The sequence below is a fragment of the Dasypus novemcinctus genome, chromosome 18 (genome assembly GCF_030445035.2).
Source record: "Dasypus novemcinctus isolate mDasNov1 chromosome 18, mDasNov1.1.hap2, whole genome shotgun sequence".
Classification (NCBI taxonomy): Eukaryota; Metazoa; Chordata; class Mammalia; order Cingulata; family Dasypodidae; genus Dasypus; species Dasypus novemcinctus.
In genome coordinates, this window is record NC_080690.1 from 15,593,372 (window position 1) to 15,734,872 (window position 141,501).

At 44.6% G+C, this 141,501-nt stretch overlaps 5 protein-coding genes, 1 long non-coding RNA gene and 1 other non-coding gene across 14 annotated transcripts; 3 read left to right on the forward strand and 4 right to left on the reverse strand.

The window, feature by feature from the left end:
- Positions 1 to 8,432: 8,432 nt before the first annotated feature.
- On the reverse strand, positions 8,433 to 8,503 carry TRNAG-GCC (transfer RNA glycine (anticodon GCC)). The gene has a single exon. It is a non-coding gene; the product is annotated as a tRNA-Gly (tRNA).
- Positions 8,504 to 9,388: 885 nt separating this feature from the next.
- LOC131274303 (heterogeneous nuclear ribonucleoprotein C-like 2) lies at positions 9,389 to 12,051 on the forward strand. Of its 3 annotated transcripts, none has more exons than XM_058279729.2 (5): positions 9,389 to 9,596; positions 9,676 to 9,821; positions 9,934 to 10,047; positions 10,402 to 10,535; positions 11,386 to 12,051. In XM_058279729.2, the coding sequence occupies exons 2-5, from the start codon at positions 9,743 to 9,745 to the stop codon at positions 11,410 to 11,412; spliced, it is 354 nt and encodes a 117-aa protein (XP_058135712.1). In that variant the 5' UTR covers positions 9,389 to 9,596; positions 9,676 to 9,742; the 3' UTR covers positions 11,413 to 12,051. The 3 variants fall into 3 exon arrangements, with proteins under 3 accessions (XP_058135712.1, XP_058135711.1, XP_071065180.1); XM_058279728.2 differs by having other exon boundaries at positions 9,390 to 9,596; positions 9,934 to 10,062; XM_071209079.1 differs by lacking the exon at positions 9,389 to 9,596 and having other exon boundaries at positions 9,606 to 9,821; positions 9,934 to 10,062.
- Positions 12,052 to 13,138: 1,087 nt separating this feature from the next.
- On the reverse strand, positions 13,139 to 14,127 carry EXOSC6 (exosome component 6). Its single transcript, XM_004474803.4, has one exon. It carries the CDS (start codon positions 14,098 to 14,100, stop codon positions 13,282 to 13,284), a length of 819 nt encoding a protein of 272 aa, XP_004474860.1. The 5' UTR covers positions 14,101 to 14,127; the 3' UTR covers positions 13,139 to 13,281.
- A 1,155-nt stretch (positions 14,128 to 15,282) lies between these two features.
- AARS1 (alanyl-tRNA synthetase 1) lies at positions 15,283 to 43,221 on the reverse strand. 2 transcript variants are annotated; one of them, XM_058279731.2, is made up of 21 exons: positions 43,144 to 43,221; positions 36,402 to 36,566; positions 32,708 to 32,896; positions 32,225 to 32,370; positions 30,178 to 30,369; positions 27,949 to 28,093; positions 27,436 to 27,581; positions 26,701 to 26,809; positions 26,390 to 26,540; positions 25,287 to 25,411; positions 24,332 to 24,476; positions 22,934 to 23,112; positions 22,207 to 22,320; positions 20,654 to 20,860; positions 20,000 to 20,184; positions 18,558 to 18,666; positions 17,660 to 17,773; positions 16,911 to 17,030; positions 16,686 to 16,772; positions 16,202 to 16,315; positions 15,283 to 15,833 (listed from the first exon to the last, which is right to left on the reverse strand). In XM_058279731.2, exons 2-21 carry the CDS (start codon positions 36,543 to 36,545, stop codon positions 15,648 to 15,650), a joined length of 2,907 nt encoding a protein of 968 aa, XP_058135714.1. In that variant the 5' UTR covers positions 36,546 to 36,566; positions 43,144 to 43,221; the 3' UTR covers positions 15,283 to 15,647. The 2 variants fall into 2 exon arrangements, with proteins under 2 accessions (XP_058135714.1, XP_058135713.1); XM_058279730.1 differs by having other exon boundaries at positions 43,062 to 43,214.
- A 2,054-nt stretch (positions 43,222 to 45,275) lies between these two features.
- Positions 45,276 to 73,142, forward strand: LOC101422842 (ATP-dependent RNA helicase DDX19B). 4 transcript variants are annotated; one of them, XM_058279733.2, is made up of 13 exons: positions 45,282 to 45,375; positions 46,395 to 46,449; positions 58,765 to 58,813; positions 59,621 to 59,674; positions 60,348 to 60,483; positions 60,861 to 60,953; positions 63,560 to 63,662; positions 64,236 to 64,350; positions 65,984 to 66,161; positions 66,547 to 66,784; positions 68,867 to 69,029; positions 69,495 to 69,686; positions 70,126 to 73,142. In XM_058279733.2, the coding sequence occupies exons 2-13, from the start codon at positions 46,447 to 46,449 to the stop codon at positions 70,185 to 70,187; spliced, it is 1,386 nt and encodes a 461-aa protein (XP_058135716.1). In that variant the 5' UTR covers positions 45,282 to 45,375; positions 46,395 to 46,446; the 3' UTR covers positions 70,188 to 73,142. The 4 variants fall into 4 exon arrangements, with proteins under 4 accessions (XP_058135715.1, XP_058135716.1, XP_004474859.2 ...); XM_058279735.2 differs by lacking the exons at positions 45,282 to 45,375; positions 46,395 to 46,449 and adding exons at positions 47,384 to 47,601; positions 59,377 to 59,439; XM_058279732.2 differs by lacking the exon at positions 46,395 to 46,449 and having other exon boundaries at positions 45,276 to 45,375.
- Positions 73,143 to 83,207: 10,065 nt separating this feature from the next.
- DDX19A (DEAD-box helicase 19A) lies at positions 83,208 to 119,001 on the forward strand. 2 transcript variants are annotated; one of them, XM_058279736.2, is made up of 12 exons: positions 83,208 to 83,368; positions 89,730 to 89,778; positions 90,720 to 90,767; positions 91,801 to 91,936; positions 99,939 to 100,031; positions 103,703 to 103,805; positions 104,167 to 104,281; positions 112,642 to 112,819; positions 113,205 to 113,442; positions 115,627 to 115,789; positions 116,257 to 116,448; positions 116,888 to 119,001. In XM_058279736.2, the coding sequence occupies exons 1-12, from the start codon at positions 83,312 to 83,314 to the stop codon at positions 116,947 to 116,949; spliced, it is 1,434 nt and encodes a 477-aa protein (XP_058135719.1). In that variant the 5' UTR covers positions 83,208 to 83,311; the 3' UTR covers positions 116,950 to 119,001. The 2 variants fall into 2 exon arrangements, with proteins under 2 accessions (XP_058135719.1, XP_058135720.1); XM_058279737.1 differs by having other exon boundaries at positions 83,223 to 83,452; positions 89,575 to 89,778.
- A 14,115-nt stretch (positions 119,002 to 133,116) lies between these two features.
- Positions 133,117 to 140,280, reverse strand: LOC139436853 (uncharacterized). The gene is made up of 2 exons (XR_011646276.1): positions 139,682 to 140,280; positions 133,117 to 139,025 (listed from the first exon to the last, which is right to left on the reverse strand). It is a non-coding gene; the product is annotated as an uncharacterized lncRNA (long non-coding RNA).
- Between the last annotated feature and the right edge of the window lie 1,221 nt (positions 140,281 to 141,501).

Sequence of the window (141,501 nt, forward strand, 5' to 3'; positions counted from 1 at the left end):
GGCCCTCTCCACACCTCTTTCTGTGCACTTTGGCCCCCTCTTGGCCTCCTCTTCGCATTTTTTCTGTTCACAGCACAGTTGTAGGTGTTTAGGTTTCCAGGTCAAACGGTGGGTCTAGTGAGTCTCCCTGCTGGCTAAAGAACCGCGTTGACCGACGTGGAGTTTTGCTGCTGGGGCAGAGTGTGGGGGAGTGCTGGGGTTTTGGAGAGTCCTTGCCCAGGAATCATGAAACTTGGATTATAAACCCATTTCTGTTGGTAACATGCTTCATGTCCTTGGGCAAGTCACTTTACCTTGCTTGGCCTCTGCTCATCTGAGAAATGGGGAGTAAAGACATTTGCTCTTCCCACCACAGAGGGTTCTGGGAAAGAAATGCTGAAGGACTTTGGAAAGTAGAAGCCACTCTACAAATGAAAACGGCTATTTTTGTTTCACATGAGAGAGGAATGAGAAGGGTGAGATACGAATTAAAGGACAGGCCCCACCTTGCTATGTGGGAAAATAGCTTGAATTGGAATGTGGGAACCTGGCTTGAAGTTGAAACGTTTCCATAATGCAGATAACAAGTGCGGGCTTAGGAACACCGGCCTTGACTAGATGGAACACTGTCTGGTCATCACGAAAACTGTTTGCATGAGGAAGCATTTGAACTCTGTTTGGCCTGTTCGCTAGCACTGCAGCTTTAATAACCAGCAGCCTTGAAAGTAAACATAAATAACCACGGCTTTGTAATTTCTAATAAATACGATGTGGAAACTAGGGTCGAGGCTCTCAGTTCCAGAAGCTGTTTGTTCCCCTGGTCCCATCTTTATTTTCTCTCTCGTGTCTTTCTTTCTGTCCTTTTATTTCTTCAGTTCTGCGTCGCCTTCCCTTTGTGCAGACTTATTGCTGAGCTGGTCTCAGCAGTGGTGGGTGGCAGAAAGGACCATCTCGGGGTGCAATTCACTCTCCAGGGCTCCCTGTGGGCTCAGCCGCCCCTCTGCTGCTTCTCCACCTGGCTTGCCCCTCCTCTGCTGAGCAGGGCCATCGTGTGCGGGGAAACCCACCCTCTGCTCACCGACCTTGGCCAAGGTGCAGAGGCCTGAAGGGTCCCGGGGCCCAGGTGAGAGAAGGATGAAGCCAGGGCACGGAGTGCCCCTTGGCAGCCCCTGCTTGCAGCCTGAGCCAGGCAAGCGTCCGCAGCAGGACGGTGGCAGCCCTGATCCAGAAGCCAGGCGGGCACAGTGGCCCATCAGGCGGGCCTGAGTCACAGGCGCCATGTTCTGGAATCTTGTGGCACCAGAACAGACCCAACAGAGCTGGGCGAATGGGTGCGTGCCTTCATCCACCGCTTCCACGGCCTCGGCCAGGGCCTGGGAAATCCAAAGAGAGCTCCAGTCAGCCTCTTTTCTGGTCCGTCTCATTCTGGAATGCAAGGAAGGCAGACAGGCCTCGATGGCGCTGACAGCTCTGAGAGCAGTGCCGTGCACGCTAGAGAAGGGCGCAGGGAGTCCCAGGTTGGAGGGTGCCTGGCCTTCCCCACAAAGGCCTGGAGCGGCCCTTGCCAACGCCCACTCCGGGTCTGCTAGGAGCATCAGGAACCTTGGAGCCGCAGAACCCCACCTGGCTGTCTCTCCTGCCTCCAGCATCGGCCGCAGCCGCCAAGCGCTCTGCAGATCCACCCCGCGGTCCCCTTCCCCCTTCCCCTTTGCCCCCCTCTGCCTAGTCACACTCGCTCAGGCAGGGACACGTTCCCTGTCCTAGGTATCAGAGCAGGAAAAGCCCTTCTAGAGACGACGAGGGGGAGAGCCAGGCTCCACAGCCTGAACCACTGAGGAATACTTGGCTCAGCTCCGAGTGCCGGGCCTGGGCTGGGGCTGAGGTCACAAAGGTGTCCTGGATGCTGTCCCTGCCTGCCCACCAAGGATCCCAGACTGGCATGAGGGGCACGAGTGAAGGGGCCACCACAGAGGCAAAGGTGGGCAGCCACAATTCTTGGGGGTGGGGTGGAGCTCGTGAGCTGTGTCGGGAGAAGCTCCCCCCACTTGCCCCCATTTGTACTTTGCCTTCTAAAGGGTCAAGTTGCCTGCACAGCATGCGGGGCCGATGGTTGCAGCCCGAGCCGGCCCCATGGGCTGTTCACAGAGAGCCTGAACCCCGCGGACCCTCTCTCAGTGGAGTCTCCATCGTGCTGTGCAAAATGCAGGTGAGAACCAAAGTAGTTAATGACGTGCCTGTAAGATAAAGGAATGGCTCTCTCAAGTACTCTTTATTTTGTTTGCCTTATGCTTGTCTTGTTGCCTATGCTGTCTTTGTGAGTTTATGTCTAGGGCAGTGCCCCTCTTCACACGTCTCCTAGCTGTCCTAAGCATAACCACTGCTGTGGGAACCGGGGTTGGCAGCGTATACCCAATCCCAGCAGGTCTACCCTAGAGTCAACCACCCGCATAAAAGAACTCAAGGAAGAATGCTGTTTCCCGTCAACTTTGGGAGGAGGCAGCTTCTGAAGGCACCTGGCCTCTCACTCTAGTAGTCCAGCAAGTCATGGCTGGCCCGCATTATTTTGGGCCTGCTCACCACATCCTCTTTATCCTTTTAGTGGGACCATGTATCTTCAAAATTCTAATTAAGTTTATTTCTTACAGAATCAATGCCTTGTTAGTCATGAGGGGATTTCATTCAGTTCCAACCAGGGTGTGAGACCCATCTTCCCTCAACCTCAATAGAATAACCCTATGGCCCTAACCAGCAGCAAGTAACTACAGAAGAATGACCATTGCCCCTCATCACCCACTTAAGATTAAGGGTGTGGACTCTCTGAGGGGGGAATTGAGGCAGGATAGTACAGTGAAAGGGGGAAGGTGGCTGGCCCAGCAGACAACATGGCCGACAGACCCAAGAAGCTCCTCTTCTCTTCAACCCCACCCGGGGTCCTTTGATCCTGCCCCGGGCTCTCCTGTGGCTCCTCGGAAGACATGAAAGACACAGGGTTGTCAAGCCTGAAGGAAACTTCAAGGTCGGCTTCTTGAGGATGGTGAGTGATGCTGATGTGCAGGCCCAGCTACAAAATCTGCAGGGCCCAGTGCAAAATGAAAAGGTGGGGCCCCTTGTTTCAAATGACTAAGGGGACAGAAGATCATGCACCAAGCGTGGGGTCCTCCTGAGGGTGGGGCCCTCAAAGCCAGCCGTGTGTCTGGGAGCCTGGGGAGGCCGTCCTAACCGCTCTTGCTGTCTGGTGTCCCCTCTATCCCTTCTTTAAACTTCAGGTCCAAAGAGGCAGAGCATGTAGGCACCAAGGTCCTGGGATGGAGCCAGGCTCCAGGCTCTCAGCACACAGGTCCCTGCTCATCCTTGTGGACATGCCTCTGGACTCATTACAGCCAGGTGGTTCCTGCCCCACCCCAGATATGACCTCAGACTTTCCTGCAGAGAACCCTCCCCCAAACGGTATGAGGAACCAGCCAGCTGCCCTCTGGGTCACTGGAGAATCCGGACTGATCTGAGCCTTTCTCTGTCCAAACGGTAATGGGAGTTGTGTCCTCAGCTGTCCCTGGTTTCCCTAAATGCTTCTCTGCACAGTTTCCACTTAGTCCATGGAACTTACCAGCCTCATGCATGCTCCCAGCAGGAGTCTCCGCTCAGCCTGGCCACCCATGGAGGACAGAGTCCTGCTTCTGCTTCCCTAGCCCTGGCTGTCCAGTAGGAACAGGGCTGGAGAATTTAGGACTCCTTTGTATTTCCTTCTCAAAAATCTCTTGGTACAGCTGGGCCCTGAGCCTCAGCAGAGTTGCAACCCCTACTCTCCAGTTCATTGAACTCACCCAGGACAACTGGCAAGGAGGTAAGGATGGACAACCACCACACCAAGAAACCAAGAGTGTCCACAACTGCAAGCAAGAGAGTCCCATCCATTAGCCATATGGGATTGAAGCCCCCTCTCAATTAGAGGTGGAGAGTGGGCATCACCATCCCAGAATTCTCAGGATTGGGGAATAAAATATGGGCAAGTGGACTTACTGGTATTCTACTATAGACTTATTGTGATTCTAGCAATGGAAGAAATTATATCACCGATGTGCAGACAGTGGTGATAAGTGGTGCTGAAGGCAGGGAGAGGGAAAAAGAGGTGTAATATGGGGGAATTTTAAGAACTTGGAGTTGTCCTGAATGACATTGCAGGAACAGATGCAGGACATTATATATATCCTGCCATAACCTACAGAATAGAGTGGGAGAGAGTGTAAACTACAATTTAAACTATAATCCATGCTTAGTGGCAATGCTCCAAAATGTGTTCATCAATTGCAATGAATGTACCACACTAATGAAAGAAGTTGTTAATGTGGGGAAAAGTGGGAGTTATGGGGAGTGGGGCATATGGGAATCCCTTATGTATTTTTTTTTACAGAGTTTTGAATTTTTTAATCCCCCCTTGTGACTTTTTTTTTTTTTTTGCATGCTGTCTGTTCTCTGTGTTCATTTCGCTGTACGTTCTTCTCTGTCTATTTTATTTATTTTCCCTTCCCTCCTTGCAGCTTGCTTGCTGTCTGCTCTCTGGGTTCATTTGCTGCCGGCTCTTTGTATTCTTTTGTCTTCTTTTGTTGTGTCACCTTTCGTTGAGTCAACTCTCCTCAGCGTCTGCGGGCTCCTTGGCGATCCACAGCACGCAGGCAAGTCTGCCTTCACAAGGAGGCCCCGGGACGCGAATGGAAGGCCTCCCAAATGGTAGACAGGAGCCCAACTGATTGAGCCACAGCTGCTTCCCTCCCTTATATTTTTTTATGTAACATTTTATGTAATCTAAGTATCTTTTAAAAATAAATAAAAAATACATTTTTAAAAAATCTCCTGGGAAGTGGATTTGGCCCAATCGATAGGGCATCCGCCTACCACATGGGAGGTCCAAGCTTCAAACCCAGGGCCTCCTGACCTGTGTGGTGAGCTGGCCCATGCGCAGTGCTGATGTGTGCAAGGAGTGCCGCGCCACGCAGGAGTGTCCCCTGCATAGGGGAGCCCCACACGCAAGGAGTGTGCCCTAGAAGGAGAAAGCTGCCCTGCGCAAAAATGTGCAGCCTGCCCAGGAGTGGTGCCACACACACGGAGAGCTGCCACAGCAAGATGACACAACAAAAAGAGACACAGATTCTGGGTGTCGCTGACAAGAATACAAGCGGACACAGAAGAACACACAGTGAATGGACACAGAGAGCAGACAACTGGTGGGGGGGGGGGGGGGGAAGGGGAGAGAAATAAATAAAAAATAAAAATACCTTAAAAAAAATCTGCTAACACTTAGTCCATATGCTTAATCAGCAACTGTATAATTCTACCATACACCTTTTTTTTTTTTTAACTTTTTAAAAATTGTGGTTGAGGGGCTCCTAATTTGAACTCTAAATCTGTTAAATTCACCTTGATAGGAACTGATAAAACATGACTGGCCTCTCTAGTGACGAGCCTGGCACCAGGAGTACCCCATACACCAGCCTCCTGAGGCCCAGAGTTCTGTCCAGCCGGGGTGCCGAGCGTGGCCCCTGCCTCCTGCTGGGGGCCCGTGGCCTTGCCGGATGCTTTTCTTTCCTGTGTCTGTGAGGTTGTCTGCCTGAGCGCCACCATTGCATGAACTTTCAAGCTATTAGGTAAAATGAGCTTGCTTTGCTCCTCCCTCCAGCCAGCTGGCTCTTTCAGATGCGCCACCCAGCAGCTTAGCACAGAGGCAGGTGTGGGGCGTGGGCCTGGCAGCCGCAGGCCAGTGGGCAGGCAGAGGCTGCCTCCTGGCTCTGTGTCCTGGACTGGCAGCAGTGGGGGCACTTGAAAATTCACCCTGACCGGGGCCGGGTGTCTCTGAGGACCCAAAGATCCCAGACATCCCTCCTTCGGGCTTTTGACGGTAAAATGGCCAAATTCCAGGGTCTGGGATGGGGGGGGGGGGGATTCCCTGGTCGGTTTGTTTTGTTTTTAAAGGGTGTGACCTGGGCACAGTCCTGGGTAGGTGGGCCCAGGCCCACAGGAGGCCTGGCCGGGCTGCCTGCTGACTGGAGTGGGCGCTCCACTTCGTGCCTTCTGGGGAGCACTGCCCACTGCCCAGAGCTGAGGAGAGGGGAGCTGAGGAGAAGAGGCTGAGGAGAGGAGGCTGAGGAGAGGAGGCTGAGGAGAGGAGGCTGAGGAGAGGGGAACTGAGGAGAGGAGGCTGAGGAGAGGAGCAGGGCGGGGGCTGCCAGGAAGCCGGGGCTCGGTGCACTCAGCCTCTTCTCCCGCCCCCCTTCCTTGTCCTCTCACGCTCTGCGCTGCTCTCGTGCTCTCTCTTTAGATTTAGACATGGCTGGAAAGCCCAGGCCCAGTCAGGCCCAGCCAGGCCAGAGGAGGCAGCATGGCACAGCCGTCTTCTGGTGAGTCTTTCTGGGCTTGCCTGCTGGGGAAGTGGAGGAGGGAAGGAGGCTGGGGGCTGGCTTGTTTGGGGCTCTGGGTTCACCTGAGTTGGGACAGGGACCCCTGGGAGGTTCGCTCAGCCTGTTGGTCACCCGGGAGACATAAGCTCAGGCTGCCTGGTTCTACCCACGGTGGCACCTGAGGAGGTTACGTCTCCCTCAGCTCGGGTGTTGTCCATGAACTGAGGAGTTGACCCAGCTCATTCCAAGGCCCTTCTAGCCACTACTCTGTTGACAGAGACAGGGTGGCCCTTCTCCTGCCTGGAGCCACGGGACATGGGTTCTCTGAGGGCAGCCTCATCTGGGGGAGGTGGGGGCACCTGGGGGCTTTTTCCAGGTATAGAAGTTTGGAAAGTAGCAAATGAGAACTTTTCTGGCTGAGATCTTGACCCTACCTTGGAAGCTTAAAAAATTTTAAAGAAATCTCCATTTCAGAAAGGTGCTCACCGACTTCTCTCTTCTCCGTCCCCTCAGCTGGGCATTCATCACGGCCGCACGCAGCTCCTGCCTTGCCGTGGGCTTTGGGTAGTTTCTGTTACTGGAGGTGGGGAGCAGAGGGGGCGGTGGTTGCTGTTAGGCACAGCACTGCTGCACCCACCTGGTCCTGATGGCCCCAGTCTCTTGGATTTTCGCTTTGCACTATCTCCCTGGATGTGGGATGGCAGCCCGGAATGTGGGCTGCTCTGAGATGTCTCTGTACCTCCGGGTTACCCTCGAGAGAGATTAGGCCAACTCTCCTTGCCAGCTGCAGCCTGAGTCACCCTGTAGTATATCAGTGTGGGAGGCTTTTCCCCTGCTTTTCTTTGGGGCTGATTAATGGGATGTGTACTTGTGGGAAACTCATAATTTTTTAAACTTGCATTTCTTCAGTGCCAAGCTGCATGTGACTGCGTGTTTTGTCCTGTTGTGTGTGAGAGTCTTATCTAGAGGAGTCTGTTTACATGGTTTTGTAATTGTCTGTCTGATGGAAGGTAAGAGATTGTCACAGTCACCTCATGTTTTTTAACGTGGCCATCTTTAAGGCTGGTGAACCCCTTCCTTACTTCCTCAGTTTGTCGTCTTCTTCCAGTTTCATGTTTCCTGCTTCATCTCTTTGCCCAACAAGTCCCAGGGGAGCTTTGGGGTAGGGTCACACATAGGGGGAACTGGGGAGCAATGGAGAGTGATGACATCTGTCCCACAGGGGCTCAGAGTCCACTCAGCGAGCACCTGGCATTCAAGGTCAGGTGCAGAGGCAGCCTCCTCAGGACCCACTTGTCCTCAGGGTGCCCAGGGGCTCGGGCAGCAGTGGGTGGGCAGCTGTCCTGGCACCTCTGGCCCCTTGGGGTGGTGCTCAGCAGAGAGGCAGGCTGAGGGTGGGGTTCCGGTGAGCACTGAACTGCTGGATGAGTACTCCGTGAGAACTGGTCGAGTCCAGGCCACGTGGCTTGGGCCTCAAAATCGAATTTGTCAACGTGGAGGGAAAGGTTTGCGGTGGAAAGACTGCCCCAGGTCCGCTGCCCCTTACTCCTTAGCCTGGCCCTGGGCTTGAGCTCTGCCCTCAGCGCCATTCAAACGGCGCTTTTTGTTTCCCTTTTTGTGGGCAGTCCCTGCTTGCAAACTGTATCCATTACCGCAGGTGACCAGGTGAGGGCTGCGGTCGCCGAGCCGGTGTGAGCAGAACACTGCTCCTTTGGACAGATGGCAAGGCCCCCGTCTCCCGGCACGTGCCTCTGGCTGAAGTGTGGGGGACAAAGGAAGGCAGGACAGGGTAGTTCTGGGAAGGACTGCCAGAGACCCCCTACCGGCAGCAGGCGCTGCTGAAACTGCGCATGCGCCCTGACCTCATCCTGCCTCGGTCTCAACTTGGGCAGTTCCCGGTGCTTGGCGAGAAGTCGCAGAAGCCTCTGCTCTCAGCAGTCAGTAAGATCCCATTCTTTCATAGGGCTCTTATCTGGCTACTTTAAAAAAAAAAAGAATCCACATTTAAAACAGTAATTTTAAAGAATAGGAATAAGGAAGGATAGGATACAAAAACTTGCTTTTTGCATTGGCCGGGAATCGAACCCGGGCCTCCCGCGTGGCAGGCGAGAATTCTACCACTGAACCACCAATGCTCTGGCGAACGTGCTTCTTCCCCAGTGGCTCAGGTGGTCGACCTAGAGGCCCCGCGGGCATCTGCGCTCCACCACAGTGCCCTGAAGGTAGGGACGGGTGGGGGAGCCCTCTCAAGCCTCCTTTGCTGTCCTGGATCACTTTCCTTACCCCGAAGATGGGCTCCGACGACCGGAATCGGGATCCTGCGGAACTCCAGCAGCGAGCGGCTCCGGCCCGCCCACCCGGACCTACCAAAGCCAGAAAGTGGGCGTGGGAGGGCCAGAAGTCTCGCCTACAGGGCTGCGGACCCTGCGGATAGAAGGGGAAGGGGCTAGGAGAGCCCGCCTCCCCCCTGCCCCGACCCCCGAGCGACCGTATCCTGCTGTCTGAGGTGGGACTGGAAGTTCCTCCAGATGTGATCCCGCAAGGCCCAGCCCAGGACCCGGCCGTCCCTCTGCACCCAGAGCCCCCACGCCCACCACCGTGGGGCAAGTTTCCTGAAGCGCACGAGAAGGGGGTGAGGCCTGGCCGTGGGAGTCTGGGACCTTTTAGACGCGTCCTCTCCCGGGGCTGGAGGGAGCAACCGGAAGGCGGCCGGGCCCTCACCCTGCCTGGCGGGCTGCCAGCACGGACTCCGCATCCTGGCCATTCCCACATGAGTATTAAAGGCTCTCACACCCCCGCCGTGGCTTTGGGCCCTGATTTGCCTCTTCCCTTTCATCCTGTGCCAGACTAAGATCTGAAATGTCAGCAGCACCGGGATTAGGCAGGGCAGCCTTGCGAGGGCCTGGCTCAGGCTGGGGTACCAGGTAGGCTGCTGGCCAGAAGGCCGCAGGCGATTGCCCCTCTCCTGCCGCCCAGGGCCAGCTGGGGGAAGCCGATTTGCAGGAACTCTGCTAGCACCTTGCTGTGGTCTCCCAAAGTGACCCTGGGCAAGTCCCCAGGGGCTCTTCTGATGGAGAATCCTGGGACAATAAGGCAAACTGCAGGCTCCCTAAGTTAAACTGGGCATGGGCAAGGATTCTGACCCTGGGCAGTGACACTTCCCTTTTGTCTCTGCAGCAGCAACTACAACCTGGACTCCAGGCTGTACCGGGAAGACGCCCCCTACAGGTGGGTGGGCCTACCTTGGTCCTCTGGGCAAGCAGGTGGGCCTGGTGGGCCTGACACCCTCTCTGGCCTCTCCCTGTAGGGTGTATGAATACCAGAGGATCCCCCCCCTCATCAACCATGTGCCTGTCAAGATCAGGAGGACCCACATGGGCATGGGGGTCAAGAGCCGCTTCAGTTCCCACAAAGCCCCCAAGAACAGCCACCTGGCTCCGGGGCAGATAAAGCGTGAGTGAGGAGGCCTGCCCCTTACCTGACCAGCAGTGAGGCCAGGAGTGCTGGCAGCACCCCCTGGACCCTGAGCCAGCGTGGACACCAACTCCAGCCCCTCTCCCTGCAGTCCGGACTGAGGACCTGTGCTCCATCAGGGGGGAGCTGAGCCAGATCAAGGCCCAGGTGGACAGCCTTTTGGAGAGTCTGGAGCACATGGACCAGCAGAGGAATAAGCCTGCAGGTCATGCTCCCCCAGGTGACGGTCCCAGGTGGAGTCTCTTGGCAGGGCTCCAGTTCCCCCACCCTGAAGGAGGGGTGCCCAGGGCCATGATTGGACTTTCCCAGTTTGCAGGTCTTCTCCACTGCCCACTGGGACCCACATGGGCATGGGGTCAAGACCACTGTGGCTCAAGGACTCTAGCTTCCGGATTTGACCCTTACTTCACCCACTTAAGCAGCTATCTGGAGCCTGGGCAGTGTCCCAGCCCACCTCCCTCTTGCCCTCTCCAGCCCTAGATGCCCTAGGTCAACACTGCCTCTGGAGTCAGCCAGGACCTCCAAACCCAGCCACTGACCGATGACTCTCCCCATTCAGGGATCAAGGACAGTGAAGAGACCCATGGGGCTGAGGGGTCTACATGCAGAGCCACTGAGCCCCAGCAGGAGCCCAGGGCCCAGAGGGCCCCTCCAGAGCACAACTCAGGGGAGGGAACGAACGTGGAGGAGACAGTGAGTGGTGTGGCCCTCCCCCCATCCTCACCTACTTGCGTTTGGGTCCTGTGGACTCCTTGTGAGCAAGGGAGGGGGCTAGGTTTGTGCAGGAGCCCCAAGTGGTGGGGTGCACAAGACCGAGAGGAAGGATGGCTCTTGCCCGCTTTTTACCCCCACTCTGGGGGTACCAAGGCCAACTGCTGGCTGAAACACCACCTCCTTCTGATAGACAGGGGAGTTGGGGGAGGATGCATTGAACTTTATAAAGGGAATGTCACTGGTGTGCCCCATGGTCCAGCCTCCTTGCATGAGAACCACCTGATGAGCTTGTTAAAACCCAGATTTCTTCACCCCACCCCCAACCAACTACCCCAGGACCCTTGAATTATCTGCATTGCTCAACATTCCCCAGGGAAGCTGTGGCACACACTGGCCTCCCTGGATGGAAAGTATGGCCAAGTCTGGAACCAATATAAGCCCTTTGTGCAGCATTAAAGGCCTACACTACTTGCCCCACCTGCCCCACCTCCCCTATCAGTGGCCCCAGAGGTAGTCTGTCTGCATTGCTTTGTGAGCCTTCCCAGCAAGACTGTGGCTGCTGGGGCCTGGCAGCAGAGAGCTTCCCTTCCTCCAGCCTGCCCCACTCTGCCCGTGGCCTGCTGGGCTCAGGAGAGCCCTCATCCCTGTCCAAGGTCTGAATCATCTCCAGTGGGAAAAGGAAGGACTAGAGGGAGAGAATGCTTTCTCTTGCCTGGTGGTCCCAAGTTCCTGAGTACCAGGAAGTCTAGAGTTAACAGTGGGCTGTCCCAGCAGAACTTCACAAAAGGCCGTCCTTTTTCTAGCCAGAGTCCTCTTTTTTGTCCTACAGGTGAAGAATCACACACGGGACTGGTAGGGCAGCCAGTAGGGGGCTGGAACCCTTCCCAAGCGGCTCTCTTCCTTGCCTCCCAGGGAACTCCAAGCAATGAGAATGGTGGAAAGGCTTGGCCAGACCAGCCAGGAATCCTCCCACAGCTTTGGACATCGTGTTTTCGGATGATTATGCGGGGGTTGGCAGGGCCAGGGGAGGGAGGAAGCCTCAAAAAGCCAAGGCCTGGTCTGGCATGGGGCAGCTGGGTGGGGTCCCCAGGAGCCTAGGGCATTCCCAGCCCTCTCTGTGTGCAGATGCTGCTCTTGCAGCTCTTGTCCCTTCCCAGTGTCCCACCAGTTGCTGGGTCCAGCAGTCCTGTGTGTGGAGTATCATGCAGCTGCCAGGTCCAGGGAGCTTTCTCCAAGCACGGTGGTGCACAGGAAACATAAGGGTATCCCTGCAATCCCCTCCCAGTCTGAATGAATTGTTGGGACCTGGGTGTGTGCCTCACAAAACCCCTTTTGGTTCTAGACTCCCCATCCTCCGGACTCAGCCATCCTTGAGACTAGGTATATCATTTTTATGCCATTTCTCTCTTATCTCTTGCTGGTGTGATACTATGTATTCAGGAACTGCTCTGGAAAATGTAATTAAGTCAGAAGTAATAAAATAAAATTCACATTTCTTTTTTCTGGTCAGGGTTCCTGATGTGGTCTCAAGAGCCTCATTCTGGTCCTTGGACTGTCCAAAGTCCAGCCTTTCCTAGAAGTTAAGCCCTCAAGAAACTAAGCATGTCATACCAAGCCAGGGTGCAGAGAAGGGCTCAGGCTGCATCGCTTTCTGAACAGCGGTCTTGCTTGCCTGGCTTCCTCCAATCCAGGCCTGAGCTCAGACCTGCAGGGCTCAGGAGCCACAGGGCAGAAGACATCAAATGGACAGTCAGGCCAGCTCTGCCCCAAGGATGGTCAGGCTGTATCTGGTTTCCCAATATCCAAGGGCTCTTATTCCTGGCAATTCATCTGTCCTCTTCCAAGCCTGAACTCCTGGGCCAAGTTCCCGGGGATACCAGGACATGAAGGCAGTCTAGGGCCCCCCACTGCTTCTTAGAGGCCTGTGGCTGTGCTGCTCTTCCTGTGGCACCTGGAAGGATGGGATCTGGTTTCCACTGCTCAGCCCTGCAGTGTACTTGGCCAGTCCCCAGCACTGAATCCAGGGGGTAGGAGGTACACATACAGAAAGCCACACAACTTCCCCCAACTCGTCATAGCTCAGCAGTTGCCCTCACTCTGGTACTTGGAGGGAAAGCCTCCCTTCCAACACAGCCCCTGCAACTGCTTCAGATATTTCAGCCTGTCTTCTGGTCAGGTAGGCCTAAGGGACAAGAAACACACTGCAATGCTGTCCAGAGTCCTTGGCACCAGAGGTCCAAGAACACACTACTCAAAGAGCCTTTTTAAAAATCCTGTACCAAGAAGAACCATAACAAAAGACATTTTTCAGATGTAAAAGGATTTCTGTTTTGTTTTAGCTCAGAAAGCACCCTATCCCCTAACCACCCACTCAAAAGCAGCCCAGCAATATAGGAGGGAGTCAATGGCCAGCCTGCTCCAAATCCCATTTTCCATATAAGTCACTTCCAACCTGAAGCCAGGCCGAATTCACAGGTTTCTTCAACAAGGTCGTAGCTGGGAGCCAGCTCAAGTAGAAAAGTTCCTAATTCTTACAAAGTTTTGTAGAAACCTGTGCCAACAGCTGTCCAATGTGCATCAGTTCTGTGTGGAAAGGGGAAAGCTACTGCCAAACCCTGGTCTCTCCAGATCCTTTCAGGTTCTCGGCTGCTGTCTGGCGTGGGTCCTTTTTGGGGGCAGCAGCAGCACGGTCCCTCGGTGTCTGTCGCTGCTCAAGCCTCTGGGCTCAGGGAGGGGCAGAGGCACCCCTCCGGCGAGCAGCCCTCACTAAACACTGCTGCAGCACGGGGTAGAGGCGCTGGCAGCCTTCCAGGCCCAGGCGCACCGCCTCGGCCCAGCTCTCAGTCGGGCCACCCTCCCCGCTGCCCAGCAGCCCGGCCACCTGGTTCAGCACTGGCATGAGCGCCACGGTAAGGCCGGCGGCCGCGCGCTCCTCTTCGAGCCGCGTGGGGTCCAGCAGCCAGGCGGGCGCGGGTCCCGGAGCACGGCTCAGGCCGCAGCCCACCACCAGGTCGTACATCTCGATGCCCGCGTCGGCCAGGGCGAGCGCAGCGGCCGTGAGCGCGGCGGCCAGCGCCGAGCCGCCGTCCTCGAGCAGCAGCGCCGACACCTCGAGCTGCGCGCGCGGGTAGCGGCCCAGGCGCACGGCCGGCTCGAGCGCCTCCTGCAGCGCCAGCGCCAGCTCTCGCTCCTCGCCGCCACCCGGGGGCGCGCGGCGCCGGCGGCCAGCGAAGGGCGCGCGGCGGAAGTCGCAGAGCAGGCGGCCGCGCAGTGCGGCCGGGGCCTCGCCGCCCGCCCCGGCTGGGCCGCCGCCGCGCTCGCCGCCTTCGGCCTGGCGCGGGCCCGACACGGCGCACAGCACCTTGGTGCCGCCCGCCTCCAGGTAAGCCGAGCCCTTGGCCTGACTCAGCAGCCCGGCGCGCGCGTACACGGGCCGCAGCCGCGTCGGGTCGCGGGCGGCTGGCGCCTCGTCCTCGTCGGCAGCGTACAGCTGAGGTGGCTGCGACTCCTCGGGCCCGCGGATGCGGCGGTGGTCCCCGGGCATGGCGGCTCCGGCCGTGGGAGCCACTTCCGCCCGTCGGCCCTGCCTCGCGTGCCGGCTCTTCCGCCCGTTTAAAGACACGCGCTCGCGCGAGGGCTCTCGGGAGCGTGGCGGCCGGGCACGGCGTGGCCACAGCGCCCCCTGCCGCCTTGGAGGGAGAAAGGCGGCCCTGCCGAGTCCCAGGTCTGCGGCCGGACGCTCAGGGTTCGATGGGTACGACCCATGCAGCAAGCCACGGACCTGGGCCGGCTGACCTCTGGCCTCCCAGGCCAGGACGCTCCGAGAGCGTCCGGTCCCCTACTCCTTTGTGGGTTGTGGTTAATTTTGCATTTATTTGCTGATTATTTTATGTCGTGTTCCTCACTGCTCTAAGGGGGAAGGACCTTTTTTTTGTTCTCTTGTACCTTTGTATCGAGCTCCCTCGATAGAATTTTCTCCCCACACTAGACTGTGTAATCATCTCACATGGAGGTACTTGTTGAAGCCATGACCTCACCCCCATGCCTGTCACAGTCCTGCCTTTCCTCTCCCTCCACTCTGCCAACAGGGCTGAGTGACCTTGGGCCCCAGAACCCCCCTGCTATACCCCAAGGATATTCACATAAGCTGCCATCAGCAAGGAGCACCTTTTAACCTCCCCTTACACTACTTTTTCCAAATCCAGATGTCTTTGGACTCAGGCAAACTGGACTCTGGGCCAGGCCAGTCTCCACCATCACTGTCATCTCTGGGTTAAGGAAGCAGCAGTGGTAGATCAGGGGAGAAGCAACGGCTGCACCCTAAACACCTCCTATACCAGAGAGCACCTGACTTCACAACCCCATCTTCATAGCAATAGCTGCAAAGGAAGGGGAAATGGGACACTAGAGAGGGTCTCCTATCAGAGGCAGCTCTCCAAGAAAAGGGGAGGGGAATGTTTCCAGTAAGCCTACAGATCACCATTTGATTTATTAGTGCCCCCTCTCCATCTCACCCCACCCCTTCTGCCTCCACCTCCACATGTCTCAAGGCAATCCCAGAGACCATTCCCAGAGTTCAGAGGGTCTGAGCCTGGACACGGCAAGGATTGGTTATTTCAGCCAGGAGCCAGCTACAGCCAGTGTTTAACTTATTACACAGACACCCAGAGAACTAAGGCTGTCATACAGCAGGTACCTGGGAGGGTGGGGGAATCATCATCAAATATTGCACATGGTCCTTTTATTTTCCGCAGCAAAAATGATCCCTACTGCAGAACCAGAAGCCTCAAGTCTGCAGAGAACTACACCTAGACAGGAGGCATGACGACGATAAATAGCAATCCTGGGGTAGTGGTTCAAGACAGATGGTGCTGATGCATAGGGCTCAGGGCAGAAATGTAAAGTGAGCACTAAGTCACAGGACAGGACAGCTCCCAGGCTGTGTTCCAGTTATTGCTGGGTTAGGAGGACAGATGAAGCTCCTTAAAGGTCCCACGATTTGAATGTCCTTGTGGGGGATGGAGAGCTCCTGGATGGACAGATTCATCTGGATCATAAGGAGATGCTTCCCAGGGGAAGCCACCACTCCTCTCAGTTCTTCACATCTCCCAGGCGGAGCTGGGCAAAGGAGGTGGCCAGCTGCAGTGCCTCCTGCAGGCAGCCCACATTCTTGCCTGTGGCCTGGGCAGACACGTCTTTGCCACCACCTTTGCCATCCATCAGGTCTGACACCTGCTGCACCCATTCACTGGCCTTCAGGCCCCGGTTGGCTGCATTCTGGAAGACAGGAAGAGAAGTGGGAGTTAAGAGGATAGGACTGAGGGGGGGAGAAGAGAGATAAAGGACCCAGAGATACCAACTCCTACACTGGCTGATGGCCACTGAGTGCGTTCTGAGGCAAAGCTAGGTATCCAGCAGTTGGTGCAATGAGACCTATTCACCAAAGAGAAGGCCCAAAGGTATGGGGTGCTGGCAGAGGTGACCCAACAGGTGAGCAGAACAGCTGTCTCTAATGGAGACTGCATAAACATATATGGGCCCTGGGAGCCAAGTGCGAGAACTGAACTCCCTCTGAAAAGCTATAGACGCTTCCCACCATAATAGGGGTTTGCAGGGTTTGGAGCAAGGCTGCAGGTAGTTCTTACCTGGGGGACTTGACACAAGCATATGATCTTGCCAGCCTCATTATCCACTGTGAAGAGCATGGCAGATGTCTGAGGGGAATGTGTCTTGAAAAGCTTCAAGGCTTCATTCAGAGCCTGTGGGGCACACTTAGTGTCAGGGCCTGGCTGGGGGAGCTCATGCTCTCCTGCAGCAAGTTTGCAAAACTCAACTGCCCTCTGAGCACCACCCCCTGCTCTGCCCTCCAAGAGCAAGTGCTGGTCCCTGGAAGAGGAGGAGGAGCACGGGGACTTGCCCACACTTGGGCTTCAAGGTTTGCCTATGGCCACCAGAGCTCTCCATGGCTCAGGCTAATCTCAATCCCAGGCTGTGGGCTCTCAGGCAACCACTCTGCTCATGGTCACAAAGCCCATCCTGCAGCCACCAGAGGGCTGAGGAGACTAGGAGGGAAGGGGACAAGTGACGGAAGCGGCAGCACAATGCCCGGACCCCCGCCCTTGAGGATGCCTTGGCTGAGGCGCCGCTCTCCATCTCCAGGATGACAAGGGGCTGGTTGGGGTGGCTGTCAATGAGCTGCTTTGTCTTCTCCAGCACCTGCAAGGAAGGAATTCAGAAGAGAGGGCTTCATATCCCAGGACCAGACTCTGAAACCTAGAGAGCAGTAGTCCCAGGCTTGCTGAGTAAATAAATCCTTTTTGCTCCCTTCCAGCTACCAGCACAGCCAGCACTCACTCTCTTCTGGATATCGGCTTTGCTAGCCCGGTCTAAGTCATCCATCACTTTCTTCAGGGACTTGAGATGTTCCCGCAATTCATCCTTCTGCCACTGAGGGACAACTGCAGTGGCCAGTGCCTGGAACCAGAACAGAAAGACTCTTTGGACCTAGGACACAGCGAGCTAGGATGGGAGGCTCCAGCCCACCCTGCTCCTCTGGCTTTGAATACCTACATCTTTGCCAACTCATATTTGACACTGGGGATGGGTGGGTGGGAGGATGTACTGCCCTTGTGACTGGTCACTTTATGAACAACTGCAGCAGCTGTAACAAGCAGGGCTGCAGAGAAAGGGGCAGCATAAAGAGGAGCTGGGCTCCGTGGAAGGCCTGGTCCTTACCGGGCGGTGTGCACAGAGCCTATGGTAGGCTCCCTGGGAAGCCCCTAATATAAAAAGCAACAGGCAAGCTTGGAAACAGTGGGAGCCCATAGCACCATCCCCAACCCATTCAGTGTCCCCTTGTGCTTAGGACGGGCTCTCCTGCTCTCAGCAGTGGAGCAGCAGGCAGGTACCAGGGCTCTGAAAGCCAGAATCCATGGAGTCCCCTTTGCAAGGCTGTGAACCAGCCCCACTCCACTGAGAACCAGAATCTGACTGCCTACAGGGAGAGCTTTTCCAGAACAAGGGTATTCTAATGTCTGATTTAGACCACGCAGGTCCTAGGGGAGAGGGAAGAGGAGAAGTGAAGGGAGGGAGGTCAGCCTTACCTCACCAAGGTCAGCTATTTCCCTCTGCACATCCTTGTTTGGCAGAGTCTGAGCCTTCACTTTGGCCTCCATGACAGACAGTAATTTCTTCAAGCTCTCTGCTTTCCTGAGGGCCTAGGAGGGGACAAATCAGAACTGTAAAACTCAGAGCAGTTAACTTTCAGGTTCACTATTCTTTCCATAAGCAACTATAGCAAGCACAGATAGTATGATATGGGGCAACACACCCCGAGACACCAGATGGTTTCTTCCTTCGTGGAGCAAGTGTTTGTAGGCTCATGTCCCAGAAAGGAGCACCTTCCTCATGCCTGCCAGCAGAAAGCTCTGAACCCTAATCAGCTTCAGGGGGTGACCAAGAACTCACATCAGGAGCCATTTTCATCCCATGAAATGATCACCCCTCAGGCTTTGGCACAAGTTAGGCACAAGCTGCTGTTCCCACCCCCAGAATAACTGTTCCTCTACACAGTTTTTGTACACAGATATGTGCTGGGACAAAACTACGGCTTACTCTCCTAGACATGGATATGTTATGGAGAAAGCAGAATATACATATATATTTAAAGGTTAAACATAAGATAGCATACCACACTAATGAAAGAAATTGATGTGGGGGGAGTGGGGTATATGGCAACCTCATATTTTTAATGTCATTTTTGTGTGATCTATGTATGTTTAAAAATAAAGGTAAAAAAAAGGAAAAAGCAAAAAAATATAAGATAGCACTGGTTACTTTATTCTGTCAGGAGTAAGTGGAGGACATTTTGAGGTGGGGGCAGAGTAATTTGTACTTTCAGTTCTGACTACAGCAGCCATATAACTGTTTGTACCTATAGATTTGCAATGTAGGCCCCTCTTGCCTTGTTCAAGTTAGCCACAGCCAGCCTGACCTACTCACCTTCTGGGCTTCAGCACCTGTGACAGCAACAATCCTTCGGATGCCCTTGGCAATAGCTTCCTCACTCACAATCACAAAAGCTCCTGCATGACTTGAATTCTGCAGGTGCCTGAATCAGAGAACAAAGTTCGTGGTAAAAATGAAGCCCTATGCACCCTGACCTCCTTCATCCTGGGAGCCCTTGGCTAGATGGATGAGTCCTATTTAGCAGTCCCTTCCTGGGAAGCTCTCAAGGGATAAAGTTAGTGTTTAAGGGGATTTCGTTCAGCTCTGGCTGAATGAGGACAAGAGAAGCAGTAGGAAGGGAAAAGAGTCAGAGGAAGCCTGGGTCTAAGAGCATTATGCTGCTAAGCAAGACAATCTTTCTAAGCCTGTTTTCCCATGAATAAAATGGGGAGAATCCTGCCTCCCTAGGCTGTTATGAAAATCAAATGAGATAAATTTGAAAGTACATTCATATGCACACTTTGGGTCCTCTTTGACAGGATATAAGCTATATTCTTCTGCCCTGGCTCAATGGCTAAGAATATTGGAGAAGGATTACTTTTAAAATCTTACCACAACCCCTTAAACAAAGAGTTGTTATTCCCTAGTTGCTCAGAGGACTTCAAACACAACTCTCAAAGTCATTCTGTTAGAGAGATATAAGGTCTTTAAAAGCAGATTCCTGTGTTCTAAAGAATGTAATGCAAACAGGTATTAAGCAGAAGTGGGAATCATTTGAAAACTCAATTCAGCTGGGCAGAGGGAGGCCTGGCCCTTCAGCCCCAGGTCCTGACCCCACCCAGCACAGTGCTCCCGGCTTGCCAGAAGCTTGCAAGAGGCCCTTGACAGACTCTACCATGGCCTTCACAATGCTCTTTCCTCCAGGCTTCCTCTGGAAGCATGAACCTTCCCAAAAAGTCCCTAAGAGCTACGGAGGAACGCAAGCTGACAGAAATAAGTGGCTCTCCCCCCATGCCAAACTGAGCTGGTTCTAACCCCAGGACCTGTCGTAGGGGCTCTGAGTCAACGGAGCTTCATTCCCCATAAGGGAATTAAGTGAGGGCCCCAGGAATGGACAGGGGTTCAGAACCGGATCAGGAGTTTGATGAACACTCCATGATCTTGCTGAAACTTGGGTTGACACCTTCACATCAGCCTTTTTGTTAGGATCCATTCAGGGGGAAAATAACAAGCAATTGTGTGGTATTAATATAGTGTGTTTCTACCTCCTCTTAGGAAGAATAATTCATCACAAACCCAGGAAATGTTAAGGTCAAACACTGAGGGATCTGATCAGAGTACTAGGATGCTAAGATTCTTAGGGATACTATTTGGCAACTGTATTTCTAAGGGCTTCATTTCAACCTTAGAATAACAAGGGTTGGTCTATTATCCACTTCCCTCAAGTGTAAAAGGCAGATGACCCCATCTACTTCCACTCTTCACGAGATACTCACGTTCCCCCACAGAACTCAACAGAAGTGAGGGAGCCAGCAGGGCCAGAGGGGTCATTCAACAGCTCAGACACTGGAATCCCGATGGAGACAACTCGCACAGGGTCAGGATAGGTTTCATCAAACACGGCCCGCAGGCCCTGGATGGCTTTAGCTGCTGCCAGGGGACAATCCTGGGTATAGACAGGCTGCCACGGAAAGACAGGAAAAAAGCTGGGAAAAGGTTTTCTCTGGGGGTCCAGTAGGAAGAGGTAGGGAGTGTTCTTGCAGGCATTACTCTGGGTTTCTAATCCCAGCTCTGCCAATTGTGCCCTGAGCCTCCTGAAATAATGCACCGTGTGTAAAGTCAAGGGGACCATGATAGGATTTTCCAAACATTTTGTTACATAGATGCACTATATGTAATACAGACATAACTAGAAGAGCTCTGCTTGTCCTAAGGAGGGGGTGGAGTAAAGATCTCCCTCCCTTCCTGCCAAAGTCCCCTCTACTGAACACCACCCACTGCCCCCTACCCAGCTTTAAGCAAAACTATGCACAGGACAAAATATGCTTCAACTGAGTGAGAACATTTGGATGGCTGAGGCAAGTGGATAGAAAAGTGATGGTATTAGGAGTGAGGTTCATGGTCTGAAAAGCTTAGATCACCCAACCCACCTTGGCTGCCTCGATCATCTTATTAGTAATCTCTTCTGTCTTCTTGATCTGCTGGGTGGACATGGCTCCCTTGGCAGTGAAGTCAAACCGAAGGCGGTCAGGAGCAACCAGCGAGCCTCTCTGGTCAGCTTCCCCAAGCACCGAGCGCAGGGCAAAGTTCAGAATGTGGGTAGCTGTGTGGTTGCTCATGACAGGTCTCCGTCGGGGCTGTAAAGGGTAAAGCTGGCTGGCGTAAAGGGTGTAACAGACTGCTAGTTATTCCCCAATACCAGTTCACACCTTCTTCCCAAATACTAAAATTTATAGTTGGACACACGGTTGCCCAGAATAAGGGCTACGTTCTCCAGCTTTCCTTGTACTTAAGTGTGGCTAGTGTGGCCGTGACTAAGTTCTGTGAATGAGTTGTAAGCAGAAGTGACGTATATATACGTAAAGGGAAGTGGCATGCCCTCCCATTCCCTTTGTTCATTGCCTAAATCTGGCCCACTGTCTCATAAAGTTTTATTAGAACATAATTATACCGCTTGCTTTGTACATTGTCTATGGCTACTTTCACGCTACAGTGGCAGAATTGAATAGCTGTGATAGAGACCATACTGATCCATGAAGCCAAACTAGTTACTCTGTGGCCCCTTACAAAAAAGGCTTGTAAGCCTTTGGCTTAAAAAATGGATCTGACAGCCAGTAGAGCAATAATTAAGAAAAACTGGGCCCCATGACTTTATGGGACAGAGCCTCTGTATCAGCTTGGAGTTTTAGGTAAGAAATACATTTCTTGTTTTAAGACACTATTACTTTGGATCTCTGCCACAAGAAACAGAACCTATTTCTTAACTAATACAGGATCCTTGCCTCTTGAGATTAACCCAGTGAAAGACAATCCATGAAAACAAGTCTAGGGAAGCGGATTTGGCTCAATGGATAGAGTGTCTGCCTACCACATGGGAGGTCAAGGGTTCAAACCCAGGGCCTCCAGACCCATGTGATGAGCTGGCCCACGCGCAGTGCTGATGCGCACAAGGAGTGCCGTGCCACGCAGGGGTGTTCCCCGCGTAGGGGAGCCCCACACACAAAGAGTGCGACCTGTAAGGAGAGCCGCCCAGTGTGAAAAAAGTGCAGTCTGCCCAGGAGTGGCACTGCACACATGGAGAGCTGATGCAGCAAGATGACGCAACAAAAAGAGACAGATTCCTGGTGCTGCTGACAAGAATATAAGCGGACACAGAAGAACACATAGCGAATGGACACGAGAGCAGACAACTGAGTTTGCGGGGGGAGGGGGCCGGCAAGAGGAGAAAAATAAATAAAAAATCTTAAAAAAAAAAAAAAAAGAAAACAAGTCTATGGAATATCTATTGAAATCGCTGTTATCTGACTTGAGAACTTAGAGATTTAGCTCTTGGTTACACACCCAAAAACCCAAATGCACCAAAATTTACTACTGCATTCTCCTTATTTTGTTTAGGAGTAACAACAATGGTGACCCAATATAAAGACAAAGGAAGAAATGATTACTAGCCAGGTCCAATGCTGGCCAGCATAATGTAACTCACCTCATCAATAAACAGCCGGACCTGATCCCCCACTTTTAGGGTGCCATAGATTGTCCCTATGTGTAGCACATATCCTCCTCGCACCTGAGCATTCTTCACTGTAAACTCAGTTTTCTAAGAAGGGTCAAAGAAGATAAAGTAAAAAATAATATTAGTACACACACACACAATACACAGACACACATATTCAAGTTCTCTAAAACTCTCCTTAATGGGATGTATGTGTACACATTGGTACAATTACATACCATTGTATACATATACTCTTTTTTTATATATAATGTATATGTATACACACACATACATGCACAACCATCAAAGAATCTGAGAAAATCTGAAAGCCATTGTAGAAAATCAGAGCCCCAAGGAGACTAAGTAGCTTATCCAAGATCACAAATTCAGTGGTGGCAGAGCTGGAGGCTAAGTTTTCTACAAGATGCCTGCCCTTCAGGGAGCTGCCCCTCCTTATTTGTGAGAAAAGCATACAGGAACCAAGGATCCTCCTCCAAGGTACCTATGGCCATGAAAGCGATATGGTCCAAACAGCAGCCACCACCCCTTGTCTTCAAAAATACTGACCACAGAACCCTACCCTAAGATGTCATGTCTGCACCCCAAATCTCACATTGTTGAGGAGCAATAAAAGCTACCCCAGTCCAGTCCTGTCCCTTTGTTAGATAATCCACCCCCCACATCCCCTCCTTGGCTAAAAAGGACATTGGCTCACATCTTCACTGCTGTCATCAACTTTCACCAGGTAACCTTCATCATAGATCTGCCCTCCTTGCTCGGCATAGAAACAGGTCTTGTCCAGCACCACACCACACTCCTGGCCCGTGGACACTTCTTCTACAAACATCTTATCCCTGCGCAGAGCCACCACTGTAGCCACTGCGTTCTCAAACACTGCTCGATGCAAGATGGAGAGAAGAGGGAAAACAGGGTCACTGACTTTGTTCTCGTGTTCTTAGCAGGGTTTTTTTTTTTTTACTGGATTCTATTTCTTAAACTCTTAGGTCCTAATTTTCTAACTTTATTTGGGAAGCAAGCCCATTAGACTCATGAAAAGGCTTAGGACACTGATTCTCCATCCAAGAATGCAACACTAAGTAGGATGACCCACTGTCCTGGTTTACCTGGAACTGAAGGGTTTCCTGGGAGATAGGACTTTCAGTGCTAAAACCAGGACAGTTTGTCACCCTAACTCTGAGCTAATGAGCAGAAACTTGGTGAAGATGATTAGCAAATATTTAAGGGTAGCGATAAAAATTTCCCTACTCCAAGTTCAATTCACAAAAATTCACAAAGAATATATATTCATTTTGTTGGTTTGCTTGGCTTAAGATTTTTTTTTCCTCTGGCAAATAAAACAATATTTTTAAAAACTCCTACTATTTCTTTTGTTTCTTCTTAACTTTATTGTACTATAATAATGCAAGATGTGGAAACGGACTTTGGCCCAGTGGTTAGGGCGACCGTCTACCACATGGGAGGCCCGCGGTTCAAGCCCCGGGCCTCCTTGACCCATGTGGAGCTGGCCATGCGCAGTGCTGATGCGCGCAAGGAGTGCCGCGCCACGCAGGGTGTCCCCCGCGTAGGGGAGCCTCACGCGCAAGGAGTGCACCCATAAGGAGAGCCGCCCAGCGCGAAGGAGGGAGCAGCCTGCCCAGGAATGGCGCCGCCCACACTTCCCGTGCCGCTGATGACAACAGAAGCGGACAAAGAAACAAGAAACAAGAAACAAGACGCAGCAAAAAAAGACACAGAAAACAGACAACCGGGGGAGGGGAGGGGAATTAAAGAAATAAAAATAAATCTTTAAAAAAAATAATAAATAAATAATGCAAGATGTTAACGATGTTCCAGATAGGGAAAACTGGGTGAACGGTACAAGGGACATTCCTATAAGCTTTTTTTTTGCAACTTCCTATAATATGCAAGTATCTCTGTAAGCATAAAAGTACACAGCATGACTACACAGCACAGCAGGAGAGGTTGTCATACATACTGGATACCTATTCCTTAGACTCATTTCTCGAAAGAACCCTCCTCCCACCCCCCCAAAAAGATCCCCTCAAGATCAGACCTAGAAAGATCAGAGGGCAGGAGGAGAAAAGTAACGAACCATAGCTACCACTGGAGTCCGAAGAGTAATTATATTTTGGGGAATCATCTGTTGCCTGCAGATTCTTTGCCCGGAGCTCTTCAATAGCATAAATATCCAGCATAATGAGGTCTCCTCCTCCAGCTCCCTTGCCCTGTGATTTCAGCTGCAAGAAAAGGCATAAATTACCATGAAGTAAAAAGAACTCTGAAGAATTCAAAATAGAGAAAATAAGACTAATGTAAAACTCTAGAGCAGGTTTCTCAACCTGGGTACTACTGACATTTTGAACCAGATAATTCTTTGCTGTAGGAGGCTGACCTGTGCCTTGGGCATTGGTTGTTGAGCACTATCCCTGACAGTAGGACAGGAGTCCTAGTGTAGGACACCCCCTGCCAGCTGTGACAACCAAAATCTCTACAGAAATTGTCAAACATCCCCTGGGGAGTGAGATCATCCCCAGTTGAGAACCACTGGTCTAGAGAGAAACAGAAATTTCAAAGCCTTTAATGGAAGAAAACTTTGCTTGCTTTCCCACCAAGTTCTGCCTTGGCGGGCACTGGGTTTCCTCCTTACTCCCTCAATTCTTTTTTTTTTTTTTTTTTAAAGATTTATTTATTTAATTTCCCCCCCTCCCCTGGTTGTCTGTTCTTGGTGTCTATTTGCTGCGTCTTGTTTCTTTGTCCGCTTCTGTTGTCGTCAGCGGCACGGGAAGTGTGGGCGGCGCCATTCCTGGGCAGGCTGCTCTTTCTTTTCACGCTGGGCGGCTTTCCTCACGGGTGCACTCCTTGCGCGTGGGGCTCCCCCACGCGGGGGACACCCTTGCGTGGCAAGGCACTCCTTGCGCGCATCAGCGCTGCGCATGGCCAGCTCCACACGGGTCAAGGAGGCCCGGGGTTTGAACCGCGGACCTCCCATATGGTAGATGGACGCCCTAACCACTGGGCCAAAGTCCGTTTCCCCCTCAATTCTTTACCTGCGCCAGTTTCCTCTCCTCTTCAAAGCCATCCATATCTACCACCAAGCCCTTCTCTTCTGCAATCAAGCCAGTGAGATCCACTGGAAAGCCATATGTATCATAGAGGAGCCATGCAGTGTCACCTGCACAGCACAAAGGAGTTGTGTTAGAATGATGTTAATAGCCCCTTCTTTTCCATTCCATGTTCTTCCCTGGAGGATGCTGGGAGTGACAACAAGGATTAAAGAAATGAGGCAAGTTAGTACTGGTTCTATGTGCTTGTCAGAAAATCCATCCATTCTTCTGGAAATGACTTGGAAGCACAAGGGGCTTCCTGGTAAAATTCTGCTTCTTGACCTGGTTCATTTTGTGAAAACTCCTCAAGGTGTCCCCTTATACATTATATTTCAATAAAAAGTATAAAAAGGGGTGCAGTTATGGCTCTAGCCATTGAGTGCCTGCTTCCTACATGGGAGGTCCCAGTTTTAGTCCCCAGTGCCTCCTAAAAACAAAAACAAGCAAACAAACCAAAAAACCAGCTCAGTGGAGCTGATGTGGCTCAGTGGTTTAAGTGCAGGCTTCCCACATAAGTGGTCCTGGGTTCAATCCCTGGCCTGGTATTGCAAAAAAAAGTACAAAAAAATCTTTTGGAATTAATTTTCCCTTCTGGTGAAAATAAAGCAAGTTGCAAGTAGTTTTACCATATGTTCTCATTTCTGCTTGAAAAATACATACACAGATATGTACACAGACACACAAATATGTGGACACACAGATTCACATAATTTGTATATGAATAGAAAAAAATCCCTAATAGTTATGCCAAACTTTTAAGACTTGTAACCCCTGGGAAGCAGGTTTGATAAAAGGGATTTTCACTTTTTGCTTCATATTGTTTGGTATTAGTATGATATTGGTATTGTTTGAATACTTAACCATGATGATATATTACTTTCACAGTTTGTCTATGAATTCCATTTTACGCAGAAAGCAGTGTTAACCAAGCTAAGACCAGCCTTGGGAGACACTGGACTCCACTGCTCATTTGTGAAAAAAGGGCTTGTCTTTCCCAGAAAGATGAAAAACTGCCTGGATGAAGAAAGGAGCAAATTGGTCCTTACCGGGGATGGTCTTGTTGTCTCCCAGGCTCTGAATCTTCCTGTCCAGGATGCGACGTCCTCTGCTGAGAGTCTTGAGAAATTGTACTTCTTCTTCATTAATGATGTCCTTTACCATATCTGGGTCCTTCTTTAGCTCAGGAAATGCATCTCCCTGACAAAGGTGAACCAGGCGTGGGGTACAATGAAGCCAGAGCCTATTTCATGATTCCTCTTAAAGATTCATTATCAACAGTATGCTATATCCCACCCTATCCTTCCCTCGTACAGTATTTGCTTTAGCACAAAAGAGGTAAGCAGGGAAGTGTACCTACCAGGGACTGGACAACAACATCTACTAATGTAGCAAAGAAACCCCTGCTGGCATTGAGTTTCTCATGGGAGTATCGAACAGCCCGGCGAAGAATCCGTCTCAGCACGTACCTGTAAGAGGCAGAACCTAGTCCCCTGGTACACAGCATTCCCAGCTAAGTGTTTTGTACTGGGTCCTTTGAAAGAAACGGGACCAACTTCTTGTCTCTCAGAGACTTTCTTTTATCCTAAGCCTGCATCTTTTTGCATTCCACAAGGTCAGTAACAGTAATTCCAGCATAAAACTTAATAACATACCCACAAATGTGCAACGAGGATGACCTTAGGCAACCCTGGTTTGTCTTCCTTCCACATTCTGCTGACCCAGAAAGGAAGGCAAGAAGTACTGTCCAGGTGGCACACCTGGTACTCGTGATTCTAGGCCCTCCCTGCAACAGAGTTTCCTGGGGCTAATCGATAACAGTTCAGATCCCACCCCCTACCAACAGTATATCAGAAAACCACAAATACAATCTTACAATCTTGTTCTTAAGTAGCAAAGATTTAATACAGTGGCTACTCTTTAATGTGATCTGAAACTTTCTTTATCCCTAAAAAATTAAAATTAAAAAAAAAAAAAGGGAATTCCTCCAACTACCTAGAAAATAAATAAAACATTAATAAAGTAAGGCTTTAAGTTCCAGAGTCAAAAAAGCATGTTGTCAGCTATAACGCTGCTGAAGCGTATAAATACTTACCCTCGCCCTGTATTGTCAGGTCTCCCGCCATCCGCCAGTGCCACAGTGATAGTCCGAGCATGGTCAGCCAGTACCCGGTAGGCCATGTCAATCCCATCAGCATCATCAGCACCAACTTTGCCAGTATATGGCCGGGCACCTGTGCCCTACAGATAAAAACCAAGAGGCAGCCCATCAGGAAACAACCCTTTTGGCCCCACAATGCCTAGGAGGTTCCTAGAGGATTGAGGGAGCATTTGCAAAAACAACTAAACTCTTGCCAAATTCTATAACCCCGAGACAGGTGACAGCAGTGGCAGTACAGAGCTCCAGCCAGTCCCCCTACACTCCACACATCACAGTATCTTGTGTCTAGAGCTTCATGTTGTTGCCAATGAAGAAGGCAGATACCCTTATGAGAAACTAAGGGCAGGTACCCTTAGTTGGGAAAGCATATTGCTGTCTTTGACAACACTGCTGGAGTCCAGCCTGAAAACCTCAATAGAGATTTGCATTGTTTGTTAACACCAGTACCTGCTGAATGGCTTCAAAGTAAGGGACAAAAAGGTCAGTGTCATAGTTGGACATCTTATTCTGCAGCACAGATACCAGTCTCTCCAGGCCCATTCCTGTGTCAATACTTTTCTTGGGAAGAGGTTTCAGAATGCCGTCAGTTTCCCTGTATGATCCAGAGAAAAAGAGGAAGCTAAAACACGGACTTCTGCTTCTCTCTCTCCACTCCCTACTGGATAAAACTAATTAAATAGCAGTTTGGGGAAACGGACTTTGGCCCAGTGGTTAGGGCGTCCGTCTACCACATGGGAGGTCCGCGGTTCAAACCCCGGGCCTCCTTGACCCGTGTGGAGCTGGCCATGCGCAGTGCTGATGCGCACAAGGAGTGCCATGCCACGCAGGGTGTCCCCCGCGTGGGGGAGCCCCACGCGCAAGGAGTGCACCCATAAGGAGAGCCGCCCAGCGTGAAAGAAAGTGCAGCCTGCCGAGGAATGGCGCCGCCCACACTTCCCATGCCGCTGACGACAACAGAAGCGGACAAAGAAACAAGACGCAGCAAATAGACACCAAGAACAGACAACCAGGGGAGGGGGGGAAATAAAATAAATAAATAAATCTTTAAAAAAAAAAAAAAATAGCAGTTTGCAGGCTGTGACTATTTGCCATTTGCCTCTGCCTGGTTTGATGGGAGGAAGGGAAATGGTGGCAAAAGAGTGAGACAAGCTTTAAGGAAATCACCTCAAAAAGAGCAATATGAATTATGATGAGAATGACATTACAGGTACAAGCCTCAAGCAGGTTTAATGCGTGATGAGACTATTTTTTTTGCTTTTTTTTTTTTTTTGAGGTACTGGGGGCAGGGATTGAACCTGGGACCTTGTATATGGGAAGCCGGTGCTAACCATTGAACCACATCGACTTCACTGAGTTGGTTGGTTTATTTGTTGCTTTTAGCAGGAGGCACTGGGAATCAAACCTGGAACCTCCCATGTGGGAGGCGGGCATTCAACTGCATGAGCCACATCCACTCCCCCATGACTATTATTTATAAAAGAACAGGCCCAGCTCTGTCCCAGAGATCAGAGGGAAAACCTAAGAAATAACATTTAAAGAAATGACCCAGGAAGCAGATGTGGCTCAAGTGATTGGGTTCCTGCCTACCACATGGGAGATTCCTGGTTTGGTTCTCGGTGCCTCCTAAAGAAGACAGCGAGCTGGTGCAGCAAGCTAACACAACATGATGATCCAACAAGGAAAACATGAGTGACACAGCAAAGCAGGGAGCAGAGGTGGCTCAAGCAATTAAGCGCCTCCCTCCTACATCAGAGGTCTTAGGTTTGGTTCCCGGGGCCTCCTGAAGAAACAAGGAAGACGAACAGACACAGTAAGTGCAAACAAGAACGGGGTGGGGAGAAATAAATAAAATAAAATAAATCTTTAAAAAAATTTAAAAAATTAACTGCAAGCAGGAGAGCCCATCCATCAGCCATGTGGAACTGAAGTCCCTTCTCAATTAAGAGGTGGAGTGGGCATCACCATCCCAGAGTCCTCATGATTCGGAAATAACATATGGACTAGAGTGAACTTACTGGTATACTATTATAGAATTACTGTGATTTTAGCAATGGAAGAAATTCTATCATTGATGTGGAGACAGTGGCCACTGGAGTTGCTGAAGGCAGGGAGAGGGAAAAAGAAGTGTAATATGGGGGTATTTTCAAGCCTTAATAGTTGTCCTGAATGATATTGCAGGGACAGATGCAGGACATTATATATTCTGCCATAACTCACTGAATGGACTGGAAGAAAGTGTAAACTACAATGTAAACTATAATCCATGCCATGTAGCAGTGCTCCAAAATGTATTCATCAAATGCAATGAATGTACCACATTAATGAAAGAAGCTGCTGATGTGGGAAAAGTGGGGGGTGTGGGGAGTGGGGCATATGGGAATCTCTTATTTTTTTTAATGTAACATTCTGTGTGATCTATGTATCTTTTAAAAATAAATAAAAAACATTTTTAAAAAATAAAGAAAAATTAAAGGAAAAAAAAAAAGAAATGAGCCATCAGATTCCACGATGCCTTCAAGTGCCTGCTTCAGCACTGCTCCACTCTCCCCATAAAGCAGGATTAGAAGAGGGCCTTCAGATGAGAAGACAACCAGGGAACTCTGAGTTCTACTTTCTCTGCTCGGTTCAAAGGAAGGTACTGCTCTTGGCAGGAATGGAGCAGGACCCCAAGACCACCTGTTATACTGAATGAACACCAGATTCCAGATCTCCAGCACATTGGGGTCATCTTGGTTGACCAGGTGGGCAGCGTCCCGACCACCAATCCGGTCATAGTGGATCTCACTGCAGGGACCACATGGGCCTGTGTCACCCATCTCCCAGAAGTTATCCTTCATGCTGCCAGGGAGGATTCTGGTGTGATCCAGGCTGCACAGAGAAGGCAAAAAGTGGAGAAGATAAGCTCAGTTATGGCCCTAACAAGGATTCTGCTCAGTCTTGCATCCCCACAACAGAGCATCTTAATGAAATTCTAAAAAGAAGTCCGACTCTTGGGCAATCACTAACACTAGTCCTACATACAAATCCTGCTAAAGCACAGAACATGGTTCTTCTCAAGAGTGACTACAATGGAATATAAAATATATGTGTGCTATGATCATAATTAAATAGAAATATGCAAAGATACAGATCAAGCCTAGAAAGAAACACATAGAAATGAAAATGTTTATGACCAGATTTAAGCAAATACCTTCTTTGCAAATGTTCATCTTTTTAAATGATTATGTTTATATAACAGTATAAATATTAAAATGGCTGCTGTCAGGAAGCGGACTTGGCCCAATGGATTAGGGCGTCCACCCACCACAGGGAGGTCCGCAGTTCAAACCCCGGGCCTCCTTGACCTGTGTGGAGCTGGCCCATGCACAGCGCTGATGCATGCAAGGAGTGCCGTGCCACGCAGGGGTGTTCCCGTGTAGGGAAGCCCCATGCACAAGGAGTGTGCCCTGTAAGGAGAGCCACCCAGTGCAAAAGAAAGTGCAGCCTGCCCAAGAATGGTGCCGCACACATGGAGAGCTGACACAACAAGATAACGCAACAAAAACAAAACAGATTCCTGGTGCCGCTAATAAGGATAGAAGCGGTCACAGAAGAACATAAAGCGAATGGACACAGAGAGCAGACAACTGGGCGCGGGGGAGAGAAATAAAAAAAAAATAAATCTTTAAAAAAAAAACCTGCTGTTAATTTAAAGTCTTCTCTCTAGACCACAATTAAGTCATATTTTACCTTCAAAAGATACCAAAAAGAATTTAATGAGATTAAAACATTTTAAAAATATCTAACCTTGCAGGAAGTTGCTAGGTAACAGAGAGCTCAAAAAGAATGTGCTTGCTTGAAAAAGAAAATGTGAAACAGGATTTAGAAAGCCAGGGTCAAGAGAAGTACTTAAGTTCTCCATGTGTTATTACCGAAAATGTCCAAGTACACTTAGACTACAGAGTCTATTAACCAAGTAGAGGTTTCAGACCAAATAAAAGGGTTAGCTATACTGGAATAGAGAGAGACAAAATATACTACTTTCAAATATACACACAAGCTATGCACTAAGGACAAAAGAGTTAAAATAGTAAAAATGGGAAAATGAGACAAAGACATCCTGGGCGTCCCCAATGTGTCTAGGGCTATACTGCACTAGCATTCAGAGTCCCCTTACCTGCAGCACTTCATAAATTTTATTAAGTTTGAGGCACTGACCACATATAGCTCAATTATGTTAGCTTTTATGCTACATTATCCTTTATAAGTATATTATGTTTAAAAACATTTCCTTTTTCCAATCCTGTTTGACACCTTACATTTTAACAAGAAATAAACTGTTTCATATGAAGAATCCAATTCTGTTGAAACATACACATATTTACAAAGGCTACAGAAATATTTAAAAAGGCTAGAAGACTACAGATGGCATATAACCTACTAACAATGATTTTAAGGACCTTCCATTTCCTATTTTCTATGTTTCTATGTAATCTGAATGTTTTATGACATAATTTGTTATTTTCACAATCAAAAAAAAAGCACATAAAAAATAATCAAGTGTAATAAAAGCAATGAATGCATCAAATAATAATTACCCTGAGTCACTACCACCTTAGTTTCAAAATGCACACCTAAAAATAGGAAATGGCAATGTACTCCAAGTCACAGGACTCCATCTTAGCACTGAGTTTAGCAATCATTTTTGTCCTCCATATTCTCAACAAGTGAGATGCATTCTTACCCCAAATTCTGCCAGATCTGTTTGCATTCCAGATCTGGTTCTAAGCCAGCTGCTTCATCCCCACCAAAGTACGTAACATAAAGTCTTTCTATTGTAATGCCAAACTCTTGGGTGAGAAGTTCTAGAGCCATCTTACATGCCAATTCCTACAAAAAGGACAAAAAGAAAGATGTGAAACATGGCCAAATCAGAATCTTTTATGAGTATAAAAAGTCTGGATCCCAGTAGCATAGATATAAAACTACAATATCTGCACTATAAATTCAACCAAATTCAAGACATCCAAATGTAAACAGAAATCATCAAATAATAGTTATTACTTCCAAGAAATCTTAGAATTGATAAATGCCCTTCACTCCTGAATCTCCTAGTTGATGATCTGATCTTTCATATTTTAAAACAAGTAAAATTATAACCTATTTCCCTCAATGACGATGACCATTTTGCTCAAAACCTCATCAGTTTCTCCTGCTTTGAGCTTACCTTGAAGTAATCTCCAAAAGACCAGGAGCCCAACATCTCAAAGAAGGTATGATGATAGACATCCTTGCCCACATCATCCAAGTCATTGTGTTTGCCCCCAGCCCGGATGCATTTTTGAGTATTGGCAGCTCTTCTCAGTTTTGCCATAGGATGAGATGGGTCAATGGTGTTCAGGAAGATGGGTTTGAACTAAAAAAAAAAGAAGGGGCACATTTCCACTTTTAAAGAGTTGCAGGTGGTTACTTGTTGGCAGGAAGAGACCACACAAACTATTCAGTTCCTGATTTAATGACCTGGAATACAGAAACTTAGAAGTGGTGGCCCTATGGGGCCGAAGCAGAGGCAGCCTATTTTGGAGCAGCTCCTCCCTGGCCCTGGCTCCCCAACACTTCACAGCACTGCCAGTGACACCATCCGCAAAAGGGAAAGGCCTGCCGAATCAGAGATAACAGCCAAAGATTGATACAGCCAAACCTGTACTTCCTCACATGTCTCTGATGCTCAGAGCTCTCATCATCTTTCTGAACTTATTCCAAAAACAGATGCACTCCCTTAGTAGTAAAGGTGGTGAAGAAAAACTTTTAGACATCTTTAAAAAGTGAAATCAGCACAACTCGGTGACTGTATGTATAGGGAGATGGTCTTATCTCACTATAGGGACTTACTGAGTTATACTTTGCTGTGTCACTGTTCTTTGTATAATTTTGCCTTATCCTTCCCCAGTAGACCTGTGTGGTCTAATTTGGTAACCACTAGTCACTTGTAACTATTTAAATTGAAACTAGTTAAAATTAAATATAATTAGGGAAACGGACTTTGGCCCAGTGGTTAGGGCGTCCGTCTACCACATGGGAGGTCCGCGGTTCAAGCCCCGGGCCTCCTTGACCCGTGTGGAGCTGGCCCATGCGCAGTGCTGATGCGCACAAGGAGTGCCGTGCTACACAGGGGTGTCCCCCGCGTAGGGGAGCCCCACGCGCAAGGAGTGCACCCATAAGGAGAGCCGCCCAGCGCAAAGGAGGGAGCAGCCTGCCGAGGAATGGCGCCGCCCACACTTCCCGTGCCGCTGACGACAACAGAAGCGGACAAAGAAACAAGACGCAGCAAAAAGACACAGAAAACAGACAACCGGGGGAGGGGAATTAAATAAATAAATAAATAAATCTTTAAAAATATATATATATATAATTAGCAAAGCAGATGTGGCTCAAGTGACTGAGCTCCTGCCTACCACAGAAGAGGTCCCAAGTTCAGTTCCTGGTGCCTCCTAAATAAGACAAGCAAGACAGCAAGCTGACACGACAGGCTGGCATGGAGAGCTGACACAACAAGATGATGCAACAAGAGATACAAGGAGGAAAACGTGATGAGAGATACAACAAAGCAGAGAGTAGAGGTGGCGTAAGCAATTAGGTGTCTCCCTCCCACATGGGAGGTCCCAGGTTGTACCTCCTTAAAAAAAAAAAAAGAAGAGGAGCACACAACTAATAGGCACAGCAAGTGCAAACAATGAGGGGGTGAGGAGAAATAAATAAATAAAATAAATCTTTAAAAAAAATTAAATTACATTACATTAAAACTTCAATGCCCAGAGATGTACTCACCAAATGCAATGGATGTGTCATGATGATGGGGGAGAGTGTTGCTGTGGGGGGAGTGGTGGGGTGGGGGTGGTGGGGGTGAATGGGGACCTCATATTTTTTGAATGTAATATTTTTTAAAAATGAATAAAAAAATATATATATATAAATAAATAAATAAAAATAAAACTTCAGTTCCTTGGTAACATTAGCCACATTTCTAGTGCTCAATAATCACATATGGCTAGTGGCTACATATTGATGGAACAAAGAACATTTCTATCATAAGAGAAAGCTCTATTAGATACCCTTCAGATCATGAACTCTTTGAAAGCAAACACTGTCTTACGTATCTCTGTATGTCCAACACCTAGCACAGTACCTGGAAAAGAGCAGGCAACTAATAAATACAATTTTGAATTGTAAAAATATAATAATTATGTCAAGATGTTTTTGATGAAGAGGCAATATAGCATAATGGCAACATAACTGCTTGGCTTCCAATACATGCTCCAGCACTTAGTAGTTTCAGCAACTTTCAGTGTCTCAGCTTCCTCATTTGTACAGGAGGGATGAGAACAGAATGAGGATTCTATGTAGTGAAGTTCATAACATGTATGTAAAAGATAGAACAGTGCCTGGCATATATTAAGTGTATGCATACTAAGAGTTACTAGTATTAAGAGAATGTTTACATTTTGTGTGATCTATGTATCTTTGAAAGAAAAAAGAGAATGTTTACAAACATTGAATTCTCATGATTCTTCTACTATACACAGCATCTGCTCCTGCAGGAGAAGGCAAAGCTTGTGCCCAAGTCTGCCTGAATAGAATAGAATCTTTCCTGATTTCTAAAAAAATTCATCTCTTTGAAAGAGTTCACCTAAAATGTCTGGCCCAATTCCATAGGTATGCCCAGGAACCGAACCATGGTATGCATAGGACTCATGCATATAACTGAGCATATTTTATATAACTTAACAGTTAACATCATGTGAGACAGAAAATGTTCCCATTGCCTCTTTCTTTCCATGACAGAAAAGAGACCTAAGGGAACAGAAATTGTCAACTTATCCCAGAGTAAGGGAGTCCTAAGGATGGGCTGACCCACCAGGCTCAGCATGGCTCCAAGAAAACCAGCACAGGAAAGCCCTCGGAGTACCCTCTAACCCAGTCAAGGATCGGTCAGGCAAATATTTTTCAGTCATAGGCATAATGACAAATTCCTTTTTAACTCTTTTATAAATTTGTGATGTTCCCAATATTCCATGAGAATTCATTTCTCTAACAATTAAAATCTTTAAATATCTTTTATACTACAACTCCCCCAAACACAAATCCTACTACTACCGTTCCTTCAGCAATGGCTCTAGACTGGCATTGGTGGCAGCAGCTTCAAGAAAGAGTTAAAAAACAAACAAACAAAAAAAAAAAACTGGGCATTTCCTAGAATGGAAATGAATGAAAGCAAAGCTCTGAAAGAAAAAGAATACTGAAGAATCAACATAGTTTACAATGGAAAAAAAAACAAGAATGGAAAGATGAAGAATCACAATAGCTGAATTAACAAGTCTCTCCAGAGTTGGCAAAATAAATCAAGCCTCTGATTCTAAGTAAACAGCTTCAGCAAGAAGCAACCACATAACCATAAACTAGACAGCAGGCTATGTTTCTTGACAGGCAGTGAAGCGCTCTCCATGGGCATCAGGGTTTCTTATCCTAGTAATTAAGACTTATTTTAACTACGTAATAGCACTTAATTATATTACCAACAATAATAAATATCAAAGAAGTTGTTTATTAATAATATATTGACTAGTTATTAATATTTAACTTAGTTACTATCTAAATAAAATATTAAAATCGCTAATGTTTGAATGTGCCAAATAGTGTGCTAAATACTGTTTATGTATTACCCTAATTACTCCTCACTCCAACCTAAAGGCAGGTACTATTATTATTCTTCATTTCATTGATGAAGAAATTGAGGTTTAATTTCCCCAAGATCACATAAGTGACAGAATGGGATTCTGTCTAACTTCAGGGGTTTTGCTTTTATCACTGCTCTGCTGTTTCCTATGTGAACAAATTGTCAAAAGAAAAGGAAAATCCCTTACCTGGTTCATCCCTGCATTGGCAAAGAGCAAAGTGGGATCATCCAATGGGATGGTGGCAGATGAGTGAACATAGGTGTGTTCATTTCTCTTGAAGAAATCTATAAATCGCTGCCGGATTTCACTTGCTGATAGGGTTGAGTCCATCCTGAAATTCACCCCAAAAAACTAACCAAAAAAAGAAATGAAGTCAAATTAAGAGGAATTGCAACTAAGAGATAAGAAAGCATTAATCTACTGGTATGGGATACCAATGACAGGTGATATATGGCTGACAGGGAGCTATACAGAACATATGTCCAGGGTGCATGGTAATGATTGGATATACTCATGGTGGCAACAATTGGAAACCACAGCAGGGGGGGTACTGGGTTCCTGGCCAGTGGTGCTCTGTCGTGGTCCCTAGGGGAGCAGCGACAGTCTCCCAGGTACAGCGGCGGGGACCGGGAGGGAGTGAGGGTTCAACGGTGAGCCCCTGATGCTAATGACTATGCTTGTGAGCTGATAAACCTAAAATAAGAACAAGGCCTAGAGCAACATTGTGCCTGGGAATTTCCTCCTGTCAGCCTTCATGTTACTCAAATGTGGCCAGTCTCGAAGCCAAACTCAGCATGTAAATGCAATGCCTTCCCTCCAGCGTGGGACATGACACCCGGGGATGAGCCTCCCTGGCAACGAGGGACCACTATCAAATACCAACTGATGATGCAACTGGAAAAGGACCTTATACGGAAGGTTCAATGCGGATCAGCAGAATATCCATGTCTACATAAAATACCATGACTTTAAAATGCTGTTTGACCTAAAGTAAGGGGGAAATGGAAAGGAGAAATGAGTTTATATGGCTACGAGTTTCTAAAAAAGAGTCTGGAGGCTGGCAGAAGGATTGCCCTCATACACAACTGAGCAGAGTCAGAGAGACAGATAAAGCAGATACAACCCCCAGATAATGGTTCCTTTGAAGGCTAAAGAGACCCATGAGAGTTATGGTCATGGCCGATGGGGTTAACTATCAGGGCAGATGGCCCCTCTTTGGAAATGGTGTTTATGTGTGATGAATCTGGACTCAGATGGGATCTCCCTTCATAAGTCTTTCATGCTAATGTGCCGGAGGTGCAGTTAACGTTGGGGTTTAAGATATATTTAGGGGATTTGAATCTCTGGACCGACAATGTGATAGCCAGGTCCTGAGCCTCAACAGACTCCAGCACCTACAATCTGATTTATTGGACTTACCACACTCAGCTAAGATGGAGTTGAAGAAGGACAATCACCACACCATGGAGCCTAGAGTGATTACAACTGAAAATGGGAGGACTGCATCCAGCATCCATGTGGAATCTGAGCCTCCTCTTGACATAGAGGTGCAATGGACACAACCAATCCAATGTCCACATAGAAGAGGTGGCATGGAATTGGGAAAAGTGGACATGGTGGACGATGGGTAGGGGGAAGGGCAGGAGGAGACGAGAGGTGGAGGCATCTTTGGGACATGGAGCTGCCCTGGATGGTGCCTCAGAGGTAATCACCGGACATTGTAAATCCTCACAGGGCCCACTGGATGGAATGGAGGAGAGTGGGGGCCATGATGTGGACCATTGTCTATAAGGTGCAGAGGTGCCCAAAGATGTACTTACCAAATCCAATGGATGTGTCATGATGATGGAAACGAGTGTTGTTGGGGGGGGAGAGGGGGGGTGGGGGGGTGGGGATGAATGAGACCTCACATATATATTTTTAATGTAACATTATTACAAAGTCAATAAAAAAATTAATTAAAAAAAAAAAAAAAAAAGAAAGCATTAATCATATCAGATTCTTCTCAAGCCAAGGAAAAGCAGGACATGGAAAAGCTGTTTGACCCTAAAACGTCTATGTTGCAACGTTCAAGGCTAAAATCATTTATCAAAGCAAAACCTGCTACATCAGCAGACAGCACTCCACGGGTTCTTTATTCCCATGCCAACCTACCGGTAAGAGTGGTTCAATACACCAACACACCAAGTGGGGCAAGAAATGTTTTTTTCATTCACTCATTTGTTCAACAAACAGGATTAAACATGCACTCTGTGCCAGGCCTTAGGCCAGGAATAAGGAACTGGGGATGAGGCCCTCACACTCTTTATAGCCCAGCAAAGCCCACTGAAATAGAGCGGGAGGCTCAGAAGACCTGAGTTCCACTCCTAGCTTGAAGTCCTTGTTGAAGTCACTTCACTCCTCTAGCGCCTATTCCATCGCTCTAAAATGAGGGACCTTACCAGATGATCTCTAAAGACTTTTCTAGCTCTGTGGTAATCAACATGACTAGAACTAGGCAAAGTTGCATTATCCCCAGAGCCAGGTCTCTAAGTATGGCAGTTTGAGTCTTTTGTGGATCCCAGAAAATTATGTTCTTAATTAGTTTAATTTAATTAATTAACCTATTGGGGAAGCAGACGTGGCTCAACTGATAAGAGTGTCAGCCTACCATATGGGAGGGTCCAGGGTTGGAGACCCAGGGCCTCCTGACCCATGTGGTAAGCTAGACCATATACGGAGCTGCTGCGCCCAAGGAGTGCTGTTCCACACAGGGGCACCCCAGCGTGGGGGTGTCCCACACGCAAGGAATGTGCCCTGCAAGAGAGCTGCCCTGTGCGAAAAAAGCGCAGCCCGCCCAGGAATGGCACCGCACACACAGAGAGCTACCGCAGCAAGATGACACAACAAAAAAGAGACACAGTTGACTGGTGCCACCAAGGGTGCAATTGGACACAGAATACACAGCAAAAGGACAGAGAGAGCAGACAACAGGGGGAAGAGGAGAGAAATAAATTAAAAAATAAATAGGGAAGCGGACTTGGCCCAGTGGTTAGGGCATCCGCCTACCACATGGGAGGGCTGTGGTTCAAACCCCAGGCCTCCCTGACCCATGTGGAGCTGGCCCATGTGCAGTGCTGATGCACACAAGGAATGCCATGCCATGAAGGGGTGTCCCTGCGTAGGGGAGCCCCATGTGCAAGGAGTGCACCCTGTAAGGAGAGCCGCCCAGTGAGAAAGAAAGTGCAGCCTGCCCGGGAATGGCGCTGCACACACGGAGAACTGACACAACAAGATGATGCAACAAAAAGAAGCAGATTCCCGGTACTGCTGATAAGGATAGAAGTGGTAACAGAAGAACACACAGCAAATGGACACAAAGAGCAGACAACTGGGGGACAACTAGGGGTGGGGTGAAGGGGAGGGAAATAAATAAAAAATAAATCTTTAAAAAAAAAATAGGACGGTGGACTTGGCCCAGTGGTTAGGGCATCCATCTACCACATGGGAGGGCCGCGGTTCAAACCCCGGGCCTCCTTGACCCGTGTGGAGCTGGCCCATGCGCGGTGCTGACGCGCGCAAGGAGTACCCTGCCATGCAGGGGTGTCCCCAACGTAGGGGAGCCCCATGCGCAAGGAGTGTGCCCCGTAAGGAGAGCCGCCCAGCACGAAAGAAAGTGCAGCCTGCCTAGGAATGGCACCGCACACATGGAGAGCTGACACAACAAGATGACACAAGATGACGCAACAAAAAGAAACACAGATTCCCATGCCACTGACAACAACAGAAGCGGACAAAGAAGACGCAGAAAACAGACACAGAGAATAGACAACCGGGGTGGGGAAGGGGAGAGAAATAAAAATAAATAAATCTTTAAAAATACATATATATAAAGATTTCTTTTTTTTATTTATTTCTCCCCTTCCCCCCCCCCCGGTTGTCTGCTCTCTGTGTCCATTTGCTGTGTGTTCTTCTATGTCCACTTGTATGCTTGTCAGTGGCACCTGGAACCTGTGTCACGTTCTGTTGCAGCATCTTGCTACGTCAGCTCTCCGTGTGTGCAGTGCCATTCCTGGGCAGGCTGCACTCTTTCACACTGGGTGGCTCTCCTTACGGGGCGCACTCCTTGCGCGTGGGGCTCCCCCACGCCGGGGACACCCATGCGTGGCACGGCACTCTTTGTGCGCATCAGCAAATGCGCATGGGCTAGCTCCTCACATGGGTCAGGAAGCCCTGGGTTCAAACCCTGGACCTCCCATGTGGTAGGCAGAAGCCCTATCCATTGGGCCAAATCCACTTCCCCAGGGTAGGTCTTAATCCTCTTACTGGAGTCCTTTTTAAACGGGGAAAACACAGAGAGAAAGATCCAGGAGCTCAGAGAGAAACCCAAAGAATCTGAGAGAGAAAGCCACAAGAGCAAGAAGGTGAAAGCAAGAAGAGACAAAGCCACAGAAGGAGCAGTCAGAAGCTGAAAACAACAAAGCGGAAGAGACCAGCAGATGCTGCCATGTGCCTGATTACCCACAGCTGCAGCTTGGGGAGAAAGCATCTCCTGATGATGCCTTGATTTGGACACTTCTATGGCCTCAGAACTATAAGCTTATGTTAATAAATCCCCATCATAAAAGCTAACCCATTTCTGATATACTGTCTTGGCAGCCTTCAGCAAACTAAAACACTAGGCTTGGCCTGACTTCTTGGTGAGGCTGCTGCCAGTAGCAGTGGACCTGGGGAAGGGCCTATCCGTATAAGAGAGCAACTACAAGTAGCAGGAACGGTCCTACCTCTATCTAAGCACTCCCAGAACCACAACTGGTAACTGTTGCCTTCCTGGCCATTAGATTATTAGGGAATGAGGATGCTGTAGTGACACTGAGGAGGGAAAACTTGCTGAATGAAAAAGAAAAGGGATCAGAAGAGAGGAAAATTGGGGAAATAAAACAAAATTTACAGTTAGAGAACTCTTTCATATATATTACAAGTTCTCCAAGAGATAGAGGAGAAGGAACAGCTTGGGAGGAGGTTACTGATCACTGAGCTGCCTCTGAAACGCCAGCAGCACTGGGTAGCTAAAGAAATTTAAAAAAACCATTTCATTCACAGTTTCGAAAAGTTCCTAGAATTCTAGATCCAACTCTAACTTTGAATTGGTCACTTTCTCCTGAGTTTGTTTCCTTTTTTTGGCAAAAAAGTAGAAATAACTTCCCCTGCCTGTTTCACCAGGCTTACAGGAGGCTCAAAAGTCATTCCTATACTCAGAATCAATTTGTAAACCTGGAAAGCACTAAAGAAACAGAATGGAAAAAATTACTTGAAGTCACTCAACTCAAAATTTTCTTCCTTCTTTGTGAGGAAGATACAATAAAGAAAGATGTATGCAGTGAATACAAGTGAACATGAGACCGTGGCTCTCAGATTTACATGTAACCACAATTTCAACAGATTCAGTCACAGTTCAATCAATTCACTATACAAACAAAAGCACTTTGGGCGTAAATGATGTTGAAACAGTGGCTGGGAGAGCCAAAGAACTGATTAAAACCCCAGGAAAGGGGACTTTGTGTTCATGCTTAGTGAAGGGTAGGGTTTTAGGAAAGTTCATATCGCATTCTTCTTCATCTCTTATCATGGCTCTCAATAATGGCAACAAAATGAATTTACAGTAGTATAATGGACTAAGCAGCAACATCCTTATCCATCACAGTTTACTGTTTCTCCTCTAAACGGGCTACCTGAGATAAATAAGTAGTTAAATTCCAAAAGGCACATGAATTGTCAATTATCTCTCATTCATTCAACATAGTACCTATTACGTGCTGGGAACCAAGATGAAAGACAGTCTCAGTCCTCAATGGGAAGAGTTGTATAGAGAAAGAATTGCAGTATTATGTAAAAGGACCCAATATATTGACTCATAGTCCTATGGAAGCCGGGACTCTTAAAAAAGCTGTGTTCCCTTTACCACTACCATTCATTTATCCAGTATAAATATACTGGAAGGCTGTATGAGGAAGCATAAAGGAGGGAATTCACACTCCATCTCCCAGCAGCAGGTATAAAGGTTTTGGGTACCTTATCTCACATGGGTCTTTAGGTTTAGCTTTCAGCCACAGGACCTTTCTACATGCTCTTTCCTTTGCCAGGTAAGCACTGTTTTCTCCTTTTCCAGTTATTTTCACCTTTTTCATCTCAGTTCCAAAGAAACTTATTTAAGGACGCCTTTCCCAGTTTTACTGTCTCAGAGCCCCCGGTGTCTCCCCTTCACAGCTGCCATATTTATTTGCTTGTTTAACGTCCATCTCTCCCATCAGATTGTGAGTGCCATCCCAGTAGGCACCATAACTGCTTTTTGGTCACCCTTACGGTATATCCTCAGCAATATATGATGCAGAATGGTTGTCGATGATTTATTAGGTATAACAATGCTTTAATTGGAAACTCTGAATTAACTCAGATACTTCACAGCACACCGGCAAATATAGACTGAAGTATGAGGGGCAGGGAAAGTTCTTCCAGGGGGTCCTGGACCGGAGTCAGTCATTTACCGAATAACTAATGGCTCACGGCAGGACTCCACCCATCTTGACCACCCTTGCCCTCGTCCCCCGTCTAGGAGAGTAAAAACAGATCACATAAACCCTCAGCTTTGGGTCGATATCAGGGGCACCGCGATCGTCCCAAGGTCTCCGTCCTCAGCAAGGCCTTCCCAGCCCGCTCCACCTCCAGTGCTCCAGGGGGCCGAGGACAGGCCACGGGAGACCCAAGCGGCTGTGCCGGCTCGCGCTCCAGCCCACGCCCGGGTTCCCGAGGCTTCGCGCCGCCCGCTACGGCTGCCGCGCGCTTTCCCCCGGGGGCCCCGGCGCCCACCTCTCTCAGAGCGCCGCAGAGGCCTCCTAGGCCCGACCGGTAACTTCGCCCCCAGCGCCCACCGCCAGGAGGCCGGCGTTACCTGCTCCTGCAGAAGCGCCGCAGCACGGGTCCCAAACCGCAACTGGATGCAACCCGCCCGCCCGTCCAATCAGAGGGCGCCGGGGGAAAGCGCCCCGCCCCGTGCCATACCTCAAGAGATATTATTGGTAGATAAACATGCCAATCAACCTGAGCACGAATCAGCTTACTTGTCGGCTTCAGAGGCGGTGGCTGTCAATTGGCTGATGCAATGGCTGTGAAAGAAGGAAATAGAGTACATCACATGATAGATCTGGACGCAGGCCGCGTGTGGCCGCCATTTAGTTTCCATGTGGAGAGTTTTCATACTTGACGTGGTTAGTGAGGAAGCGGTGATACGTATTTGACAGAGGTCACACCTCTTGGTCTATTCCTGTTCGTTTTAGGTGCGAAATGATAGACCTCAAAGATTCTGACATAGTGTGCTCATGGATACGCTAGCGCTAAGACCTTGTATTTAGTGGAGGAAGTAACAGTTGTTGGATAATTGAATTGACATCTGGTCCTCTATTTGCCTTTGAAAATAATAGTTAATGTTTATGCACGAGACATTGTGTTAAACATTTCACACAGATTATTTCATTGTTTTTTTTTTCCCTTAAAGATTTATTTATTTATTTCTCTCCCCTCCCCCCCCAACCCCAGTTGTCTGTTCTCTGTGTCTATTTGCTGCGTTGTCTTCTTTGTCCGCTTCTGTTGTTGTCAGTGGCACGGGAATCTCTGTTTCTTTTTGTTGCATCATCTTGTAGTGTCAGCTCTCCGTGTGTGTGGCACCATTCCTGGGCAGGCTGCACTTTCTTTCGCGCTGGGCAGCTCTCCTTACGGGGCGCACTCCTTGCGCATAGGGGACCCTCATTTGGTTTTTAAACTGTATGTGAGGCAGGTCAACTGACATGCCGTTTTAACATATGAGGAAAGTGCATTTCCAAAGTTCACACTGGAAGGATATTGCAGAACCAGGATTTGTCTCGCGCGTGCTTAACTCCAAAACCCTTGCTCTTAACCATTCCATTATTACCTACATTATCTGATGTTTCCAGATACACAGGCATTGCTGTTGGTCACAACTAGGTCAAGGACATTGCAGAAAAATAGTGCTTTTTTTTTTAATGTAAAAAAACGTCCTATACAAATAGGTCAAGCCCAAAAGCCAGTAAAAAATAAATCGCTTGAATTAACTTCCCAGTTCACAGCAAGTCATCAATAATAATCATACTCAACATTTGTTGACCACTTAATATGTAGCAGGTGCAGATCTAAGCTTTTTGTTAGAGCTGTTGTAGGTTCGCAGAAAACGTAGAACTCCCATATACATCCCTCTTAGTTTGTTATTATAAGCATTTTGCGTTAGTTTGATACAGTGTCCTAGGCTTATGATCCTCCCAACAACCTTTACTTAGTTTAGAAAGGATGTAGTCCTGTATTCTAACTCTCCCATGGCCCCTGAGCTACTTTTAGCGCCTGTAAAATGGATTTAGGATATTTATTTGTTAACAGGTCAATGGGGTTGAATAAATAGTTGTTTTGAGAGCCTTCAAAGGAAAACTTCACTTGAACATATTATTATAATTTCCTGCCCAGAGAGTGCTTTACAAACTGTTACATGCAGTAGAAGTCACCTGCGGAATCTTAAAATGCAGATCCTGATTTTGGAAATCTGAGGTAGGGTCTCAGAGTCTGTTTCTAATGGGCTCCCAGGTGGTATCTATGCTTGCTGCCGGGGATCACACTTAAGAGTAGCAAGAACGTATACTAGAAGATGAACCTCTGCACCTGTTTGTTCGGATGCAAATAGTAAAAAAATTTATCTCCGGTGGGGATGTGTGTGAATTCCTCATCCATTTATTCACCAAGAAATGTCTATTATGTGTTGGTCCCTGAAAATCAAAATTAAAGAAAGCATACACTGCCAAGTCCACTCGTAACCCCAAGTCTAACGTGAAAGCCAAACTTCAGCAGGAGATGACAAAGATTACTACACAAAAACGCTCCCTGCCGGAGCCAGTCTTTTGCCCTATGGTACCCAAAGTGCGCATGCTTGAGGACTATACCGTTTCCTCAGCTGATTGGCTGGCAGGACCGGCTTCCAAGCGTTAGCCAATGAGGGTCGGGCTCCGCTGCAGTCGCCGTTGGTGGAGCGTAACCGCCATGCTGAGCAGCGATGGCCGGGGCTGCAGGCCGCATCAGAAGCCGCGCCCTGGGAGGATTTGCACTTGCCCTACCTGTGGGCGACGTGAGTATTCCTGAGGGTAGAAAGCCTCTTTTCACCTTTAGGCATCTTCCTCGTTCCAACCAGTTGGGAAAAAGGGACAGGAATAATAATTGTAGCTAATATTTATTGAGCCTTTGCCATATGCCAGGCACTGGCCCAAGAGCCTTAACTTCCCGATCTCATTGAATCCTCAGACTGTGGAAGTGGGTACTTATTGCGATTTCAGAGAAAACTGAGGCCGTCCAAGGTCACGTGGGAGTAATGCAGGGGGCTGAATTAAAACACAGGTGGTCTTAATTCCCCCAAAACTCCTCACTCCGCAACCCGCTTTGGAAACCGGACTCCTCAGCAGGAATCTCATACTGTCCAGGTACACTCGGGCTAGACGTAAGAGAGTCGAGAATCTTGATGCTTATTTTTATTAGGGTTGTTTGGTTTTTTTTTACTATGGAAAAAACACGTGGTAAAAGTACGTATGGGAAGGATAAGCACCAAATTTAGGGTTGTTGCTGTATACTGGGATGTGTATACAAAGGTCTTCAAATGACTCGTTTTATTTCTTAAATCCTGTGTCGTAGGAACCTATCTATATGTTATAATGTTCCCTTGTTGGTCTCAAATATTCATGGTTTTTAAAAGAAAGCATGCATATGGAAAAAAAATTGAATGTGAAGCGTACACAAGGAGAAGGAAGTCTTTTCCCACCCCAGTCTTCCTCTTCACCAGAGCTGTCACTGTAATCAGTTTTTTGTGTATCTTAGGCATTTTCTATTGCATATGCAAGCATATATGTGAGTTTGTTTCATTTTTTCTGCACAGATGGGGCCTGCTATATACAGTTCCTGTCTTGGATGATGTAATTTTAAACGTCATTAAACTTTAAAAAAAAATCCTTGAACACCTTTAGCCATGTGAAACAATGTAATTTCTCTGGCACAATATTCCCAGGGTTGCTTCTGATTTGTGGTAGGCTGAGATGTAGGTCATAGCTCCCAGGCTGTCTGTCTGCAATTTTTTGGTACATCTTCATCTATCTGCAGGGTCCAAAAAAGTTCCCGAATCACTTCCCTTAAGTATGCAGGAGAAAAAAGTATGGTAAGTAATGTATTCTCTGGAACTGCTTTACCCTTCTCAAAACGTTTTTACTCAAACCTTACAGGTAAAATTCCACTTTAGAGCTCCACTATTAGCTTGAAATTGTCTTATAGTGGAATATTGGCAAAGTGAGAAGAGCTGGGATTTTTCTCATTACAGGAACATGTCCAGGTTCTTTCAAGTGAATAAAATAAAGGGGGGTGGGTGGGGGAGCTTGTTTGATTTCAGTTAGGGGAAAGCAAGTATCACACTTAATTATTTTACCTCTTCTAAAAACGTGAGATAGTTCTTTTTTAAAATTCTCACAGTCACACAGCCCTTAAGTAGGAAAAGTTGGGATTCTAACATAGGCACAGTTCACTCCAAAAGCCAAGCCTTTGCACATTAAGCTGTTTTGCCTGCCTCTGCATCCTTTTCTCTAGGCAATCCCCCTTCTCCCTCCCTTGCCCTCAAACTGTCTGTGCGGTTCCACAAATCCACTGCTTGCTCATGTGTCTTATCTTCTTCCCAGAACACTTTTCCTTGCGCCTTGCTGGAGTAATTTTTTAAGGCTAAATTCCTGTAACTGGGACGAGTATTTACCAAAAGGTATTTGAGAGGTCTGATTCCCAACACTTTTGGATCTTTTAAATTACCAGCTTGAAAAGTGAATACACTATCTACTTGCATTTTGGTAACTATCTGTAATTGTTGTTTTCTCTTTTGCTGCATTCAAACTTGCCTTCTTGTCACTGCACTGGGTGGAAATGTGGTTTTGTCTTTGGATAGAAAACGAGTTGACAGGAGTTTGGGCATTTTAAGATAACTATCTCAGGTCGAGTTCTGGATATTCAATAAGAAAGCCTGAGCTGCGCAGGGCGAGGGGTTGGGGCCTGAAGCGGACGGAAGCGACAGCCCTAAACGGGCAAGAGGCAACCCGGCCGGCGCGGACTCCGACGTCACCGCGGCGCGCCGCTCCCAGTTCCAGCGCCGTAGCGAATGACTTCCCTCGCTACCGGGCTGGAGCCGGGCTTGCCACCATCCCCCGGAGCCCACGATCGCGCCGTGCAGTCCAGCGAGTCCGCCAGCGTGCGGATCCCACCGGCACCTGGGACCATGGCCACCGACTCGTGGGCCCTGGCGGTGGACGAGCAGGAAGCGGCCGCGGAGTCGGTGAGTTGACTTTAGTTGTAAAGGGGTCAGGGGTCTAGTTCGAGACTGGGATTTGATTCCTGGTCAGGGCTGGAGTGGGAGGTAGAGTAGGGATGATCCCGAGTTGGCTTTGTTTACCCACCGGGTGTTATATAAGCGCAGGTGAGTACTTTTGATGAAGAGCCCGGCCTCCTGCCTTTTTTACTGGAATAAGGATTGATCATAGATTGCACTCACTGCCCTGCGTTGTAATCACCTTTGTAGAAGTCGTTCTCCACTTCCAGATTCTGAGTTTCCTAGGGTCGGGAACCATGACTTATTCAAATTTGTGCGTCCCCTCAGCTTGCTCAGTGATGATGCATGATTGACTCAGTAGATTTGACGGTAAATCCTCTCCTGATCCGTTTAGCTTTGTTCTGTTTTCTCGGTCTGACACACAGTGAGCAGGATTGTGTCAGTTATTACTACATAGATTTCATGTCTCCCACCTAAACAACCTAAGTTCTAATAGTGCTTTGGACCTATTTCTCTTAGTACTTATTTCTGTGAATTCCTCCAGAACAAGAACCTTGTCTTATGTTTTATAATTAATTTTTTAAATGCTGTACATGTACAAAGCTTAAAGAGTTAAATAGTTAAATAGTTTTATCAACAGTGGTTCCCATCTCCACATTTTCTCTGAATAACATGCTTGCTTTACTACTTTCTTGAGTTTTCATTTTTAAGTATTTATTGATTGGGGCTTTCTCCCCATCCTTCCTCCCCTACCACATATACACGTCTTCCCTTTCTTCAGCTTTTCATTATATTGTAATATAATTTTAGTTAGATCATTATTCCATGTTTAAATTGTTAGTAACCCATCAATGCTTTTACTTCCTGTAAAACTTATTATTTTCCTTGTAATTTATAATTGGCTTTGTGTTTTTGCTTTGTGTTCTATGGACTCATCACCAATTCAACCCCAAGCCCTTTGGCAGTTGTCTAGGTTTATCTCAGGATATTCAGACACATAGGTGTTCTGTCAAGTCCATTTCTCCCCTCAAGGGTGGGATTTGCTGAGTTATATAGTTAAGTGTATGTCTAACTTTATAAGAAACTGTCACCACTTTTTCAAAGCTTCTGTACCATCTTGCATTCCCTCAAGCAATATGTGAGTTGGTCCGTATCCTTACTAGCACAGTATTGTCAGTTTTTGCTCCATTTTAATAGATGTATAGTGTTATCATTGTGGTTTTAATTTACATTTCCCTAATGGCTAATAATGTTGAGAATATTTTAATGTCCTTCATTGCTGTCCATATAACTTCTTTGAAGTGACTTTCCAGACCTTTTGCCCACTTTTTAAATATAGAGCGCATTGTTTATTCATCCATGCCTTAAGATATTAAATCTCATCAATTTAACATTTTCATAAGAATGATTTCAAAAGCCTATAAGTCAAAGCAATTCTCAATTTCATACAAAAAGTCAACACAGCTTTGCTACCAGAACAATTTGCAAGTTGAGAAAAACTTAAGATTGCCCCACGTTTGTCCATGTTGCCTGATCACTGAGTTGATAGGTCTTCTGATGAAATTACCATCCTCAGAACTAAATTTGGTAGTGTCACTTTAGAGGACACTTTCATATTTCTTCATGGCCCTTTATAACAGCTCCACTATTGAACTTTGCCATTTCTTTTCTTTTTTTTTTTTTTAAGAGATTTTTTTTTTTAAATTTCTCCCCTCCCCTTCCTTGTTTGCATTTGCTATGTCTGTTGTGTGTGGTCTTCTTTGTAGGAGGCACTGGAGCTGAACCCAGTACCTCCTATGGGGAAGGGAGGCATCTAATCGCTTGCGCCACCTCTGCTCCTTGCTTTTCTGTGTCTCTCATTATGTTTTTCTTGGTTCTTTTGTTGCATCAGCTAACCGCACCTGCCCATCCTTTCAGTTCGCTGTCTTGCTTGTCTTCTCTGGTAGGAACTGGGAACCAAACCTGGGGCCTCCCATGTGGTAGGCAGGACTCAATCACTTGAGCCACATCTGCTTCCCTGAACTTTGCCGTTTCTGTGCAGCCAATCCTCCAGGTGCATGAATCGTGTTACCTACACATATGCAACTCCCCTAAGTGGCCTCTCTGTTCATACCACAGATTCTGAATACCAACAGGTTTTTGATCCTTACCTATTCAATCTAAAATCTGCAGCATGGCATTTCTTTACTGCAGTTCTCCAGCTGCTTTTCTCTTAGCAACTTTTGATTTTTCTTTTTAGTGAATATACCACTTTGAACACGTAATAGTTGGAGGGCAGAGGACAAATTTTATAAGTATTTTGTATCCCATAGAGAAAGTCAGGTCTGTGTATATCCCCAAAAGAAGAAAAACAACTGAAGTAAACACCATTGGATAGCATCTTCTCTTGATATTATATATAATTATGATATTCTTTCAATTCCCTTTTCTTAAACTCCCTTCCCTCTTTTACCTCATTCTATTTATCTATAATTTTTCCCTCCCTCCATATTTGACAGCTCTTCTAGGAAGTAGACATATGCAAAACTCTGTCTGGGGCGTGGATGTGGCTCAAGCGATTGAGCACCTACTCCCCATGTGGGAAGTCTTCGGTTCAGTTCCTGGTGGCTCCTAAAAAAATAACAGCAAAACAACCAAACCAACTAGAGGGAACCTATGTGGCTCAGTGGTTGAGCACCAGTTTCCCACATAGGAGGTCCCGGATTCAATCCCCAATCCCCTGGTACGTCAAAAACAAAACAAAACAAAACAAAAAAACTATACCCTTGTTTATAACCTTATCTAAATATGTAAATTTCATATTTATGGACAATATCACAAAATATTTTAATTCTGGATATTTATATCCTAGAAATGTGATGAAGATAAAAAATTATTACATCATCAAATACATAGCTAGCAAGAACAAGTATATAAAGAATTTTTAAAAAGATACTAAAAATGCACCACAGTTTTAATTCTTCCATACATACAAAGTAGAACTAAAGTAAATTGAAGTCAGCAAGGCATACAGATTCCTTATAAACTACTGGTATCAATGTAGGAAAAAGATGCAAGAAGGAAAAAGAACTCATGGGTCATCAAAACCTATAGTCTACCCTAGCATACAGTAGTTTTCACAGCCTGCCGTATAGTGATTCTAAAATTACTAGCAAGAAAGAACAGTACTAGAATAATTTCTATGGCTAAATTGACTCCATGTCGTAATTCTCCATTTTAGCATTCTCAAAAGAATCCCAACTCTAATACAGGCAAAAAGATATAGCCACATCTGAAGGTTTAATTTCTTAGATCCATTCTGAACTCTCATGTTGAACATTTGCTAGCTGTCTTTCAACCAGATAAAGTTGGTTGAGGTAGAGATATTTCAGTTTTACCATCCTCTCAAACATTTCTTTCCACTGAGATAACAATGTCTGCCAAGATAATGTCCATATTCATTCTTCCAATAGGGAAAATTATTTCTGTTTTCCCCTGTAGCAGTTTGATATTATTGATGAATTTCAAAAAGAAATTGGATTATGTTTGTAAACTGGTCTTTTCCTCTGGGCATATGAGATTATATTGGATTCTTGTGTCAGTAGGGTGTTGAGTACTCATCCCTTGGTGGGTGGGGACTCGCAGATGAAAGCATGGCGAAGGACAGAGTTGAGGGTTTTTGCTGTTGGAGTTTGATGCGGAAGCCTTAAGCTGGAGCCTCAAGAGGTAAGCACACAGAGGAAAGAGAAGCATGCCCCAGGATGGGAGGAACCCAGGAAGCCTGAACCCTCACAGATGTCGCAGCCATCTTGCTCTAACACGTGAAAATAGACTTTGGTGAGGGAAATAACTTATGCTTTATGGCCTGGTATCTGTAAGCTCCTACTCCAAATAAATACCCTTTATAAAACCAACCAATTTCTGGTATTTTGCATCAGCACCCCTTTGACTGACTAATACATCCCCCATGACCTTTTCTCTGTCCTACTGTTGAAGTAGATATTCTAGTAGAGAGGAAAGGATTGGGTACCAGGGTTGAGAGTCAAGTTGCTCAGGTTCTTAGGCTAATATGTTTCTGAGGAGAAAGGATAAGAGGTGGTGGAGTCTTTCTGGGAATTTTCTTCAGTAGACATCTGGGAAGACTCCTGGGTCAAGGTTGGGTTAAGCCTCTGTGTTGGGTCCATGGAGGTCTAGTCACAGCTTCTGGGTCTTGGGTCAGACTGGGAAGTTGATACTCAAGACCCTCAGATTGCTACAAGGCAGTCTGGAAAGAAACGAAAGCCCAGAAAGAGTTGGAAAAACCTAAACTCTAACTAGCAGTGGTGAGTGAAATGGCTACCCTTTATATGTTTGGATACAAGTCCCTTATCAGATATGTACTTTGCATATATATTTTCCAGATTGCAACTTGTCTTTTTATTTTCTTAGTACTTTCTGAAGAGCAGTAATTTTCAATTTTTATGAATTCTAATTTATTAATTTTTTTGATTGGTGTTTTTTTGTGTTCTCTCTAGACATTATGGGAGCTGTGGATCAAGAGTCATTTTTTTTCACAAATGGATGTCTATTTTAGTACCACTTACTGAAAAGAATACTTTAATTTTACTTTTTTCTGTTATTTTTAATCTTTGTCTTTTTTCTGTATCTCCTGGTAGATTTTCTCAGCTACCTTCTAACCTACTTAGTTTTTCATTTCTCCTATAGTACTTTTAATTTCAAGAGATAACTTTTCTTGTTTAATATTCCCTTTTTTTTTTTTTTTTTAAGATCCCCCCCCCCCCTTTGTCTGCTCTCTGCGTCCATTTGCTGTGTGTTCTTCTGTGTCTGCTTGATTTTTGTTAGCGGCACTGGGAATCTGTGTCTCTTTTTTGTTGCATCACCTTGCTGCTTCAGCTCTGTGTGTGGCGCCACTCATGGGCAGGCTGCACTTTTGTCATGCAGGGCAGCTCTCCTTGCTGGGACACACTCCTTGCGCGTGGGGCTCCCCTATGCAGGGGTAACCACTGTGCAGCATGGCACTCCTTGTGTGCATCAGCACTGCACATGGGCCAGCCCACCACACCGGCCAGGAGGCACTGGGTTCAAACCCTGGACCTTCCATGTGGTAGGCAGCACTCTTATCAGTTGAGCCAAATCTGTTTCCCTAATATTCCTTTTTTTTTTGCAAATACTGTCTGTTTTAGTTTGCTAAAGGCACCAAGGCAATATACCAGAAATGGGTTGGCTTTTACAGTGGGGGTTTATTAATTTATAAACTTACAGTTCTGAGGCTGAGAAAAATGTCCAAATCAAGACATCATCAGGAGATCCCAAAGCTGCATCTGTGGCTGATCAGGCACATGGCAGGGCACAGTGGCGCTGAATCTGCCAGTCTCTGCCATCTTCAGGCTCTGTTGCTTTCAACTTCTGACTGCGTCTGGCTTTCTCTGCTCCTGTGGCTTTCTCTCTTCCAGGTTCCATTGATTTCAGTTTCTGGCTTCCAGGACTAACCTATTCAGCTTCTAGGAGTTTTTCTCTTCTTGCAGCTTCTTTTTCTATATATTCATGCACTTTATAAAGGACTCCAGTAAGAGAATTAAGACCCACCCTCAGTCATGCCTTACTGAAGTAATCTAATGAAAAGGAGAGTCCCACCTACAATAGGTTTACACCCACAGGAGTGGGTGAGCTTAATAACAATTTTCCGAGTCTGCAAAAGACTGAAACTACCACACTATCCTATGCTTGTTTCATGGCTACAGTATCCTTTCATTATCTTGAGGGTATTAATGATGTTTTCCTTTTCTCTCTACAGTCTTTATTTCCTGAAAGGTGCTTCTGTCTATTTTAGTATCTGACTTTTCATGATGAAGTTTCTCTCATGTCTGGTAATCCTTAATTGTCTACTCATGTTTAAGAGTGGATAACAAAGAATGGGTGGAAGCTTTAAATGCTTGTGTGACTTAATTTTGACCTTAATTTTATTTCTTTAGTTGGAGAACCTGTCATTATCGGTATCTTGAACTAGTCAGATTTTGCACGAGAGATACTCTAATTTCCTGCCTGGAGGGAGGAGGACTGACTATCAATGTTCTGGAAGCTGTGTCCTAGGAGAGAGCGGTGGTGGATAAAACACTGATGTCTCAGCCCTCAGTAGACATACTTCCACTTAATGCTCCCATTTTCACCATGGCATTCTCTCCCTCAACCCTGACCCTTAGCTTATTCATCGTAGCATTTCTCATCCCTAGACTAGCAGGCACTACTAGTTAAATGAGCTGTAGTCTTAATTTTTCCTTTACATGGCCCTGTCAGAAACTTTTTTGAGTATGCACTCTTAATATATATGTATCAGTTTAGAAGTTGCATACTATACTGTAATTTTACTAAATATATTACCTACATTATAAAATGTACACAAAAAAGGCTGAAATATGGAAACGGAGAGGTGACTCAAGTCATTGGGAACCTCCCTACCACATGGGAGGTCCAGGGTTTGGTTGCCCATTCTTCCTAAAAAAGAAGACGAGCACACAACAAATAGATGCAGAGGGCAGACAGCAAGCACAAAATAGTGACGGGGAGGGGAAGGAATAAATAAATAAATCTTTTTTAAAAAGGCTGAAATAAAGAATTCTTAAATGTCTTCCTGTACTTCCTTGTTTTGGCTTTATACTTTCATTAGCTAATGTCTCAAGGCACAATGTACACTGAGAAAAAAGCATATCATTAATCATAGATGTGAATATATATTTCAGATAGTTTTGATAGTTTTTTCTAACTTCTTGTCAGATCAGATTAGATTGTCATTGTTTTAACAATGTTTGAAAGAGTGTGTTAGGAGTAGGTAGCAACTTTCTCATTTTCTTTTTTGTCTGAGTTCACATCATTAAAATTATCTTTAAGATAGGACAACTTAGATTAATGCTCCCTGTGACCATGAAAATTGAGGTATAAGATTAACTCCAGTTGTCCTCAGTAGGCCATACCTTACTGTTTTATTAACCTTACTACAACAAACTCTGCATTTTATGAAATATAATCTTGAGACTATTTTTAGTGCGTTATGGTGGAATTTTACTATATTATCTATGTTACTTCATAACTTTATTGAGCTGGATAAATTATCTATTTAAAATATATAGTTCAGGGGAGCAGCTGTGGCTCAATCAGTTGGGCTCCCGTCTACCATATGGGAGGCCCTGGGTTTGCGTCCTGGGGCCTCCTTGTGAAGGCGGCTCGCCCGCATGCCATGGAGAGCCGCTGGCCCGCAAGCACCGCAGAGAGCCCCCGGCCTGCAAGTACCATGGAGAGCCAACTCAACAAGGTGACGCAACAAAAGGAGACAAGTAAAGACACAGAAGCACACACAGCAAGTGGACACACAGCAAACAAGCAAGCTGCAAGGGGGAGGAGGAATAAATAAAAAACAGAAGAACGCACAGTGAATGGACACAGAGCAGACAGCAAGCAAGCCACGAGGCGGGGGGGGGATAATAAAATATATATATACGTACACACACACACACACACACACACACACATATATTTAGTTCACTGATTTTTTTTTTAGGTACCAGGGCCAGGGATTGAACCTGGGGCCTCTTATGTGGGAAGCCAGGGCTCAACCACTGAGCCACATCAGTTCCCCTGAGTTGGTTATTTGCTTGTTGTTTGCCTTTGTTTTTAGGAGGCACTGGGGATCAAACCCAGGACCTCCATGTGGGAAACAGGCACTCAATTACTCAAGTCACATCCACTCCTGATTTTGGTTTTGATTTTTAAACATACTCAGAGTTGCACAGCCATCACCGCAATCCATTTCAGAACATTTTCATCACCCCCAAAAGGAACTCTGTACCCATCAGCTGTCGTTCCCCATTTCCCTCAAACCTTTCCACTGATCTCCTTTCTTGCTCTGTGGATTTGTCTATTCTGGACATGTCATATAAATGGAATCATATATGTGGTCCTTCGTGACTGACTTTTTTCACTTTGCAGTGTTTTCAAGGTCCATACATATTGTAACGTACTAATATTTTTATTGCCAAATTTAATATTCCCTTATATGGGTACACCCACATTTTATTATCCATTCATCAGCTGGTGGACATTTGGATTGTTTCTGCTTTTTGGCTATTCTGAATAATGCTGCCAGTTTTTGTGTGGACATATATTTTCAATTCTTTTGGAGTTGTTGGATCATATGCTAGCTCTCTTTAACTTTTTGAGGAATTGCCATGCTGTTTTCCAAAGTGTATCAAACATTATACCATCTTAAAGATTACAATTTTCTTTGAGATTAGTATTATCTATGTGTGAGAGGCACTATTATGTAGAGATTAAGAGCTAAAATGTTATAGCCATACTGACGTGAATTTGTATTCTGGCTCCATCATTTACTAGTTATGTGACATTAGGCAAATTGGTTAGGCTTTCTTTGCCTGATCTGTAAAATGGGAATAATTATATAGTACCTACTTCATTGAGTTTTAGGCATACCTGATGTAAGTGTGTATAAGTGATAGCTATTATTATTGTTCTGTTATCTATAGTTTACAGTTTCTTTGCAGGAATCTCTTAAATTGTCCATATTGTGTGGATTAGATTAGTTGAGCCAGATAAGAGTCATAAATCTACTTAACCAAATTATAGTAGGTCACAATAGTCTGAAAATGAACAAGGGAATAAAAACACCTGTTACCCTCTGACCAAGTGGGACTGAGTATGTTTTTAGATTCTTCTGGAACCTTTACAGAATTCAGATACATTGAAATCAAAATAGTATCTGTTGGTTTCATTTATATTGTTACTACTAACCTTCCCACACATTTCATTTTAGTTATTTTGACCATCATGATTTACCCTGTTAACTGCTATTGAATGATGCATCAACAAAAGAATGGTTTGTCCTTTTATCACTGGATCTTAAAATGCTTGACAGTGATGGCTATTTCTAATTCATTTATATCTCATTGACTCATTTATACCTTGGCCCTGACATTTATTTTAGGTAGCAATTACTATAGGACTATTTCTAGCCTTACTTTTGTAAATATTGTCAATAAGGCTGTCAACCAGCTCCCTCTCCCTCCCTCACCCCACCCCCCTCAGTAACCCTGAGTACTACACAGACTTTTAGGTTCATTGGCAGGATGTGAGGGAGTACTATAGAGAAAGGCTAAAATGTGTTGAACACCTGCTGTATATCATGCACTGTGCCAGTTGCTTCCTATTTATTATGTTAATTTTTCTCTATCCTTCAGAATTAATGAAGGAATGTTACTGCTTTATTTTTTTTTTCTTTTTTAAAGATTTATTTATTTTCCCTCCTGCCCTGCTACTTCTGTTGTCTGTGTTGTCTTCTCTTTTTTCTCTCCTCCATGATTCACCAGGATTTAATCCTGGAGACCCCTGATGGGGAGAGAGGTTCCCTGTCAATTGTACCATCTCATTTCCTGGTTTCTGCTGTGCTTCACCTTTGACTCTCCCCTTGTCTCTTTTGATGCATCATCATCATCATCCTGTGTGACTCACTCGCATGGGGCACTGGCTCACCACACGGGCACTGAGTGCTTGCCGCACAGGCACTCTTTCTCTTCTTTTTCACTAGGACGTCCCAGGGATCGAACCCAGTCCTCCCATATGGTAGGCAGAAGCTTTATCAATTGAGCCACATCCCCTTCCCTTGTTCCCACTTTGATCCACCCACCCACCCAACACCAAAGAAGACAGAGGCATGAGAAACTCCCTTCTCATTTCCCATCGGTAGAAGTAAAGCTCCCATTTCTAACTACCTACCTTTTGAAACAGTTTTTTTTTTTTTCATTCCTCCCTGACCACCCTTCTTCCCCCTTCTTGGACTCAGAGGGAAAATAGAAATGATCTCATATAGAACCTCAGTCCGCGTGGGTGGTGCTTTAAGAAATAACCGTTTGGGAAGCAAATTTGGCCCAATGGATAGGGCGTCCGCCTACCACATGGGAGGTCCAAGGTTCAAACCCAAGGCCTCCTGACCTGTGTGATGAGCTGGCCCACACACAGTGCTGATGCACACAAGGAGTGCCATGCTACGCAGGGGTGTACCCCATGTAGGGGAGCCCCACATGCAAGGAGTGCATCTCATAAGGAGAGCCGTCCAGTGCAAAAAAATGTGCAGCCTGCCCAGGAATAGCACCGCACACACGGAGAGCTGACACAGCAAGATGACGCAACAAAAAGAGACCCAGATTCCCAGTGCCACTGACAAGAATCTAAGCAGACACAGAACACACAGCAAAGGGACACAGAGAACAGACAACTGGGGTGTGGGGAAGGGGAGAGAAATAAATAAATCTTAAAAAAAAAAAAACCATTTGATTGTAGTAATTAAATTCTTCTCTCCTGTGCTGGATGGCATCTTAAGCCCTACTTAATATAAAGGTTTTGATGATTAGAATACCTGCTTTATGCTAGACACAAAGATTAATTCAAAATAAAAATATCCCATCTTTAAAATATTTGCATTCTAATAGGTGAGATAAATGATCTGGGTTATCCTTAATTTACAGTGTTTGATCAAAATCCTAAGTAATTCTTTCTTTGAAATGTTTCTTTGATTGTCTCTTCCTTTCTATTCCCACTTCAGCCTGATGGATATTTTGATGACACAATGTGCCATGATGCTCCAGGCTGTTCCCCATTTAAAGTAACTGATCCATCACAAGGTGACTTGAATGTGAGGCTGCATATAGGCATGCTGACATCCTGTGGCTCAAGCATACTTTGTTGCATAACAGATACCTCCCCACGGATGCTTTTCATTGCAGTCCTCCCAGCTTGGCATTCTGTCTGAAGTATGATTACGTTTTCCAATATCTTTTTAAATTCCCTCTTGTTTGGAATATGAGAGAATGACAACTCTAATGATATTCCACTGAAAGGGTCTTTGTAATCAGGGCCTTAAGCAAATGCACAATTTTTAACTCTCTCTAGAGATTGTAATTAGGAAATGTGGATTTTGAGCCATGCTATAATTTTTTTTCTACTGCTAAATTTATGACCAATTTTGTTTATTTTCGCTGAAACATTTAGCAAACAAAAGGAGCCCAGCAGAACAACCTAACTGTGAATAGATCTTGGTTGTTTCTCCCCACCTTCATTGGGGAAGCTCTATTGATTCAAAATCTTTTAAGTAATTTGTCTGACACTTTTCCCTCTTGTCTCCATTAGTTGAGCAATTTGCATCTTAAGGAAGAGAAAATCAAGCCAGATGCCAATGGTGAGTAATAGAAAGCTAGTTTTAAAACAAATATGATTTCCTTTAGTATTTCTGTTAATGGTGTGTACCAGAGGGGGCTGGCATATACTGGTTTTCATTTGGTCTGGGAATCAACAAACTGAATTATGACCAAAATTTGCTTATAAGTAGGAGGAGGCCTAATTTACTTATAAATTATTAAATTTATTACTAACCATGGGAAAATCTTCCAAAGATTACATTGTTTTTATAAATATTCCTTTTTTGGGGATGAGAGAGACAAAATATGAGTAACCTGAGAGTTTACCTATTCTAATTATTCTAAAATTAGAGCATTAAATTTTGTTGGTGTGCTTAATCTGAATTCACTCACAATCTTTTTCTTTATATTTTGACTATATAACTATGTATTCAGAGTTATATTTTTCAGAAAACATTGTTTGAATATACATTTCAAATAGTCTATAAACGTAATTTTCTGTTCATATATTGGTGAAATATGATTTGCATAGATCCTCCTCTGTTGAGCATTGAGATGGTTTCTCATCAATGACTGCTGTTATCATCTTTCTGTAACATTTCAGAAATATTGATGCTATGAGGGAAATCAACATTAGTTTGAGTTTGGAGTATGAAGAAATTGAAGTGTAAGCAACAGTGTTTCATACTTTTATTTAGAAGTAATGTTTTTATTAATGGCTTGGTTTCCTCATTTATTTTTTTGCTCCCCAGGCCTTTACATTTCTAGTGTCTCATAGAATTTGAGTTGTCTCAGCTGTTGGGTATGGGATGTGATTGTGAATGACGGCCACTTTGTGTCTGATAAAGGTGCTGTTGTCAAGACCAATGCTAATACAGAGAAGACAGATGAAGAAGAGAAAGGTAACACTGCCTTAAAGCTATAGAAATGAGGTTCTCCGTTTTCAGAGACTGGATTGTTATGAGCATTCATTTCTATACCCAACTGGCTTGACTTTAATGGGAGTATAAAAGTTGAACATATAATAGTTAAAAGGAGAAGAAATTCTAATGACTTACATTTTAGAGAAATTTTACTTCGAATAATTGATGAACTTCAGCAGGAGCAGGAAATATTCCCTGAATGATTATCTTGTACAGGGCATTATAAAAAAAAATTAAGGTGCATCCCCATAGTCTAATAAAATTAAACTTGATGCTTGTACATATTTAGCTTGGATGACAAGCGAAGAGCTTATATCAAGATACAGGCTTTGTTAATTCCTTTTTTCTCATTGTGTGATGTGTTTATTGAGTGAATATTTTAAGTACAAATTAGGAGTAAATATTTGGGTCTAGATAGAATAGATAGATTCAGGAAAGGAGGGCTGTTAGAATTGCATTCTGGAGAAGATGATAAAGGTGTCATAACCTTTCCCTTTCATAACTTTTAATTATAAATCAAAACTCTGATGTACCTTGAATTAGAAGGCTTATTGTAAATGCATATCATTTGAAATACCAATGCCAATTGAATTCATATGAGCTTATTGTGGCTCTTGTGGACTTAAAACCATTACCTTCTTTTTCTTGACAGAGGACAGAGCTGCCCAGTCCTTACTCAACAAACTCATCAGAAGCAACCTTGTGGATAATACAAACCAAGTGGAAGTCCTGCAGCGGGATCCAAATTCTCCCCTCTATTCTGTGAAGTCTTTTGAAGAGCTTCGTTTGTGAGTATTTGTTTATTTTCTGACTCTCACCTTGGTATTCAGAGATCGAGGACTGTTTTTTTTTTCATCCCAGTAGAACATTTTTAACTAATACAAGATAATAAAAGAATTTAGCTACGTATTCTCTGTAACATTTATGTAATCAGACTATATTTTTAAAAATGTAAAAGTAGGGGGAAAAAGGATTTAGCTACTTTGTGCTAAGTAAAATTTCTTGGCAATCTAAAAAATTTAGCTGAAGTCACAAATTTTGCTCACTTAGCATGTACTTGACTCATAGTTATAAAAATAACACGTTAAAAAAAAAAATCTCCCAGATTTTTGCTTCTTTCTTCAACCACAAACCACAAAGACTTTCATCTTTTAACTTTTTCTAGGAAACCACAGCTTCTCCAGGGAGTCTATGCCATGGGCTTCAACCGTCCATCTAAGATACAAGAGAATGCATTGCCTTTGATGCTTGCTGAACCGTATGTACCCCTATACAACATGGCCATTTTAATATTTAATTTTTTAAAACTTGGATTGTTTTTTAAAATTATACTTAGTAATACATGCACATTGTAAAAAAAAAAAAAAAGTTGGAAAGCAGTGAGAAATAAAAAAATCTGTAATCTCCCTCCTCCAAAGCTATTAATAATTTGGTGTAGAGACATCTAGACTTTTTTCTGTGTAAACATATATGTGTAATTTTTTTTCCTTCCCTTTCCACCTTCCCCACCCTGCTGGTTTTTTTTCTGTGTCCATTTGCTGTGTGATCTTCTGTATCTTTTTCTCTTTTTGTCTTCTCGTCTTTCTCCTCTTGGATTCATCAGGATTTAATCCTGGGGACCTCTGATGTGGAGAGAGGTTCCCTATCAATTGCACCACATCAGTTCCTCGACTCTGCTGTGCTTCACCTTGATTCTCCCCTTCGTCTCTCTTTTGTTGCATCATCATCTTAATGCGTGACTCACTTGTGCCGGCACTGGCTCACCATGTGGGCACTCAGCTCACCACACAGGCACTGGCTCACTGTGCGGGCACTCACGTAGGCACTCGGCTTGCCACACGGGCACTTGCGTGGGCACTTGTCTCACTGCATGGGCAGTGGCTCACCACATGGGCACTTAGCTCACTGCGGACACTTGGCTCGCCACGCAGGCATTTGACTCACCACATGGGCACTGGCTCCCCACGCAGGCATGCTTTCTCTTCTTTTTCACCAGGAGGCCCCAGGGATCGAACCTGGGTTCTCCCATATGGTAGGCAGAGTCCTTATCACTTGAGCCACATCAACTTCCCTATATGTGTAATTTTAATTAAGAATGGAACTACATATGTGGCTATATATGCTGTTTTTATTTATTTTTAGTTGTATGATCTTTCTATATCAGTAAATTTACATTTGTATCATTCACATACATTTAATGACCACCATGATTGCCATTATTTGGGTATATAAAATTTGTTAGGTCAGACATTGTAGGCAAAAAAGTAGATTCTTGGAGACCTGAAGAGTACAATTACTAAGGTTGCTTTCTGGGAGAGCCACTTCTCAAACGTTAATGGGTGTGTGATTCTCGTAGGAATTTATTAAAATGCAGATTCTGATTCATTAGGTCTGAGGTTCTACATTTCTCATAAATAGCTGATGCTACTGGTTTGAGGTCACAGTTTGAGTAACAAGGATATAGAGCATGAGGAACTTTTCTAAAAATTGGTATCTAAATTACGTATTATTATGTAAAAGTAAAATTTTACTGCATGTAATCCTAAACCCTGAAATTCCTTTTTCTGGTTGTCTAAAAATAGTTAAGTTAGGTCTATATATTTTCTCAAAGATTTCTTTGTTGTATGTTAAAACAGTGATACTTTCCAGGTGGTTGTAATGTCTTTTTTTAACTTGGAATTTTGAGCATACATAAAGGTGAATAAATGGAATATTTACTAGATTGTTTCTCATTCATCTTTTTATTTCTGGATCATTTATAGAAGCTTGTTTTTATAAAAGAAACCTAAGAGAATTATGTAGTACCTTTCTTCATTAGCAAATATTTGTTATGTAACTGATGTGCCAGGTACTGTTCTAGTCTAGGCACTTGGATACATTAGTAAACAAAGCAGACCAAATTCCTGCTATAAGGAGCTTACATTCTAGTTTGGGGTATAGGTCATCTACTCTTATTCAGAACAAATAAAAGATTATGTTAAAATGTGCTAAGTGCTAAGGGTAAAATAAAAAGTGTGATAGGGGAGATTGGGAGTACCAATACATTTTGGTTTGTGTGTTGTTTTTCGTTTGTTTGTTTGTTGAGGTATCAGGGGCCAGGGATTGAACCTGGGACCTCCTGTGTGTGAAGCTGGCGCTCAACCACTGAGCCACATTGGCTCCTCTGAATTGTTTTTTTCGTTAGTTTAGCTTGTTTTTGTTTGTTTGCTTGTTTTCTTTTAGGAAGCATCAGAACTGAACCCAGGACTTCCCATGTGGGAAGCAGGCACTTAGCCACTTGAGCCACATCTACTCCCCATTTTGTTTTTTAATGCATTTCAAAGTAGGTTGCAGACAGCCAGTTGCAGTTTTAAATGAAGTGGTTGAGGGAGAGCTTCTCCAGTAGGTAATGTCTGAGCAAGACTTGAAGCAGAGGAAGGGAGTTAGCCATGTAGGAACAGTTGTCCCAGGCAGAAGATTGAACCAGTCCAGAAGCCCTAATATGGGAATAGGCCTGGCGTGTTTTCAGAGGACCATTGGGGACATTTTGGTGGAATGGAGTTAGTAAGGGACAAGGCAGTAGAAGATGAAAGCAGAGAAGGGAGCCAGATCAGGTAGGACCATATATACCATTATTAGGATTTTAACTTTTACTCTGAGTGAAATGGACAATGATTGAAAGGTGATTGAGCAGTGGAGTGACATTAGCTGACTACCATTTTTTAAATTTCTGTAGTGCTCTGGACTTGTAAAGCTAGAATATATAATTGCTACAGAATCCAAGGTTTCCTTCTATAAAATAATTTTAATGTTCATTCTTTCATTTTTATTAACCAAAAGGATATTTGAGATTTAAGCTTCTATGTGATTTGTTTTATTGTCTAGTCCACAGAACCTGATTGCCCAGTCTCAGTCTGGTACTGGTAAAACAGCTGCCTTTGTGTTGGCCATGCTTAGTCAAGTGGAACCTGCAAATAGATACCCCCAGGTAAGGACTTAGTGAATTCTGGTTTTCTGTTAACCCAAACCTTGAAGGAAATTCCATTTACTGGATTAAAAATTAAGCTCTACAGATTACTCCTTACATAAACTAGAATGCGCCTCAAGTTGAACTCTTCCAGTAACAACAAAAGTCCTATTCCTCTTTCTATGGTTTGTCAGTTTGGGGATACTGCTGAGAAGCTTGGCTGCTTTATTTCAAGAAAACCTCCTTATAACTGTGATCCATTAGATAGTTCTGAGAACTTTCTGATTAATAAAAAGGAAGCTAAACTCCAATTGGAATTCCAAATCCTAGCTCATGTTCCATTTTTGGTAATCCGGCAGCCAACAGCTGTTTTCAAGTATTTTTACCAAGCCAGAGTTCTGAACCCTAAGAGCCACAACCCTAAGAATTCCAGCTTTGACTCTGCAGCTTAAAAAATCAAGTGGCGTGCAATTTAATTTGCTTATCCTTTCCTTCAGCCTCAGCTGGAGAAATTACTAAATCCTAATAATGATATTTCCCCTTTGCAAAAGAACTAGTGTCTTGAATTCTCATTCTGCCCTCTTTCCCTGCCAGTGTTTGTGCCTCTCCCCAACCTATGAACTCGCCCTTCAAACAGGAAAAGTGATAGAACAAATGGGCAAATTTTATCCTGAACTCAAGCTAGCTTATGCTGTTCGAGGCAATAAATGTGAGTATCAGTATGTATTCCTAATCATTAAGCTAATTACTTTTAATTTTGAAAAATTACAAACATATACAATAGTTGAAATAATCTAGGTAGGTCCCCTCCACCTAGATTCAGAAACTTAACAGTTTGCATGTTTACCTTATCTCTATAAGTGGTATATTTTTGTGGAATCATTTGAAAGTAAATTGTAGACATTTTGAGACTTTGTCCTTAAATAAATCTCATAATAAGGACATTCATCAGCATATCCACAGTTCTGATATCAAAACCAAGAAAATAAACAGATTCCCTAATATCAAATATCTAGTTCATTTTTATTTTTCTGCATTAAAAAAAAAATGTTTGTATTAATACCAGGATCTAATTACTGTTTGTGCATTGCATTTGATTGTTGTATATCTTTATAAATTTCTTTTAATTTGGAATAGTTCTCCCCCTACCCCCACCCTCATGGAATTTGAATATTCCACACTCTGACTTCTTTAGTTTCATTTTTTAAAATGTCATCAGAAGCACAAAAACCTAGAATGTCATGGTTGTTAACTCTGGGGATTTAATTTTTTTTTTCTTTTTTAATCTTTTACAACAAACAATATGTAAATAATTGAAAAAGAAGTGCTGTTGGACATTTCATTGAGGCTTATGTATCTTTAAAACAAATATGAATTTATGATTACTCTGTGTACAAATTCCTAATGCAAACTCCAAGTCAGTTTTGAAAAGAAAGAAAGATAAAACTTTTTAGAAGATAATCATAAAATATTTAATATTTTCCAATGTGAATTTGAATAAGAAGGGCAGAGAGTACTAAAGAATTTCCTTTGGGAAATGGACAAGTTATTTGTTTATCTGAGGTCAGAGGCAGCATCCTCATTAACTTTGAATTTGCATAACTTTTACATTTGGGTAAAATTTTTGGCTGAGACTAGAGGGAACATGTGTGTCTAATCAAGCTTATAAATCTTAAAGAATGTAAAAGGAATCAGTAAATATCATGTAATTTAAAATAATGAGCCAAATGATGATCTGTTCATTGTTACTCAAATTCTTCTCAGTTTGGATTTCACAGAGCCAAGAATGTGCTATAGTCTGCCTGGCCTACTCTGGGGAAGTGCATTTTCTAAGAGAGGCAGCTTGAGTTTCCTTCAGCATATAAAGCCTTCAAATAAGTCCCTTTTATTGATTTTGGGCAGTGGGGGGAGGGGACTTAAAAGTAACTCACTTGTTTGACTAGATGCCAGGATAGGTTGAGGGGACAGAGTTCATGGGTGAGATAAGGACTTTGAAAAGCCTACTTAGGAGGAAATGCAAGCATGGTCTAGAAGGAGCAGTGTTGACAATGAAGAAATAAAAATGTCAGATACTTGAAAGAGAATTGTATGGTTATGGAGAATGAAGAAGAATGCCACTGAAGATTTTCATCTTTTTGTTTTTATATCTTTACCGTATATTTTCAACATCTCTTTCTGTTTTAGTGTCCATTAAATACTGTAGTGATATCATAACCAATCCTAAAAATTTTATACAAGCATGAAAACAGATATATTAAAATAACACTTTAGCTTTAGAATTTCTCAAAGAGAAGAGCTGGCTTTGCCATGGAAACACCACAGAAAACATCTTGTCCCCACAGTGGAAAGAGGTCAGAAGATCACTGAGCAGATTGTCATAGGCACCCCCGGGACTGTCCTGGACTGGTGTGCCAAGCTCAAGTTCATCGACCCCAAGAAGATCAAGGTGTTTGTTCTGGATGAGGCTGACGTGATGATAGCTACCCAGGGCCACCAAGATCAGAGCATCCGCATCCAGAGGTAGGAACTGCTTGAGCAGGGAGGAAGTGCTCGGCCTCCTGGTGTGCAAGGCCCAGTCTTCTTGTTGTGTGTGCCTTCTCTTTTGTCCAGTCCCTCCTCTCTCTCCCGCTGGGTCTTTTGCTTCAGAACCTTCAGAAGCATTTGTTTGATGGGCCATTGCCATGTCAGTGTTGACCATACCCCAAGCCTGGGTTTGGAAAGGAGACGTAGGGAGGCTACCACCCCCTGTCCTGACCCCGCATCTGCCCCCGCTTCCTGCTTGTGATGCTCCTCCCCCAACACCCTTCCTGGGGACTAAGACCATCCAAGCGAGAGGAGGCTGACCTTCTGCTCCTTGCAGCACAGGACCTTGGGTCACACAAAATACCTGGGCCTTGCCTTGCAGGATGCTGCCCAGGAACTGCCAGATGCTGCTTTTCTCTGCCACCTTCGAAGACTCCGTGTGGAAGTTTGCCCAGAAAGTGGTCCCAGACCCAAACATTATCAAACTGAAGCGTGAGGAGGAGACATTGGACACCATCAAGCAGTATTATGTCCTGTGCAGTAACCGAGATGAGAAGTTCCAGGCCTTGTGTAACCTCTACGGGGCCATCACCATTGCTCAAGCCATGATCTTCTGCCACGTGAGTAGTGGCAGCAGCAGGGCCTGCTGGGAGGACATGGCTTGGAGCGTGTGGCCCTGCCCCCTCCCTCTCAGCCAGCTGCACCTTAGCGCCGAGAAGGCCCAGAGTCCCAGTGTGTGACAAGAAGGGACAAGATTTGTGAAGATTTAGGGGGCAGTTTCTTCTTTTGTTGTTGAAAAAGTAATACCCTAAGAGAGATGCAGCCTGCATGTAGAGTCCCTTAAAGTTTAATCGATTTTATTTGTAGGTGATATGTTATGGGAAAACCCAAGGGAATCAACTGATATTTCTAGAAAAAATAGGAATTAAGTAAAATAGTTGGTTACAAGATTAAAATGAGTTCTCCAATCCACAAAGAGCAAATACTAAGAAAATGGAAGGAAAAGTCCTATTTGCCATGGCAATAAGAAACTTAGGAGTAAATATTTCAGGTCTCTGAAGAAAACGTCAAAATTATATGAGAGGAAAAAGTTCTATGAGAGGATATAAGATTAAGAATTGAATAAATGACAAGTTATATTCTATTTTTGGAAGGCATGATACTGTCACTTTAAAAGTTTGTTTGGTTTTTGACAAGGGCACACAATGGCCACAACTTCAGAATGAACATTTCAGACCTACAAAAAAGTGAAAAAGTAATGATGAACATTCTTAACCCCTTCACCTACTGTCAATATTTAGTTCCATGTGTATCTGCGTGTGTATGGCCCTATGGCTATACTTTTTCTTTTTGCTGAACCATTTCCAAGTTAGTGTTGCAGACACCATGACAGTTTGCTCCTATATACTTCTAAGAATGTGACATTCTCCTATATAACCACAATATCCTTATCATATGTATTAGTCAGCCAAAGGAGTGCTGATGCAAAATACCAGAAATCTGTTGACTTTTATAAAGGGTATTTATGTGGGGTAGAAGTTTATAGTTACCATGCCATAAAGCATAAGATACTTCCCTCGAAGTCTGTTGCTATGTGTTGGAGCACGATGGCTGCCGATGTTCATCCTTCCTCTTCCTTTTACAGCTCCATGGTCCCAGCTTCTCCCAGTATCAGCTGTAGACTGGGATAAGTCTTAATCTGTCTCTGGGGCTCAGCTCCTCTGCTCTCCTGTGTGCTTACTTCCCAGGCTCTAGCTTAAAATTCCAACTTCCCTTCTCTGCAGGCAGGGCTCGTGGCCCAGTCAAAGCATTAATTATTATTTAATCAAGTAAAAGTGAAACCTCTGAACCCAGTACAATCTAATATGTCCAGAGGACCAAACCAGTTTACAAACATAGTCCAATATCTATTTTTGGAATTCATAAACAATATCAAACTGCCACATCATATCTTTAACAAGGCACAGTAACACTATCTCAAAAATAGTTTTTATTCTACTTTTCCCACATATATGCCAATAGCTAAGGTATACATGTGTTCCAAAATTGAAAAGGATATTTATGTGTGTATGTTTTTAATAGCTTTTTTTCTCTACATTGCTGTTGCTGTTTTTCCCATTATATTTCAGAGCCCATCAAGGATTGCTTGTTGCATTTTGTTGTCTTGTCTCTTGAGACTCCTTGAAGAGTCTGGACGGGTAGTCTTTCAGAATTTCTCTGATTGTTTTTTTCCCTCATGATGTCAGATTTAAGTCGGATAGGTTAGGGTTCATTGCTACTTTCCATTGGACCACATTGGGTTTTCTCACTATTGCTACTAAGTATGATCCCTTGGCTAATTTGGTTTCTGCCAGATCTTCCCATTGTAAAAGTACCATTTTTGAATTAACAAAAATCTGTAGGGTTATAAAATTGTTTTAAAATATTAATCAATTTTATGAAAAAGTATATCTGTATTTGCATATTCATATATATCTTACATTGCAACCCTGAGTGACTTTTGAAATATGTTTAAAAGAACTGAATAATTTTAGGTAATTTCATCCTTGTTCCTAAATTTTGTGTAGAATCTGCCAGATCAAAAATTTCTGTCCACGCAGAGCAGTGTAGCTCAGTGGTTGAGCACCTGCTTGACATGGATGAGATCCTGGGTTCAGTCCCTCTTCAAGTTCCTTGATTTTTCAAATGTTTTCTTTCTTCAGACACGCAAAACAGCCAATTGGCTGGCAGCAGAACTCTCCAAAGAAGGTCACCAGGTGGCTCTGCTGAGTGGAGAAATGATGGTAGAGCAGAGAGCGGCAGTGATTGAGCGCTTCCGAGAGGGCAAAGAGAAGGTTCTGGTGACCACCAACGTGTGTGCCCGTGGTGAGCAGAGTATGCCCTGATCTGCCCAGCTCGGGGTCTCAGGTCCCGTTAGAAGAGAAATCCTTGACTGTGGGAAACACAGATGGTTTGGAGATCAGCTGAGGGTGGTGGTGACTTTCTTTCCTTGGAGAGACTGGATTTCCTTCAGTAGCTAAGAACTTCCACAGAAGCCAGGCATTGCAGCGTGGTGGGAGGAAACTTAGAGGCATCCGACTGGTTCCGAGCGGAGCCTGCCCTTCTCTGGGCACCCAGTGAGTGTTTAGCTGCATCTCCAAGTACTTGTATCAGCCAAGGCTTCTTTACCGAAGCCATAATTTTGTCAGCACCTGCCAAAGTTCTCCTTTTTTCCTCTATTTCTGCCACGGGTCCCTGAATCCAGAGCCAGCCTGTCCCAAGCTCTGACTGACAGGGGGCGACAGTGATTTTTGTCTCCCATCCCGACTCTTCTCTGTCTCTTTGGTGCAGGTATCGACGTGGAACAGGTGTCTGTCGTCATCAACTTTGATCTTCCCGTGGACAAGGATGGGAACCCGGACAACGAGACCTACCTGCACCGCATCGGGCGCACCGGCCGCTTTGGCAAGAGGGGCCTGGCCGTGAACATGGTGGACAGCAAGCACAGCATGAACATCCTGAACAGAATCCAGGAGCACTTTAGTGAGTGGCTGGGACTGGCCTCTGCCGGGTGCCCTTTCCTGACATGGGGAAGGCAGAGAAGGGTGGGGAAAAGGGCAGGTTTTCCTGTGGCCCCGAGAGAGGCCTTTGACCCTGTCCGTGTTTCTCTCCCAGACCATCCCTGGAGAGGTGCAGCCTCCGGGACTTGAATGGCAGTCGCCCCTTGGCCGGGCTGGACGGGGTCTGGGGCTCTGACTGTGGCTGTAGCAGTGACAGGGCCCTCCCTCTGACCCCTGCTCAGGCACTGGCAGCCTTTGGGGTTAAATCAAGGTCCTCTCTGGCCAGAGGATGGAATATTCCCCAGACAGGCAGAGACCTATGTAGTTGCTGTCTCTCTGCGGTGCCATCCCTTCCCCAGCTAACTTCATTGTGTCCCCCCAGTAAGCCCTGCTTGGTTTCTCTTTGAATCTTTTCCCCTCAGATAAGAAGATAGAAAGATTAGATACGGATGATTTGGATGAGATCGAGAAAATCGCCAACTGAGGAGCTCCACCAGGGACTGGTGCCCACCCTTGGTGCTCTCCCTGCAGAGAGACAAGTGCTTTCCCAGCACAGGCCTCAGCAGTCACCCACCATCAAGACGAAGGCACAAGCAGAGAGAAACTACCTACCTCATTTTAAATTACGTTTGGACTTGATAAAAATTTCTGCAAATGATGGGGAAAGGTAGAAAAAAATGTTTACACAACTTTTGAAGATTAGGCGTGAATACACAGAAATTTACCTTTTGGAAATTCGGTCTTTTTTTTCCCTCTCTTTTGGCCAGAGTGCCCCATTGTTACACTTATCTAGTTGCTATGGCTAATCACTGGCGCCAGGATCTCTGTGGCAGTCCCTGCCTCTTCTCTGGCTCGGAATGTGTGACCAGCCTCCAGTCCTGTGGAAGTCACAGAGTAGAAGAGAAATGGGAACACAGAGAGAGGCCCCGCATGGGATAAGTATGTAAGCCCTGAAGTTTGGGGTGAGGCAGCAAGGGGCCTTTGAGCTGCTGCTGTGGACTTGGTGTGGGACAATTCATCAGAAGTATTGCCAGCACCCTCTCCTGCTGTTCACAGCAGGGAGGGTTTTGCTAAGCATGGGCTGAAGTGCCCACCTAATACCTTTGTTGTTTGCAGGTTTGTGTCACAGGACCATGACCTACTCTTTCTTAGCAGGTGTGATATATGTGTAGTGCGCATCTGATTATGGGTGGGTTCCTTGCTTGCGCTTGAGCAAGTCCTGTGGAGATACTGTCATGGAGCCTTAGTGGTGGCCCTAGCTTGCTACAAAACCTGGTCTTTTCAGCACTTACAGCATCTTTTATACATCCCTAACATTGCCTTGACCCCTTAGTAGCCCCAGACAAATAAAAAGTGATCTGAGGTTTGGGTCCTCAGTGAAAATTGTAGTCTCAAGTCTTTAATGGCTTGCCTCACGTCAGCTCGTGGCATGGTCAGCAGTAGTCAAATCCTTGTCTGGTCTCCAGATCCCAAAGGCAGGTTCTCACAGAACAGGGGAATGATTTCAGATTTGTGACATCCTAATTGTGAAGGGATTTTAAATGCCTTGTGTTTACAGTCCTTGGAATACAAATAGGTATGATGAGGGACTAGCTGTACTAGAGCCATTTGTCTGTTCAAGGGAAGAGTAATCACCAAGACCTTTGTTCCATCTTCACTTGGCATCTTTGTGCAGAATAGTCTGAGCAAATAATAGGACTGGACATTTCCTCATACCTGGCCAAGGCTGTTGGTACCCACAGAGTGACAGAGCAAAGGTGATATAAAACTTTGTTGTAAGAGCAATGTGAAATCCCAGCCAAAAGAAGCCCTCTTCAGGGAAGCGGACATGGCTCAAGTGATAAGACCTCCGCCTACCATATGGGAGGACCCGGGTTCAATCCCTGGGGCCTCCTGGTAAAAAAAAAAAAAGAGAGAAAGCATACCTGCACAGTGATCCAGTGCCCGTGCAGTGAGCTGAGTGTCCAGCAAGCCGAGTGCCCATGTGGGTGCCCGTGCAGCAAACCAGGTACCCATACAAGTGCCTGCATGGTGAGCTAGGTGCCCAAGTGGTGAGCTGAGTGCCCACACAGCAAGCCAAGTGCACATTCAGTGAGCCAGTGCCCACACAAATGAGTCACACAGCGGGATGATAATGCAACAAGAGAGACAAGGGGAGAGTCAAGGTGAAGTGCAGCAGAGACCAGGACCTGAGGTGGCACTTGACAGGGAACCTCTCTCCACATCAGAGTTCCCCAGGATCGAATCCCAGTGAATCCTAGAGGAGAAAGATGAGAAGACAAAAAGAAGTGAGTACAGAAGATCACACAATGAATGGACACAGCAAAAACGCAGAGTGGGGTAGGGGGAGGGGGGGCGGGGAAGCCCTCTTCAGCTCTAACCCTCATACAGAATGGCCACTCACCTAGGACCAGACCTGGAAGAGCAATTTTATGTGCTGAGTCCTATTCCAATTCCAGACCTTCACTATAGGTGTTTATGTGTTTTATGGCCATATCTCTTCCCCAGTTAACCAGAGAAGAGGCCAGTGCCAGCCTCCAGGTGGTTTCCTTAATCTGATATTACAAAAACTACAGACAGACCCACAAATTGCCAATTTGGCCACATTCCCCCAATGAGTATTTGACTTTGTAGGGTATTCTCTATGTTTCTGGCCACCTTTGACCCATCTTGAGAGTCTTGGAAGAAAAAAAATTTTATGCCTCTCCCTCCACCCCTGAAGACCTATGGACCAACCTGAAATTTCAAATCCTGAAATTAATGAAAACAAGGGTACAATTCAAGGAGTACAGAGTCCTCACTATGCTGCAGGTGATTACATCTCCCACCTCCCTAGCATACATATAACCTATCTTCAGTTGTAGCCCTAAATCAGAAGACAAAATGGGAAAGGATGTGTTTCAGGTATCTGGTAGAAAAGAGATTTAACAGTTCTTAATCTGGGGTCTATGGCCCCCTAAGAATTGATGGGTTTCATGGAGTCTGAAATGTATGCAGAATTTGAGTTTAAATGTGTTTGCCTGGGAGAGACTCCCAAAGGAGTTTGTATCTTTTAAAAAGATCAGACCTTCACTTGAGGACGGTACTGGAATGTTGCCCTAGTGTCACTGCAGTCCATATCCCTTCACCTGGTTCTCAGGGCTCTACAGACCACAGGCTGCTGCCTCAATGCCCTTGTGTAGCCTAGAGATGTCAGGTATGAATGTATTGAGCCCTTCGTGAGCTTAGGCCCCCAGAGAATTGTTCTTTTACTGAGTTTAGTAAGTTCCTATTATGGAATGATAACCTGTGCTCTAGGATAGAGAAACTGACTTGGGAAAAGAAAATTCTAGTCAAATGGGAAATTCTGGATATGTTCATTATCCATAAACTGTAGATTTTATTGTTTCTTTGAGTGTTATTGATTGGCTGTGTACATAAAAACTAATCAGTTCATGTATTCCTGACTGATGTTAATGGAACTTAATTATGAAATGTTCGTGTCACTGAGATATTGAGAATAAGAAGGAAAGGAGCATGTTTTGATTGCTGATATTAGTAGTCGTATGTAAGTGAAAGCTCACATATGCTTCCATAAGCTGTTTATCACCTCATAATCCTATTCTATTTCAGTTGACAGTACTCCAACATGAGCAATCCGAATATCTCCATAGCCAAGAGCCCTGCTTTGTTGCTGGGAGGCTCTTCATACTCCTCCCCCACCCTCGTTGGTAAACCATTGGAAGCTGGCTAACTCTTCAGAAAGAGGTAGAAAGTTCTTACATTCTATTTTCTAGGCCTAGGAATGTAACAGAAAAGGACTTGAAGGTAGGCCCTCTTTTGTTGGTTCTATCTCTTATTTGACATGAAGGATATACCATACAGAGGGTCAGTGGAATTCAGAAACTAAGGATTTCTGAGGTTAGAGAAAATTTCATGGAGGAATGGAGTTTGCCTATGAGGGACTTAAAGGATTCCAAGTGACACAAAGGTTGTCCTAGGCAGGAGGAAGGGAATATTAAAACTAAAGCAATTGCATGCTTTATTAATATGTATCAATAAAATTAATGTTTAAAAAAAAAACAAAAACTAAAGTTCACCAGGATAAATCTAGGGTTTCAAGGGGGTGGTGAGGATAGCTTGGCCACATGGCAGGTATGAAATCTTACTTCATAGGTAGACTATGAAGTTTTAAAGTGCTTAAAATGTACTTGCATTTAGTAGTAAATTATCATTATAGATTCTTCTATCTATAAGGAACTGATGAGATTTTTTTTTAGGAAAATTGGTCTAGCAGAGATGTATAGGATGTATTGGAGATTCAAAGGCGGAGGCTGGGAAAACAAGATTATTGCGGCAATCCTATCATACAGCAAGTACCAGGATCCTGTTAGTTTTATTGAGAACATAGAAGAAGAAATGCATTGGAGGGATACCATAGAGGAAGAAATAAAGGCTTTTATGCCTTTTTGTTATTCCAAAAAGGATTCGAAGTGGCTCTTTCAAATAAGATGCATTATACAAAATTCCAAAGGGAATGTTTGGAGAGAGTAGATGGCATCAGGGTTAGTCTCACACACAGCACATATGATGCAAAGCCCCTCACCTTTGTAAGAAGAGACTGATCCCTCTCCTTCACCACCCTCACTCACCACCACCCCAGCTATTATGGGTTTCTCTTGGCCCTGGGCATAGCAGGTTCTTGGGAATCCCCTGCAGTATCACCTGACTTTGCTTTCTCTGCTTGAGAATAAATGTTCTTAATCTCAGATTGCAGCCTCTTCCAAAAACAGCACAGTGGATGTGAGGGTACCAAAGGGCTGGTACTAGGAGGCTCCCATCACCTGCCTTTTCTAATCCTGAATCTGGGGCAAGGGCTTCCCCAGAATAGCTTCAAACACCTAGTATTTGTCACACTCCCACCTTGTGCCTTTTTCCCCAGCTCCTGTTTTTGTTTGCTACTATATTGGCTTAGAAACTATTTTGGCTTTAGTATTCAGCAGGGCAAGGGGCTTCCCCATCAGTAGCTCTAGTTATGAAATGGCGGGTAGGAGTAGGTAGAGGAAAAGAATATTAGATGAAGCCTGAGAGCAGTGACTGACAGAGATGGCAGCTGCTCAGATGAGAAACGCATCCCTTCTGCCTTAGGCAGAAGTGGCGGTGATGAGCGGGGTGTGGGGAGGGGGCAGATCCTTCTTCTATGTGGCTGGTGGGACTATGGCCAGTTTCTCCCTTAGGGAGTGGGGTGGGGAGGAGTGCCTGGCTGAATCTTTCCTGTAAGTACTAGTAATCTGTAAGTACTAGTGCCTGGCTGAATCTTTCCTGTAAGTAAGTACTAACGTTCTGTTAGTCTCATAGCAGTGCTACTACAACTGTGCTGTTATAGCCTTGTAGATATACGTCCAGCGTCTGTGAGATTCCCCAGACGGAAAATAGCCAAACGGTCTTAGGATCTTAGCATGTGCCTGAGAGCAAACCTTTCCTGCTTAGACTTGAAAGGACATGAGTCAGCCTCTGGTCAGGTATCTTGTCCTCTAATCTCTCTGTTCCTCTCAGGCACCAACCACTGCTGCATTTCCACAGAAATTGTCCTGACAAATGAAGGCCGTTTGAGTCCAGGTTTATCAAACCAGCTCCTAATATCTAGGCATTGCTTTGTTAATTTCTAAAACAAGTAGAATCATACTTGAGGGACAGATAGTATTCTAGTCATCTGATTTCTGATTTCACATTTTAATGTCAGTGGAGGGAATAACTTCAGAAAGAGCTGCAAGGGAAGCAGATTTGGCTCAACTGATAGAGCGTCTGCCTACCATATGGGAGGTCCAGGGTTCAAACCCAGGGCCTCCTGACCCACGTAGTGAGCTGGCCCACGCGCAGTGCTGATGCATGCAAGAAGTGCTATGCCACGCAGGGGTGTCCCCCATGTAGGGGAGCCTCACGCACAAGGAGTGCGCCCCGCAAGGAAAGCCGCCCAGCATGAAAAAAGTGCAGCCTGCCCAGGAGTGGTGCCGCACACATGGAGAGCTGACGCAGCAAGATGACACAACAAAAAGAGATTCCCAGTGCCGCTGACAAGAATGTAAGTGAACACAGAAGAACACACAGTGAATGGACACAGCAGACAAGGGGCGGCGGGGGGGGGGGGGGCGGAGAGAAAAAGAAATAAAAATTAAATCTTTAAAAAAAAAATGTTCAAATGCCTCCTGTCCCGTGGATGTTAAGTCTTTGCTGGATAAATCCCTCCCCTCTCCACAGTGATGCCTTCTAGTCTTTCATCTCGAACATCCAACCCCTGTCAGCAGATAATCTCCCTCCTCCCAGAGAACAGCCAATACAAGAAAATTCCCTCCGCCTTCCTCCACTAGACTTTCCTCCAGGCACACTTATCCTTCCATCTACTTCCTGTGATCATGGGAGATGCATCCCAACTCGGATTAAATTTCTCTGCCAGTCCACCACATTCCTTTGCCTGCACTTTAAGGATGTGCTCTCCCCACTCACATTGCCAGCTTCCCCTGTGTATTAGCCAAAGGGGTGCTGATACAAAATACCAGAAATCAATTGGCTCTTATAAAGTGTAATTATTTGGGGGTAAAGCTTACAGTTACTAGACCATAAAGCATAAGTTACTTCCCTCACCAAAGTCTGTTGCCACATGTTGGAGCATGATGACTACCAACATTCAGGCTTCCTCTTCCTCTTAAGGCACTATGGTCCATACTTCTTCCAATATCAGCTGTAGCCTGAGATAAGTCTTGTCTCTCTCCCAGGGCTTGTTTCTCTCAGAGCTCAGCTGCTCTGGTCTTGCCACAAGGTCAGCTGTAGACTATCAGGCTCGCTTGCTCTTCCTGGGGCCTCTGTGTTCTATGTGTTTACTTCCTGGAGCTCCTGCATCAAAACAACTCTCCTCTGCCATGTCATTTTCTCTGTAAGTCTCCACCCCCTTGGTGATGTGGCTGAATTAAAACCCCAATTTTAATCAAGTAAAAGTGAAACCTCTGAATTTAATACAATCTAATATGCTCAGAGGAAGAGAACAGTTTACAAACATAATCCAGTATCTCTGGAATTCATAAACATTATCAAACTCCTACACCCTGTTAGCTCTTTCTCATTGGTATTTTGTGTTCCTCTCTCTTTAAAATCCAGCCCTCCTCTTCCTCAGCGCTCCCCAACCTCAGATTTCTCCTTGAGGCCAGAAATCTTAGAAGTTGCTTCTACTCATTAAATCCCACTCCTCCCTCTGCAGTCTGACTACTACTTCCAACCTTCCCTAGAATAGCTTTCACCCAGGGACACAGACACATGTTCCTAAATCCAAACAGTACTTTTTGTCATCATATTTGACTTCTCAGCAGCATTGGCCATTGGGCAATCCCTTCCACCAACCACTCTTCTCGTGACTAAGGTGACACCAAACCAGCCGGCCTGCCTTCTCTCCAGCCAGTCCTCAGTCTTCCTTGGTAGACTCCCTTTTCTCTAGTTGGTTCTTAAATGGGCTCTTCCCCAGGGCTCTGCCCTGGGCCATCTTTTCCATCTTTCTCTACCTTGGGCAAGCTCATTGACCCCTGTGGCTTTATTTGTTTCTGCCAGAAACTTCCAAATCTATACCAAGACCTGACTTTGAGATCCAGGGTCATAGAGACAACTGTTCTCCTGGGACTCACACTTGGAATGTCTTCTAGAATTGTCTGCAGCCAACCTAGGAATTCCACATTCCTAGACTCTTATAGCTCTGCCCTTGCCCCTAACAGCACAGGAGATTTAGATTCCCTGTGTGGAGGAGGTTTTGCCCTTCCAAGTTGACCCCAACAACCTGTAATCAGGTGGACCCGCTGCTGAGATCTACTTGGAGCTCGTTCCTCTTCAAAAGGTCTTTCCCTTTATTTTGTTTGACTCTTTCTAATCTTTCCATGGTAAAAATATCATTTTAAGGAAAGTGTGTCCCGTTTGCCTGCCATGATCTCCCATTGTGTCCTGTAATTCCCTTATCGACATTGTGTCAGGCCACCCTCTAAGGCAGGGGTTCTTAACCTTTTTGTTCCATGGATCCCTTTGCCAATCAGGTGAAAACGACCCCGTACTAAGTCCACACTGTGTATTTAATAAATATACCACACCTGCACCAACACGTCCCCACAAGAATGATTTTTTGAATTTAAATTCAAGCTCAGGGACCCCTTGTTAAGAACCCCTGCTCTAAAGGTCTATATATATTAACTCATTTACTCCTCACAGCAACTTGTTATGATACCCATTCTACAGATGGAAAAACAGGCACAAAGATGTTAATAGGCAGCGGACTTGGCCCAGTGGTTAGGGCATCCGTCTACCACATGGGAGGTCCGTGGTTCAAACCCTGGGCCTCCTTGACCCGTGTGGAGCTGGCCCATGCGCAGTGCTGATGCGCGCAAGGAGTGCCCTGCCACGCAGGGGTGTCCCTGCATAGGGGAGCCCCACGCGCAAGGAGTGCGCCCCGTAAGGAGAGCCGCCCAGCGCGTAAGAAAGTGCAGCCTGCCCAGGAATGGTGCCACACACACGGAGAGCTGACACAAGATGACACAACAAAAAGAAACAGATTCCCGTGCCGCTGACAACAACAGAAGCGGACAAAGAAGATGCAGCAAATAGACACAGAACAGACAACCGGGGTGGGAGGGGGGAGAGGGGAGGGAAGAGAAATAAATAAAATCTTTAAAAAAAAGAGGTTAAGTAATTTGCCATGCAACACACAGCTTGGAAGTAGCAAGCCAGGCTCAGACCTAGACAGTTCTTTCAGGGCATACACTCTTACCCAATAGGCTATATTTACCTGATCTCCATTTTGAGACTGCTTCTTAGTGTTTGTCTTCTTATAGACTTAAGTCCAAGAGGAGTGGGAAGTATGATTAATTCCAACGTCGTGGCATTCCTGGCGGCCAGTAGTGTGTAATATGTGTTGTGTGTAGAAATCTGTTCCATTAATGTATGTTAAGCAATGAAAATATGCAATACGTCAAGTATCTTTTTTAAAAATATGCCTTTTCCCGTACAATTATATTCTAACTCAGTAGAACTTTGTGGTCTGTTAGAGGCTTACAATAATTAACAAGCTGTAGCTCAGTTTCCCCTGATATGCACTGGGGAAAGGCTAACCCCATTCCCCATAATCCTACGTGTCCAAGGGCACAGCACTTCCCCACACATTAAACAAAAAAACCACATAGAGAAGGGAGTAAAGGAAAATGGAAAACTTTGCTACCTGCATATCAGAGGGAGATAAAATCCCTAATGATCAAAGAAACATCTGCTCCTGCAGTATTCCAAGAAACCATAACTCCCTAACCCACTACCTTCTAGTCACTGCCAGGGAAAGTTTTCACCTCTAGGGCTTCCTATTGGTCCCTGCACTTCACTCGGACCCTCAGCCCCCTACCACCAACTATCATTTCCTGCCTAGGAAAGTTCTGTATAAATTCAACTCCCCCCCTTCCAGGAGTGGGCTGAAGTCTCTCTTGGGACCCCACCATGCTGGTGGGGAGGCTGAAATCTGTTCTTCAGACCCCTTCTGTTGGGAGAGCTTCTCAAAAAAATTTTTTTCTGTCCATGGTCAATCAGTCTCCATGTCCCAGTAAGCGCCATATTTTTCTCCAATATGGTCCAAATACAAACTTGTTCTGACTCCTTCCAATATTCCCAAGTTACTTTCTGAATCCTTAAAGCATTCCTCTTCCCCTCCTGTTGCTTCCCTTACAAGGGTTTCCCAAAGTCCTCACTCCCACCGCAAACATTTGCTTAGAACAGGGGTTATAATTTCAATTGAAAAAACACTCTTGTGGGGATGTGTTGGTGTGGGTGTGATATATTTATTAAATAATACACAGTATAATGTGGACTTGGTAAGGGGTTTGTGGAACAAAAAAACTTAAGAACCCTGGCTTAGAAGGAATGAAGATGCCCCAGGATCAAAGCCATGATCCTGAGAGACAGTCTTTTGTTGCTCATTAATTCATTTATGGGTTCATTCACTCACTCCCTGATTCAACGAGTGTGTCCTGTGCCCCTGCTATGGGTGAGGTGCGGGCAGTCAGTAGTGAGGAAAACAGGTGAGGTCCCTGACCACGGACTCACGGTTGAGTCATGGGGGCCAAATGTATCACATGATGAAGCAATTCCATCTAAATTGCAGTTGGATCTACCACGCTCACCCAGCCCCCTGACTCTCAGCCCCCTTGGCCTCCCAAAGGGGTCTTTCTAACGAACCAGGGAGAAAGGCCTTTGCCCTCCGCTGATTGGCTGGCTCGCCAGGCCTCGGCCAATGAGGTGCCAGCGGGGCTAGCGGCTTGCGGGGGGCAGAAAAGGAGAGCAGGGCGGGTCCTGCACAGGGCACCGTGACTGGAAAAGAAAGTGGGCACCCTGAAAAGAAAGTGGAATCATGTCTGAGGTCTTCCTGAAAGGACCCCTCCTGTCCCAGGGAAGTCAGTTCCTTGCCCCACCCACAGTTTTTGGTTGATATGTTGCCCAGTGCTCTTTGGAGTTGGGTTGACCTGAAATCAAATCCCGGATTTACCACTTACAAGCCCATATGATCTTGGGAAAGTCAAGTATTCGGACCTTTAAGTATCACTTGCCCTTCTGCTCAGTCTCCTATCTAGAGAGGAGGGAGAATCTCAGTTGCCCCTGGCTGGGCGCCCTCTTAGTTTGCCAGACGACTATGACAAACACCACAAACTGGTTGGTTTAAACAACAGGAGTTTATTGTCTTAGGGTTTTGGAGGCTAAAGTCCCAAATCTAAGGCCTGGACAGGCCATGCTTTCCCCTGGAGTCTGTAGCATTCTGGTGATGACTTGCGCAGCCCTTGGGGTTTGCTGACTTGCGTCTCTGCCTTGGTTAAACACCATCTGTCACCTTGTTTTCCTCCTGTGGTTTTCTCTGACTGCATGTGAATTTCCTACACCTTATAAGGACTCTAGTCGTATGGATTAAGGCTCACAGTGGTCCAATTGGACCTCATTTAAATAGAATCTTTGAAGCTTCTATTCACAAATGAGTCCAGACCTTAAGGAATAATAAAATCTTCAAAAGTCCTCTTTACAAGCAGGTTCACGCCCACAGGAATGAAGGTTTAAGACTTGAACATGTCTTTATGGGGGACATGATTTAATCCCCAGCATCCTCCCTTTGGAGTATAAACACCAGCTGAGAGAAGAGAGTGGAACCTTGGCAGAAGACTCCTTATTTCCCAAAACTTCTCCAAATAGTCACCGATTGTTTTCATGGTTCCAGTTGGTCCCCGGCCTACACCTCCCTGAGAGCATCCGCCTGGTTTAAACAAATGTCAAGCACTTCCCAATAGTTGCAGCTGGAGTGAAATAAATAAAAAGAAATTTCAAAAAATGCCCTACAAATTCCATGTTTGCAAAAAATCCTACCTTTGATTCCCCCAGAGACCAAGTTTTGCTCTAGGAATGGTGTTTCAGTGGAAGCACTACAGGAATCAGCCCCTCAGTCCCAGAGCAGTCATGCTCCATAAGGAACTAGCAATCAAAATAGAGCCATGGGCACACACTGTGACAGGTGAAAGCTTTTTGTGAATCCCAGAAATGATCATATTCTTGGAGTTAATCCATTCCTGTTGTTGTGGGATACTTTGATTGGTTTGGATTCAGTTGGGAGCCTTTAATTGAGTTCTTCAATGAGGTGTGACCCTCAGTAGGTCTTGGCCCTCTTGCTGGAGTCCTATATAAACAGGAGAAACATGCAGAGAAACAGAGAAAGAGGTGACCATTTTACCCGGTCATGTGAGAGAGGACTCCAGGATCACTTACAGCAGAAGAAAAACAGAGAAACCCCCAACAAGCTGAGAGAGAGGTCAGAAACTGGAATCAGCGGAGCAGCCCAAAGCTAAAGAAATGAGGCCTAGGGAGAGACAAGCCATATGCTTGATCGCCCACAGCTGAGCTCGGGGAGGATGTGAGCTTGGAGGAGAAGGTACAGACTGGCCATCATTTTGCCTTGCCACATGGCATGACTCCAGGATTGCCAGCAGCCAACCTTTGGTGAGTCAGTATCTCTAGAGGTGGGCCAGGTATGTTGGTGCATCCCCCAGTTTGGTGAGCTTATATCTATAGTATATATATTGTAAAGGATTATGATGCAGCATGTGGACCCCTGTTTGTAGACAATCTTTTGCTTATTTTATATTCTCCCAATTATTAACAGAAGTTTAATAAAATAAATGTCTGTGTATTGCTTTCTGATGCTTGAGTTATTATATCAAGCTCTCTCTATAAATATGTAAACATAAAAAGGATCCCCTGAACATTAACAAGAGGAGGAATAATTAATGGTTTAACAGGTAACCACATAGGGAAGCGGACTTGGCCCAATGGATAGGGCGTCTGCCTACCACTGGGAGGGCCGCAGTTCAAACCCGCCCCTCCTTGACCCGTGTGGAGCTGGCCCATGCGCAGTGCTGATGTGCACAAGGAGTGCTGTGCCACGCAGGGGTGTCCCCCCCTTAGTGGAGCCCCATGCACAAGGAGTGTGCCCCGTAAGGAGAGCTGCCCAGCGTGAAAGAAAGTGCAGCCTGCCCAGGAATGGTGCCGCACACACGGAGAACTGACACAGCTAGATGACACAACAAAAAGAAACACAGATTCCCGGTGCCTCTGATAAGGATAGAAGCGGTCACAGAAGAACACACAGCAAATGGGCACAGAAGAGCAAACAACTAGGGGGATGGGGGGAAGGGGAGAGAAATAAATAAATCTTTTAAAAAAAAAGGAATGGGGAGTATATGGGGACCTCATATTTTTTTAATGTAATATTAAAAAAAAATTTAAAAAAATAAAATAAAAAGAAGGAAAAAAAAAAAAAAGGTAACCACACAAGCAGAAAGCTCTCTCTCCCTTCTCTGCCTGGACCAGTCTGCAAGTATACCTGATTGGGGACCTGTAATCGTTATTTTCTCCCATTTCTATTCTCTCATTTCCTAAAGAACTGCTGGCCTAACTTAAGAAAACAAAAAGAAAGTTAGCTTGATTCCTATTGATTGGACAGGGGTTTTTCTGGTTTATCCCGACTTGCTTTAAGGTAGGCAGGCTTTATTTTGTATTCGGTCAAATGTAAAGAATTAGGGGCTTGATTACCTATCTGGGTCAGCAGCCTTGGGGGGATTCGAAAACACGAGGAAACGCGAGAGGGAGTGCAATGAGGAAGTAGGGCCCAGTTCCTTTTTTTTTTTTTTGGCTCTGAGGAGTCCTCAGGGCTTTCTCTATATAATTTTATCACAGTTTAGAGAAAGATTTAATTTGAAACGTGGTACTTTTCAAATTAAAACTTCAGTATGAAGAATGGCAATGAAGTGAAGGCAAAATTTTGTTATTTTAAGTTACAACTAGGAAGTGCCTGGGTAAATAAATCCAAGGAAAATTCCCGGTTTTCTCACGCTAGGAGGGGGCGGGGCCGGAGGATTAATTGCAGGAGGGGAATGGCGGCCTTTGGGACCGGCGGGACTTGACGTCACTCTCCCGCGACGCTGCTTCCGGTCCACGTGAGTGTCTTTCTGCGTCCGCGATCGAGTTAGCGCTGGTGTTGGCGCGTAGTTCAGTGTGTTCTCCCTCGGATCTCCCACCCGTGGGACAATGGCCACCGACTCCTGGGCCCTAGCGGTGGACGAGCAGGAAGGGGCTGTCAAGTCGGTCAGTTGCTTCAGCTCAAAAGGGAGGGGAGAACGTAGTAGGGGCTTAGGGGGGCCCAGGCCAAGCAGGCCTGTGGTTACGCCTGTGAAATTAGTCTGATTTGCTCCAAAAGCTAGAGACCAGTATCCCGCTTTTGACCTTCGTTTTGGCCAGTTAAACTTTTATTCTGTGGCAGCTGTCTCCTCGCCATTAATGCTATCTTTCCTGTATTGCACTCTTTCTCAGGGGCGGTTGTAAGCAAAGGCAAACTTAGATGCAGATTATCTTTTTCCGTTAAGTAATTATTTTTAGTGTCCTGTGCAACTGATGTTTTAACATTCTTGGATCCATGATTGAATCTAATACGATGGACAGTTTATAGCTCTTTGCACAACAACAGATCTACAGGTTTAGAGTTAATGTTTCAACGTACTTGCAAATGTTGGGGGTTGGGGGAGACACTACAAATTTTTTTAAAATCGTGTTTATAGTGATATTTAATTTCATTTACTGGTTTTTGTTTTTTTTAAGGTTTATTTTTATTTCTCTTCCCTCCTCCCTCCATCTTGTCTGCTCTCTGTGTCCATTCATTGTGTGTTCTTCTTTGTCCGCTTACACGCTTGCATTCTTGTCAGCAGCACCAGGAATCTGTTGTCTCTCTTTGTTGTGTCAGTTCTCCATGTGTGCTGCACCACTCCTGGGCAGGCTGTGCTTTTTTTGCATAGGGCGGCTCTCCTTTAGGGGCGCACTCCTTGTGCGTGGGGCTCCCCTGCACGGGGGACACCCCTGAGTGGCAGGGCACTCCTTGCATGCATCAGCACTGTGCATGGGCCAGCTCACCACAGGGGTCAGGAGACTCTGGGTTTGAACCCTGGACCTCCTATGTGGTAGGCGATGCTCTATCAGTTGATCCAAATCTTCCCACTGGTTCTTTGGTTAATGAAGAGCCATCAACGGGGAGGTAATTATAGTGTATACTGTGGCTTTCTGTTATTATATCTAAGATTTCAAGTTTAGGTTTGTTTGGTGACAATGGATTGTTGGTTTTAAGAATATGGACTATTTACTGAAGCCTTTTTTGTAGTCTGAAATCCTGTGTAACCTTTTTTTTCTCTTAATTGTGGTAAAATATACATAACAAAAATCATTTGAACCATTTTTTTAAGAGGACAATTCTTTGACATTAAGTACATTTGACAATACTGTGTAATTTTCACCACCGTCTATTTCTGGGTTATTTTCATCATCTCAAACCAAAGCTCATACTCATTTTAGCAATAACTTCCCATTCTCCCACTCCTGCTAACCACTGTTCTGGTTTCTCTTTCTGTGAATTTGCTTTTTCTAAGTATTTCATATAAGAGAAACCAAACAATGTTTGTCCTTTTTTGTCTGGCTTATTTCATCCAACATGACATCTTCAAGGTTCAACCATGTTGTAGCATGTACCAGCACTTCAGTTTTTCATTGTATCAATATACCACATTTTGCTTATCCATACATCTATTGATGGGCTCATGGGTTGCTTCCACTTTTTGGCTATTGTAAATAATGCTGTGATGAATATTGGTATACAAATATGTGTTTGAGTCCCAGCTTTCAGTTCTATGGGGTATATACCTAGGAGTGGAATTGTCATATCATATGGTAATTCTATATTTAATTTTCTGAAGAACTGCCAGACTTTTCCACAATGGCTGCACCATTTTACATTCTTATCAGCAATGTACAAGAGTTCCTATTTCTCTTCATCCTTGCCAGCACTTATTTTTTTCTTCCAGATTTTTAATAATGACCATCCTAATGGGTGGATACGGTTTATATAACTTTTTGATCCCTAAATTACATTTCTTCTCCAGCCACCCTTTGTTGCATTAGAGTATTATAGATTTCCCAGCAGATATTTGAAATGGATTAAACCTAGTGGAGTATAGCCAGGAAGGCTGAAAGGTGGGAAGTGCTGTGAGAGCAGTAAGAATGACATGATAAATGAACTCTAAGGTGGGAGGGGATGTTTATGAGTGGTCACACCAGGTAAATTTCTTATGAAGAAGTTTACATTTGAGTGAGTCTTAGAGAATGGGTAATATTTAAGACAAAGATGGAAGTGAAAGGCATTGTAGGAGAAGAGAATGTGCAAGAGTGCACTAGAGAACAGGAATCAACTCATTTTGCTTGTAGCTTAAGGTTATTGGGTTGGGGTGGAGGCTGTATAAAAAATATGGCAAGGAGTATTACTTTGAACTTGGATTAAGAACTTAAGGAGGACTTTGTTTAGTAGGTTTTGGAGTTTTTGAGAAGGATGCTGACAGGACTAGTGGTGAATTTGTGGTTAGGAGGACAGCCTGGTAGACACCTGCATTGAGGTCTCCAAGACCACCTTCAGGTTTTATGAATTGCTACAACTCCCAGAACTGACCATAGAGTCATACTCACATCTATGATTTGTTACAGCAAAAGGATACAAGGAAAATTAGCAAAGGAAAATGGAGCCTGGGGCGAAGGTGTAAGCTTCCAAGCGGTCCCCTCCCACTGGAGTCACAGGGACATGCCTAATTCCTCCAGCAGTGAATTATATTAATAATAACACATGTGAAGTGCTGTCAGGGAAGCTCATTAGAGACTCAGCGCCCAGGGTTTTTATTGAAGTCCAGACACATAGTCTCCTGCCTGGCACATACCAAAATTCCAGACTCCTGGAAGGAAAGTAGGTACTTAGAATAAAGCACATATTTTATAGTTAAGGGACAGTGAGTCACTCTGACAGGTCTGGGAATGGTGTAAATCCTTGAAAAATCCAAGTTCTGAGGCATCAACCAAGGGCCCACCTGGCAAGCAGGCTTTTCTCCACAGTACCCATCAAGCATTTGGAAATGTGGCACTGGAGTTCAGGAAAAGGATAAGGTCAATTATCCACAAAGAAATGAAAGAGTATTTTAAAGGAGTTCTTGCAATATAGAGTTAAAAAACTAGTGTTTAGTATCAGATCTTCCTTGAAAGGTGGTTACTGAGAATCAGTGTCCCTTGACACAAATCTACCTATGATATTATGAATATCACATACATGGCCTAATTCTTGGTCTCTAATTCTAACCAACATGTTTCTCAACAGGCTGGTGGAAATAAATATTTTAAAATATTGCTTCTTAAGAATTAGGGAAGCCACTTCCCCCATTAGTTTCACCATGTAGACTTGTATACATTAACTTAATAAATAATCCATGGTATTAGGTTATCATTGTGACTTTGCTCTCAAGTGTAGAGGTGGTGAATAAAAATGACAGAAAGCACAATGATAATTAGATCCCATATAGATAAATAGATTAATTAATTGAAAGGAAACCCTAAGCATCGTTTAGAGACATAACCTGTGGCCTTTTTTTTTTTTTTTAAGATTTATTTATTTTTTATTTATTTCTCTCCCCTTCCCCCCCCACCCTAGTTGTCTGTTCTCTGTGTCTATTTGCTGTGTGTTCTTCTTTGTCCACTTCTGTTGTCAGTGGCACGGGAATCTGTGTTTCTTTTTGCTGTGTCATCTTGTGTCAGCTCTCCGTGTGTGCAGCGTCATCCCTGGGCAGGCTGAACCTTCTTTTGCGCTGGGTGGCTCTCCCTACGGGGCGCACTCCCTGCGCGAAGGGCTCCCGCACGCGGGGACACCCCTGCATGGCAGGGCACTCCCTGCGTGTATCAGCACTGTGCATGGGCCAGCTCCACACGGGTCAAGGAGGCTGGGGTTTGAACCACGGACCTCCCATGTGGTAGATGGACGCCCCAACTACTGGGCCAAGTCCACTTCCCCCCTGTGGCCTTTTTGAAATCAGTTGTCATAGAGGGAGGACTCGCAGCTTCCTGAGGTCTTTCACAAAGTCTCTCTTTCACAAAGTCTCTGTGAGGTCAACTCAGCTAATCAGGGTCTTGGGGACCGATAGAATGCAAGTCACTTTGGCAGGAGGTATTTGATTACTATGATAGAAAATACCTTTATTGTAACTGAAAACTTGTGTCCAGTCTCAAGCACACTGCCTTTTTTGAGAGGCATTAATCATTAGATTAATCATTAGAAGGTTGCTCTAGAGGATGGCTACAGAATAAAGGAAAATAGGGAGCTTATTGGCCTGCCTCTTGCCCATGCTGGAGTTACCTCTCTCTCTCTCTTTTTTTAAAGATTTATTTATTTATTTCTCTCCCTCCCCCCCCACCCTAGTTGTCTGTTCTCTGTGTCTATTTTGCTGCGAGTTCTCCGCTTCTGTTGTCAGCAGCACTGGGAATCTGTGTTTCTTTTTGTTGCGTCATTTTGTTGTGTCAGCTCTCTGTGTGTGCGGCGCCATTCTTGGGCAGGCTGCACTCTCTTTCATGCTGGTCGGCTCTCCTTACAGGGCGCACTCCTTGCGTGTGGGGCTCCCCTACACGGGGGACACCCCTGCATGGCAGGGCACTCCTTGCGTGCATCAGCACTGCGCATGGGCCAGCTCCACATGGGTTAAGGAGGCCTGGGGTTTGAACCGTGGACCTCCCATGTGGTAGACCCTAACCACTGGGCCAAGTCCGCTTCCCTGGAGTTACCTCTCAAAACAGGAATACTTGACTATCAGCACTTTCCTCCTTGAATGTGGCTGAATAAGTGCTGCCAAATTCTTGCTCTTAGGATCCCTTTCTCCAGCTCTTGAGCGCGTTGCTTTTTGTTAACAAACTCTTCTTCATACAGAGTAAAGTACAATGGATTGTCCTTTTTCATCTGTCAGGCTTTTTAAAGACTAATCAGTATGGTTGGACTGGGGACTCGAGACTGTCTTAATCACATTTTCAGACATTCCAAGAATAGTATGCTTCCCTTTTATATATATATATATATATATATATAAAGAGTTATTTTGTTTATTTCTCCACCCATCCCTTCCCCCCATTGTTTGCACTCACTGTCTGCTCTCTGTTCATCTTCTTTTTTTCAGGAGGCACCAGACACTGAATGTGGGACCTCTGTGTGAGAGGGAGGCACCTACTCACTTGAGCCACCTCTGCTGCTTGCTTGTTGTGTCTCTCATTGTGTTTCCTTGCTGTGTCTCTTCATTGCAGCATCTCACTGCATCATTTTCTTGTGCCTGCCTGTCATGTTATCTTCCTGTCTTGCTCGTCTTCTTTAGGAGGCACTGGGAACCGAACCCGGAACCTCTCGTGGTAGACGGACCCCCAACTGCTTGAGCCACATCTACTTCCCTCCCTTATATATTTAGCCTTAAGATAAGGATTAACTGATAGATAAATTCTGGTATAAGATGCCTTTCCCTTATATGTACCAACTTTTCCATTGGCCTTTTGGGAGAGGTTTTCTGCCCCCAAGGTGGTGTGTTAATCTGATGTTTCTCTTTAGAAACCTGGTTCTAAAGAGATCAGATCAAGATTCCTACTGTGCCAGGGTAGACTTCCTTTTCCTAAAGACCTAAGAGCAGTGTCACTTGGGTAGGGAGGGGGCACTGGAGAGGGAAATATCATTTAGGGAAGTTTAGTAAGCCCTCAATGAGCATTAGTGACTTAATGAATTAGGTCAACTCGGATCGTGTGGGAGGCGGAGCTTGGGGCCTATGGCCTGATTGGGCAATTGCTCAGAGCCTGACAACATACCTTTATTATACGGTAATAGTATCACACCCTTATTCTTACTAATGCTTCTAATATAGAAAAGTAGTTCTCTGACAGTAGAGACTTATTTGCAGATCTATGAATTAGTGTTCTGCCTAAGTGTTCATTCTGACTTAGTAAACAAGTTTGTATTGACTAGGACTAAGTGGCCAAAAATAGATGAAAAACTATTTTGTTTAAATGTCTGGAAGATTCTCAAATCAGGAACTTGAGTTTGTCAATACTTTTGTTATAACAAATATGTTGCTGCCTAATTTATATGTAGGTGGTTGATAAGAAAAAGGACTAATTTATTTGCTACAAGTTGCTTTAATATGGTATGGGTTTCAGGGCTAAAGAGAAGAAAGCTCGTTTCAGATATTTAGATGGTATTATTCTTCACTGTATTTAGAAAGACTCTGCGAGTGTTTATGCCGCTTAGAGAATATACTAGATACTTAACGAAAGTTAGATGCCCTAGAAAGGACATTACTTGGGGAAAAGCAGAGGTTTGAGACTATTATCACCTTTTACTCCCTCCCATTCCCTTTAGCCCACCCTCTCTTTTTATATAGGCTGTTGAAGATATTTTAAATGATGTTTTCACCCAGGCTTTTAGTAATTCTGCATTGAGCAGAACAAACCATTCCCCTAAATAGATGTGCTGAAGTAATTTCTGGTAGACTTGGTAGGGAACTTCTCCTTGTTCAAAGGCCTTCTTTTGACTGGGTAATTTGCCTAACAATTTCCTTTTATTTCCATTCAGATGAGCAACTTGCAGATCAAGGAAGAGAAAATCAAGTCAGATATCAATGGTGAGTGAGTAGTAAGGACAAGCCAGCTCCAAGCTTTCCGTGTATTTCTGCTTTGCATTCATAGCTGCAGTGTGGAAAGGAGCTTTCACTTATCAGGTTGTCTCTGGCCTGTGGCAGCACTAGATCTGAGAGCTGGTATTTTAGGTGTCATTAGTGAAGGGGGTATGTTACACTTTCCAGATTTTAGCTAACCTCTGATTCCTTAAATCCAAGAATCACTGCTGGAATATACTACCAGTGTTCACTCTTTAATTTAATTTTTTGAAAAAGTTCTAAACTAATTTCTAAAAAATTCTGTATTCTGGGTTCTAAATTCCGAAAGTCTAAAAAGGTGAAGGCCTCCTTCCCATCTTGGTCTCATTTATCCAGTTCCCACTCCTTGTCCTCTCCCATAAGCTTTTTAAATTTTTGCAAAGTTTCTTCATGCAAAGCAAATACCAATATAGATGTTCTGTCTCCCTCTCCCTTTTTTTCTATCCAAAAAGATGCATAATATATACAGTGAACTTTTTTCACTCAAAAAATGTACCTTGGCAAGCTGTCCATATCAGGACAGGGAATTTCCTTACTCCCCTTTATAAATGTAATCATTGTGTGGCTTTACCATAATTTATTTAGCCAGTCATTGATTGATATTTGAGTTGTTTCCAGTCTTTTACCATTATAAACAATACTTAATATTGAACTTAAAATCTTTTTACATGTGTACAAATATGTTTATAGGTCAAATTCCCAAAAATGGGTTGGGTAGGTCAAAGGTATATGCATTTGCAATTTTTATCAATATTTTCAAAGTACCAACCATAGACGATATACCAATTTATATTTCTATCAACAAAGCATGGGAGTGTCTCCTTACAGCCTCACCACAGAGTTTATACTTAAGCTTTTGTTTGGATTTGCTATTTGCCTTTTTAGTTATAACAACTGTTCTTTTATAGGTGTTATCAAAACCAACTACACTGCAGAGAAAACAGATGAAGAGAAAGGTAATTACTATTTGAAGCCCTGAGGCAAGAAATGGAGTGTGATAAGAACTTGCCTTCCTGGATCCTCTCGAGTTATAAGATCAGGGAGATGAGGAGGAATCAGGGAAGGAGGTTGAGAAGGAGAAGGCAGTGAGATAGGAGAACCGAAAGCATGCCGTGTCCCAGAAGCCAAAAGAAAGTGTTTCAAAAGTAGAGAGTTGGGTGTAGGTAGTAAGCGAATTATAAGGACTACTACAGATTGACCTTTATATTGATGTGCTAATGTGGGAATCATCGTTGTGCTGGATAAGGGCTGTTGAGGTGGAATGGGGAGGTTAAAAAAAAAAAGTGCTCAATGTATATTCAAGTGGACAGGGGAGGACAGGCAGAGAAGAGTCCAGACAACCTTTATGGGATCTGTGTCATAAGATGGAGAGAGAAATGGGGCAGTGACTGGTTGGGGATGCTGGGTAAAGAGGCAGAGGTACAGTGAGAGGTGTTAGAGCAGGTTCCCATGCTGATGGGGAGAGAAACTGATGCTGCCCATGAAGGCCTGTTTCGGGAGAAGTGACCTTGTAGGCACAGGATCTGCTGTACAAGTAGAGGCTTGGCCTTTGATAGGAACGCCTGGTGTTAAGCTGTAGTCCCAGGAGGGAAGGCGGGGAATGGGCACAGATGCAGGGAGAGGGTGAGCATGGAAGTGTCTGGAAGTGCTTCTGGGCACTTCTGTTTCTCAGTGATGTTGGTAGCAGGGTCATCAGAGGAGTGAGAATGCAGGCGGGTTAGAGGTGTGAGGAGAGGAGAAGGTACAAATGGAGATTTGAGGAGAGGGAAAAAAAATGAGTGGACTATGAAAACCTAAAGGCTTGCTAGGTGCAGAGCCCATCTGAGTTGAAAGGTCAAGAATTTAAAAGCAAGGCCTTCAGTGTGACTGTGGTCTTCTCCAGCCGTGTTGGCTGTCCACCTGCTGGTGTGCACAGGGAGAGAGAGAGGTTCATGAAAATGGGGTTTGCCAGGAGAGTATGAAGAAAATCTACTGTTTTCTTCCTGACAGAGGACAGAGCCGCCCAGTCCTTGCTCAACAAGCTGATCAGAAGCAACCTTGTGGATAACACAAACCAAGTAGAAGTCCTGCAGCGGGATCCAAATTCTCCCCTCTATTCAGTGAAATCCTTTGAAGAGCTTCGGTTGTGAGTATTTGTTTCTTATACCTTGCCAGTCCCTCCCCTATAAACTCTGGCATCTTAGAGACTCTTATGGGACTTTGGCTTTTTATTTAAAAAAAATTTTTTTTCATATGTTTACTTCTTCAGTAGATAATAATTTACAAGTAAGAATTTTTAAAGTATGAAAAATGTATGCTGATGGTCTCCCTTCCACTTTTGTCTCTGGGCTACCCAGTTCTTGGTAAGGATTTTCAAATGCCATAGATTTACTCATCATAGCTGAAAGTCCTTTTTCTTTCAGGCTCTTAGAACTTTCAGTAAAATGTTGGCTGACAGGTGATTTCTGGATGTCATAAAATATTTATTAGGTAAGCCTTTTGTTAGATTATAGGGTCTACAGTCTTAATAACAGCTTATCTGCTTTTATAAAATCTGTCAAAAGAGCCTATGCAGGATTCCCAGAACCTACAATGGAAGCAGCTTTGACAGTTCTGGAATTTTTAAAAGTGGGTCATTGGTGTTTGCCCAAACTGCTGTGCAGGTTGCTATGAGGAACACCAGACATACCAGCCCTTCCTGCTGCCTGCCAGGACCTGAATCATAGGTAGAAAACAGCTGGTACGTAAGAAAGAGGTGGGCTAAATGGGCTCACCACCTTTGTGCAGCACAGTGTGCCCCAGTGGGCAGATGTCTACAATCGTTTTAGATTGAGATGTTTAAAATAGAGCTACAAGAACCAAATCAAGTTTGTTAATGAAGAAATGGCAAGGAGCCCTTGTTTTAAAGGGTGGCCTGTCTTTATTTTTAAAGAACAATTTCAGGAAATTATACTTTTCTCTGTGTGCTTCCTCTGTCAAGGGCTCTAGTTGGAACATCTGTTGTCTCTGCCTCATTTCTCTTCCTAAACATACCATGGAGACTAGATGTGCTCTGCTTTTTTTTTTTTTTTTTTTTTTAGTGAATAATGAACTAGTTTTTTATTAGGCATTGTGGACGATTATCTTTTTAAAAATTTCTGCTTGCCTCTCCGTTAACTTTTTCTTTTTTATTCCCCCCTTTGTGGCTTGCTTGCTGTCCTCTGTGTCCATTCACTGTATATTCTTCTGTGTCTGTATTTATTTTTTTATTTATTTCTCTCCCACTTGCAGCTTGCTTGTTGTCTGCTCTCTGTGTCCATTTGCTGTGCACTCTTCTGTGTTTTTACTTGTCACCTTGCTGAGTCAGCTCTCTGCCATGCTTGCGGGCTGGCAGCATTCCACGGCACCTGGGCTGGTGGCTCTCCACTGTGAGCCCGCCTTCACAAGGAGGCCTCGGGACGCATATGGTAGATGGGAGCCCAACTGATTGAGCCACAGCCGCTTCCCTTTTTTTTTTTTTAAGATTTATTTTATTTCTTTATCTCCCTCCTCCCCCTTGTTGTTTGCATCTACTGTGTCTGTTTGTTTTCTTTGTTTAAGAGGCACCAGAGAAACTGGACCTGGGACCTGTGATGGGGGAAGGGGGAACCTAATCACTTAAGCCACCTCCATTTTCCCTGCTTTTTTGCGTCTCTCATTATGTTTTTCCTCTTGTGTCTCTTGTTGTGTCATCTTGTGGCGTCAGCTCGCCGCACCTGCCTGTTGCCCCAGCTCACTGTCTTCTTTAAGAGGCACAGGGAACTGAACCATGGACCTCCCATGTGGTAGGCGGGAGCCCAGTCACTTGAGCCACTTCCCACTCTGTTGTTTTTGAGACTGACAGTTTGCTTTCCCAGCTATCAACTTTTAAAGTACTTGAGCTCTCATTTCAACCACTGATGAACTGTCCTCTTTGAAAGACATGTTCTCTCTGATTTAGTTGTTGGTAGCTAAAGGAAACAAAGGATGAAACCTAGGTCACCTAATATACTTGATCTGTTTTGTACTTTAAAGATTTGAAATAATCTGCAAAATAAAAGGAAAGTATTGAGCCAGTGAAGGCTCTTGGATCACTTGACTTCTGATGCCCAAGGGACTTTGTTTCCCTGGCACCTGATTCAGAAGCTGCTGACCCCACAGTCTTTCCTTCCAAATGGAAGATACCAAAGGTTTTGTTTTCAGTTCTTTGGGTCTGAGAACTAACAAATACCACAAAAATTTACCTTATAAAGAGGCTGTTAAATTCTATGGAAGGCTTAGAGAAGCCCTGACTTGATTTGACTTTTCATTAGAAACTACTTGGTGTGATTTTTATTAAACACCAATTTAGAGGTAGCAGATAACTTACTGTAAGTGTAATAGTAACTTCAATAGATATTTGTTACATAGCTACTTGTATAAGAAGTTTGTGTTTTTATTCTTGATTTTTGACTAGACATAGTAACTGAATTTGAGCATTTGTAAAGTTCACTATAACTGAATCCCCTCTTACCTATCTACCATCCATTGGCTACTAGACACTGGCTTAATAAATTTTCTTGTCTTTTGACTTGTTCCAAGAATTTCCATAGCTGTCTAGGAAGGACAATGGAACGTAAAAGAACTGTGGTTTAACATCTAAGCTAAGAAATTAAGCCTGAAATCCCCATCTCTAAAGGTATTTCTGACAGAGGCAGGGCAAGATGGTGTCTGAGTGAGTGCACCTTATAATCTGTCCTGCAAAGAAGCGGCTGAGTAGGGTTGGAGTCCTGCTGGACCGAGCTGTTTCGGGTGTTTGTAGGGCAGAAGGTGTCTCTATGTCGATTTGGTGGGACGGTGACAGAGGAGATTCTTGTAAGAGGTAGAATTTTGGGTCTCTTTCACGGAGGTCAGGGCTGTGCGCGGTACCCTTCCCCCTGGGGCTGGAGGCCCAGCGGGGGCGATTCCTGGAGGCTTTGCTATGCTTCCCAAACCCTGAGCGGGCTGTTTCGGGGGCTTGCAGGGTGGGATGTGTCTGAAAGTCAATTTGGTGAGACAGTGACGGAGGAGATTTTTGCGAGAGGTGGAATTTTGGGTTTCTGACTTGGAGGTCAGAGGTTCTGGGTGAAGCCCCTCCCCCTAGGGCTGGCGGCTGGGCCGTGGCGATCCCTGGGATCTTTGTTGTGTGGGGAGCTCCCAGACCCTGAGTGGGCTGTTTCGGGGGCTTACAGGGCAGGAGGTGTCTGGTTGTCGATTTGGTGAGACAGGGATAGAAGAGATTCTTGCAAGAGGTGGAACTTTCGGTTTCTGACACGGAGGTCAGAAGCCCTAGGAGGAACCCTTCCACCTAGGGCTGGCAGCCCATCCACGGCGGTCCCTGAACTCATTGTAGTGCAGCAGCGCCCCAGCAGGCTGTTTCAGGGGATTGCAGGGCAGGAGGTGTCTAGATGTTGATTTGGTGAGACAGTGACAGAATTGTGAGAGGTGGAATTTTGGGTTTCTGACACGGAGGTCAGAGTTTGCGGGCGTGACCGCTTGCCCTAGGGCTGGCACCCAGTTGCGGAGATCCCTGAAGGCTGTGTTGCGCTGCGGTGCTCCCAGGCCCCCTGTTAACCGGATGCGTGGTTCCCAGGTCTGTGTCCCCTAAACCCTGGTGTCCCACACTCCAGAGACTCACACACCTTGAGTCTGCAATATCACAGACTTCCCATCCCTGAAACCACTGCGTGCTGAGGTCCATCTGAGGTCCTTGATTATCCTAGCCCTCAGCGTTTGTGGTTTTGTTTTTTATTTCTGTCTTGGTTGCTAATATTGCATTATCTCCTGGTCTTTTCTCCCATTTTATCCCCCAAGGTCCTTTTTCGTTTATTTAGGGTTTTTTTCTCCTTTTCTTTTTCTTGCTTGTTTCCTTCCCTTTTCTTTGCCCACCCCCTTTTCTTCTCTTTTTTTTCTTTTCTCTCTTTTTCTTCTTATTTTATTTTATTTTCTTTATATAATAGGTGCTGCAGGGAGCGCTTCACATTTGCTGTGTTTCCTCATCATCCATTTCCTCTTTTCTGTGTGAATTCTATCCCCTTTCCCCCACATCTTGCTATCCTCCATCATCTGCTGTCTCTCTTACATTCCACCTCCCTTTCTTTGGCCCCCAAATTGTCTGTTCTTTAATTTCTAATACCTTTGTTCTGTTTTCTCTCTTTTATCCACTCTTGATATTATCGTCTTTCTTTTCTCTTTCCCTCTCTCATGAAAACACTGGCTTTTTAATTCATACTATATTCCTCCCCATATTCAGTTGACTCTCATTATAAGTACTCTACTTACTGCTATAACTCTAAATAACTTACATGAGTCTGATATCCATTCTCCCAGATCTCACATTGTTGCTCTGTTAACATATATTACCAATACTACTTTACACATTTGCTTTTCTTACCACTCATCCACTGCTGCTGGGAATGCAGAAGCATCCAACCATTCTGGAGGACAGTTTGGTAGTTTCTCAAAAAACTAGCCATAGATTTGCCATATGGCCCAGCAATTCCACTGTTGGGTATATACCCAATAGAACTGAAAACAAGGACACAAACCGATATATGCACACCAATGTTCATAGCAGCATTGTTCACTATCGCCAAAAGTTGGAATCAACCCAAATGCACATCAACAGATGAATGGATAAATAAAATGTGGTATATACATACAATGGAATACTACTCGGCTTTAAGAACAAATACACAACAAACACACGTGATAACATGGATGAATCTTGAGAACCTTATGTTGAGTGAAGCAACCCAGGCATTGAAGAACAAACACTACATGACCTCAATAATATGAAATAAGTAAATCAAGCTGCCTCAGAGAGCTAGAGACTAGATGATAGGCTTACAGGAAATTGGGGGGTAGAGGAAGGATGTAAGCTGACATCTGGAGGTAAGTATTTATACAAGGAAGGGATAAAATGGGGCATAGTGTTACTTTTGGGTGGGGCTTTATGGGCTTGAGGGGGGCTAGGGATGGGAGGATGGGTAATATTGCCCAAGAAATTGGGGGGAGGGTGGGGCAATATACAAACATAGAAGATTGTCAGGTATTTGGTTGAGAGTATAATGCTGAGAAAACCTTTTAAAAAATATAATAAGGAAAGTTACCTGTTTAAGATGCTTAATGGGGATAATCTGATGCAGGACAGGCTCCTAGGGAATATGTGAATGCTCATTTTGCCATAATGGGTTATATCAATTGGGTAGAGACCCATATAATGAGAGTGAAGGTATACCCACACCAATGCCCTCAAATAGAGGGAACTGTATCTCTCGAGAAATGGTGGCTCCCAGTGCATTAGGGCAGTTGAGCATGTCAAGCCCTCAACACTGTTGCAAGTATCTCTGAACATAGCCCTTCAAACAATGAAGATTGACAGTCACTGTGGGCCCTAAGGGGAGGGGGAAAGAGGTATTGAATAGATGGAACCAATGTAACTGTGTGGGCAATAGAAGTGTTCCACAAGAGTACACAAGGATGGATAGAAGACATGTAAAATTACACCAAAAATATATAGGGGCTGATAGGCTAAAAGGTAAATCATACTGTAAAACATAAGATAACTAAAAATTTAGAAAATTGTATAGTCTAAAATATAAACCACAATGTAAACACAAATATTACCTTGTTTGAAAGCTATTGTCTCAACATCTGTACATCAGTTTCAGTAAATATAGTATGAATACGTAAAAAGATTATTACTGTGCTGTGGAAGGGAAAAAGTTTTATGTTGGCTATGTGGGAGTACTGTATATTGTATATATGAATTACTGTGATCTAAAACTCTTGTGAAGATAAGCTTAATAATTAGAAAAAAAGAAAAAGATAGGACATAGACACTGAGGAAAAGATGGAAGTAGTTGCCTTGCCAGTTTGCATATAGGGCAACACTTCCTGCAGTGATGGATGACAAAACATCAAAAACAAAGCTTTTGCATTTTTTAATTTTTTGATACTGCAATTTATTTTTACTGTAATTTTTCCAAATTAATATGTATTCTATATCTAACTTTTAAACACGTCACTATATTCCATTTTACTATTAATGGAACTGGGCAATATATTGGGCTTCACTTTTCAGGACGTTTTGGATCACAGAGAGGTTCAACAATGGCAGCGGAGGGATACTGGTATGGGATGTTATTGACAGGGGACACATGGTTGGCAAGGAGTTCTACAGGGCATATATCCAGGATACATAAAAATGTTTGGATATCTTCATAGTGGCTACAATTAAAAACAACAACTGAGGGAGTGCTGAGTTCCTAGCAAGGGGAGCTCTATCACAGTCCTTAAAGGAACAGCAACAATCCCCCAAGTGCAATGGCAAAGACCGAAAAAGAAGGAAGGTCCAACAATGAGCCTTTGATACTAATGACTATGCTTGTGAGCCTGTGCACCTGAAATAAGAACAAGGCCTAGAGCTGCAGGGTGCCTAAGAGTTACCTCCTGAGAGCCTCCGTGTTGCTCAAATGTGGCCAGTCTCGAAGCCAAACTCAGCATGTAATTGCATTGCCTTCCCCCCAGCGTGGGACATGACTCCCAGGGATCAGCCTCCCTGGCGCCGAGGGATTACTACCAAGTACCGGCTGATGATGTAGCTAGAAAATGACCTCGAATAAAAGGGTCAACTCGGATCAGCAAAATATCTCAGTCTACATATAATACCAGGAGTTAAAAATGCTTTTTGACCTGAATCAAGGGGGAAATGGAAAGGACAAATGAGTTTTTATGGCTATGAGTCTCCAAAAAGAGACGGGAGGTTATCAGAGGGGTTGCTCTTATGCACACCTCAGTAGAGTCCCAGAGACAGAAAAAGTAGATACAACCCTGGGTATTGGTTCTTCAGAGGGCTACAGAGACCCACAGGTTCAATGGTCATGGCAGATGGAGTTCAGTGCCATGTCAGTTGGCCCTTCTTTAGGGTTTGTGTTTCTGTGTGATGGAGCTGGACTCAGATGTGATCTCTGTTCACAAGCCTCTCCTGTTACTTTTACCAGAACTGTAGTTGGTGCTGGGGTTTAATATATACCCAGGGGATCTGAATCTCTGGACCGACCATATGATAGCCAGGCCCTGAGCATCAACAATCTTCACCTCCTACACTCTGATTTATTGGACTTACCCCACTCAGCTAACATGGAGGTGAAGAAGGTCAGCCACCATACCATGGAGCCAAGAGTGCCTACAACTGAAAGCAGGAGGATTGCATCCAGCATCCATGTGAAATCTAAGCCCTCTCTTGATTTAGATGTGGAGTGGAAACAACCATTCCAAGGTCCACAGGATGGAGGAATAGAGTATGATTAGAGTGGACTTGCTGATATTCTATTCATGAACTATAATGATTAGTAATCGAAGAAAATGTGGCATTGGTGTGGAGAAAGTGGCCATGGTGACTGCTGCGTGTGGGGAATGGGAGGAAGAGATGAGATGTGGAGGTGTTTTCGGGACTTGGAGTTGTCCTGGGTGGTGCTGCAGGGACAGTTACCAGACATTGTATGTCCTCCCATGGCCCACTGGATAGAACGTGGGAGAGTGTGGGCTATGATGTGGACCAATGACCACGAGGTGCAGCGGTGCTCAGAGATGTATTCACCAAATGCAATGAATGTCTCATGATGATGAACGAGATTGTTGCTATGGGGGAAGGATTGGGGTGAGGGGGGTGGGGGATATATGGGGACCTCATTTTTTTAATGTAATATTAAAAAATAAAGACAAAAAAAATAAAGGTATTTCTAAATCTGAATGGCATAGTAAGCAGTATTTATTTTTAAATATGTCTTTTATAATTCTTTTTATGCTATCCATTAATAAATACTACTCTTTCTGTATCCAAGGAAGACTTGTCATCCAAGGCCAACCAGATATGTGGATATGCTGACAGCATGAGTTTCTCCAAGAAAGGAAACTATTCTATGTTTTATGAATTGCATAATAGCTTCAGACTAAGTAGGAAAAGAATAGTGATTTGGTTTTGTTTGTTTTAGCATTTTTAAGGTGTAAAAAATATGTCTGCAGATGTAGAAGAGTCATTCCTAGTTAAATATAAGGAGAAGTAAAATTGTAGACCTTTAAAAGAATTTCAACAATGAAGAATCTATCCTGTCTCATTGGCCTCCTAGGAAACCACAGCTTCTCCAGGGAGTCTATGCCATGGGCTTCAATCGACCTTCCAAGATACAAGAGAATGCATTACCCATGATGCTTGCTGAACCGTGAGTATACAGATCCAGGGTGGCCTTTTTCCTTTCCTTTCTTTCTTAATGGAGATTTTATTCATTGTTTTGAAGATCAGCACACAGGCATTATGAACAATTTGCATTCAATTCTTAATGTATGCATCGAAAATCTAAAAAGCTATTTAGTTATACTTCTTTTTTTTTTCTTTTCTTTTCTTTTTTTTTGAGGGACCATGGGCTGGGGATTGAACCCAGAACCTTGTATGTGAGAAGCTGGCACTTAACCACTGAGCTATCCTGAGTTGATTGTTTTCTTTTTCATTTGTTTTACTTGTTGATTTAGTTTTTTCAGGAGGCACTGGGAACAGAACCTGGGATCTCCCATGTGGGAAGTGGGAGCTCAACTGCTTGAGCCACATCCACTCCCTGTAATTCTTTTTCCCTCCCTCTCTCCCTCCCTTCCTCCCTCCCTTCCTTCCTTCCTTTTTTCCCTTTCTTTTCTTTTTTTCCAGAACAGAATAATTCTGAGATGTTGTTCTTTTCTAAAGTTATTCCAATTACTTTCCAGCTTAAAATTTATTATTTTTACTATTTATTTATTTCTACCCCCCACTCCCCTGTTGTCTGCTTTCTGTGTCCATTTGCTGTGTATTCTTCTGTGTCTGCTTGTGTTCTTATTAGGCAGCTCTGGGAACCGATCCTGTGACCTTCTGGAGTGGGAGAGAGACAATCATTCTCTTGCACCACCTCAGCTCCCTGTTCTGCTATGTCTTCTTATTGTCTCTCCTCTATATGTCTTGTTGCATTGCTGCACCAGCTCTCCATGTCAGCCGGCACTCCCGCGCAGGGTGGCATTCCTGCACGAGGTAGCACTCCCACGTGGACCAGCAGTCCGCATGGGCCAGCCCAGCACATGGGCCAGCTTGCCTTCACCAAGACGCCCTGGGTATCGAACCCTGGACCTCCTATATGGTAAATGGGAGCCCAACTGCTTAAGCCACATCCATTTCCCCCAGCTTAAAATTTGAAGGCAAATTTTCCTTAAGAGGATTTACCAATGTTGATAAGCTGAAGCTGTTAACATTATTAAGTCCCACCAATTGACAATTTAATATCATACACACTAAATACTCAAATTTCTGATCTTCCACAGCACATGTCAAAGTTGTTAGGAAAACCAGACTGCCATGACCAACAATATTCCAGAGTTCTGACAGGGAGAGCCAGAATCAAGGAGCAGTTTTTTCTAAGAAACAATTCTACTGGAAAACATGGGAATAGAAGTAATTTAAGATGTTTAAGACATTTTAAATGTATAACCGTGACTCCCACTTGCCACTTTTTTTTTTTTTTTAGGTATTATCATTCATTCATTCATTCATTTATTCATGCGCCCAGGCTCCTTCCCTCTTGTTGTTCTGCCCTCCTCAACACATGACTTCCATGGCTGCTTGAGCTCCAGCCATCATATCCACATGCCAAGCAGCTAGGAGGAAGGAGCAAAGAAAGGCACCTCTCCTTAAGGACATTTCCTGGAAGTTGCACAAACCACTGCAGCCTACATACTACTGGTCAGAGCTTAGGCTAGAAGATGTTATTATTCTGAACATCCTGAGCCAGGCTGAAAATTGGGGTTCTGTTACCAAGGAAGAAGGGGAGGCAGCCAGCAGGGCTGTGTGGTGGCCCCCTCCAGGCTCCAAGCCACCTGGGCGGTCACTGTCTTCTCTGGGCATGGTTCTCCTTGCGTACTCCTTTCTTGTACTCATTTCCTCCTTTGCATGGCTGTGCCAATTTCCACTTAATATGTGCTGTATTCTAGGATATAAAGTGCCCCCACCCCAACCCCATCATATGTTAAGTTGACATCAGACACTCAAAGCTATCCACAGTTCATACCCCATTGTTTTCTGGTTGTACCGAAACGTAAACCACTAGAAATTTTATTTCACCCCCAAAAAAATCATTTACACTTTCAAAAATGGGATGATGTGGGATTCCAGTCTCCTTGAAAATGTTTCTTGTAGAACTGATAAAAATTTTGCATTTACAAAATAGTTGATAAAAATATTCCTCTGGATTATACAAGAAGGGAGATACAAAACCATCAATAAGACATGGTATATGATATTAATCAGACCTGGCTGCTTTCTCTTCTGCTTCATCAGAGGCTGGACTCTCCTCATTTTTAGTTTCTCCATTTTCTGCATGTAAATCTTTAGTTTCTTGGTTAGCCACTTTGGCTGGGTTTCCCTTTGGCTCTCCTTTGCCTTTTGGTTGCACTTTTTTTGTTCTGAAGATTTATCCTTTCCTGATGCCTTTTTTTTTGGCTTCATTTCCACTTTTACAGGAGCAGATTTAGCTGACAAATCGGTGGCCTCCTCTTGGACTCCTTTTTCCCTGCCCCTTCAGCAGAGCTGACCTTCCTTTGGACTTCTTGGCAGTGGGGAGGGTTTTTTCCAGGTGCTACCTGCCACAGCATGGCGAGAGCCTTTGCAAAGCTGGGCTGCTGGCTCCTACAGCTCCTCCTGCTGCCTGAGCTGCTGGGACTCATGGCCAGGCTGGAGGGAGAACCAGCTGGAACCGCCCCCCACAGGGTGGACTTTTTGAAATTTGGCTTAACATCTTCCACAAACAACTTTTATTGTTCCTGAGAACAGAATGGGCCATTTGGGGCAACATGTATCTCTCGGGAAACAGCTTGATCAGGTGCAGAGAGTCAGGCAAGTTGGGTACAGTTTCTGCCTTTCCTAACCTTGACAAAAATCAATAGAGAAAGTACTGTTATTCTGCACACTTGTACAGTTTGGGTTATTTTGAAAACTTTTGAGATCTGCAATAAAGGTGTAATAGAAATACCAAGGGAACAGGTTTTGCTCTTTGTTGAGTGCCTGCTTCCCATATATGTGTTCCCAGGTTCAATCCCTGGTACCTCCTTAAAAAGAAAAAAAGAACAATAGCAAATACTTCTCTGCAGCCCTCATGCCCAGAAGTGCAGCATTATTCTAGTTTATAGTTAAAGCCCCTCTGTCATCCCCTTACCTACCATCCCTCTTCTACCCCATGGAAATAAGGACCATAATTTCCTTATACCTTCCTTTGTACTTTCACTACATGTGTCCCTAGGAATCTAAAGAGTAGTTTATATGCTTTTAAACCTTATATAAATGGCATCGTATATTATGTAGTGACTCTTTTTGTTCAAGTTTATTGTTATTATTATTTTACAAAACTGTGCCTATTTCTATAATACTGGGTTACATGAAGTGAAATGGGAAAGTTCTCTCTAAAACATCTATCTGGTATTTTGCATTTTCCATAAAGATGAGAAAAGGGAACATGCAAAAGGAGGTGAGTCCTGGAAAGACATTAAGGCTTGGCAGAATATGTCATTGGGGATTGCCTGGGCATGGTCTTGGTTTCCATGGAGCTCTTGGGGTACAGAAGGAGAGCACACCTTTAGGGAGAGAAAGTTGTACTAGAACCTAGAATGAAGATTTCTTGCTGTGAAATCATCTAAAGCAGTCATTATTTCCTTAATATTTAAACAGGTTGTTTTTTACATATAAAAAGTATATCAACTTAACTTGTGCTCAAGGCAGAATACCTAGATAATGTAGAGAAGCATTAGAGGGCCTATTTCTACCTTGCAGAACATTTTGACACTTCGTTTTGAACCAATTGTTATTTGCTTTTCTGCTCTGATCCAGCCCACAGAACCTGATTGCCCAGTCTCAGTCTGGTACTGGTAAAACAGCTGCCTTTGTCTTGGCTATGCTAAGCCGAGTAGAACCAGCAGACAGACACCCCCAGGTGAGGGTTTGGGGGCGCCCTGGGAAGGGCAACGCTATCTGGTGGGGGATTAGTGAGGGTGGCTGATGGGCTCTGAGCATTTCTGCCTGGGCCACAGTGAGAGGCAGGTTAGTGCACTGAGCGCCCAGCTTGGGTGAGTTCCTTTGGAAACAGCAGCCTCCAGCAGTGGCTTCCAGAGGTCTGCACCAAGCCGGTTCCTTGAAGGCTTTGGTCTGCAGTTGAAAGGTGGGCCTGGCTGGGGAGGATGTGGGTCCCTGTACTGTTCAACTGGTAAGAACATCAGCTTACTCTGTTGCTTTAGAGCCTGTTCTCCACTGCAGATCAGCTCTCCTAAACTCATCCTTTATGATTTCCCCGTCAGTGTTTGTGCCTTTCCCCAACATATGAGCTGGCTCTTCAGACTGGTAAAGTGATTGAACAAATGGGCAAATTTCATCCTCAGCTAAAACTTGCTTATGCTGTTCGGGGCAATAAATGTGAGTATACAGGGGTGAGTGTGGTCAGGTGGTATTTGGGCATTTGAATTTTAAAGATATGATGAAGATATTCTGCTTTCTAGTTCATTTTGACCCTAGAACAAATCTATTTAAATACTTGTTTTTGTGTGATCTATTTATCTTTTTAAAACAGAAAGAATTTTAAAAAAAGAAAAAAGAAATACTTGTTAATTCTTCTCCAGTCTTAAATAAGTTTATATATCCCTGCATGGGTTATGACATGAATTCTTAAAATCTGGAATTCATCACAGAGAAGACAGGCTTTTGAATTCAGCATCCAGAATTCTGGAAACTTACTAAAGGGGTGATTAGCAACACTGAAAATGGTAGGTTGGAGGCCAGACCTCATTCTTTAAAAGCAAGCACAAATGACATCTGCACAGCCATATAAGATAGCCTCTGAAGAAGCCTCCTTAGAGATTTAATGAATAAAAGGACAAATCCCTCTTGCTTAGAACTATGGAGGATAGATATGACTTCAAGGATGCTGACTCAAAGAAAAAGGAAAACATTAGGTAGGAAAATCCTGTACCAACTACTGGTCAGTTCCCGTTTCCCTCCTCTTCCTGATCCTGCTTGGGAGTCAAATAGAGGTAGCACAACCTGGTTTCTTCCCACTGTGGGTAGAAACTATAGAGTGACTCTCAGAATCAAGTTAGAATTCCATGTATATCCAAGCATAGGGACCTAAGTTCGCAGAGACCCAGGACAGAAGACAAGCCATTGTTGGGGGGCGTAGATTGCAATAGAAGTGCTGGCCAGAAATGTTGTTCTCTAACTCAATCCAGTTTCAGTCAGCTGGACCACCTCATCACAAAACAGACTTTTCTGAAGTAACCCACCTTTCTGGATTGACTTTGTCTTGCTCCCCAGGGTAGGATACCCTAACAGGGAAAAAAACAGGGAGAAAAGCCTACAGAAAAAAAAAAAAGTGGGGGTTAAACTGAATTGCTGTAAGATAGGATGGGTTCCAGAACTGAAAAGTATAAAGAAAATAGGGCACTGAGTGAGGGAGAGAATTTAAACAAATCGCAGGAACTGAACAGAAAATATTGCACAACAACAACAACAGATCAAGATTCCTGAAGCAGTAACAGAAGAAAGGAAGCTGTCTCCTGGAGGTTAAACAATTGCACAAAAAGTACAATCTTAAAAATTACACTGCATATTCAGGGCAAGAGTCAGATAAAGAAGAGCTGAGAAAACTAGAACAGTTAAACACAGGTTAATCTAAAGGGGTAGACGAAGTTGGACCAAAAGGTCCAAGAAAAACCTTGTCACAGAGCCAGTCAACAATAAAACTCTAGACAAGAGGGAGAAACACATCTGCAGAGTAAACTCTTTGAGATAATCAGATGCCTAGACATCAGCGAAAAATTACAAGCCATACTAAGAAACAGGAAGATATGACTTGTAAAGAGAACAAACTAAAAATTCAGAAGAGACTCAGAAGTTCAAGCAACTAATCAAAGATGTTTAAACAAATCTAAGTCAATTCAAGTAGATGTAGGAAAATATGGATAAAGACCTAAAGAGTATTAAGAAGACAAATATGTGAGCATCAAGAATAATTTGTAAGTATAAAAAGAAGCGGAGCAGATGTGGCTCAAGTGGTTAAGTGTCTGCTTTCAACATGGGAGGTCCCGGGTTTGGTTCCTGGTATCTCCTAAAGGAGAACAAAAACAACAAGCAAAGCAAATGAAAAAACCATCCCTGGGAAGCTGATATGGCTCAGTGGTTGAGCACTGGCTTCCCAAGGTTCCAGGTTAAATCCCCAATACCTAAAAACAAACAAACAAACATAACACACAATATGGGATGAAATGCACAATAGAAGAGAATAAAAATATAGTAGAGGCATACAACAGCAGATTTAAACAGGCAGAAGAAAGAATTGGCAAATTAGAAAACAGGACAATCGAAATCATAGAAGAACAGAGAGAAAAGAATAGAAAAAATTGCGCAGTGTCTCAGGAATTTGAGTGACAGTATGAAGTGCACAAATGTACACATCATGGGTGTCCCAGAAGGAAAAGAGAAGGGGAAAGGGCAGAAAGAATACTTGAGAAAATAATGCCTGAAAATTCCAACTTTTTTTTTTTAAGATTATTTATTTATCTTCCCTTCCCCCCGCCCTGCCCCACCCTGCCCCACCCTGGTTGTCTCTTCTCTGTGCCTATTTGCTGCGTCTTCTGTTGTTGTCAGCAGCACGGAAATCTGTGTCTCTTTTTGTTGCGTCATCTCTGTGTGGGCAGCGCCATTCTTAGGCAGGCTGCCCTTTCTTTCGCGCTGGGTGGCTCTCCTTATGGGGTGCACTCCTTGCGCGTGGGGCTCCCCTACGTGGGGGACACCCCTGAGTGGCATGGCACTCTGCACGCATCAGCACTGCGCATGGGCCAGTTCCACACGGGTCAAGGAGGTCCTGGGTTTGAACCGTGGACCTCCCATGTGGTAGGCAGACACTCTAACTGTTGAGCCAAGTCCACTTCCTGTCAATATACTCTGTAATTCATAGTAGAGTCAGAATGCAATTGAACAAGAAAAAGGCATATTTCCTGGTAACGGACATGCAGAATTAAAGTGGGACAAAAATAACATAAAGAGGGGAAACAGGGATATGTGAGCAGACATATGTGTGCAAATGAAGCTAAGTTGGTATCTTTTCAAATTAGTAGGTTATAAATGGAGGTTGTGTTATATAAACCCCAAGGGAATCACAAAGGAAGTATCTAAAAAATACACAGAAATGAGAAAGGGAGCAGTCAGATACATGACCAAAAAAAAAAACTATACAGTAAAGGAGGTTGCAATAAAGGAAATAAAAAAGACAAAAAGATATGACATAAAAACCAAAGGACAAAATGGCTGAAGTCAGTACTGCTTTTACAGTAATAACACTGAATGTTAATGGATTGAACTCCCTAATCAAAAGACACAGATTGGCCTAATGGATAAAAAAAAGAAGACAGTTAAATTAAAGACCCAACTACACATCTGGAGGAACTAGAAAAAGAACAGCAAACTAATCCCAAAGCAAGCAGAAGGAAAAAAATAACAAAGATTAGAGCAGAAATAAATGAAATTGAGAATAAAAAGACAGTAAAGAAAATTAACACAACTAAAGGTTGGTTATTTTAAAAGATAATAAAATTGACAATCCTGTAGCTAGACTTACCAAAAAAGAGAAAAGATGTAAATAAATAAAATCAGAAATGAGGAAGGGGGGGCATTACTTTTGACCCCACAGAAATAAAACGATCACAAGAGGATACTATGAGCAACTGTATGCCAAAAAATTAGACAACTTACACGAAATGGACAAATTCCTAGAAACACACAGACAACCTACACTGACTCTAGAAGCAACAGAAGACCTCAACAGACCAATTACAAGTAAAGAGATTGAATCAGTCACCAATATCCTCCCCCCAAAAAAGCCCAGGGGGATGTGGATGTGGTTGAGTGCCTGCCTTCCTTGTGGGAGGTCCCAGGTTTGTTCCCAGTGCCTCCTGGAAAAACAAAAACAAGCAAAACAAACACAAACAACAATTGAGGGGCACAGATGCAGCTCAGTGTTTGAGTGCCATCTTCCCACATACATGGACCTCGGTTCAATCCCCAGCCCCAGGTACCGAGGGGGAAAAAAAAAAAGTCCAGGACAGGATGGATTCACAGGTGAATTCTACCAGTCATTCCAAGAAGAATTAATACCAATCCTGCTCAAACTCTTCCACAAATGAAGAGGAGGGAATACTACCTAACTCATTTTATGAGGCCAGCATCACTATTATACCAAACCCAGATAAAGATCATACAAGAAAAGAAAATTACAGACCAATTTCTCTGATGAATATAGATGCAAAAATCCTCAACTAAATACTTGCAAATCTAATTGAGCAGCACATCAAAACAATTATACACTATGATCAAATGTTTTTTACCCCAAGTGTGCAAGTTTGGGTCAACATAAGAAAATCTAATGTACCACCTCAACAAAAACAAAGGGGAAAAAAAATCACAGTCATCTTAATTGACTCACAAAAGGTGTTTGACAAGATCTAGCTTCCTTTCTTGGTAAAATCACTTTTAAAAAATAGGAATAGAAGGAACTTCCTCTCAATGGTAAAAGACTGAAAGCTTCCCCTCTAAGATCTACAACAAGACAAGGATACCCATTGTCACCACTATTATTCAACACTGTACTGGCAATTCTAGCCAGAGCAATTAGGGGACAAAAAAAGAAAGAAAAAAAGGCATCCGATTTGGAAAAGAAGTAAAAATTTCAATATCTGCAGATGACATGATCCTATATATAGAAAGTCCCAAAAAATCTATAACAAAGCTACTAGTGCTAATAAATGAGTTCAACAAAGTGGCAGGGAACAAGATCAACATGCAAAAATCAGTAGTGTTTCTCTATACTAGGATGAGCAACCTGAGGAGGAAATTTTAAAAATTCATTTACAGTAGCAACTAAAAGAATCAAATATCTAGGAGTATATTTAACCAAAGATGTCAAGACTTGTACTTAGAAAACTATAAAACTGCTAAAAAAAATAGGAGATGACCTGAATAAATGGGGTTTATTTTACACAACCTACATCTATTGGAAAACTAAATATCATTAAGATGTCAGTTATAGCCAAAATGATGTAGAGATTCAGTGCAATCCCAATCAAAATTCTAGCAGCCTACTTTGCAGAAATGGAAAAGCCAATTTTCAAATTTATTTGGAGGGAAATGGATGTGGCTCAACCAATTGGGCTCCCATCTACCATATAGGAGGTCCTGGGTTTGATGCCCAGGGCCTCCTGCTGAGGGCAGGTTGGCCCACGTGGAGTGCTGGCTCCATGCGGGAATGTTGCCCCATGCAGGAGTGCCTGCCAACGCGGAGAGCTGGAGCAGCAAGATGACTCAACAAGAGACAGAGAGGAGAGAAAATAAGAAGACGTAGCAGATTAGGGAGTTGAGATGGCACAAGAGAGTAATCACCTCTCTCCCACTCTGGAACGTCCCAGGATCGGTTCCCGGAGTCACCTAATGAGAATACAATCAGACACAGAAGAACACACAGCAAATGCACACAGGGAGCAGACAATGGGGGGAACGGGGTGAGGAGAAATAAATACAATAAATCTTTAAAAGAAAAATTATTTGGAAAGGTCCTGAATAGCCAAAAATATCTGGAGAAAGAACAAAGTTGGAGCACTCACACTTGGCTAATGTTAAAGCACATTACAGGGAAGCGGACTTGGCCTAGTGGTTAGGGCGTCCGCCTACCACATGGGAGGTCCGCGGTTCAAACCCTGGGCCTCCTTGACCAGTGTGGAGCAAGGAGTGCCCTGCCATGCAGGGGTGTCCCCCACATAGGGGAGCCCCATGCACAAGGAGTGCACCCTGCAAGGAGAGCCGCCCAGCGCAAAAGAAAGTGCAGCCTGCCTAAGAATGGTACCACACACACGGAGAGCTGACGCAGCAAGATAATGCAACAAAAAGAAACAGATTCCCGTGCAGCTGACAACAACAGAAGCGGACAAAAAGAACACGCAGCAAATGGACACAAAGAACAGACAATTGGGGGGGGGAGAGAAATTTTTTTTAAAAAGCTGTTTTTGTTAAAAAAAAACAAAAAACCACAGTGAGATATATCACACCCACTAGAACGGCTGTTATTAAAAAAACAAGGGAGTGATGTGTGGCCCAAGCACATGGGAGGTCCTGGATTCGGTTCCCAGTGCCTCCAAAAAAAACCCAAAAACAAACAACAAGCAAAACAAAAAATCGAACTCTGGGAGGCCCATGTGGCTCAGTGGTTGAGCACCAGCCTCCCACACACAAGGTCCCCATTTCAGTCCCCTGCCCTGGTACCTAAAAAAAAAAAATTTTTTTTTAAATAAAAAAACAGAAAACTACAAATTTTGGAGAGGATATGGAGAACTAGGAACACTCACTCACTGGTAGTGGGAATGCAAAATAGTGCAACTGCTGTGGGAGACAATTTGGCAGTTCCTCAGGAAGCTAAATACAAAATTAGCTTAAACTGATATTTCCACATAGATGTTCATAGCAGCATTATTCACAATTGCCAAAAGGTAGAAGCAACCCAAGTGTCCATCAGTTATGAATGGTAAACAAAATGTGGTATACACATATGATGGAATATTCAAAAACTGTGAAAAGGAATGAAGTCCTGACACATAAGACAACATGGATAAGTCTTGAAGACATGCTGAGTGAAATAAACCAGACACAAAAGGACAAATTATATGATCTCATTGATAAGAAATAATTAGAAGCAAACTCAGAATCTACAGTATTGGTTACCAGGGCATAGACTGGGAGTAAAGAATGGAGAGCCAATGCTTAATTTGTACAGAGTTTCTATTTAGATTGATAGCACAAGTTTCAAAATAGATGGTGGTGATGATAGCACGTTATTGTGAGTGTAATTAACAGTGCTGAATTATGTGTGGAAATGTGGTTGAAAGGAGAAGTTTTGGGTCAGGTATGTTGCTTGATTGAAGTTAGAAAATTAAATGTGACTATATAACACAGTGAACCCTATTGTGGATAATGGACTGGGGTTAATAGTACAAGTATAAGAATGTTTTTTCGTGAATTATAACAAATGTATGTCAGTAATACAAGTTGTTAATAATAGGGTGGTATAATAGAAAAAAAATACACCTAACCAAACTATGGTCTATAGTTAATAGCACTATTTTAGTATTCTCTCATCAGTTATAACAAAGGTACCATACTAATGTAAAGTGTCAACAGTAGCACGGTATATGGGAATTCTTTCTTTTTTTTTTTAGCAATTTTATTGAAATATGTTCATATAATGTACACCCAAAGTGTACATTCTGTGGCATTTGGTATAATTACAGAATTGTGCATTCATCAGCACAATCAACATTAGAGCATTTTCATTATGCCAAAAGGAAAATCCCCTCCCCCCTTGGTACTCACCTCTCAATCATTCTATCCTTCCCCTTGCATACATCTGATTCCATCTCTACCAATTTATTTGTATTTACATTTTGTATTGATAGAGTTAAACAATATGTAGTACTTTGTGTCTGGTTTCTTTCAATTAGCAAAATTTTTTTTAATAATTGATAGAAGAATATTAATATGTTGCTATTCTTCACTGCCCATAGTTTGCTTTCATTGTATTTTTGCCCAAAAGCACCATATAAATAAGATGGAGCTGAGGCTTAATTTGTAATAAGGTTGGTTTTAAATGTTCAAAAATGGATTGAGGTGATAATGGCACTTATAGTAATTGTAATTAGCATCACTAATATATGGATATGATAGTGGTTGAATGGGGAAGTTGTTTTTTTTTTACGCTAAATATTGGATTCTTTATTTGTAAAATGGATATAATAAATACCTTAGGACGTTGTTTTGAAGGTAACACGAGTTAATTGTAAAAGTTGTCATTTATTGAATACTATTACTTGATCTTGCACTCTACTTGGCTAAGTATTATATTAGAATTCAACAAACTAAAGTCTTTGAATTGTAAAACTCAATCTGCCCTACATAAGAAAGGTGGTTTCAGTGATATTTATGTTCTTGTGTTATATAAAGTGTGCTTTTCCCAAACTGTTTACCAATGTGGTCTTCTTAGTATCTTATGTGGAGAAAAGTCAGAATTAGGCATTAGATTTGAATTATCTTTCATGTCTGGAAGTCCTTGCCTGCTTAGGGTGAACGGGAAAGTTTAAGACTGTATATTACTAGAAGGAAAGCTAAAGGGTGAAACATGGGACTGTATAGCATATATACTCTTGAGGACAGTGAGTGTGGTTAACCATGCAAATGTCAGAATATTTTTTCATGAAATGCTGTACTTTTTCACGACTGTCATGTAAACTTACAAATTCTCTAATTAAAAAAGAATTTTTAAAAAAGAAAGCATAAGATTTAGTCAGAGTAAACTGGGAACGTATGCTAACTTGGTTTTATCATCATCTGATGTGATCATTGTGGTATTCAGACCTTCCCGTTTAAGAGGAAATCAATGAACTGTTAGTGAATCAATGATATAAAAAGAGCAAGAGTAATGATAAAGAAAAAGAGTTGGACAGTCTTGAATAATAGGAGAAACTAGGGGAAGAGAACCAGGATTTCTTTCCTTTGGGAGATTTCATCCTGACCACAGTGCAGTGCCATAGGTATCGTAATGCCCGTTCTATATCAGAAGAAATCCAGGCTTCTGGATATGATCATGTATGTTTTGATATCTGGAATTCACTTCCTCTGTTACCTCTGGAGAATGGGCAGGGTTTTGCCATGGAAACACCACAGAAAACATCTTGTCCCCACAGTGGAAAGAGGTCAGAAGATCACTGAGCAGATTGTCATAGGCACCCCCGGGACTGTCCTGGACTGGTGTGCCAAGCTCAAGTTCATCGACCCCAAGAAGATCAAGGTGTTTGTTCTGGATGAGGCTGACGTGATGATAGCTACCCAGGGCCACCAAGATCAGAGCATCCGCATCCAGAGGTAGGAACTGCTTGAGCAGGGAGGAAGTGCTCGGCCTCCTGGTGTGCAAGGCCCAGTCTTCTTATTGTGTGTGCCTTCTCTTTTGTCCAGTCCCTCCTCTCTCTCCCGCTGGGTCTTTTGCTTCAGAACCTTCAGAAGCATTTGTTTGATGGGCCATTGCCATGTCAGTGTTGACCATACCCCAAGCCTGGGTTTGGAAAGGAGACGTAGGGAGGCTACCACCCCCTGTCCTGACCCCGCATCTGCCCCCGCTTCCTGCTTGTGATGCTCCTCCCCCGACACCCTTCCTGGGGACTAAGACCATCCAAGCGAGAGGAGGCTGACCTTCTGCTCCTTGCAGCACAGGACCTTGGGTCACACAAAATACCTGGGCCTTGCCTTGCAGGATGCTGCCCAGGAACTGCCAGATGCTGCTTTTCTCTGCCACCTTCGAAGACTCCGTGTGGAAGTTTGCCCAGAAAGTGGTCCCAGACCCAAACATTATCAAACTGAAGCGTGAGGAGGAGACATTGGACACCATCAAGCAGTATTACGTCCTGTGCAGTAACCGAGATGAGAAGTTCCAGGCCTTGTGTAACCTCTACGGGGCCATCACCATTGCTCAAGCCATGATCTTCTGCCACGTGAGTAGCGGCAGCAGCAGGGCCTGCTGGGAGGACATGGCTTGGAGTGCGTGGCCCTCCCCCTCCCTCTCAGCCAGCTGCACCTTAGCGCCGAAAAGGCCCAGAGTCCCAGTGTGTGGCAAGAAGGGACATGGTTTGTGAAGATTTAGGGGGCAGTTTCTTCTTTTGTTGTTGAAAAAGTAATGCCACAAGAGAGATGTAGCCTGGATGTACAGCCCCCTAAAGTTTAATAGATTTTATCTGTAGGTGATGTGTTTTGGGAAAACCCAAGGGAATTGTATTAGTCAGTCAAAGGGGTGCTGATGCAAAATACCAGAAATTGGTTGCTTTTTATAAAGGGTATTTATTTGGGGTAGGAGCTTACAGATACCAGGCCATAAGGCATAAGTTACTTCCCTCACCAAAGTCTATTTGAAGCAAGATGGCTGCCGATGTCTGTGAGGGTTCAGGCCTCCTGGGTTCCTACATTCCTGGGGCTTGCTTTACTCTGGCTTCAAGGTTCCTTCCTTCCCGGGGCTGACTTCTCTTTCCTCTGCATGCTGACTTCCCAGGGCTCTAGTTTAAGTCTTTAGCATCAAACTCCAAAATCAAAACTTCAACCTTAAAAGCCCTCAACTCTTTTCTTTACCATGCCTTTTATCTGTGAGTCCCCACCCACCAAGGGGTGAAGATGCAATGTCCTAATAACGTGGCCCAATTAAAGCTCTAATCATAATTCAGTCATGACCACGTACAGATCAGATTATAAGCATAATCCAATATTTCTTTTTGGAATTAATATTATCAAACTGCTACAGGGATCAACTGATATTTGAAGAAAAAAATAAGAAATTAAGTAAAATGGTTGGTTACAAAATTAAAACAAAAGAGTTTTCCAATCCACAAAGAGCAAACACTTAGAAAATGGAAGGAAAAGTCCTATTTGCCATGGCAATAAGAAATTTAGGAATAAATATTTCAGATCTCTGAAAAAAAAGTCAAAGTTATATGAGGGGAAGAAATTCTATGAGGGGATATAAAATAAGAATTGAGTAAATGACAAGTCATACTCTTATTTTTGAACACACAATACTGTCACTTTAAAAGATTGTTTGTTTTTTGACAAGGGCCCACAATGGCCACAACTTCAGTTCGAACATTTCACACCTACAAAAAGATGAAAAAGTAATGGTAAAATGAACATTCTTAACCCCTTCACCTACTGTCAACATTTAGTCCCACTTGTATCTCTGTGTGTGTGTGCACCTGTGGACCCGTGGTGTACTTTTTTCTTTTTGCTGAACCATTTCCAAGTTAGTGTTGTAGACATCCTGACAGTTTGCTCCTATACACTCCTTAGAATGTGACATTCTCCTATATAACCTCAATTCCTTTATCATATCTTTAACAAGGCACAGTAACACTATATCAAAAATAGTTTCTATTCTATTTTTCCCATTTATGACAATAGCTAAGACATACATGTGTTCCAAAATTGAAAAGGATATATATATATATATGTTTTTTAATACCTTTTTTCCTCTTCATTGCTGTTGCTGTTTTTCCCAGTAAATCTCAGAGCCAATCAAGGATTACTTGTTGTATTTAGTTGTCATGTCTCTTGAGACTCTTTTACCCAGGACAGTTTTTCTCATCTTTCCTTTTTGTCTTTCATAACATGGACATGTTGAAGTCTGGACGGGTAGTCTCTCAGAATTTCTCTGATTGTTTTTTTCCCTCATGATGTCAGATTTAAGTCAGACAGGTTAGGGTTCATTGCTACTTTCCATTGGACCACACTGGGTTTTCTCACTATTGCTACTAAGTATGATCCCTCGGCTAATTTGGTTTCTGCCAGATCTTCCCATTGTAAAAGTACCATTTTTGAATTAACAAAAATCTGTAGGGTTATAAAATTGTTTTAAAATATTAATCAATTTTATGAAAAAGTATATATGTATTTGCATATTCATATATATCTTACATTGCAACCCTGAGTGACTTTTGAAATATGTTTAAAAGAACTGAATAATTTTAGGTAATTTCATCCTAGTTCCTAAATTTTGTGTAGAGTCTGCCAGATCAAAAATTTCTGTCCATGCAGAGCAATGTAGCTCAGTGGTTGAGCACCTGCTTGGCATGGATGAGATCCTGGGTTCAATCCTCTTCAAGTTCCTTGATTTTTCAAATGTTTTCTTTCTTCAGACACGCAAAACAGCCAATTGGCTGGCAGCAGAACTCTCCAAAGAAGGTCACCAGGTGGCTCTGCTGAGTGGAGAAATGATGGTAGAGCAGAGAGCAGCAGTGATTGAGCGCTTCCGAGAGGGCAAAGAGAAGGTTCTGGTGACCACCAACGTGTGTGCCCGTGGTGAGCAGAGAGTATGCCCTGACCTGCCCAGCTCGGGGTCTCAGGTCCCGTTAGAAGAGAAATCCTTGACTGTGGGAAACACAGATGGTTTGGAGATCAGCTGGGGCTGGTGGTGACTTTCTTTCCTTGGAGAGACTGGATTTCCTTCAGTAGCTAAGAACTTCCACAGAAGCCAGGCATTGCAGCGTGGTGGGAGGAAACTTAGAGGCATCCGACTGGTTCCGAGCGGAGCCTGCCCTTCTCTGGGCACCCAGTGAGTGTTTAGCTGCATCTCCAAGTACTTGTATCGGCCAAGGCTTCTTTACCGAAGCCATAATTTTGTCAGCACCTGCCAGAGTTCTCCTTTTTTCCTCTATTTCTGCCACGGGTCCCTGAATCCAGAGCCAGCCTGTCCCAAGCTCTGACTGACAGGGGGCGACAGTGATTTTTGTCTCCCATCCCGACTCTTCCCTGTCTCTTTGGTGCAGGTATCGACGTGGAACAGGTGTCTGTCGTCATCAACTTTGATCTTCCCGTGGACAAGGATGGGAACCCGGACAACGAGACCTACCTGCACCGCATCGGGCGCACCGGCCGCTTTGGCAAGAGGGGCCTGGCCGTGAACATGGTGGACAGCAAGCACAGCATGAACATCCTGAACAGAATCCAGGAGCACTTTAGTGAGTGGCTGGGACTGGCCTCTGCCGGGTGCCCTTTCCTGACATGGGGAAGGCAGAGAAGGGTGGGGAAAAGGGCAGGTTTTCCTGTGGCCCCGAGAGAGGCCTTTGACCCTGTCCGTGTTTCTCTCCCAGACCATCCCTGGAGAGGTGCAGCCTCCGGGACTTGAATGGCAGTCGCCCCTTCGCCGGGCTGGACGGGGTCTGGGGCTCTGACTGTGGCTGTAGCAGTGACAGGGCCCTCCCTCTGACCCCTGCTCAGGCACTGGCAGCCTTTGGGGTTAAATCAAGGTCCTCTCTGGCCAGAGGATGGAATATTCCCCAGACAGGCAGAGACCTATGTAGTTGCTGTCTCTCTGCGGTGCCATCCCTTCCCCAGCTGACTTCATTGTGTCCCCCCAGTAAGCCCTGCTTGATTTCTCTCTGAATCTTTTCCCCTCAGATAAGAAGATAGAAAGATTAGACACGGATGACTTGGATGAGATCGAGAAAATCGCCAACTGAGCAGCTCCACCAGGGACTGGTGCCCACCCTTGGTGCTCCCCCTGCAGGGAGACAAGTGCTTTCCCAGCACAGGCCTCAGCAGTCACCCACCATCAAGACGAAGGCACAAGCAGAGAGAAACTACCTACCTCATTTTAAATTACGTTTGGACTTGACAACATTTATGCAAATGATGGGAACAGTAGAGGAAATTTTTGCATTTTGGAAAATTTCAGTCCTTTTTTTGGTCCATTTTTAAACCAGGGTTCCCCATCTGTCCAGCAATCTGGTCACGGCTAGTAATCTGGGCCCAGGACCCTCTGCCTGTTTTCTGGCTAGGATGTTGGGACCTGCCTGCTCCCCCTGAAGACCTGAGGTGTGGAGGGTCTGGAGCGCAGGAGGGGCTGGGCAGGGCAGGTGTAGGGGCCACTGCCTTGTCAGGAACGTGGGGAGAGGCAGGAGCAAAGGCCTCTCTGCTGTCCCCTTCCCTGGCCCTTCGCTCTGACATGTTATGAGCTTCTCCTGCCCTTGGCGCCATCTTCCTCCTAAAACCAGAGACCTTCCAGCTGACCCCTTTTGCTCCTTTTCTCGGTGGCAGAGGATGTCCCTGTTTCTTCCCACATGGGCATCTTAGCTACTTTTGTAAGTCTCAGATTGGGGAAGAAATGAGGAAGTCCATGAGGGCCGCCCCTGCAGCGAGGGTGGTCTGGCCAGGGTGGGCGAGTCCTCCAAGGACCTCGCCTCCCTCCCCTTCCTCCTCAGGCTCTGCCCGGCCTCCTCCAGGCGCTCTGGCCGCGCAGGCACGTGGTATTCAGTCAGGCAGGGCGGCCTGGAGACGGCACGGGCTTTCTGCACACGCGCCAGAGGGCTTCGGTGATGCCTGCCCGTAGGATGTCAGGCCCTGCCTGGTGCTGGGCGCAGTTTGGAAGGACGGAACCGTGTGGAAAACCGAGTAGGGTGTTCAGCCTCAATAGGGAACTTTATTGGTTACTTTAATCCATACATTGTATGATTAGGATGGGAAAACTAATAGCTGTACCCATCACTGATTAGGTTAATAGATTTTAAAGTAACTGAAATGCTTTACCAATCATGATTTGTTTTTATTTGTATTTTTCTAGCTTACTAGACCAATATATGCGCATTAAAAAATATGTGTCTGGGGAGCTGATGTAGCTCAGTGGTTGAGTGCCTGCTTCCCACATACAAGGTCCAGGGTTTAATCCCTGTTACCTCCTTAAAAAAAAAGTGTCTTTATATAAAGTGGAAGTGCTCGATATCCTCAGCCCTCTGAGCACCTTCATTAGCCGCGCCAGAACATTCCAGCATACAGCCTTCTATTTGCACATACCAACCCACCCCTCTTCAAAACTGGGGACTTCTCCTCATGTTCTCATGCAGCCTGTTTTTTCACTTAGTGTATCTTGCACAGGTCATGTCCAGCACACTGAGCTCTACTCTACTCTTTAGAATGATTGCGTGTCACCCCGTCATGTCAGTGTCCCAACATTGAGGTGACACCTCCTCTCATGATGGGCACACAGATTCTCATTGTGCTCCTGTGAGCATCCTCATACTGTTCTTTGTACACTGCTGTTATTCCTACCAATGGAATTGCCAGGTCAAACTGTGAGGACATTGAAAATTTTAATACTTTGCCAGTTTGACCTGCTAAAATTTTTTGCCAATTTATCTTACTGCAGTGATACAGAAATACCTATCATCTCATCTGCTTGCCAAGGATGGTGTTACCAGTTTTTTAAAGTTTGCCCATCTGAGTGGCAACATAAATCATTGCTTTATTGTGTTTTATTTAGTGAGGTTTGGCAAACTTTCAGTTTATTGGATGTTTGTATTTTCTTTTTTAGGAGCTGCCCATTTTTGTCTCACCATTTTACTACTATATTGTCAGTCCTTGTTGATTTTTAGCCATCTTTATATATTAGGAAACTTAGCCTTTGTCAGGGGTGGTGGGTGTTTTCCTCATTTGTCTTTATAAACTCACTTTTAAAATGCTACACAAAAATGTAATGTTAGATTTCATTTGGTTTTTTTAAAGATTTGTTTTATTCATTTCTCCGCCTCGTTTGTGCTCACTGCCTCCTTGTCTGCTCTGTCTGCTTGTTGCTGTCTTTTTTTAAGGAGGCACCAGGAATCGAACTCAGGACCTCCTGTGTGGGAGGGAGACGCCCAATTGTTTGAGCTATCTCGGCTCCCTACTTGTTGTGTCTCTAATTGTGTTTCCTTGTAGTGTCTCCTTGTCGTGTCATCTTGTTGCATCAGCTCCCTGCAAAAGCCCATTGCGTCAGCTCGTTGTCTTGCTTATCTTTAGGAGGCCCGGGAAACCGACCTCCCATGTGGTAGGCCTCCTGCTTGAGCCACATCCGCGTCCCTAGATTTCATTTTTATTTTTTAGGAAACCTGGATTGCATGTCATAGCTAGAAAAGCTTCCCTCATTCCAGGGTTATAAAAATTTTACTCACATTTCCTTCTACAGACAAAGTTTTCTAAAATTCTTGTAGGTCCCTAAATGTCCTTGTTTTGCCCTGCTTGTTTGGCTGCAAACTATTAAGGTAACCTGAGAGAGTGAGAGGCAGAGCCGTGGGTGCTGTGCTGGAGTCCCCACAGCTAGGTGTGTGGCTGAGAACAGCGGAGGGTCCAGGTAGGCCTCAGGTGCACGTGAGTGAAAGACTGAGGGTCTGTATGGCTGAAGGTGGTCGTGGCACTTGAATGGGTACAAGCCAGAGTGGCTGTGCATGTGTCAGGCAGGTTAAAGCCACAGGTGTCAGTTGGGGGCGGGTTGCAGAGCAGGGAGGTCGGGGGCGAGGAGGTTGAAGTTACAGAAAGGGAACAGGACGGGGTGAGATTAGGGAGGAGGGGGAAGCAAGTGGGCAGGTACCCAAAGGGGGGTGCACGTGAAGGAGGAAGTGAGAGGAGGGGAGGGCCAGTGGCCAGCAGGGGCCAGCATCTCAGGGTGGTTCATGCAGGGACATCCTTGTGACCCACACGCTCAGTGGTGAGACAAGAAATGTGAAAGCAAAACACTGGCTAACCCAAAAGCAAAATAAATATTTCTGGGGAAAAATGCAGAGTAGTAGGCAGGGGTGAAGCCAAAGGCTTGTACTCTCACCAGGAAGCAGGAAGTAGCCTCAAGACATTAAAGGGGCTCGAGGCACCACTCGCAGGAACAGACCCCAAGCCAGGGGCCCTGCTTGGAGAGAGCCGGACTGAAACCTCCCCTAGACTGTGGCTGGAGGTGGGGCTTTACTTAGCAATCAGGCCTAGAGAGGCAGAGGCCTCAGAACCCAGCTCTCAACTCATGACTGTCACAGGCCTCCTGTTGACTGCCTTCGTGCTATCACACCACTGGGACAGGAGTCCCAACTTGTCGAAACCAGGTTCTAGACTGCGGGATAACAGGTGGGAAACTGGAGAGGCGACTGCTGAACCAATCTGCATCAGAGGAGGGGAATGGGGAGACACTTTAAATGAGCCTGAAAGTCAAGATTCCAAAACTAATGAAGAAATCCAAATACCAGGAAAAACTCCAATGTACGTTAACCGCAATAAAATTTTAAAAGACTGAAAACAATACCGGAAGAAATTCACCCCAGATAAAATTAACTTTTGGAATTAAATGGAAAAAAGGATTTTTAAAGTATGTTTGGATGCTCAAAGAGAAAAGGGAATATATTTCACTAAGAAAACAAGAAATCATGAAGTAAATTTAGGCATCCTACAACAGACTCCTGCCAGCTCACAAGAGTCAAATGTTAAATTCAGGGATTTTGCAAGCTGGTTGTTAAACCACTGGGAATTTGAAATTGGCCACATGGGGAGTATTAACACCACAGAAATCAGTACACACTACAAATCGGGTTTTTATTTGGGAAAAAAAAACTTAGGCAGATATAGAAAGATTAGAAACTAGAAATAAGATATATGGTCTTTGAAAAAAAAATCTGAACATCCAGGTTGACGAAAGAACTAACGAAATGGAAGGAAGATAGGAGGAAGTTGCCTGGCATGAGGAAAAAGCCAAAAAGATAAAAATATGAAGCAGATAAAAGGCTTGGTAATAGATTAAGAAGTTCCAAAATACATGTATTTGGAAATGGAGTGGAAGCAATTATGTGACAAGATAATTCCTGACCATTTTCCGTATTTAAAGGAGGACATAACATCCTGTAATTGAAGGTGACCTCTGAGTATGGTGGTAGATGGATAAAAATAAATCCACACAATAGTGTAACCAGAGAACAATCGCATTAGATTACAGTCAATTCTCATTATTTGTAGTAGTTACATTCAATAAAGTTGCCACAAATACTGAATCAGCAAATACTGGACCATTGCTTCCAGGGGAAATTAAAAGGTAGGTTCCTGCAAGTCTTTGGTCACATTTCCATTAACCAGACAATACATAATCTTGTTTGTTATGTACAGGCTCCCTTGTCGGTTTGCGTGTTGTTTTTGCTCATTTTTGTTTTTTTGGTTTGTTTTTTATTTTTTGCTTGTTTTTGCACTCATCTGCTCGTTTTTTGGGTTTGGCTTTTTTTAAAGATTCATTCATTCATTCATTCATTCGTTCATTTCTCTCTCCTTCACATCCCCCCGCCATTGTCTGCTCTCTGTGTCCACTTGCTGTGTGTTCTTCTGTGTCAAGGTCAGCAGCACTGGGAATCTGTCCCTTTGTTGCGTCATTTTGCTGTGTTAGCTCTCCATGTGTGTGGCACCACTCCTGGGAAGGCTGCACTTTTTTCACATGGGATGGCTCTCCTTGCAGGGGCGCACTCCTTGTGTGTGGGGCTCCCCTACACGGGACACCCCTGCATGGCATGACACACCTTGTGTGCATCAGCACTGTGCGTGGGCCGGCTCACCACACAGGTCAGAAGGCCCTGGGTTTGAACTGTGGGCCTCCCATATGTTAGGCGGACGCTCTATCAGTTGAGCCAAATCTGCTTCCCTCATCTGCTCGTTTTTGTTTTTTTTTTTTCCTCGCAGGTTTGCTTGTCTGCTCGTTGTCTTTTTTCTTTAGGAGGCACTGAGAACTGAACCCAGGACCTTCCATGTGAGAGGGGAGCGCTCTATTGCTTGAGCCACATCTGCTTCTCTTTTTTTGAGGAGGAGGTACCAGGGATTGAACCCACGTCCTCATACATGGGAAGCAGGCACTCAACCACTGAACTACATCCGCTCCCCAACCTTGTTTTTATATGTGTTTCTGTAAAAAGACACCTTATTTAATATAAACAGTTGACATGTTAACATTTAAACCATGGCCAACAACAACATTGTAAAAGAAGCTTATCTAACACATGTTTTCTCTGTAAGACGCACCACAGCCTTCCAGAACTTAGGAACAGTAGACAGTACTTCAGTACTACACTTGGGGGCCATTTTAAACTGCAAAATCGCCAATGAAAAGGGCAAAAAGCCTGCAAATGTGCTACTAAATAGACAGAAAAGGACACTTACTTAGAGTATGACAGCTGAAACAAGAAGACAGAGCTTCACCTTGCTTGACCTCAGTTGGGAACGTGTGTCAGGCGAATCAGATTTGCTGCCCTGCACATGTGTGAATGACTGAAGGCGCAGCGAGTATTGATTTGGGGTTACAAATAAAATTTAGTGAATAGGTAAATGTGCAAATTTGAATCCATGAATAATGAGGATTGACTATACATCAATTATAATAGATGCCAGAAGGCACTGAAATAATATATTGCAGTGAATTCACAGAATGAAGCTTTATTTCTTGCTCATAGAAAGCCTAACTAACATGAAGATGCCTGGCTCTTCTTGGACAGTTTTCCTCTTTGACTCCTTCCTTTTTTTTTTTTTTTTTTTTTTTTGGTTAAATAAATTTTATGGATACATTAATAAAGCATACAGTTCATCCAAAGTGTACACTCAATGGTATTTGGTATATCACTATGTGATAGGTGTTAGCTCTGCCATCTCTGTCACATGTGGTCACCAAGATTAACACAAAAAGGGAAATCCCACAAAGACTCTGCATGGGAGATTTTCACGGTCTGAGTCTGGAAGTGGCATACCTCACTCCACCCAAATTCCACCTGGTCAGAACCGAGTCACACAGCCCCACCTGCCTGCAAACAGGCTGGGAAATGTAGTTATGTGCATACCCAGGAAACTTACAATAAAACAGACAAAAACAATAGAGAAAAAAAAACAAAAACAAAAATTGGTTCTCTGAAAGGATCAACAAAATTGACAAACTGCCTTAGTTTGCCAGTGCTACTTTGACAAATACCACACAATGTGATGGCTTAAATGGTGGGAATTTGTCATCTCGTGGTTGTAGAGGCTAGACATCCAAAATCAAGGTCTTGACAGGCCATGCCTTCTCCCACAATCCACAGCGTTCTGGTGCTGGCTGCCACCATCCTTGGAGTTCCTTGGCTTGCATCTGCCTCCATTGCATCATTTCTCCTTCTGGCTTCTACTTCTGCTCAGTCATTTGTGGCTTAACTAGATTTCCTCTCCTGATCAGGTTTTCAGAGAAATGGATTAAGGACCACCAATTCAATGCGGCCTCACCTAAATGGCTCTTAGAAGATCCTGTTTGATTCACAAGAGTCCACACCTTAACTAACATCTTCAGAGTTCCTGCTTACAAATGGGTTCACACCCACAAAAACTCAGATTAAAATTTGAACATGTTTTTGGTGGGAGACAAGAGTCAATTCCCAACACAAACATTCGCTAGGCCACCCAAGAAAAACAGAGGACTCGAATTATGAAAAGCAGGAATAAAAAGATGGGGCACTACTGCCAACCTTATGGAAATAAAATAGGATTATATGAGAATACTTTGAAAAACTGTATGCCAACAAGTAGGTAATCTAGGTGAAATGGCAAAATTCCTAGAAAGACACAAATTACCAAACTGTTTCAAGAAGAAATAGAAAAGAGCTTGAATTAGTAATCAAAGAACTACCTCCAAAGAAAAGCTCAGGTCCAGATGGTTTCACTAGTTAATTCTACCAAATATTTAATGAAGAATTAATACCAATTATTCACAAACTCTCAAAAAAAATAGTAAAGGAAGGAACACTTCCCAACTCATTCTAAGAGGCCAGTTTTACCCTAATACCAAAATCAGACAAAGATATCACAAGATACCTAGAGACCAACATCTTTTATGAATACAGACACAGATCCCCAACAAAACAGTGACAAACCAAATCCAACAACATATAAAAAGGATTATATACCATAAGCAAGTTGGATCTATGCCTGGAATGCAAGATGGGCTTATTATCTATGTGGGAGGTTTAATAATGCCCCCAAAGGTATCCAGGCTACGATCCCTGGAATTTGTGACTGTGACTTTATATTACAAAAGGGTCTTTGCAGATGTGATTAAATTAAGGATCTTGATATAAGGAGATTACCCTGGATTGTCCCGTGGGCCTTAAATGTAATCACAAGTGCACTTTTAAGACAGGCAGGAAGAGAGTTGAGTAGAGAAGGCAATGTGATGACTGAAGCAAGATGTTACATTGTTGACTTGGAAGGTAGAGGAATGGTCAGGAGCTGAATAAAGAATGTAGCTCCAGAAGCTGGAAAAAGCAAGGAAATAAATTCTCAGGATCTCTAGAGGAAATGTGGCCCTATGGACACCTTGACCTTAACCCAGTGAAAATGACTTAGGCTTCTTACTTCTAAAGTACTTCTTAGACATTCTAATAAATGTGTGTTGTTTTAAGCCACCAAGGTTGAGGTCGTTTGTTATATGGCAACATAGCAAACGAATGATACAGTAAGTGTGTGTGAAAGTGACATAACAGGAGTGTTCACAATTGTGTGACACAGAGACACAGATCCAGAGACAGAGAGTACAAGAAAGAAAGAGATTGTGAGTCCAAGGAATAAAGCAGTGGTGTAGACTGCTCATAGAAGTTAAGAATCAGGTAATGCCTGGCATTTCGATTAGAAGTTTTTCAAAATTAGAGCCGTTGATCTCTAGGATCTAAATGAACTAGAAATTTGAATAACTTCACAATTCCCCCAATTATTCAACAAACCAGCTCCCCTCTTCTCAATTACAGAGATAATTAAATGGTTACTCTCATACTTTTAAAAAAATCTTTAAAAAAATATTGTGGTAAACTATACATAACAAAAATCATTCTAACCATTTTAAGTGTACAATTCTGTGCTATTAAGTACATTGGAAAGGGTAACCTTCCCATTATCTATTTCCAGAACATTTTCATCATTCCAAACAGAAACTCATACCCATTAAACAACAACTCCCCCTTACCCACTCTCCACTACCAGTTACCACTGTTCTGCTTTCTGTCTCTATGAATTTGCTTATTCTATGTATTTCATAAAAGAGAAAATATACAGTATTTGTCCTTTTGTGTCTGGCTTATTTCACTCAACATAATGTCTTCAGGTTTCATCCATGTTATAATATGAATCAGCACTTCATTCTTTTTATGGTAGAATAATATTCCATTGCATGGACACACCATGTTTTGTTTAACATTAAGGCTTTTAGTTTTTATGTTTATGAAGCTTTTTTTCAGGTACAGGGGGTTGGAAACAGAACCTGGGATCTCTTATGTGGAAAGCTGGTGCTCAACCACTGAGCTACACTGGCTCCCTGATTTTTAAGGAATAATAGAAGTTAAGGGGAAAGAAAATATAAAAGTAGGTTTCAGAGTATTTTAGAAACAAGTGGACCTAGATGAAAATAATCTAAGAAAAATGGGTTTTCTGCCAGAAAGCAGAAACAAGCACGCAGAGATAGTGAAAAACAGGTCAGCTCCCTTAGTGAAACACAACAGGGAAGGAACCACCTTGCTGTTGAGAGCTTTGACTATAAAATGAACAGGCAAGCGGGCCTAACAGGGGCTGGGGCTGGCACAGAAGGTGCCCTGGGGCCTCCAAAGGGAACTATGGGGCTAGATCTGGGGTGGGGAAAAAAGAGGACTGAATTTTGGCTTTATAGGAATTGGCCAAACCCAAGCCTATACATTTGAAAACATGGTCTACTCCAATCCATGGGGACTTACTTGCCTGTTCCTCTCACAGGCAAGTGAATGGGGAAGGAATGTGGATGGCCCTGAGTGAGTGGTCTGCGCTTGGGGCAACCCAGGCAGCTTGCTCTGCCCTTCTCCAGAAGGGCTGGGGCCTCCCAGAAGGGGGAGAGAAGAGGGAGAATGTGCAATTAGTTTTCTAGCTTGAGCCGCTGCAGAAGGGCACACATGAAATGGGTATGATAGGGCAGAGAAGCCACGTTAGCAGCAGAGAACCCTCCAGAAAACATTTCAGCTACGGGAAGCCACTGATGCTCGTTTACCCTCCAGCTGCCTGAACAGTGGACAGCTATCGGAGATTGGGCCCGAAGGGTACTGGGAATGCAAGAAAGAGAAAAGGGAGAAGGAAATAAAGAAAGAGCGAACGAGAGAGCTGGGATCAGGGGGTCTGCGAGTACAGACTCATCAGACAACCTTATTGTTACAAGGGGCTCTTTATATTTCCCAGTTTACATGACAACAAGCAGCAACGTGCAGTTAACTATTAGCATTACTAAGGAACTCTAAGGAACTCAAAAAATCTTCTCTCAAGGTACAAAGTCTAAGTGTTCTATTCACTACAAAAGGTATGTGCTCATCTTTTCTTTCAGCCTTTAACAGCTTCATCCTGTTTGTCAGGAACTCTTAATTACCGCATTCCTTAGGGTGCAAGCACAGCCATGGAAACAGAGTGTCTCCTTGTGAGACCACTGTGCCTCAGTTTCCAACAGACAGCCTCCTCCCCAAGCAGGTGGAAGCCTTCAGGAAGGAGCCCCGCTGGAGGCCGCTGTTCCTGCCTCCCGCTGTGGCCCAGGCACACGTCAGAAGTGCTCAGAGTCCGTCGGGCACCCCCGCTAATCCCCCGCCAGATGGCGCTGCCCTTCCCAGGGCGCCCCCACACCCTCGCCCGGGGGTGTCTGTCCGCTGGTCCCACTCAGCTGAGCATGGCCAAGATGAAGGCAGCTGTTCTACCAGAACCAGACTGAGGCTGGGCAGTCGGGTTCTGTGGGCTGGATCAGGTTAGAGCAGAGAAGCAAATAATCCTACTTTTATAATGTTTTATAATATTATTTATAAAGTGCCAAAATGTCTTTTCAGAGTGGTGAGCTCACAGGCAGTTTTTCCCTTTCTCTTATTTGGTTATTCATATTTTCTATATTGGCCATCTATTACTTTGATACTTTTAAAATTAATTTTTAAAAATTTATATTAAGACATACAAAAGTAAAAATAGTATGGAGACTTCCCTATACTCCTCACTCAGCTTCCCCTAACATATTACAATGATCAAAACCAGAAAATTAACATTGGTAGAATACTCTTAACTAAGCTGTAGATCTTAAGCACACTTCTCTAGTTTGTCCAATAATTGTCCTTTTTCTTTTCAGGATCCAATCCAGGATCCCACATTGCATTTAGTCTGTCTCTTTAGTCTCTTCCAATCTGTAATGGTTCCTTGGTCTTTTTTCTGCCTTTCAGGATTCCGACACTTCCGAAGAGTGCTGATTGGTTTTTTAGTAGAACATCCCTTCTCCTGGGGCTGACTGCCATTTTCTCACGTTTAAAACGAAGTTATGCATTTTGGCCAAGAAAGACACAGAAGTGATGTGCCCTTCACAGTACATCGTATTAATGACTATTATGTCGATTAGTCTCATAGTGGTGACCTTAACTTTGATCACTTGGTTAAGGTGACCTTGATTTTTTTTAAGGATGCTCAAGACTTAAAGTTTAGTTATTCTATTGTAGAAAAGAAAGCTGAGATTGCAGACTCTGTTTCATTTCCTTTAAATTGTTCCTCATGTGGGGCTTTCCCAGGGACCATTTTTTTGAGCAGCTGCAGAAAGTTACCAGAAATGCAAACTAAAAGAAATGTTGCAGGATATGTTTATGTATTGATTTATTTTTGTAATGAATCTGTAAAACTTTTTCCCCTTTCTTATTGCACAAAATACACATGATGTAAAACTTACCATTTTAACCATTTTTAAGTATACAGTGGCATTAGATACATTTACAGTGATACGTAACCATCACCACTGTTTCCAGAACCTTTTCATTATCCTAAACCCATTAAGCAATAACTCCCCTTTCCTTCCTCCCTCCAACCTCTGGTGAACTCTAATCTACTTTCTGTTTCTATGAATTTGCCTATTGTAGAAACCTCGAATAAGTGGAATCAAAAAGCATTTGTCCTTTTATGTCTGGCTTATTTCAGTTAGCATAAGTTTTCAAGGCTCATCCATGTTGTAGCACATACCAACTTCATTTCTTCTTATAGCTGAATAGCATCCCCTTTATAGGTTTACTACATTTTGTGGACACTGGCTTCTTTCCATCTTTTGGCTATTGTGAATAACACTGCTATGAACATTGGTGTGCAAGTATCTGTTTTGTTTTGTTTTTGAGGCGTGAGTTTATAGAACAATCATGTAAACCCTACAGGATTCCCATACATTGCCCTGCCTCCAATACTTTCCATTGTTGTCACATATTTGTTACAAGTGAAAAAGAACATTGTCATAATATGACTACTATCTATTGTCCATAGATTATATTTGGTGTATTATTCCCACAAACCATCCTATTATTAACACCATGTATTAGTATTGTATATTTGTTATAGTTCATGAGAGTGTTCTCATATTTGTACTGTATAGTCCCTCATTAACCACAGGGTTCACTGGTTTTACAGTCCCCTGCCATGTACACTCCATCCAAAATTTACCCTCGGTGACTCTCAGTTTCATCACAGAGATCTGCTGTCATCAGCTCAGTCCATTTCAGAACGTTTTCATTACTTCAAAAGGAAAAATCCCATACCCTCTTTACACCCCCATTATTAACCATTATTGACCTCATTGATACAGTATCTTCTTTGCCATTGCTGTAAAAATATTACAAAATTATTGTTAACTATAGTCTATATGTTACATTAGTTGTATTTTTCTATTTATCCCCATATTCTTCACACATTGTAATAGAGGGACATTCTTGTGTTTGTACCATTAACTACAACATCACCCACCACTGAAATCACTGTTATACATTCCCTAGATTATCATCTAGCTTGCTTTCTTTTTTTTTTTAAAGAGTATTTCTTTTTTTTTTTTTAAGATTTATTTTTATTTATTTCTCTCCCCTTCCCCATCCCCACCCCAGTTGTCTGTTCTATTTGCTGTGTCTTCTTTGTCCGCTTCTGTTGTTGTCAGCGGCATGGGAATCTGTTTCTTTTTGTTGCGTCATCTTTGTGTGTCAGTTCTTCATGTGCGTGGCACCATTCCTGGGCAGGCTGCACTTTCTTTCGCACTGGGCGGCTCTCCTTATGGGGCGCACTCCTTGCACGTGGGGCTCCCCTACACAGGGGACACCCCTGCGTGGCAAGGTACTCCTTGTGTGTATCAGCACTGTGCATGGGCCAGCTCCACACGGGTCAAGGAGGCCCGGGGTTTGAACCGTGGACCTCCCATGTGGTAGACGGGCACCCTAACCACTGGGCCAAGTCCATTTCCCCAGCTTTCTTTCAATTGACATTAACCTCCCTAGACTATCCCATTATACCCACTGTGTGTTACCATCAACTATCCATTTACCCACATTTACAATCCACCTTCTACATACATTCAGCATCAGCTCCCCCGTCTCAACCCACATTCTATCTCCTATTAATCTATACCCTATAGTCTCACGCCATGAGTTCACTCATTGTATTTAGTTCACATTAGTGAGACTGTACAATATTTGACTTATTTCACTCAACATAATGTCCTCAAGGTTCATCCAAGTTATCATATGCATCCCAACTTTACTTCTTCTTACAGTTAAATATTATTCCATCGTATGTATATAACACATTTTGTTTATCCATTCATTAGTTGATGGACACTTGGATTGTTTCCATCTTTTAGCAGTTGTGAATAATGCTGCTATAAACATTGGTGTGCAAATGTCTGTGTCTTTGCTTTCACTTCTTCTGAATATATTCCTAGTAGTGGGATTACAGGATCAAATGGCAGTCCTATATTTAGCTTCCTGAGGAGTTGCCAAATTGTATTCCACAGAGGCTACACTGTTTTACATTCCCAACAGTGAGGGAGTGTTCCGATTTTGCTGCATCCTCTCCAATACTTGAAATTTTGTTTCTTTTTAAAAAATTATTTTTAATTATGGTAAAATATACATATTAACATTTTAGGTGGATAATCTTTGATATTAAGTACATTGAAAATAATGTGTAACTTTCATTGTTATTTCCAGACTATTTCCATCATTCCAAACCAAAAATCATTCTCATTTAGCAGTAATAACTCCCCCTTCCCTGACCCCTTTACCCACCCCTGGTAACCACTATTGTGCTTTCTGTCTCTACGAATTTGCTTATTCTAAACATTTCATACAAGAAAAATATTATATAATATTTTTCCTTTTGTGTCTGGCTTATTTCACTCAACATAATGCCTTCAAGGTTCATCCATATTGTAGCATCACTTCACTTCTTATGGCTGAATAACAGTGTTATACGGATACACCACATTTTGTTTATCCATTCATCTGTTGATGATACTTGGGTTGCTTCCACCTTTTGGCTATCGTGAATAATGCTGTGATGAACATTGATGTACAAATTATCTACTTGAGTCCCTGCTTTCAATTCTTTCATTATATCCCTACAAGTGGAATTACCAGGTCATATGGTAATTCTGTTTAATTTTCTGAGGAACTGCCAAACTATCTTCCACCAATTTACATTTCCTCCAATAATATATGAGGGTTCCTATTTCTCTGAACTCTTGCCAACACCTCTTATTTTCAGTTTAAAAAAAAATTAAATCCATCCTAGGATACGTGAAGTGGTATTTCATGTCATTTTGATTTGCATTTCCCTGATGGCTAATGATGTTGAACATCTTTTCATATGCTTATTGGCCATTTGTATACCTTCTTTGGAGACATGTCTATTCAAATCCTTGGCCCATTTTTTAATTGGATTGTTTGTCTTTTTGTTGTTGAGTTGTAGGAGTTCTTTATATATTCTGGATATTAAATCTTTTTAATGGGAAGCATATGTGGCTCAAGCAATTGGGCTCCCATCTACCATATAGGAGGTCCAGGGTTCAATGCCCAGGGCCTCCTGGTGAAGGCAAGCTGGCCTGTGTGGCAAGATGGCCCATGCGAAGTCCTGGCCTGTGTGGAGTACTGCCCTGCACATGAGTGCTGCCCCACGCAGGAGTGCTGCCCCGCGCAGGAGTGCTGCCCCATGCAAGAATGCTGGCCCATGCGGAGAGTTGGTGCAGCAAGATGACACAACAGGGAAGTGGGTGTGGCTCAACTGTTAGAGCATCCGCCTACCATGTAGGAGGCTCACGGTTCAGTATCCAGGGCCTCCTGGCCCATGGAGTGAGCTGGCCCATGCACAGTGCTGCCATGTGCAAGGAGTGCCATGCCACGCAGGGGTATCCCCTGCATAGGGGTGCCCCACATGCAAGGAGTGCACCCTGCAAAGAGGGCCACCCAGCACGAAAAAAGTACAGCCCACCCAGGAATGGCACCGCACACACAGAGAGCTGATGCAGCAAGATGATGCAACAAAAAGAGACACAGATTTCTGGTGCAAGAATGCAAGTGGACACAGAAGAACACACAGCAAATGGACACAGAGAGCAGACAATGGGGGTGGGAGGGGAAGGGGAGAGAAATAAATTTAAAAAAATAAATCTTAAAAAAAAAGATGACACAACAAAAAGATACACAGGGGAGTTAGAATAAGAGACACAGCAGATCAGGGAGCTGAGATGGTGAAAGAGAATGACCACCTCTCTCCCACTCCAGAAGGTCCCAGGATTGGTTCCCAGAACCACCCAATGAGAATACAAGCAGACACAGAAGAACACACAGCAAATGGACACAGAGAGCAAACAATGAAGGGAGCGGGGAGAAATAAATAAATCTTTTAAAAAAATCTTTTTAATAATGGCCATTCTGTAAGAAATAATACCTCATTGCAGTTTTGATCTGCATTTCCCTAATAGCTAATGACGTTGAGCATCTTTTCACGTGCTTTTGGACCATTTGTATTTCCTCTTTGGTAAAATGTCTGTTAAGGTCTTTTGCCCATTTTTTAATTGGGTTGCTTGTCTTTTTATCATTGAGTTGTATGATCTCTTTATATAACATGGAAATCAAGTTTTGGATATGTGGTTTCTGAAAAATTTCCCCCATTGAGCAGGCTTCCTTTTCACCTTCTTAACAGAGTCATTTGAAGCACAAAAATGTTTAATTTTGAGGTTCCATTTATCTAATTTTTCTTTCATTGCTCATGCTTTGGGTGTAAGGTTTTAAAAGCTCCCACCTACCACAAGATCTTGGAGATGTTTTCTTCTAGGAGTTTTATGGCTCTAGCTTTTATATTTAGGTCTTTGGTCTATTTGAGTTGATTTTTATATAAGGTGTGAGACAGGGGTCCTCTTTCTTTCTTTCAGCTCTGGATAACCAATTCTCCTAGCACCATTTATTCTATGGACGGTTCTGACCCAGCTGGGTGGGCTTGACAGCCTTGTTGAAAATCACTTGACTGTAGATGTGCAATCAATTGAGTTCTTGCTTCTAGTTCTTTTGGGTATATACCTACGAGTGGAATCACTGAGAATTTTTTAAAAAATGTGTATTATGGTAACATATACACAACACAAAATTCCTCATTTTAACCACTTGCATGTGTATAATTTAGCGATCTAGATTATATTCACAATATTGTGCCGTCAGGACCATCTGTTACCAAATGTATGACTTTTGCAATTTAAAAAAAGAAAGGGCGGTGGACTTGGCAGAGTGGTTAGGGCGTCTGTCTACCACATGGGAGGTCCACAGCTCAAACCCCGGGCCTCCTTGACCTGTGTGGAGCTGGCCCATGCGCAGTGCTGATGTGCGCAGGGAGTGCTGTGCCACACGGGGGTGTCCCCCGCGTAGAGGAGTGCGGCTGGGGTTTGTTTAACCCCGACGCTGATGGGGGGGTTTGGAGGGGTCAGCTGGCCGCAAAGGCGTCTGAGGCTGCGGCAGACAGCCTCAGAGGGGCTCTCAAGCGTGGAGGACGCGCGGCGAGGGGAGAAAGAATGCCGCGGAGACCAGGTCTGGTACGCAAGTCCGGTTTATTGCGGAAGGGGACACAGCTTTATAGGGTTAGGGACTGCGTGGAGGGATTTGATAGGTGCGGGTGGGTACTGCTTCCTGATAGGTGATTATAAGCGGTTGCTAGGCAGAGGGCTGGCTGAGAGGTTTGGAATAGGGGAGGGGAAAGGGGGAGTGAGAGCTGGCCGGATGTTGGGCTAGGCGGGAGATAAAAAGGGGGAGGGCAGCGCCGGCCAGCCGTTAGCAGCAAAGGCCTAGTCAGGCGTGGTCACTTTATCTAGGCCCAGTGGGCAGAGGCGGTATCACTTCTTGCCGCACCGTTTGCTACTGTGGCAAGCCAGGCGCCCTTCCTCCCACATTTCCCCCTTTGTTTTTATTAAGCTCCTCCGAAAAGCTTGATTTGAGGAGGGAGGGGGACTGTGCCTGTCTTAGGTCGGGATTGCGCCCAGCCGGGCAATGCCCGTGTCACACAGGTGGCCAGTCTTACCCGTCATGGGGAAGCGCGGCAGCAAAAGGCCGTGTCCCTGCCTTAGGTTGACTGGCGGGCCGATCCCGTTGCCCGTCATTGGCTAACCAGTCCAGCGCCTCGATGGAATGTTGGCGGCCTTAGATAAACAGGGCGGGGGAGGGGAAAGGGTAAGGGTAAAGGGTTAGGATGGGCGGTGAGAAGGGGTAGGGGCAGGGGAGCTGGGGCTCGGGTGCGTTGAGAGGCGGCTGGCCATTTGGGGAGGACGGCAATTAATGGAGACTCTTGGTGCGTCTTCGTCGGTGGTTCGGATTTGCTGGTACCGGACCTGGATGGGCTTACTAAGGACAGAGTTAACTTGATTTTTGACAAGCCGGACAATTCGCCTGATGATCCAGGGTCCTAGGGCTAATAGGAGGACAAGGGTGAGGAGCAGGCCTAGAAAGGGGAGAAAGTAAGAAAGGATTCCATTGGGCAGCCCCCAAGAGAAAGACCATCCGGCTTCACGTTCCTGCTTTCTCTTGTGGAGGCCCTCCCTAACTTGTGCGAGGTTATCTCGAATGAGGCCAGAGTGGTTAGCATAGAAGCAGCATTCTTCTTCTAACGCTGCGCAGAGCCCCCCTCTTTTAGGAGGAGGAGGTCTAGGCCCCTGTGGTTTTGGAGAACGACCTCGGACAGGGAGTTGAGAGATGTTTCAAGGTGGGCCATGGAAGTCTCAAGGCGGGCAATGTCTGCATCGACAGCTTGCCTAAGGGTTGAAAAGGAATTATCTTGGAGGCTGAGAGCTGCAGCTCCAGTGGCTGCGCAGGCAAGACCTAGAAGGGTGGCAATTGTGATGGCGGTGAAGACTTCCTGTTTCTGCTCGTGCTGCGGGGAGCTGAAGTGCTGCCAGGAGTCAAAGAATTGGTTATCAGTATAAAAGAGAACGCGGGGGGCAATGAGTATGAGCACACAGGTGTCGCTGGTGGAGTTAAGGGTTTGAACATTGAGACATGGAGTGAGGCCGGAGGAAGAACATAGCCATTTGGTATTATTAAGGGGAATTAGGAACTTAGCGGCTGCATTAGGGGTGTGAGTTAGGCTGCAGAGGGACTGCATGGAGGGGAGAACCTTGCCGCCGATTCTTATTATACAGAGTCCAGTCTGGGAAACTGATCGGAGGGTGAGTCCTCTTTTTGTTTGGTTCCAATTGCAAGAGGTACCAGTGGAGTCTGGGGAGGCGCGATAGGCGCTGTTGGTAGCTATGGCTTCATAGAAGGGAGCCGCAGCGGAGAAGCAGAGCCAGCAACGTTGTGTAAGGTTGGGCTGGGATAAGTTTAAGGAGATAAATGATGCGTTGAGGAGGGCTACAAGAGGGTTGGGGGGTGGCAGGGTTTGGCGGTGGGGAGGATACCTAGTGATGGAAGGATTTAAGGTGGTAGTGGGAGGAGAAGGAGAAACAGAGGGAGGAGGGGGAGGCCGTGTGTGGGGAGGATTGAGAACTTGATTTGGGCCCACGGCGGCGGATTGTGTGCGGATTGAATTTTTCTTTATAATGAAAAAGGCACCGTAATCATAGTTGCTTATGTAAAGTCGGGCTCCCCAGGTGCGGCCCTGTAGCCAGCCTGCATTTTTAGGGTTTTTGACAGTGAGCGTAATGCTGCTCCAGTAGGGCTTAATGCTGCTCCTGTGACTTTTATCCTTAAAAGAAAGGGAGAGGTAGGGGTCCCTATTGGGAGCTCCCGACCACCCATGGGCCATGGTTTCGCACCCCCAGGAGGGGCAGTAATAGTGCGCTGGGTCATAGCAGCCTCTGGCTGTGGAAGGGCAGATATAGAAGCCTGAGACTTCATGATTATAAGGGCCGTTAAGGCCTGTAAGTGAGCTGTACCAACACCGGTGAGTATTGTGTGTAATGTCTTGAAGGGAACCACCACTGGCGAAAGGAAGGTTGGCGAGATTACATATGTGCACTGTGAAGGAGGGAGCACCCGCAGTAATGTTATTAGCGAGGAGCTTTTCCTGCTGCCAAAGAGAGAGTGTCCAGTTAAAGGGCCGATGGCTTATACTAGCCTGGTCCGTAGTGGAGGGGAGCAGAGCCAACGTGAAAAGCAGAAGAGAGCGTAGATTTTTAGGTTTTTTGTTTGAAGCTAAGGCGTGGACAGCAAGCTGTACTAGCTGTCCAAGGAGGAGGGTGTCATGAGCTAGGTCTGCGGCCATATTTAGCCTCTCCATCTAATGGGCGAGTGCTCTCATCATCCGTCGTTGGAACCTGCTGCTGGCCGGTGGCGGGTTTGACGTTTTTTTTTCGGGGATCCAGAGCGGCTGGGAGGCATTTTCTGGAAAGACACAAGCAAACCCTCTGCCTTGGGTGAGAAGGGGACTGGGTCCCTGCCAATTGTTTGTTTCTGGGTCCTTCCAAAACACCATCGGGGCAACTGTTGGTGCGTAGGAGGGGCCCCAGTGCTTATGGAGGGGGGAAAGACCATTTTTATAAAAGGAGAGGAGGTTGATGTGAATGAGGCAGGCAGTGATAATGTCGCCTGGTTGACTATGTGGGCGTAGATCCTTCTCTTATTGAATTTGCACTTTGAGCTGGCGGTGGATGCATTCTACTATAGCCTGCCCCTGGGGGTTGTATGGAATGCCGAAGTGGTGAGTAATGTTGTAGAGCTGGAGAAATGCAGCGAATGAGGAGCTGCGATACCTAGGCCTATTATTGGTTTTAACATCCCAAGGAACCCCCATGAATAAGATGGCTTGCCGCAATGCTTTAATGCAATGCTTGGCTGTTTCCCCCGGTAAGGGGACAGCGTAGCAAAGGTGAGAAAAGGTGTCGACTGTGACATGGACATACTTGAGGCGCCCAAATGACCGCACATGGGTGACGTCTATTTGCCATTGGGAGTTTGGCTTGAGGCCGCGGGGGTTGACCCCTTGTGGCTGCAACGGTCCAAGCGGCAAGAAGGGGGCGCATGTTTTACAGGCGCGCACCAAATGCTTGCACGTTTCCTTGGGGAGGCCCGGCAAAAGACGTTGAAGTGAGGCTGCTGAAAAGTGGAACTTAGAATGGAGAAGTTTGGCTTGATTGACCAAGTCTCCGACAGTGGCTATTGTATGGGTGGAGACGGTTTGGTCGGCAGCAGAATTACCCATGGCTAGAGGCCCGGGCAGCTCTGAATGGCTGCGAATATGAGAAATGTACTATGGCTGTGTGCGGAGCTTGAGCTCTCACTGCAAGGCACGGAGTGCTTGATCAATGGGCGTGTCACGTGGAAAGAAAACAGCATGGGCAATAACTGAACAAACTTGCAGGGCGTACTGACTATCAGTGAAGATGTTGACGGGCTCATTGCCGTGGTGTTGGAAGGCAGTGAGGATGGCTAGTAGCTCGCCCACCTGAACCGATCCGGGATGGGTTTGGCAGTAAACGGTTGGCAAGTCACGGCTGGGAGAGTAGGCAATATAAGTAAACTTGGTCTTAGAGGCGTCCGTGAAGACAGTAGTGGAGTTGGAGAGAGGCTTGGAGCCAGGGAAAGGGTGGTATAGTGGGGAGAGGGGGAGCCTTGTGAGGCCCTGGAGCAACTTGTGTGTGGGGGGGGTAATGGCAGTCAAAGGTCCCGTGGAAGATTTCTAGAAGAATTTGAGCATGGGGGTTTTCGGAGAAAAGGGCAGTGGTGTGCTTATCAGTAAGGCATACATATTCAGAATCAGAGACAATATTCAAGGACTCTTAAAACATTTGTAAAACTTTAATGGTGGCTCAAAGCTCTGTGCATTGAGCAGATGAATAAGGAGTTGGCTAAACCTGTTCTTTTTGGAAAGTAACACATGCTGTTTTTTTTTTTTTATGCTGCTTTTTCATTACTATTACTATTAGTAAATACTGTACAGGATGGTTGGGCTATGCACATAGCCTTGAAAAGCACTGCAAAAGTTTATTGTTGGGTTCTTACAGATAAAGGAATGCAGTTGGCTTGATTTGTGTAAGACACTAAAGAGAGTCTCAGCAAGTTTTAAAACAAAGTGATAGCAATACAGCTGGACTTCAACTTTTTGCAACAAACTAGCAGTATTTGGGATTGCTGCATACTAGTGTTGTTACTTTAATCTAGATAAAGCTTTCCTTCTTGGAACACCGAGGAAACGATAAGCACAAGAAACATAAGACAGACTCTCTTTGTATACTGACTGAGGATAAGAACTTCTACTAAAACAGATTAATGGTGAGAGGCCTTGAGAAAGAACAAAAATTTTCAACTTTGCATCAGCATACTACCCGACACCAAAGCTTGTAAAATTTTATAGATAGACCCATTACATTTTATTTAACTTTAACTGTAAAAATTCTTTGTCCATTAATCTTCTGCAGTTTTAGCATTCACTCAGGTTTCGTCCTATACTCTACTTTTTCCAATAGTCAATCATTTTATTTCAGGACAAAATTATTTTCTGTTTCCTTAATAATAAAAACACATTCCATATAGCCTACATCAAAGTTATCAAGCAAACCTCTTATAACAATACTGTGAACATTAAACAAGCTTGTTAAAATAATGAACTTTTCTTTAAATACTTAGTAGCATGCAATATTAGAAACAGTTTTCTAGAAGCAAGTTGGCAGGGGAGGCTGGTTGCTGCCAATCTTTCCTGTTATAAAATTACCTTTTATTATTATCATCATCAATTCAGTTTTATATATATTTAAGAATGACCTTTTGGAATTAGCCATTTAATACTTTAATGTAAACAATGCTTTATTAAACCTTTTATTTATAACCATATAGACTATTGAAGACAAATTTTATGTTTATAGAACACATTCCCTTACTTAAAGTTATCACAATACCTTTTACAGCTTGCCATTTGCAAATTAAGTTTCAAGAGTTCATGAAAAATTAGCTATTTTACTTTAGGACATAATACGCCTTTTTGCAAAACTTATTACATTTCAGTTAGCATTTTCACAAACTTTTAACCTTTTTTAATATTCATTTAAGCTTTACATTCTTTATATTATCCTGTGAAGAAAAATAAGTTATTCATTTTAATCTGGGCAAGAACGACCTTTTATGAAGATGTACAGTTAATCTTGTCAATTAAGACTTACGATTTCTATTATTGTAGATATTTTATTAACATTTAAGCTCATGTATTGATATAATAAACTTAAGTGTTAATATAAGTGCTTATTTAATTTTTGGCCATTTGGATAGAGCTCTTTTAAAGATTTCTAGTAATTTATATTTACCATCCGGAGGTATCACAATATACATTGACATTGAAAGAACAGACAAACACAGAACAATCACAACACAGTAACAGAAACATACAGTTTACAATTAATTCATAATTCTTAGTTTCTTAGTATAGCTGCTTTTAAGTTCTCTGTTATATAGCACATTTTAGATTGTACCTTTCAAGATTTTCTCTGGAATCCATGCTGCCTGCAACACGAAAGCCTGTGCTTGGAAACATTCCTATCAGTTATCAGCAATCAGCTAAAATAACTTGAGCAGCAGTTAGGCAGACAATTAGCACACATTTTTGGATAATTACGGTAAGACTATAGTGAGACTTGAAGTTCAGGAGTAAACTATTGATTTAAAACTGAAAATTTCTTTTTAAACCTTGATAAAATTTTTGTACTCATTTTATTATCTTGGTTAAATAAGCCCAATCAGAATTAGCATGGAAATAAAACAAAACACAAATGTTGCCACGTTTTTCTCTCATACCAGTGGATTAATTATATCAGCCTTCACTAGCCCAGAGATACATTGTCATGTAGATAGTAGGGAGCCCAAAGAGTTGTGAAAGGGGGTGGGCGTTTGCTGGAACAGAGTTGATTGCCTTATAAGCTTGTGTGGATTTTCGGGCTTGTGGCTGGCCTTGTTGATAGGCGGGGCCAATTTCAGATAGGTATCAGGGCCCGAGAGATTGGCAGTGGAAAGCTAGGGGTTGAAGGGGACCAGTAGATCCCAGTAAGCCTGGAGTTGCCTGCCCGAAACTTCACATTGGTGGCAGGCTAGTAGGCCAGCAAGCACTCTGACTTGCGGCGCTTGGCGGGAAGATAGACGCCCGCCCATTTTTCTGCCGGGGGCCGATAACGGGGGTCCTTACCTTGAGAGCGCGGCGAAGGGGTGGGAGCGAGGTCCCACGGGGGTGAGGCAGCGGTCACGTCGGACCGGCCCCGGTCCCTGTTCAGGCGCTAGTTGCGGCTGGGGCGGCTTGCACCCCGACGCTGACGGGGGGGTTTGGAGGGGTCAGCTGGCCGCAAAGGCGTCTGAGGCTGCGGCAGACAGCCTCAGAGGGGCTCTCAGGCGTGGAGGACGCGCGGCGAGGGGAGAAAGAATGCCGCGGAGACCAGGTCTGGTACGCAAGTCCGGTTTATTGCGGAAGGGGACACAGCTTTATAGGGTTAGGGACTGCGTGGAGGGATTTGATAGGTGCGGGCGGGTACTGCTTCCTGATAGGTGATTGTAAGTGGTTGCTAGGCAGAGGGCTGGCTGAGAGGTTTGGAATAGGGGAGGGGAAAGGGGGAGTGAGAGCTGGCCGGATGTTGGGCTAGGCGGGAGATAAAAAGGGGGAGGGCAGCGCCGGCCAGCCGTTAGCAGCAAAGGCCTAGTCAGGCGTGGTCACTTTATCTAGGCCCAGTGGGCAGAGGCGGTATCACTTCTTGCCGCACCGTTTGCTACTGTGGCAAGCCGGGCGCCCTTCCTCCCACAGAGGAGCTCCACGTGCAAGGAGTGCGCCCCGTAAGGAGAGCCGCCCAGCGTGAAAGAAAGTTCAGCCTGCCCAAGGAATGGTGCCGCACACATGGAGAGCTGACACAACAAAAAGAAACACAGATTCCCATGCCTCTGACAACAGAAGCAGACAAAGACAACACAGCAAATAGATACAGAACACAGACAACCAGGGTGGGGGGAAGGGGAGAGAAATAAATAAAATAAATCTTTTTTAAAAATGTTATTAAGTGACAAAGGGAGAACTGAACCCAGATCTCTCTGAATGCAGAAAACATATGCTCTTTCTACTTCATCAAACTTTCTCCCTGGAGAGAAACCAAGCTGTCAGGAATAGTCTGTATTCTGAGGAGAAGAAACAGTTGTTAGATGAAAGGTGTTAATTCTGTCTAATGAGCACAGTTCAGCCACTTTCATGGGGAGGAAGGTGCATCATCTTGCATTTTGCCCTTAGTTTTCACCCAGGCAAACATTCTCTAAAAAAGCGGTGATCTTCTGGAAAGGTAATAAGGGGGAGCATTGGTTCCTAATTTACACTCAGCGAGGGATAATTTGATTTTTTTTAATGTAATTTCAGGATTTTACTCTTCCCCCTCACTTAGCAAGGAATGATTTTTTGCTTAACCCTGTCAAATATGTTACAAAAAGCAGTTCCTTGCCTGCAGCTGTCCATGTGATGGGTAAAACACTTAATTGCTTCCTTCCCTTCTGCTGGCACGCAGCCAGCATGCCAGCCGGTGTGTGTCCTATCCCTGCCCCCACCCCGCTCCAGGCCATACATTGAGGGTTTCTCTCCGAAGAGCCCTCTGTGTCCTAGATCACATCGCTGTTCCCCCAGCCATCGTAGGCCTCCCTGGATCAGTAGTCCTTATCCCTGCTGGACTGAGGTGGGGCCTTGGGACTTGTTTGGCATCAAGGAAATGTGACCCTCTTGCCAGAGCTGTAAGAGCCAGTGTGAGATTCCCCAGATTCTCTCTTCCCTGCCTTTGAGATGGTGGATCCACATGTCACGATGGCACTGCTGTTGGCCTGGGTGACTGAATGAAGATGATCAGAGCCCCGGGATGCACACGTAGCTTGAGAAATAAACTTTGCTGTTTTAAGGCATGGGGTTTTGTTACTGCCACATAACCTAGCTTTATCCTAACACCCTTCCCCATGAGCTGGCCCTTGTCCAGCCACCCTAGTGCCAAT

Coding starts and splice junctions, on each gene's coding strand:
- LOC101422842 (XM_004474802.5), top strand. CDS start 47,428: ATGACTTCCCTCGCTACCGGGCTGGAGCCGGGCTTGCCACCATCCCCC. Junction 60,484..60,860: donor TCTTTTGAAGAGCTTCGTTT/GTGAGTATTTGT, acceptor AACTTTTTCTAG/GAAACCACAGCTTCTCCAGG. Junction 60,954..63,559: donor CCTTTGATGCTTGCTGAACC/GTATGTACCCCT, acceptor TTTATTGTCTAG/TCCACAGAACCTGATTGCCC.
- LOC131274303 (XM_058279728.2), top strand. CDS start 9,743: ATGGGCATGGGGGTCAAGAGCCGCTTCAGTTCCCACAAAGCCCCCAAG. Junction 9,822..9,933: donor GGCTCCGGGGCAGATAAAGC/GTGAGTGAGGAG, acceptor CTCTCCCTGCAG/TCCGGACTGAGGACCTGTGC. Junction 10,536..11,385: donor GAACGAACGTGGAGGAGACA/GTGAGTGGTGTG, acceptor TTTGTCCTACAG/GTGAAGAATCACACACGGGA.
- AARS1 (XM_058279731.2), bottom strand. CDS start 36,545: ATGGACTCAACCCTATCAGCAAGTGAAATCCGGCAGCGATTTATAGAT. Junction 22,321..22,933: donor TTGATGACAGCAGTGAAGAT/GTGAGCCAATGT, acceptor GACCCTTCTTAG/AAAACTGAGTTTACAGTGAA. Junction 16,316..16,685: donor AGAGCGGCGCCTCAGCCAAG/GCATCCTCAAGG, acceptor TGTGCCCCACAG/GCTCTGAATGAAGCCTTGAA.
- EXOSC6 (XM_004474803.4), bottom strand. CDS start 14,100: ATGCCCGGGGACCACCGCCGCATCCGCGGGCCCGAGGAGTCGCAGCCA.
- DDX19A (XM_058279736.2), top strand. CDS start 83,312: ATGGCCACCGACTCCTGGGCCCTAGCGGTGGACGAGCAGGAAGGGGCT. Junction 91,937..99,938: donor TCCTTTGAAGAGCTTCGGTT/GTGAGTATTTGT, acceptor TTGGCCTCCTAG/GAAACCACAGCTTCTCCAGG. Junction 100,032..103,702: donor CCCATGATGCTTGCTGAACC/GTGAGTATACAG, acceptor GCTCTGATCCAG/CCCACAGAACCTGATTGCCC.